This window comes from Macaca thibetana, chromosome X, assembly GCF_024542745.1.
Source record: "Macaca thibetana thibetana isolate TM-01 chromosome X, ASM2454274v1, whole genome shotgun sequence".
Taxonomy (NCBI): Eukaryota; Metazoa; Chordata; class Mammalia; order Primates; family Cercopithecidae; genus Macaca; species Macaca thibetana.
In genome coordinates this window covers 27,014,011-27,158,189 of record NC_065598.1, presented here as the reverse complement: position 1 = coordinate 27,158,189, position 144,179 = coordinate 27,014,011, and the positions used below count along the sequence as shown (strand labels likewise).

Below are 144,179 nucleotides of genomic sequence, written 5' to 3'. Positions count from 1 at the left end.
GTCAGCTGCATGTACGTGCAGCCTACAATGGCCACACATGGCAGGACTGAGCCACAGCTGCTGCCCGGGCCCCAGGGCAGTCTTGGGGACCAGAGGCCTCACACGGCTGGCTAGCCAACATTTCCTGCTCACCATCCCCTCCTGCCAGGCGCCCATGGAATATTTCCTCCCCTGGTTGAGACAGGAAGGAGGAAGCAGGAATTAAAAGTTTCTCTCCCTTTTGGAAAAATCCATTGGCATAAGAATAAGGCTCTTCCCCCAGGCATCTTCTCTGCCTCTGCCCTAAGCTTAGCTGTTTTTTGTTTTGTTTTTTGTTTTTGTTTTTTTTTTTTTGAGACGGAGTTTTCGCTTTTGTTGCCCAGGTTGGAGTGCAATGGCGCGATCTCGGCTCACTGCAACCTCTACCTCCTGGGTTCAAGTGATTCTCCTGCCTCGGCCTCCTGAGTAGCTGGGATTACAGGCTCATGTCACCACACCCGGCTTCTTTTTTGTATTTTTAGTAGAGACGAGGTTTCACCATGTTGGTCAAGTTGGTCTCGAACTCCCGACCAGGTGATCCGCCCATCTTGGCCTCCCAAAGTACTGGGATTACAGGTGTGAGCCACCGCGCCCGGCCAGGAGTTAACTTTTATGCAAGAGGTTTTGTGTGTGTGTGTGTATGTGTGTGTGTGTGTGTGTGTTTTTCCTTTTTGAAGGTGTCTTGTTAGGCCAGTACCCCAGTTCAGAGGACACCCTTTTTCCCTCCCTTGTTTGAGAAGGACGCAATTCCACAACTTCAACTTAGCATTTGGCTTATGATAAGGAGGTTACAGCCAGTCTGGTGAGGGGCATCTGGGACTCCATGCACCTCCCTGAGGTAGTTCTTTTATCCCAAACTCAATTCCAAGGCTTCAGGTTGAAGCCTTAGGATAGAAAACTAGATCTGAGGAATCCAGAGGCAGATGACAACGGAAATTAAAAGACACGGCGAGGGTGAGCATGACTAATTCCTGCCAATTAAGCAAATACTTCTGTTTTATGCGTAGAGGTGATGCTAGTATCCATGGCATAAATGAGGTCTAGGGAACTCAAAGGCTACGGGGAGCAGGAGGAAAGGCAGCTTGTGGGTAAGAGTGGAGAATCTCACCCCCTAGGCCCCCTGTTAACATGGATGAATGCCACACTGGCACTCATGGGCAGCACCCTGTCAAGGTTCCCGGGACTTGGGGATAAAAGGATGGAAGAAGGAAAGAGGACGTTTTTACTTTCTGTCGCTCACGTACCCCAGGTATTCACTAGGAAGAGGAAGGAACCAGGGACCTTGCTCCCCTCTTTCCAGAAGTAGTCATTCATCTTCAGTCTGTATCCCTTTCTAATGCATCTTGAACCCCTGTGACTCCTTTGAAAAAAATACTTTCTTTTTTTCCTTTTTTCTCCTCTGTCCTCTCTTCACAGATGGGGAACTGTGTCTCTGTGCTACAGGACATTCCCCTTGGATGTCTCCTCCAAACCAGGAAAAGTTAATTTCCCAAACCTTAAACTGATTGGCTTAGAATTGAACTCAGGGGAAGGGAACCCAGAAACCTGACATGCTGGCAAAACGGTAAAAGTTTTTTTTACCTGTCGGATTTTGGCCTCTCTCTCTCTGTACAAACTGGTTGAATGAATGATGAGGATCACTGTTTATATTCTCTGTAAAGTTTTGACTCATGAGATACAATTTATAAAGTTGACCTTAGGCTGTAGCCAATTCGATGTGCTATGCCTGTTTGTCTTATGGTTCTGTCAGAAAGATGGGTACCTTGGAATGGGATAGGGGCCTGGGACCTCATAAGCCCACTGATGAAGTCAGCCCTGCGAGTTGGCAAGTAATAAACTTTGCTGCCGGCCGCCATCTTGTTTTATGTCCTTGGAAGTGTGTCCTGCAACCACGTGGCAGAACTTGATTTTAGTTTCTGCCATTTGACGATGGTGGCCCGGGTTCAATTCCAGCATGGAAATGAGTACTTTTGAGTTGATATCTGTGTGACTTTTGCTATTTGCTGATTCTCTTCCCCTCCATGAACAACTTCTAACTTCTTTTCTTAAACTTTCCTTTCTCTGAGTTACCTTTAAAGGTTCTAGATTTTGCAAAAACTGCTTACCACCTCTTTGAAAATACCTTGTACATTTGTGGTTAAGTCATAACCATAACTGAGGCCTATTGGTTTCACCTGTGAGGTTACTTTTGGTATAAAGTTCCAACTCCAGAAAAATTGGCCCCTTGGCATGGCTAAAGTCATGTAATAAGGGATTTAAAAGGATTTTCTTAAAGAGCCCTCAGATTGGCCAGGCATGGTGGCTCACGCCTGTAACCTTAGCACCTTGGGAGGCCGAGGCGGGTGAATCACCTGAAGTCAGGTGAAAAATTCCGTCCCTTAACACATGCACAGTAAGGGAAATAAATCAACGTAGAGTGGCTCAGATTAAGGGCCCGCATGCGCACTGGGGGAATGGGGGTGAAGTCACTAGGAATTTGCGCCTTATGCAGGGGAGGAACCTGGCGTTTTCAGTTCATGTGCGGTGGCCTGTATTCAACTTGTGAGATGGGAGCTGGTGGGCGGGACCCCTCTCTTTGATGAGAGCTCCACTTTCACTTAATAAATTCCGTCCTCCTCACCCTTCAATGTGTCCATGTGCCTCATTTTTCCTGGCTGTGACAAGAATCCAGATTTAGCTGAACTAAAGAGCAAAAAATCCTGCATCATTATGGTATCAGAGAAATAGAAAATAGCTTGAAGCCATCTTAACAGGGACTTGGCCCAAAATAGCTACCTGAAAGAGAGATGGAGCTCCAGTCTGGAAAGTCTGTTGGGTAACTTAACACCAAGGAATATAGGAGCCATTACACACATCACGTGAATGAATTTCTCAGAAATCCTTAAAATCAACCGCTGAGAAAACAAGCTATCTTTGAACAACTGCCAAACCCAGAGATTGCTGGTTAAGTAAGTCTGTACTCTCAACCTCTCCTCCTGAAATTGTCAGAAACTATTATTAGTTAAGAAAAGAAGTGTGTGTGGGAGACAGACAGAGAGAGAAGAGAGAGACATGGAGTGGGCTGCGGGGGTGGGGAGGCTCTGGTTCTCTCTTCAGGTTTCCCACCTTAAAAAGAATCAAGCTGGATTACGAGAGCACTTTGGAGGTTCATCTCTGGGAGTTCATTGCTCTGAACAATTTATTATTCAAATTAGATAGGTATATTGTCTAAGAAAATTATTACTATTACCATCTGAAAATAACTAGAAAAAGTTATAAATATTATCCAAGTGAAAAAGAGCAAGGAACCCTCAACAATAGCCAAAGAAGTTAGAGTCACAAGGTGTTTGGTTCCCTGTGTAAACTTTAGATAACATCTTAACATATGTCCCTGAGTTGTTTTTCAGAAACTCAGACCTCAACCAAAGGGATTCACCAGCATGCAAACCTCAAATAAGGAGGAACTGAGGACTGAACTCTGACCTCCATTCTTTCTTCTGAATTTCTTCCTGAGGAACCTGGAGGAAGTTACACCCATGAGCCAGCATGCATTCTTTTCTGTTGTCCCCAAATATTGACCTGAAAGCCTCCATGTCAAGATATCCAGACTTTTTAGGCCAAACCAATGTATAACCTCCATGTATTGATTTACGATTTTGCCTGTAACTCCTGCTTTTCTGAAGCTTTCCCCTGCCTTTAAAAAACCTTGCTTGCAAGTCATCGAGGAGGTCAGATTTTAATTGTGGGCTTCCCTATTCTCCTTGCTTGTTGCCTTGTAAATAATTGCCCTCCTTTCTCCCACTGAAAACTTCAGTGTAGATACTTGGCCTTGCTGCCCCAGGCAAGCAAACCCCAGTTTGTCTTGGTAACACAAGACAGAGAAGAGAATTCATGAAGTAGGTATGAAGGCACCTTGGTAATGCTTGTACCATATTAACTTGTATCCTGAGCCTATTCAACCAGACTGTTAAACAAGTTACAGAATAAAGTTGATATAAACACGTAGACCCAGGAAAATATCTCAAAGATATATTTTTAAGTAACAAAAATATAAAATAGATGCAGAAGAATGTGAATAGTAATATCTCATATATGTATTTTTATAGAAAGTCATTATTTTTTCTCTAAAAGAAGATAGAGAGGGTTGCAATGAGGATAATGACAAAGAAGAAGATAGAAAGGGGAAAACTTTTCTACCCTTGGCGCCTACAAAGTTGGACTTTGCACTGTGTTTACACAACACAGGGTTTACTGCTTCTGCTTTAAGGACCAGGCCAATAAAAATAAAATTTGATCAAGCCCTCCATAGATTGAATATTAGGCACCATTCCCTCTAATCTTATTCAGTGATTCTTTCCCAGCCTTGGGTAATGTGTTCTTACATGAATCTGCTGATCAGTAATTAGCAAAATACTTGAGGGAGACCCTCTGCAGATCTCCAAGGTTCCTTCTCTGTGCAGCTCTCTTGTCTCTGATATGCTTTTAGAAGAACAATAACCATGTTGGTCTTTCTGGATTGTCATCTCCATTCCAGAGAGCCTCCAGAGCCATGCCATGCCTGGTTTCTCCCTCCGCAGGGTATGCTGTGGCCAGGAAAGTCTCTCCAGGGGATAAACTCTGGAAATCCTAGATTTCCCATTGTTTGTTTCCAGTCTCTCAGGAATCACTGTTCTTTGTTTCCTGATGTCTGTGTCTTCCAACTATTGTCTGTTTTTGGTTGTTTCACATGAGAGGATGAATCCAGTCCCTGTTATTCCACTTAAGTGACTCTGAAGTTTTAAAAATAAAACTAACAGGCACATATATTCAATAAAAGTCCAAACAAAATGCAAAAAAAAATAAAGTCGAATCAAACACATGTGTCTTCCTTCTCATCCAGGAGGCTTTTGAAATGACAAAAACAAACAAACAAACAAACAAAAAAACAAAACAAAAAAAACCCTACATATCCAAAAGACTGACTCTCTTATCTTCACCTGGTAGATGCTTTCTTAGATCTCAGCTAACTCTTTCAAGATTTATTTCCCTTATTTCTCACTTTCAAGACACTGTATACCCACACTTCATACCATATGCCTAGGGCACAACTTTATTTTTATTTAAGTGACTGTTTGATTTATATCAATTTTACTTAGTAGACTGTAAGTGCTATGAGGATACATGCCTAGGCTTTTTAAAAATTATTATTATTTGCTTCCCACTCCCTTACCAGTACCTTTCGTTACAGTGTTAGAGAATGAGGAACTGTGACTCCTAGGTATTTGAATTTCAGTAAGATGGAAAATAGATACGGCAACATTGATGGAGAAATTTGAACAGAGGAAAGATTGTCTCAGGAAAAACCATCAAACCTATTTGCTAACCTCTTCCCTATAAGAATTTTTTCAGCATAATGCAAAATCATTGTGAGGAATATAATTTCTGATATGCTGTAAAACTTATTAAGATTAAACCATAGCATCACTTTTTCAGTAATGGCAAATAAAACTTGAATATCACAATGAGTTTATACTCATCATCATTCATTGAAACAGTATAAAAACAAGATCTTTACATTAAGATATTCTACATTTTTCTGTTTACTTCTTGAATATTGTCCTAATCTCTTTTATATTTGAACATATTTTGTTGATTTCTGCTAACAGAAAATTACCAAAACCTTAGAAATAAGACAAATTGATCATTGCATGTTTTCCTTTTTCATACTGAAATAATGTCTAAAAGATTCATCTTGGATTATTTCTTTCTTTAGGAAATTGTACTTTGTTTGTTTTACTACTTATTATTTATTAGGGCCTTGGCTCTGTGAAGTTGCATGTTAACTTTTAAATGGTATTCATAGAGACACGTGATTTCTTTCAGGAAGAAAAAATAACCCTAAAAGATTTTTTTTTTTGTTTTGTTTTTTTCCAGCAAGACATTAAACAGCTTTCCCTCAAACTAGAAAATGTATTTCATCATGACTTCCTTAAACTGACAACATAGCAACCATTTGAATTTTCCTTTGAACCAGCTTTACCACCTGTGGTTTTCCTCATTATTTCCCACATTATTGTGTTAAATAAATATTTGACATGTGTTCACTTTGTAACTTTAATTTTTGAAAGTTATTCTTGCATAACACCCTATCCTATGTATGAAAAACAAAATGCTGGATGTATATGGACTAAAATTTGAACATGCATTTTTTGCCTGTGGCCACAAAGATTTAAGGGGTAAAAATTTGTTCTGTGGATTTATTTTTGTTACAATGATGGTTAATACAGAACTGATCAAAACAATATTGTACATTATAAGTTTTTATAATTGTTAAAAAGTAAAGTTTTCTGAAAATTGTACTTTCTAAGGAAATAAAATGTGATAAAATTGCCCTTGTTATTATCCGACAGCTAACACATTACTTTTTGTTAATGGGTGTTAGAAAATATTAAACATTTTACAACATGAAATAAGAATTGATTGTAAAGGAGATAAATATTTCATAATATGAGTCAATGAAATAGGTTTTAACTACATTATTGAAAGCTTATACTAAATCTGAAAGAAATCACATAAAACTTTTATTCTTAAATTTTATCCAGTATGTCCTCGAAGTTTTCCACTTGAAGCCTTCCAGTTCCATATGAAAGTGTAGCTATTAGGATCATTAACCAATATTGCTGTGGAAGGTGATTTTTCTTGTGGTTAATGACTCACTCTTAGGGATGAATATTGAGAAAAGCTGAAAAGAGTTGTTCATGTTTACATATGTGGAAAAATGGCATTTTAGACATTCATGATTTCTTATTCAATCTTTCTTCTCTCATAGGACTCTCACTCAAAAGAGATGTGTTAATTAACAACAGTCAGATGGAGAAGAGAAAGTCATTAAATAAAAATTATCACTACTTGTAGCATCTTATTTTTCCACATATCTGAAATCAGAATGTTACCAAAACACCAGGGGTTGGGTCTAGGTCCCATTGCTCAGAGTCTGAGGTAACCTCAGATCTCTGTAATGAAAATGGATACTTGTTTATGATATACATGTTATGTATTGCAATTTTACTAATGACAAACTATTATATAAATAGATTTCCAGTGTCTAAAAGACAGGAAGTTAGTCAAATACTAAGATTTAGACTTAATCTATAGCCAACTTTCAAATGGTAATGTAAATTTTGTAGAAAATATGCAGAGTCTTTGTGAATAGACTAGTATGAGTCTATTCAGAGTCTTTATGAATAGACTAGAATAGTTTATTCATATGATATTATAGTTTATTCATAAACTATAATCTCTTCTGAAGCATATATAGGAGACTTGCATAAATGGAAACTATTTTCTTATATGGGAAGATTCAATATTGATTATCAATTTCTCCTATATTAATCTATAAATTCATTATAATTTATAACAGGTTTACTTTTATTAATTAAAAATAATTGAAAAATGTTATGGAAAAATTAAGATAGAAGAATTTCCAGAGGAAAAATTACAAAATAGAAATGAAGAGATAATTTCTCCCCAGATATTAAACTACTAGTAACAGTTACAAAGGAATATGCTATTGTCTCAGGAATAGACAGGAATAGATTGGAATATATTAATATATGACAATTTAGTTTTTATAGCAATTTTTATAGCAATATAGAAAACGTGGATTTCTGTCATTGTCTCTCGAATATGATAAAGTATGAATCAGTATTCACTTGCTTACAGAAGTGTGAGAAACACTGTATTAAGAACTAAATGCTACAATTTTAGATTTCCTGGGTGATGTGTGACCTCATAGAGAAAGGTAAACAAGAGCCCTGAAATCAATAGATAGCATTTGACTCTAACATGGTCAATCTCAGACTGTTTAATAAATGGTGATAGGAAAATCTGTTTGGTATATAGAGAAAAATAAAACCTGTTCCCTGCTTTATCAAAAGTAAAATGTTGACTTCCAGATGGTTTAGAATGCTACCTGTGAAAGACAAGAATAAGATAAGTAGAAAACAATTTAAAAGAATATATGCGTTACCTAAGGTTGGGAGAGAACTTCTTAAATAACGCTCAAAAGCATCAATCAAGAGGACCAGAAAGGGACTGCTTTGATTGCATCATAATAAGGTTTTTTTTTTTCCTGATAACGCACACCCAAAATAAATCTGACAGATAAAAGATGAGGAAAAGATATTTGCAACACCTAAAACCAATAAAAATATAAACAGAGAATATAAATAGTTTAGCAAAGAGGATACCCAAGAGGTAGATAAATATATGAAGAGATCATCAGATTCATTGGTAATTTTAAAATGCAGTGAAAATAACAAGTATATAGTACTTTACATTGGGAAGTACGAAGAAGTAGCAAATTGCAAGAATTGGTGCAGATGTGAGAAATAGGAGCCCTTGTGTCCTACTACTGGGTATATTGACTATTGCAAATCTGGATATAAATCTGTCAATACTTAATTTAAGGTTGAATGTATTCTATGATGTAGCAATACTACCGGGCACATACCTGGAAAAAATCCAAATGCCCACCAACAGGTGAATGGATAAATAAATTATGATATATCCACAAAATGTAAAGATATTATGTTACATGCTGTATTCGGTTCTTAGGGCTGCTGTAACAACAAAGTCCCACAAACTGGATGACTTAAAGAACAGAAACTTACTGTTTCAGAGTTCTGGAGGCTAGAAGTCTGAAATCAAGGTGTTAATAGGGTCACGCTCCCCCAGAAACCTGCAGGGGAGAATCCTTTCTCAGCTCAGCTTTTTCCTGTGTGTGTTTTCACATAGTCTTCTCTCTGTGCATGTCTGTGTCTGTGTCTAAATTGTCCCTTTTTATAAGGACACCAGTCATATGGGATTAAGTCCCACTTTGCAGCTGTAGCACTTCAATCTCAGCCTCCGTCATCACATGGTATCTTTCTCTCCTGTGTGTCTTTGTGTCACTTTTCCTTTTTTTATAAGGATTCTAGTCATCATGTATTAAGGTTCAAGCTCCCTCCAGTATGATTTCATCTTAAATAATTACATCTGTGTATTAGTTTGTTCTCACATTGCTATAAAGAAATAGCCGAGACTGGGACATTTATAAAGAAAAGAGGTTTAATTGGCTTACAGTTCCACCGGCTGTATAGGAAGCATGCTGCTGGCATCTGCTCAGCTTCTGGGGAGACCTCAGGAAAACTTACAATCATGGCAGAAGGCAAATGGGGAGCAGCACTTCATGTGGCTGGAGGAGGAGCAAGAGAGAAGAGGGAGGTGCTGTACACTTTTAAACAATCGAATTTCATGAGAACTCACTGAATTTACAGTACCCATGGGGGGATGGTGTTAAACCATTCATGAGAACTACCACCCTATGATTGAATCACCTCCTACCAGGCCCCACCTCCAACACTGGGAATTACAATTCAGCATGAGATTTGATGGGGACACAAATCCAATCCATATGAATCTGCAGCAACCCTATTACAAATAAGGTCACATTCTGAGGTATGGGGATAAGGATTTCAATGTATCTTTCTGGAGGATAAAATTCAACTCATAGTACATACTAAAACCTAAATGAATCTCAAAACAATCAGTCTAAGTGAAATCCGACAACAAAGGGTATATACTATATAATTCTACTTATATAAAATTCCGGAAAATTCAAATTAATATTTAATGGTGTAAAGCAATTTAATGGTTGCTTAGAAATGGGGTGGCTTTAAGAATTCAAAGGAGGGATTATAAAGGACCATGATAAAACTTTTGGGGATGGTTATAGGTAATTATCTTGATGGTTTCACGAGTGGGTATATATTTTAAAATTTATTAAATTGTACCAATTAAATCTATGCAAATTATTTAATGACAATTATACCTCATTATTGTTGTTAAAAATAAGTGCAAGTTTTTAATGATCCTAAAAAGTATAAAGTATTATGCATTTCAAGATTCTAAGTTTTATGTAAGCTTTGAAACTGTCATATAAAGGGAAAAGGCACAATGATGTATTAACTCACTATTTACATATGTGTGTGTGGTTTTTTTTTCACCCAGATAGACAAACTTGCTGGAGGGATAATATGTATTATTTTATCAATAATTCTAAGTACCATGTAATTTTTAAATTAATATTGTAATGGTTTAAAATATAAATGCTTGGACCAAAGATATCCCTAACATATGTTCCCAGAAAAGTTTTAAACCAACTCTACCCTCATTAAATTCAAATGAATGCCAGGCACTTTAATTGATTTTGCCTTTCAAAGAACAAAGAAGATTTTACTGTGTGAATATTAATGGTGGTCCTGGTTTAGAAATTAATTATTTTTGCACTTCTCGTTTTGTGTATGCATATTCCATCACAGTATTAGTGCAACATCAGGTGACAGGCTATCTATTGTGCAAACCTTGTAACCATAATGGCGGCAAAGGGATCCATTTATATTACAAAGCAAGAGAATGTTAACTTCTGTTGTTTTAACACAGGGCATTATTTGGCAGTAAGTTTGCTCTTGACATTTCTTTTTATCCACCCACAAGGACTCAAGAGAAACGGAGAAAAGGAGTTTCTCCAAATCCATCCCCATCCTCTTCTGTTTTCTCCCTATTCTCTTCTGATTATTTTGCTCATTCCTTAATTTTTTTTTCTTCTCCCATTATATTGAGACTCCATTCTCATTTAAAAGCAATATTTCTCCTGATATGGTAAAATTACAAGAAAATGATGCATCACAAAACTAAGTTTTTAATTTTTTTGTTTGTTCTTTTTTAAAAAATTATTAGTTTCTCTTTTTGTAGAGAATTTTTATTATTTTTTAAAGTTTTTTTGTTCTTTCAAAGACTATATGGCAAAGTAGAATCAAATGATTAAACTGACAGCTTTAAAAAAACACCTATCATTGACTCCTTTTCCATGATCCAGATAAAACTATTTACTCTTATTTCAGCTTTCAGAGTTCATGTTCACACATGACATTTCTTACAGATGAACTCTATAAATGGTAAGTTTGCATTTATAATAATGGGAATAAAATGTGTAATTTTAGAACACATTTAATAACATGTTTTACAAAAAAAAAAATCCTTAATCACAAGCTAGGTTAGAGCTTAATATTTCATGTGAAAAATTATGCTTTTTGATGTCAAAAACATCTAGCAATTTATAAAATATTCTAGTTATGTAGAAAAAGAAGAAAGCTGTTCATTTAAGTTGATATTTTTCTTAACAACTTTTAGTTGGTAAGATGAGACAGCCTTTGTTCCTCATGAATCAAGACTAAAATATCAAAATAACTCAACATTTCAACAATAAAATATCTACTGAGCTTAAAGTTATCTTCGTCAAGTACAATATATCTTACAACATCTCTCATATTTAAAATGTCTTATATAAAGAATCCAATTTTCATTCTTTAGGAATCTCTTGAATAGGTGTTAGGTTTTTTTAAGAGTAATTGATTTTTTAAAAAAAGTTAACATTAAGTAGTTTGGTTGATGAATCTTTACAGATAGCATGTTATATTTTATTTTAGAAGCTTTTAGCTTTCTTTTATTTTCCTGGAGCATCAAGGAGTAGTTATTGAGCTAGTTATTTTTCCACTTTCTTCATAGCTATATTTCAGTCCAACTTGCATGATGCTTCATTCTTTACCAATTTTTGCTTCCTTTTAAATTGATGCTTTATGGCCAGCTTCATTAGTGGGCACTTCTCCTGATGAAAACATACATAGTAAATTGTTATCGCAGAGACTTATATCATGATTAAAATGGTGAAAGATCAATGTATGCATGCTTAAATGTCACCTCTGAAAAACCTTATTCTAGTATCCCTCTTCATAGGCTAGTCAGAATTATTTACTCCCTCCACTGAGCCCAAGTTTGTTCTTACTATGCGTATAATGTCTTTCATTTTTTAAAAATTACTTTTATATATGCATGCCTCTCCTGTAGATAAGAAGCTTCTTACAGACTAGGTCTAGATTTTACTAATATTTATATGCCTGAAAGATAGGAGATCATTAATAAATATGCATTGAGTTAATACAGAAATACCCCCTTGGTCTCCATACATACCTATCCATTAATGACACTGTTTGACTATTATAAATATAATATTTTAATGCATTTTTTTTTCTCCTTTCATGGAGTTTCAGTCAGGAGTTGGGAAGGTACATGTCCTGTGTCTGACAGTGAACATGTTTTCACAAAATATATTAATAAAATAGAATTTTGCAAGGTAAATATTTTTTCTAGATTTATATTCAAAACACATGAAATCCAGACATCATGGCTCACGTCTGTAATCCCTGCACTTGGGATCCCAGCACTTTGTGACGCCAAGGTGGGAGGATCACTTGAGCCCAGGAATTTGAGATCAACCTGGGCAAGACCCTGGGTCTACAAAAATTAAAAGCAAAATTAGCTGTGTTTGGTGGCATATACCAGCTACACAGAAGGCTGAGGCAGGAGGATTGCTTGAGCCCAGGAGGTTGAGGCTGCAGTGAGTTGTGATCATGTCACTGCACTCCAGCCTGGGTGACAGTATGAGACCCTGTCTCAAAAAATAAAATATAATACATGGAATAGGGAAAGAAATTTATTTACAGAGAAAATATAAGTAAATATGACAAATAGCTTCATAAGTAGTCTACTTTTAATTATTACTAACTTGGATATATCATTTCAGAGAAGAAAATATATAGTATATGTCTTTGCAGATGCAAAGCTCATTCATGATACGTGTAATCTTTTTCTTTTTTGTTTTTTTTTTTGAGACAGGATCTCACTCTGTTGCCTAGGCTGGAGTGCAGTGGAGAAATCATGGCACACTGCAGCCTAGACCTCCCAGGCCCAAGCGATCCTCCTGCCTAAGCCTTCTGAGTAGTTGTGACTACAGGTGCATGTTACCATGCCCAGCTAATTTTTTTTTTTTTTTTTTTTTTGAGACAGGTTTTCACCATATTGCCCAAGCTGGTCTCAAACTCCTGCTCCTGAACTCAAGCAATCCGCCCACCTCAACCTCCCAAAGTGCTGTTTTGGGATTATCCGGATGAACCACCTCACCCAGTCTTCATGATACATGTAATCTAATGAAAGTAGTGTTTGTGTTTTCATGTGCATGTGCATATAGTTTTATTTACGAATACAAATCATGGAATTTGCAATTTTCCAGTAACAATGAATTACAGAAATTGATAATGCTATGTTATGGCAGTTATAGTGTAATTTTGAATTACACTCCCTGTTGCTTCACCATGTGCTTGAATAAAGAATATGACTATAGTCATATAGATATACATTATTTTCTTATCCACTCCCAGAAGATAAGTATAATGTTATCATTTTACACATATATAACATTATATACTCCTTTTCTATAATCTCTTTTACCACACAAACTTCCTTATCCCATGTTGTTTAAAATGGTGAAGAGTCATTTGAACTTTTGGATTTTTAGGAAAATACATGGTCATTTCATTCTCTTGTCCTAACCTCACTGCAGGATACAGGGAGTCAAAGCTGTTCTTATGTCCTCTCCACAGTTCCTTTCCCAGACACACCCTAACTTCCTTCTCACCCGGAATAGAAATAAAGACTTTCAGAATTTATTGGGATTGATGTTTAGAGCTCCTGTAGACTGGTGGACTTGTTTTCATTCTTCTCTTTTATTCTTTCATTTTAGTACTTTTTATTTTTAAATCTTAAAAACCACATTATGCTTGTATGTAGGGAAAGTGATTTGAAATGCCTGGGGAGGCTGGATATAAAACACATCAGAGGGTTTTTGGTGGTGGTGTTAAAGAGCGGTCTTTCTATGTCCCCAGGCTGATCTTGAACTCCCGGGCTCAAGCGATCCTCCCGCCTCACAAGTTGCTGGGACTACAGACACACCACCGCACCCACCTAAAACAATTCAGTTTTGTAGCAAATGAAGGAAATGACTAAATGATTTCTAAGTCAGCCTGGAGCAGAGTACCCACCTAAGAGGTATGCCAAAGGAAAAATCCATATCACAACCAATTATTCTGTTGTCAAATGATGATTAAATTATAATGTTAATTCAGGGGAACCTGTAATATCACTTTTTATTTGTTGTTTGTAGGAAGGCAACTGCCATTTAATGATCGATGAAACATGATCTGTGCATTAGAAGTGTTGTGTGGCACTAATGTGTGGACTAATTTATGAAACATTTCCAGAAAATGAATAGCTTTGGCACGTGGGTGGCCACTGGCCCTTTGTGACATACCTGGCCACAGCCTTACCCCCACCCCACCCCTTTTAGTCCACTTGGCCAGGATCCCCATGATTGGTGGCCAAGTTTATCCTTTGCCCTTTGCTCTAAGAACTAAAGGGTAGGCTTGTGACATATGCCGCTTAAGGTGACTTTGGGGCTCAGGTAGTAATGGACCTGTTTGGTGACACGCTTTGCCCTATGCAGACCACTGAACTCTAGAAATTCCTTAATATTTGAGAAATTCCTGTAAGAATGAATAGCCTGGACACTGAGTAGCTGAATTGAATGTCAAAACATTTTATAAGCATTCTGACTGGGATAAGGGTAAAACTGAGTTCATTTATTGTCCATTGATTCAGTGTCACTGTATCGTAATATTGATGTTTTTGATTGGAGGCCCCTTTTATTTCCTACTACTACTAGCTTCATATTCAACTCACTGAAAATTTTAACTGGAGTATTTTGAAGTAGATTTATGTTCCTTTATATCCTTTCTGTCTTATTTTTAAAAATTACATCAACATGGCTGGAATGAACCTCCGTGCTTCTGTGGACATTGGATATAAAAATGTGAGATTTCTTATTATACACAACCCAACCAATACCTACTTTAATAGATTCTTACAGGAACTTAAGCAGAATGGAGTTACCACCGTAGTGAGAGTATGAGAAGCGACTTACAACATTGCTCTTTTGGAGAAGGAAGGCATCCAGATTCCGGACTGGCCTTTTGATGATGGTACAGCACCATCCGGTCAGATAATTGATAAGTGGTTAAAACTTATGAAAAATAAATTTCGTGAAGATCCTGGTTGTTGTATTGCAATTCACTGTGTTGTAGGTTTTGGGCGAGCTCCAGTTGCTAGTTGCCCTAGCTTTAATTGAAGGTGGAATGAAATATGAACATGTAGTACAGTTCATCAGATAAAAGTGACATGGAGCTTTTAACATTAAACAACTTTTGTATTTGGAGAAATATTGTCTTAAAATATGCTTACACCTTAGAAATCCCAGAAATAACTGTTTCCTTCAGTAAAGTGTCATGGGGCTTCCTAATGCTATAGTCTTGAGAGTGAAACTTGAGATTGAACCTTATTCATTTTATACATTAGCTAATATGGAGGCTTGGTGAATACTAAGTCTAATGAAGCTTATATAAGAACCTTGAAAAGCAGTTTTAGCAGCTCCCAAGCCTGTCAGATTTGGAACCTCTGTATTTGATGTTATTTTGACAATAAAAATTTCTAGCTCTTCAATATTTAAAAGGTGTTTTTCATTTGTATCAACTGTATCTTATCAAGATATAAAACATTTAGAGAAGTGAGGTGCCAAAATACCCAGAAGAATACTCATGTACTTTTAGTCTCATAGAGACCTTAGGTGATTTACTCCTTCAGTCATTTAAACATTAAAGGGAGGACCCATATGGCCTCCTGCTCACTTTGTGTTTGTATTTTGCACATTCAAATTGATATATAGAAGGGTTTGTACAACCATTGATTTTGATGCATTTCTAGAATGTCTTAGGTGATTAATTTGTTCCTATAAATTTCGTTTTTGTTCTGTTATAAAAATTTCCATTCTGAAAAAAATCACATTATCTCTGGTTGATAGTTCAATCTGCATTGCACAGATGCACCTGTCTTTAAAGTCTCCAGACAAAACAGACTTACATTTAATTTGAAGTTTGCACTTTGGGGTGCAACTTACAGAGAGGGGCTGAGAAAATAATAGGAGGGTACTACTAAATATTTCTAGTAAAATATTTTCTTTGTCATATATAGCAACTATTTTAGTACATGTTTTAAATTTAGTAACTATTTTTAAATTGTGAAATACTTCGTTATTGTAGCTACAAATCTTATAGTAACTATTCTGGAAATCCTGTAATGTTTTATTCTATACCTATTAGAAGTTATTTACCAAGTATTACTTGTATTGGAACTGAATTAACTTGTATTCATTTATTTAATATAATAAGGAGAAGAGTAATAAATTAATATCACACAGTATTTGTTTCAAATAAATATCAATATTCATAATAATTCTCTTTAAAGTGATATCTCATCATGTTGCTACCAATATTAGTAGGACAGCCAATGAGATATTCTACAATGAATATTTTTGTAAAAAAAAGGAAGTCTCACTTTACTAGTTGAAATATTATTTGTATATTGAATACTTTCTAAACCCTAAGCCAAGAGAAAAACCCCAGAACCTCAAGGGAGGATACAATCATGTACTGACCTTCACACAGTAACAGTCTTATAAAGCATTAATACAACTTAGTGAAACTGCAACTACAGCAATAAGTGTAAACAACCTCAGGAGCACAAAAGTGGAACTTAGCCATCACTCCTTATGGTAAAAAGAGTAATCAGACAGTATTTACAGAAAAGGACAATACCAAGAAAGGATAGCATAGTATGTAAAAATATCGCTCCTATTGTTCATTTTCCTTTGATAGAAATATTATTCTACCCTCTTAGCAGGGTATCCCAGTCATTGAAGTATATTTTCCTGCTTTATGAATTTGTCCTTGGCCATATGTTTTGCTTTAGCCAATGGAATATTAGTTGACATGATGTAAGCAAATCTTTGAAATGTTCTAACAAAGTTTGGCTTGTCTTTCTTGACACTTCTGCCGTCTGCATGAGAAAAAATACCCTAGGTATCTGCTGTCCCTCTAGCTGGAGTTGCAGAATCAGACATGGGAAGCCTAATTAAACTTGGCCTATTACCTAGAACCAACTCCAACTGAGCTACAAGCTACTAGCTAAGCCAATCCTAGATGAGTCAAAGCCTACATCACTGAGAAATTGAAACTTTTTGCTAGGAAGCACAATTGCAGCAATAGCTAAGTAGTACAGTTAGCCTTTCAACAACTTGAATAAGATTGTAAAATGCAGAAATAATAATTTATGAACATTTTGAAAATCCCAGATTAGATTAATTTATTGTACTTTTTTATTCCTAAAATTTAAAGTATGAAAGGACTTAGTATACTTTAATACAAAGTTGGCATATATTTGAACATATTTGAAATTGTTTTCTAAAGGTAGAAGGTCATGTCTCAGTTTTCATTGTATGTCAACACTTCACACAGTGCCTGATATAAAGTAATGACTCGAACTTCATTGAAATAAACTAATCTGGACACTCTAAAACAATAATCTGTAATTGAGCTTTAATTTAAATTGATAATTCAACTTAATCCAGTATAAAATCTCTGAACTCAGATTTAATTTTTTTTTGGTCCATGCTATGGTAAGCAGGATTTTGTTTAGTTTTGTTTTAATGTCAGGACCAAAATGCTTGCCAAACTATAGTGTCTGAACTGAAGTTTTGTTAATATTACTCAAAATCAGAACACACTATGATAAATTACTCTACCCACATATAGTTTAAAAGAACTAAACATAGGATTTCCTGGTGCGTTTTTCTTCAATCTTTTTTCTTCCTTTTCAACCAGAATGTAAAGTGACATGGTTTCCACCTAATATAGGTTCCATATTTAATGACAAACTAAAAGCTGCTCATATGTTTTTCTTCTTGAAGGCAAGTAAGCAATGTATAGCAATGTAAAAGTAAAAATTACTCCCAATTGATTCTAATGGTGGTAAAGTATGAAAATATACATAAATGCTATATTTTTCACCCAAATTAACATCAAGACTACAAATTGATACCAATGCAATAAACAACTGGACAAAATGCAAATTGTAAGAGTTTATTGTATATACCTTCTTGCTGTGATAGACTTAGCTGTCTTATTGCAAATTTTTCATAATCTATTTTAACAATAAAAATTATGAATAATTCATTTAAAATAATGCCTAGATTTCAAATTTACTTCTGCTTGAAACATCCATATACTATAATTGAACATTTGATACACCTTAAGACTTTAAAATTTCAATTATTTTCTCCTTTCCTTATCTATCTTGGATTCCTGTAGACACTAAATTTGTTTGGTCTTTTTCTGATATGCTAAACTGATGTTTCCTTCTGAATACAAATATTCAAGTTTCCAGAATTAAATACCAACTTGTATCAGCTGTGCTATTCTTCCAAAATGTTTAATTGAAAGGTTATGTTGAAATTCAAATTTCAAGGGCAGGTAAGAACTCTTTCTGAATTTAATAAAAAGGTATACAAGTAAACCAAAATCACTGATGCGTTACATCATCCAGAAATATATATGGAAGTATCTAAGAAAACATATTTTTAATATATTTGGCTTGGTGTTCATGTTTGTGTGTATTTGTGAGTTTGAGTTGGAGCTTGTGTTACATAGGAAGTTAAAAACAGTAATTTCAACTACATTTTATCAAAGTATCTTCTCTTTTTGTAGATCTATCAAAGTTGCAGTAAATTTGCTCCAATCAGAGGCTATTTTATAAGATACGATGATGTAACGATGGTTCAATTGTTGAAGCTATGATGATCAATCTGCTATTTGGAGAAACACAAGTATATATTAAGCTTTGAAAAACTTTATGATTCTCCACTTTTATCCATGATTTCTAACTTTCCAAATACAATATCAAAGGTACAGAATATATACTTATTTAGATTTGTAACAAAAACCTTTTAATAACTGTTTTTTTCTAACAACACTTGTACCCATGTAACTACAGAAGTATATCACATAAGCATTACTATTAAAAATACAAAAAAAATAGCTGGGCATGGTGGTGCGTGCCTATGGTCTCAGGTACTGGGGAGGCTGAGGTGGGAGAATAACCTGAGCCCAGGCAGTGGAGATTGCAGTGAGTCAGTGAGTTGAGATTGTACCACTACACTTCAGCCTGGGTGACAGGGCAAAATCATCTCAAAAAAAAAAAGAAGAAGAAGGAAAAAGAGGAAAAAGAGGAAGAAGGAGGAGAAGGAAAGGAAGAGGAGGAGGAGGAGGAGGAGGAAGAGGAAGAAGAAGAAGAAGAAGAAGAAGAAGAAGAAGAAGAAGAAGAAGAAGAAGAAGAAGAAGAAGAAGAAGAAGAAGAAGAAGAAAAAGAAGAAGAAGAAGAAGAAGAGTAGTGAGGAATTCTGGAGTTATATATTCTTTTTCTGATATTTTATTATTTCAGAACAATAATTGTGTTGAATTAAATTTAAGTTTAATATCTTCAAAGTTGGTTTTGAAAATTTGTAAACCCTTCTGATTGAGTCATTAGCTGCTATTTTATCCTGATATAACTCCATTATGTTCAAGATTATTTACAAGTATAAGTAACTTTGGGACAGATAACTTTCCCTTCCTCTCTCTCTCTCTCTCTCTCGCTCTCTCTCTCACTTTCACACACAAACACACACACACACACGCACACACACAAATGACTTCCTTACAATATTTTTGCCAATTCATAACACGTCATAATGATCTATCGTTAGATGGCTTTATTGCAGTACTTTACATGTATATAATATGCTGTAGCACAAAGGCGGTTTCAATGTTATGTCTTTTTTATTTTTCAACTATACAATTCCCTATTTATAATACATGAGTTGCAGAGCTAGCGTCACTTTGAGGAACATAAACTTTCCTACTACTTCTTTGGCAAGTTTAAATGCTATGATCAAAGCCAGCAGCTATTCTTCTTTATTAAAATGTATAAAGGCCCTATCTGTTTCCATGTAGGTGCTTGCTAAATTAATCTTGGTTTTATTGAGTGCCAAAATATGAATATGTTAGTGTCTCTCCATATTGGCATGTTATACAGGGACTAGGTATAGTTCTTCCGGAGGAAAAGTGAAATGTAATTTTGGTAGAACTATCAATTTAGGAAATTAAGTCAGATATAAAACTAATGTAAATTTGTGTTTGGTGCAGTTTGCTTTATTGAAAACATGGATGCAATGATCAATTGAGCGAAAGTAATGGTTGTACCCTGCAATATCACTTGCCTATTACCGCAACTACCAAATACCTTAACAGAAGGATAAAATATAAGCAATATCACTGTGAAGCTCTTTAATGCTTTGTGGTGTGAGTTTTGCATAAATTAGGATGAATCTATTTATAAAGGATAGGTCAGTCTGCCTCCATATCTATACTGAATTCTATATTTGTCTTGTGGATTAAGTATCAAAAAGCACTTGCTAATCAAAGTGTAAATTAACATAAGTCCCTGAGAAGCCATCATATTACATACGAATAGTTGAATTGATGTGCACTCCCCTCTTCAGGGCTTCAACTTTTTTCAATTTTTAATTTTTAATTTTTTGAGGTACATAGTAGGTATATGTATTTACAGGGCATATGAGATGTTTTGATATGGGTATGCAATGTGTAACAATTACATCATGTAAAATAAGTGTCCATCCCCTCAAGTATTTATCCTTTATGTTACAGACAATCCAAATATATTATTTTAGTTATTTTAAAATATATGATTAAATTATTATTGACTGTAGTCACCCTGTTGTGCTACCAAATACTAGACCTTACTTATTCTTTCTACATTTTTGTATCCATTAACCATCCCCATCTCCCCTCAACCCCCTTAAATACCTTTCCCAGCCTCTAATAACCATCCTTCTACTTTCTACATCCCTGAGTTCAATTGTTTTGATTTACAGATCCCACAAATAAGTGTGAACATGTAAAGTTTGTCTTTCCATGGCTGGTTTATTTCACTTAATATAATGACCTCCAGTTCCATCCATGTTGTTGCAAATGACAAGATCTCATTCTTTTTTTTGGCTGAATAATGCTTCATTGTGTGTGTGTGTGTGTGTGTGTGTGTGTATACACACACATATACATATACACACATTTTCTTTATCCATTCATTTGTTGATGGACATTTAGGTTACCTCCAAAACTTGGCTATTGTGAATAGTGCTGCAGCAAACACGGGGGTGCAGATATCTCTTCAATTTACTGATGTTGTTTCTTTGAGTATACCCCTAGCAGTAGGATTGCTGGATCTTATGGTAGCTCTATTTTTAGTTTGTTGAGGAACCTCCGATCTGTTTTCCATAGTGATTGTATTAATTTGCATTCCCACCAACAATGTACCACTGTTCCCTTTTCTCCACATCCTTGCCAGCATTTGTTATTGCTTGTCTTTTGGTGATAAGCTGTTTTAATTGGGGCAAAATGGTATCTCATTGTAGTTTTTGGTGTGCATTTATCTGATGATCAGTGATGTTGAGCACCTTTTCATATGCCTGTTTGCCATTTGTGTGTCTTCTTTTGAGAAATGTCTGTTCAAATCTTCTGCCCATTTTTTTGATTGGGTTATTAGATTTTTTCCTAAAGAGTTGTTTGGGCTACTTATATACGCTAGCTATTAATCCGTTTTCAGATGGGTAGTTCCCAAATATGATCTTCCATTCCCATGTTTTTGGTTTGAAGTTGCCATGAAGCTTGCAAATACTACTTTATAATCCATTATTTCAAGCTGATGACAACACTGTCTGCATAAACAACAACAAACTTAAAAAAAAAAAAACACCCAAACCTCTGCACCTTAATTTTGTTCCACTACTTTTTAAATTTTTGCTACTTCTATTTGTATCTTTTTTTGTTTTTTGTTTTGTTTTGTTTTGTTTTTGAGACAGGGTCTCACTGTCACCCAGGCTAGAATGCAGTGGTGCAGTCTCGGCTGACTGCAACCTCCAACTCCAGGGTTCAAGCGATTCTCCTACCTCAGCCTCTGGAGTAGCTGGGACTACAGGCACAAGCCCAGCTAATTTTTGTATTTTTTGGTAGAGACGTGGTTTCACCATGTTGGCCAGGCTAGTCTCAAACTCCTGACATCAGGTGACCAGCCCGCCTTAGCCTCCCAAAGTCCTGCGATTACAGATGTGAGCTGCTGCGCCTGGCCACTTCTATTGATATCTTACTGTACTATCTTGGTCTTGAAAAGTCAGAGTTATTATTTTTTAATGGTTCATTTAGCCTTTCTACTTAGGATAAGCATAGTTTACACAGAACAGTTACAATGTTAAAACATTCTGTGTTTTCCCGTGTACTTCCTATTACCAGTGAGTTTTGTACCTTCACAGATAATTTTTTATTGCTCTTTAATGTCCTTTTCTTTCTGATTGAAAAACCCCCATTATCATTTCTTGTAGGACAGGTCTGATGTTCATGAAGTCCCTCAGCTTTTGTTTGCCTGGGAAAGCACTTACTTCTCCTTCATGTTTGAAGGATATTTTTGTCAGATACACTATTTTGGAATAAAAGTTGTTTTCCTTCGGCCTTTTAAATATATCATGCCACTCTCTCCTGGCCTGTAAGGTTTCCACTGAAAACTCTGCTACCAGACCTATTAGAGCTCCACTACCACTGTATATTATTTGTTTATTTTGTCTTACTACTTTTGAGAGCCTTTCTTTGTCCTTGACCTTTAGGAGTTTGATTATTAAATGCTTTAAGGTAGTCTTTTTTGGTTAAATTTGCTTGGTGTTCTATAAGCTTCTTGTACTTGCATACTGATATCTTTCTCTAAGTTTGGGAAGTTCTTTGTTATTATCCCTTTGAATCATTTTTCTACCCCCTATCTCTTTATCTACCTCTTCTTTAAGGCCAATAACCCTTAGATTTGCCTGTTTGAGACTATTTTCTAGATCTTGTAGGCATGTTTCATTCTTTCTTAGTCTTTTTTCTTTTGTCTTCTCTGTGTGTTTTCAAATAACTTCTTTTCAAGCGCACCAATTCTTTCTTCTGCTTAATCAATTTTGTTATTAAAGGACTCCGATGCATTCTTCAGTATGCCAATTTTCAGCCCCAGAATTTCTGCTTGATTTTTAAAAATTATTTCAGTTAGTTTATTAAATTCATCTGATAGAATTCTGAATTCCTTCTCTGTGTTATCTTGAACTTATTTGAATTTCCTTAACGCAGCTACTTTGAATTCTCTTTATGAAAGGTCACATATCTCTGTTTCTCCAGGATTTGTCTCTGGTGTTTTATTTCATTCATTTGGTGAGGTCACTTTATCCTGGATGATCTTGATGCTTATAGATGTTTGTCTGCGTCTGGACATTTAAGAGTTAGGTATTTATTGTAGTTTTTGCAGTCTGGGCTTGTCTGTACCCATTCTCCTTGGGAAGGCTTTCCAGATATTCAAAAGGTCTTGGGTGTTGTGATCTAAGCTCTATCTGCATTAGAGGGCACCTCAGCTCAGTAATGCTGTGGTTCTTGCAGATTCAGAGGTACTGCCACAATGGTTTTGGGCAAAATCTGGGAGAATTCTCTGGATTACCAGGAAGACAGTCTTGTTCTCTTCCCTTACTTTCTCCCAAACACACAGAGTCTCTCTTTCTGTTCCGAGCCACCTGGAGCTGGGGGCGAAGTGACACAAGCAGCTTTGCAGCCACTTGATTTTGCTGGGTCAGACCTGAAGCCAGCATAGCACTGAGTGTAGCTCAAGTCCTGCTGTAACCACTCCCTGGTGTCACCTATGTTCACTCAAGGTCCTGGGGCTCTACAATCAGCAGGTAGAAAAGCCAGCCAGGCCTGTGTTTTTCCCTTCAGGCGGCAAGCTCTCCAGGCCCTGGGTAGGTTCAGAGGTACTGTCTGGGAACCAGGGACTAGAGTCAAAAATCCTAGAAAGTCTACTTGGTGTTTTGTTGTACTGAGACTGAGCTGGCACTTAAACCATGAGATACAGACCTTCCCACTCTTCCCTCCCCTTTCCAAGAGCAGAGGAGTCTCACCCCTTGGCCACCTCTATCCCAGGCCCACAGGGAGTTTTGCCACACTACTACTGGCTAATGTTCCTTTAAGGCCCAAGGGCTCTTCAGTCAGCTTATGGTGAATGCTTCCTGACCTGGGACTCACCCTTCAAGGCAGTGGGTTCCTCTCTGGCCCAGGACAGGTCCAGAAATATCAAAAGAGTCAAGTCCTGGAATCAGGGACCCTAAGAGCCCACATGGTGCTCTACTTCCCTGTGTCTGTGTTGGTACCTGAAGCCATCAAGTCTCAGAGGCTCACTCAAGGCCTTTGATGTAGTACCTGGGTATCACTGCTAGTTATACAGGGCCCAAGGGCTCTTAAATTAGCAGGTGATGAATGCTGCCAGGACTGGGTCCTTTCCTTCATGGCAGTAGGCTCCCTTCTAGCCCAAGGTGTGTCTAGAAATGTCATCCAGGAGATAGGGCCTGGAAAGGTGACCTTGTAACTCTGACCAGTGCCCTACCCTACTGTAGCTGAGCTGGTATCCAAGGTGCAAAACAATGTCATTCCCAGTCTTCCCTCTCCTCTTCTTAAGTGGAAGGAAGGAATCTCTTTTGGAGCCATGAGCTGTGCAGCCTGAAGTTAGGGGAGAGGTGATGCCAGCACTCCCTTAGCCACTGCAGCTGGTGTCTCAGTAGGTTGCATTTCCCCCCGTTCCCAGCAATCAACTACCTCTGGGCCCAGTTCAGCACTAGGATTTACCTAGGAGTTGCAGTCGTTGTGCCTAGACTGCCTTTCAAGTTTATTTAGAGTCACAGAGCACTTAACCTGTGGTGGGATGCTTATAGGAGCTCACGTTCTGACTGCTGGGACTGGCAATTCCCCTTTGGTTAGGGCTGGTTTAAATGCTTCCTCCCTGGGTGAGTATCAGCCGAGTTTGGTCTGGTTTTGCTTTCTGCTATAACAGAACAGCACTGAGTTCAATGCCTCACAACCGCTGTGCTGTCCCTCTCTCCAGTGCACAGAAACACTCTCCATGCCACGTTGCTGCTACTGGGGAATGGGGGAGGGGTGGTGTTGGTGATTCCAGACTGTTTTTCCTATCTCTTCAGTGCCTCTTTCAGTGATATGAAGTTAAAACCAGGTACCGTAAGTGCTCACCTGATTTTTGCTTCTCATGAAGTTACTTTTTTATATAGATAATTGTTAAATTGGTGTCCTTGCAGGGAGGGATGAACAATGGACCTTTCTATTCTGCCATCTTGATCTGCCCTCTCTTGGGGGGGGGTCTCAGTTTCTTTAAGAATTGTTTTTTCTTATAGATTTATTGAGATGTAATTCACATGTTATACAACTCACCCATTCAATTAGTACAATTTAATGGTTTGCTGTACATTCACAGACTTGTACAACCATCACCACAATAAACTTTACAACATTTTAGGACATTTTTATCACCTCAAAAAGAAAGGCTTTTCTTTAGTGATCACCTCCTCCCCCGTTCTTCTCACTCCCAGTCCTAAACAACCAGTTTCTATCTATATATTTTTGCCTATCCTGGATTTTTAATATAAATGGAATGATATAATATGTGGATTTTTTTGTGACTGGCTTTTATCACTTAGCCTAATGTTTTCAAGGTTTATCTGTGTTGTAGCATGTATCATTTTTATGGCCAAATATTATTCCACTATAGGAACACTCCACATTTTGCCTATTCACAGTTGATGTACATTGGGTTGTTTTAATCTTTTTGCTATTATGAACAAAAATTCTTGCACACATTTTTGTGAGAGCATACATTTCATTTCTTTTGGGTATAAACCTAGAAGTGAAATTGCTGGGTCAAATGTTTAACTTTTTCAGGAACTGCCAGACCATTTTCCAAAGTGGGTACACCATTTTGAATTACAAGCTGCAGTGAATGAAGATTTCAGTTTATCTACATCCTTCTAACCCTTGCTATTATGTGACATTTTTTGTTATAGCCATCCTACTAGATGTGAAGTGGTATCTCACTGGTGTTTTGGTATACATTCCCTAATGACTATTTATGCTGAGCATCTTTTCATGTTATTATTGTTCATTTGTACATCTTTTGTGAAGAAATATCTATTCAAATCCTTTGCCCTTTTTGATTTGGGTAATTTATCTTTTTTTACTATTGAGTCTTAAGAATTATTTTTATATATGTTAGGTACAAGTTAGTTATTAGATATATAATTTCCAAATATTTCCTCCTATTCTGTAGGTTGTCTTTTCAAAGCTCATAATATCCTTTGATGCACAAATATTTTGCTTTTGATGAAGTTTAATTTATCTCTTATTTTTGATGCTTCTGTTTTGGTATATCTAAGAATCAATTGCCTAATCCAAGGTTGCAAAGACTACTTGTGTTTTTTTGTTATGGGTTTTATAGTTTTAGCTTTTACATTTAGGTTCTTGAGTAATTTTAAATTAATTGTATCTGATATGAGGTGAGGGTCTAACGTCATTGTTTCGTATGTTGCTAGGTAGTTGTCCCAGAACCATTTGTCAAAAAGTCTATTATTTCTCCATGTTGACATACCTGTTGGAAAATATTTGTCATTAACATTTTAATTTTGTTAACATGTAGCAGATTGACTATTGTTATTCTAAAACACATTAACAAATGAATATTACACAATTAATTGGTTTTAATTTTAAAATCAATAATAAAATATAGATATAATCTACATAAATAAAATACCTTGTAGGTACCCAGTAATTTTCGACTGTAAAAAAGTACTGAGAATAAAGTGGTTAAGAACTTCTAGTTTTGAAAAATGAGGTAGATTAAGAAAAAAATTTAAAAATTTAAAAATTTAAAAATTTGCTGGTTCAGGTTATGGCAAAGGCAACCAAGTTCTGGAACCAGTAGCTGTAACAGTGACTTTCAAATTATGGCAGAGGAAGTATGATTTGAGAACTGACCGATGTTAGGAGCTGAAGCTTCCCCATTGGAGAGAAAGCTTCTTAATTCTGCATGTCTGGACTTGTCAAGGTCTAAAGCCTCCTTGGTGGCCCATTTCTGCTTTGTGGCTTTGAATTTCAGCATGTTTTGTATTTTTAGGCTTTGCCAATTATTCAATAATACATTGAATGCTGTGTGATTAATCTGTTTCCTCTTAAAATAGGTAGAGTAGATTCTATCATCTGGCAGAGAACTAGAAACAACATAAAAGCAACACCAAATTTCAAAAAGAACCATAGAGATTCTAAAATCAAACAAAACTGGAAGAACATTACAGAAACCAAAAAATAAAAATAAAAAAGTACAGGAGAAGGCAAAATAAATAGGATACAGTAAGAAATTGTAACATTATTTTAATTGGAGTCCCAAAGGAGAAAAAAATAAATATTAGACCAAGAGAATTATTTGATTAGTCAACAGCAGACAACTTCAAAAAATCAATTTTTTATTTTTTATTTTTGAAAACAGATTGTTTTAAATATATAGAGTAAGGGTCTTGCTATGTTGACCAGACTGGTCTTGAACTACTGGGCTCAAGCAATCCTGCTGCCTCAGCGTACCAAAGTGCTAGGATTACAGGTGTGAACCACTGAGATGGGTGTAAAAATTAATTTTAAAAATTGGTAAGGAATCCCTACAAAGTCCAAATAACATAGATACATAGAAAGGAACATCAATTAAACAGAAACTTACTTCAAAAATCAATTTTTTATTTTTAAAAATAGATTAATTTTTTAAATATATAGAGTAAGGATCTTGCTATGTTGCCTTGGCTGGTCTTGAACTGCTGGGCTCAAGCAATCCTCCTGCCTTGGCCTACCGAAGTGCTAGGATTATAGGTGGGAGCCACTGAGCCGGGCCTAAAAATCAGTCCTAAAAATTGACAAGGAATCCCTACAAAGTACAAAAAGTATAGATACATAGAAAGGAACATCAATTACACAGAAACTTATTTGAACAGAAACAATGGAAATTTGAACACAGTGGAACGATACAATGTCCCCCATGTTTTTTGACAACAATGTTAGTTAGATTTTATTTTTAAATTTTAGCCGTTAAAATAGGTGTTTAAAAGTATTCTCCATTATGATTTTAATTAGTATTTTCCCAAATAATAATGATGTTTAGAATCCTTATACATTCATTGGCTTTTTAGACTCTTGTGTCAGGTGTTTTTTTCACTCCTTGTCCGTCTTAAATATTAGGTTTTCTTTTATTTGTTTATTGAGGAAAAATTACAGAGTACACAGTCTTCCCAAGCACACAATGAAAATTTATAAAAGATGGCCTGCCATATGATCATGAAGCAAATCTCAGCAAATCTCAAGGAAATGAAAACACATACAGCTTCTTCTCTTTATCAGTACACAACTGCCTTTGAAACCAATCTAAAAAGATAACTAAGCTCCTCATTGTGTTTGAAATAATATCAATTTAACATTGTTAAATGTTATGGAGAGAGCCATGGCACAGTGGCTCACGCCTGTAATCCCAGTACTTTCAGAGGCCAAGGCAGGCGGATCACCTGAGGTCAAGAGCTTGAGACAAGCCTGGCCAAAATGGCGAAACCCCATCTCTACTAAAAATACAAAAATTAGCTGGGCATAGTAGTGCATGCCTATAGTCCAAGCTACTCAGGAGACTGAGGCAGGAGAATCGCTTGAACCTGGGAGGCAGAGGGTGAGGTGAGCTGAGACTGCACCATTGCACTCCAACCTGGGCGACAGAGCGAGACTCCATCTCAAAGTAAATAAATAAATAAATAAAATTATCTGGAGGTCAAAAACAACATTATAAAGCACATTAGTAGTTCAATGATAATACGTTATACTTATAATAAAGATGATTATAAAATTGTAATGAAAATAGAACATTGCAAAACATACTAAACCCAAAACCCCAGAAGAAAGGAAATAATATGCAATAGGAGATACTCAATAAAACCAAAATTGGGTGACCATCTTAGAGAGCTACTCAGAAAAGTAAAGAAATAAGACAGAATACCTACAAGCCATACAGATAGGAATATCCTTTCAAATCCAGGAGACCTCAGGAAAGATAATGAGATGATACTATGAATAACTCTGTAATAATAATTGGGAAATTTAGATGAACTTGGCGTATTCCAAAAAGATACCCAAACTGACTGAATAGTTCTCAATTAAATAAATTGAAACAATATATTTCCCCAAGAAAACCTCAAGTAGAATTGACTTCATAGGAGAATTATAACAAACATTTGAGAAAAATGTAAAACTAAGAGTTTACACAAACTCTACCAGGAAACAGAAATAGTTGGAACGATCTCCACTACTAGGAGAAATAACGCTTTTCTGTAAGCAAAGGACATTCTTTCTTATCACTGTCCCATCTCATATAATCAGGGCTGGGTTTACCTCCATTTTTCTTTTTTTTTTTTTTTTCTAAATTTTTTTTTTTTTTTTTTTGAGACGGAGTCTCGCTTTGTCGCCCAGGCTGGAGTGCAGTGGCCGGATCTCAGCTCACTGCAAGCTCTGCCTCCCGGGTTCACGCCATTCTCCTGCCTCAGCCTCCCGAGTAGCTGGGACTACAGGCGCCCACCACCTTGCCCGGCTAGTTTTTTGTATTTTTAGTAGAGACGGGGTTTCACCATATTAGCCAGGATGGTCTCGATCTCCTGACCTCGTGATCCGCCCGTCTCGGCCTCCCAAAGTGCTGGGATTACAGGCTTGAGCCACCGCGCCCGGCCACCTCCATTTTTCTTGAAGGATTGCTTTACTATCAGTCTATTCTACAAGCGTGGCTTTGAAAATATTCTTCATTACCTTGTAGCAGCCCAAGGAAAGATAAATAAGGAACATATCAGAGAAATAAGGGAACGTTAAACTCTGTTTATGCTCTTCCTTAGCTCTTTTTCATTCCAGTCTGATTTTTTTTGTTAGCTGGATTTGCTATTGAGGGCATTTGTGCCATAGCTTTAAAGACTGTACATACATTCTGGTAATGGCAGGACAATACATATACATTGAAATATAAACTGATTTATTTTACACTCCCTAGTAAAAGTCAGCCAACAAAATTTTGAGACCACCTATAATTTACATAACTCCTTAAGTCTGTTTTGCTTTGAATATTTTTACAGAAGAGCTAGAAAAAATAAAATAACTTAATAATTAAGATGTTTATCACCAGGACTCCTATTGTAAGATCTAGTGGAAGTGTTTTGTCCTGTTTTTAAGCCATTGCAATTTAAGAAGTAAAATTTAATAATCAACGTAAAAATGATTTTCACAGTTATTTAAGGAAATAGTTGGAGCTAATAAGGGACTAACATGAAAAAATAGCTTGCTGTTTGTCACAATAACCACTGATAAAAACAGTGAGCTCTTCAAATACCTGCTGTTATTAATTCCACAAGTTCTGACAATAAAATCTTTATACTGATGAATAGTCATTGTTAATGAAAATGAAGATTACATAGTAACTTCAACAAGGGAACTATTCATATAATAGAAAAAAATGACTTCAATGTAATCAATAAACATCGGGGTTTAGGTAGGAGTTGGGGAATAGAGGCTCGTTTATAACAGTTAGTTATTTCACTTCTCAGGTCCCAGATGATGTTCCAGAATTTTGTGTACTGTTACTCTCAAGATTAAAACAAAAACAAGATAATAAGGATTAGGAAACTCACTCTATATATATCTATGAAAATAGTGTATAGAAATATATATTTTTAAAAATATACAGGATAAATTAATTTTGGAATATGGTTTGAGTTTGGATTCATTTCACAATCGGATGAATGGAATCTTTTTAAGAAGCCTGTATAGAGAGTTATTCTATGATGTGATGTATAAAATTAGGAAATATGATATTTCAGTTGATGTTGACAATGAAGAGTATAAAAGCAATTCTTTCTCTAAGGACTTGCATAAGTGATATTGAATCAGTCACAGATTCGATCATTTTGTGATTCAATAAACCAGCTTTTTTTTTGTTAGTGTATTAATATAGACATCTGTTCTTCATGATTAAGATTCCACTGTCATCTATTTTGAAATAATAGTTTATGCATATTGTATATCAGGAGATCACAGGTTTTTGCTTTATTCTCAGTTTTATATTATTGTATTGATTCATATAAGCAAATTTTATAGACGGGGAAATCATATATGGAATAAAGCTATGCAGTGCCACTATTAATTGTGTATTCCAAATTGCTCTATATTTCACTTGTTTTTATTTGACTGTGTCATTGTATGGCTGACAACTTTATACTTTTTTTTAATTGACACATAATTTTACATATAGGGCACAATGTGATGTTTTGATACATGTATACATCATGTGATGATCAAATCAGGGCAATTAGCATATGTATCATGCTGAATATTTATTATTTAATTGTGGTGGGAATATTTGATATCCTTTCTTGTAACTATTTGAGATATATGCTTCCTTGTTTTTGAACGTTAGTTCAAACTGTAGTGAATATGCCCAAAGTGACAATGACTTGTTAAGAATCATAATATGCTTAATTTATAGTAAAGAATGCATTTTATTACTAGAGTCCTTGATCACACAGAATTAATTGAAATTTCATATTTAGCAAGTGAATTTTAAGTTGAAATCCATGAATACTGCTACTAGGAAATTTCTGTAACGTAGTAGTTACTTAATAAATATTAAATGTGTGAATCAATTACATAAAGTAAAACATTATCAGTGATTATGTCAGTTGCAATTGATAAAAAATATATTTCATATGGTATAATAGTTAATTCATAGCTGTCAAATAGCCATCCATGAATATGTATAACTTAATATTTAAAATTGAAATTTTATAAATAATTAAGAGTTGGTGTCCTATTTTCGCATTAAAATATACTTCTTGGAAAAAATTACTAATCATTTAATACTTTCCCAAAGTAATTGGCTATCCAAGAGTTTTAAAATGTAAACTTCAGCCACTTGACATTCAAGACCATACAGAAACCACGTCATAACTTCAGATTGAAAGACTCATAAGGATTTTGAAGAAAGAAATATTAATATATCACTTAATGTATAATTTGCAGGAGGTATGATGTTGTAAAGGTAGAAGGTTGCTTGATTAAGCACTCATTCCATGTTAAAAAGGGAGTTATTCTATTCCATGCGGAATAGAGCTGGCAATGGGTCAGCTGCTGGCAACTCAAGTGAGACTTCAATCCTATTACAAGTTCACTTTCGGATGTCAGCTCTGAGATATATCCCAGAACACCATTCATAAACTGGAATAACTCCAAGTAAAAATAACCCATTATGTCACAGAGCCTGATCATGCAACTTGCTTAGGAATAAACCCTAAAATCTTTTTATGAGTTCAAATAAGGGTATCTTATACCGTCCTGCAGTATGAAAATTTCAATACTATTTTTTCCAGGAGGCATCTATACATTTCCCATTGCAAGAAACAGGCCTTGGTTAGTATCATGCTTAGATCTATGATGATTCTTCCTTATAAAATGCAATTTTATACTGGCTCTTCCATTTTGATCCATACTGATCACTTATGAATGAACATTTCTGGGGATTGAAATAAAATAACGGCTTTATCACTTCGCAAGTGAAATTATGGTCATAGCAGGAGGTGGGAGTTCTAAAGATAATAATTCATACACAAATATTTCTTGCATAACTACTGTGTTCAGGCATTCTTTAAATATTGATTTTAGTATTCTTTTAATTAAAAAAAAATATGTCCTGGCACAGCGGATCATCCCTGTAATCCCAACATTTTGGGAGGCTGAGGCAGGAGAATTGCTTGAGGCCAGGATTTTGAGATCAGCCTAGGCAACATAGGGAGACTTGATCAAAAAAATATTAAAAAATTAGCTTGTAGTTCCAATTCAGAGCCCAGGAGTTTGAGGTTGCAGTGAGCTATGATAGTGCCACTGCATTCTAGCCTGGGTGACAGAGTGAGACCCTGTCTCGTTGTCTCTGTCCCTATCTCTCGCTCTCTCTTTACATATATGTATATAGATAGATACAGATAGATGCACACACATACACATACACACACACATACACACGCACACACACATATCTATATACATATTTGAAATTCATTATGTGCCAGGGATTATTGTAGGGGCAATGAGTAAGATAAACTCAAATGCTGCCTTAACAGAGAAAAAGTTAAGTGGCAGAAGGGAAACTATTTAAAAAAGCAACATTTGATAACTGTTGTGACAGAGAAATAGGGATATTCCAGGAGCACTTAACAAGAATACTCAGCTTGATCTGGAGGGGAAAGGGAAGGCTTTTCATAATAAAATGATACAGACACTAAACTTGAAAGATGTATAGGATAGTGTTCAAGGCAAATAAAACCACAATTTGAAGAATAAGAAGAAATACTGGGCATGGTAAATTCAAGTATTTATAAAATTTCTGATCATATATAAAGATGTGAGAACAAACTTTATGAAAAGTACATGAATATTACATTCTGTGGATTTACTTTATTTATATACCATATGTATGAGGAACACTGCTTATCTGCTAGTTTGGGATTGGCATAGCTTAGTACGTGCTATTTGCTAATACAGGAAAAAATATGTTCTTTCTTTTGTATTACTAGATGAAGTAATGGTCAATTAAATAATTATATATATATGCATACACATATGTATATATATATGTATTTATTTATCAAGTTAAAATATCAGTATTAAACAATTAGAATTTTTTGCCCCTTTGGACATATTCTTCTTTAGTAAAATACATGATTTATTATTTTATAGTCAGATTATATAGTTAAAGTCTTGTGATAAAGGTTATAAATAATATTTGCAGTTATTTCCAGTCTCTTTTGCTCCTCAGAGATTATTAAGGAAACTTGGAAGATAGCTTAAAAGAAATCTAGAAGCATAGTTGTTCCCTAAATTTATAAAATATGTGTGCATTTATTCATACTTATAATAAATACCCTAGCTAAGTCTCAAGTAATGTGGGATCAAATGGATTTAACTCCTACTCCCCTTCCTTTTTTCTTTTTTCAAGAGTATTTTCACTCCTTCATTAGATATGGTAACATTAAATTTAAAATAACAAAATGTAACCAATTATTTTTCAGATTATGTAAATTAGGTAGATGCATCAAGGTAATAGTATAACATAGTATAGCTGAGCAAGATAGATGACATGGTGCATTTTATTAGCCAGTATACAAACAGGGTTTGCTGAATATTCTTTCCTATTGAAAGCTTAAAACTTTCTCAAAGAGAATAGATTTCCAGTGCAACAGTGGCTTGTACACCGATAATTTATGCAAGATCTAAATTATGTAATGCTTTTATCTAGGCAATAATATATGCACCTTTTCTAAAGAAACCATTATATCATATGGTATTCGCACTTTATATGACTTACAAATATAAGAAGAGAAGAGTATATACATCAGTCAAAATCTCTTCATCAGGGCACAATGATTTTAATAAAAGTTTGTTCTTTCAGTCTGTTGCTTACTTGCTTGTTTTTTGTAGCTAGAGTTGGTTCTCCTGACCACAGCTACACTTTACACATCATCTTCTTCCAAGATGAGGCTATGGCAAATTTTCTCGCATGGTAGAATCAAGGGTGGTCCTACTGTCTCAGCATGTAAAAATTAATGTGACATTTTTTTTTACTGGGGTGGCATATATTTATTCAATAAATTTTCAATTCAAATATTTTCATTGTATTTTAACTTCAAATTGTTATTCTTGCTACAAATAGGATGAGACAAAGATTATTGTCTCTTAATTACTTGATCTATGCATAATACATCTTAATACTTGTAGAAGTGGTTTTAATCAGCTATTTGTAATTCCAAAGATTAAAGGAAAATTTGACCCATAATTAAAGAGTGTCTCTTTTTTCATTTAGATCTCTAAAGTCTCAAGTCTTAAGTACTGTCTATAAGTCAGTGAACTAAAGGGTCAAAATCTCGCTCTGCTGTCACCCAAGCTGGAGTGTAGTAGCATGATCTCAGCTCGCTGCAACCTCCGCCTTCCAGGTCCAAGCCTGCCTCAGCCTCCCTAGTAGCTGGGATTACAGCCACCCACCACCACACCTGGCTAATTTTTGCATTTTTAGTAGAGATGAGGTTTCACCATATTAGCCAGGCTGGTCTTGAACTCCTGACCTTGTGATCTGCCTGCCTCAGCCTCCCAAAGTGCTGGGATTACAAGCATCAGCCACTGCACCTGGCCAATGGTCAAAATCTTAAAACATGGGCTCCCAGTTGAAAGGGTTGCTTTATTTTCACCGACTGTGGAAAAGAAAGGCCCAGTTCCATTTCCACAGTCTCAGGCTTATGTCAAAGAATACATTTTTTAACATCTTATTTAATAATTTGGTCAAGAACAGTAGACAACAGACAATGAGATTTCATTAATTTGTTTTTATTTATTAATTTACTCAATGCATACTTATTATTTGGTTAGTTTACCAAAAGTCATTTTTTTTTTTTTAGAACAGGAATAAAGTCTCTGTCCTCTATGAGCTCTGGGTATAGTATCATTGCAAACTGATTCTTAACAGAATCATTATTTTATCCACAGTGAAGCCTGCATTTATTTAGAGATCAGCAAATTTTAGTCTAGTGTCTAGCTTGTTTTCTGTGGCCAATATTTGGATCACAGTTTGGACTTTATTATTCATTCCTTAAATTACTAAAATTTACCAGAGTCCTGTTGTGTGCTCTGTATTATTGGAATACAGAGAAGAAAAACTTGTCACTACCTTTCACAAATGTTTAGAAAGTACAAAAAAATTCAGAAATATCTATCTCCACACACATATGTACACATATTCATATGCACACATATATGTATATAGTAAATTCTCCTATGATAAACATGTGTAACAGTAGGTTAGGAACCCACTGATTTGGCTGTTAAATCAGAAGTTTCAGGAAAAGTGCCAAGAAGAGAGAAAATTTTGGTTTTAAATCGTAAAGTGTGTAGCAATTATCCAGCTGGAAATGTGGTTGAGGACATTCCGATTAAGGATAATTTTATGTAGAGACCTAAAAAATCAGAGAACTTTAACATCTTGTAGTATTGCTAGAAAGAAGAGTGCTTTGGCCACGTGGTGGAAGATAAGAGTGCCGATGTAAGGAAAGGCAGATCATGAGAAACTTTGTGTGACATACCACCAGATTTCCTTTGAAGAGTTTTAAGAGCGAAGGAGGGCCAGGCGCAGTGACGGTAATCTCAGCACCTTGCAAGGTCGAGGTAGGTGGATCACTTGAGAGCAGGAGTTCGAGACCAGCCTGGACAACATAGCAAAAACCCATCTCTACTAAAAATACAAATAATAATAATAATAATAATTAACTGGGCATGGTGGGCGCCTGTAGTCCCAGCTACTTGGGAGGCTGAGGCAGGTTAATCACATGAACTTAGGAGGCGGAGGTTGCAGTGAGCCGAGATTGTGCCACTGCACTGCAGCCTGGGGGATAGAGTGAGACTCTGTCTCAAAAAAAAAAAAAAAAAAAGGAGGTGGGGAAATGCTTTTTATTGTTAAGTAGATGATGATTGGTAAGTGGTAATATTGATGACAGGGGACGGTTAGAAAAAGCATTATCATAATTTTGGAAAGTTATGAGGGCTTCAATAACTCAAAGGGGATACCAAGATGTGGATAGTTCTGAAAAGTGTCAAAGAGTATGATGTGACGGAATTTTGTAACTGTTGTCCTCAATTCCCCTGCCTGTATCTGCAACATCCCACTTTATACCTGCACCCAATAGCTAAACATGTCTGGTAAAAAGACCCAGGGATGACTAATCTCAAATTAAATATTTCAGAAAACCCTTATATGTACTCTAGGCTACTAAGCAATCCTACTTTATTTCTTAAATCAAGTCACTGATCTATTGTCCACGACTATGAGACAACGATTTCTTATTTAATGTAGCAGAGTGTACTGATGCCCTGCCACATATCCCGTAGGCCCACCTGAGTTCACCAGTGGCAGTGGAAGACAGATTCTAGCATGCTGAAAGCATTCCCCTTCTAGTGCTAGTATATCACTTCTCTGTCTCAAGGCTTTCTCCAACACCATGGGGGCTTGCTCTGTCATAAGGAGGTACAAACTGGACACATGGGGAAGTTAATAAACTTCACTTGGAGCAAGGGATCCTGAATCAATGTGAGATGACAATTGGTAGATGAGCGCCTCAGCATTTGGATCCTCTGGTGGGATGATTCTGAGGTGAGTTCCATATGGTCTCTCAGAGGTTCTGCAGTGTGAGTACTGGGCTCATTCCAGTAGCCCAAAGTTGTCACTTTCCATTAATGTACCCTTTATTGGTAGTAGTACGCTAATTTGAAGAGACTTGGAAGAAAAATACGTGCCGTAGGCCTACATGTGCAAAAGCCCAATCAAAATAGCCCTACTAATAGAATTCATACAAAAGAAATAAAGCAAAGTATATGTTTATTTTAAAAATATTTGAATTTACTGGTGAAATTACTGTAACCACTGACTGAGTTCTATGAGATGGAAGGCATAGCAACATATATTTGTCACTCTTTTCCCACTTCCTCCCTTGTACTTCTTGGGATCAACTCCCAAATACACCATCTGCAACCAAGTCCTTTTTCTCAGAATCTTCTTTTAAGGAAATTAACAGAGCTGTATTGTGATTCTTCATGCCTCAAACATCCTCTCTCACCAAGAACTAACTGGTTATCTCATTCCAATTTCACAAAAAAAGTTATCAAAATAATACCTTCAGTACTATACATATACACCAACCTACATGCTTTTGAAGCCAAGTGCTCTGTTTTTGTTTTGTTTTTTTTTTTTTCTATTATGAGGGATGAATTCTTCCCTCTAACACCAGCTCCTCCATTTAACCAGTCAAACTCATTCTCCATCATCTGCTTAAGGACTTTGCTTTTGCAATTATCTCCTACTTTTTCCATAAACTGATGATGGTATGATTTATTTGTAATTCTCCATATTACCATTCCAATTAAAACATTAGAGATACTTTTCATTTAGGGGGAGAAAAACAAACCCTTCCCTGAGTTTGCATTGTTTTTAGTTAAGTGCTTCTATCTTCTCCTCCACTTAATAGAAAACTTCTCCAGAATGTTATCTGTGCTTTCTCTCTACGCTTCCTCACTTCCATGCACTCTAGAATACACTCCTATTAGACTTAGCTTCTCACTATGCAACTGAAATCACCTTTATTAAAGGTACCTAATGACTTATACATTACCAAAGTCAACAGAGAATTGTAAGTCTTCATCGCATTCAAACCTTCAGTAACATCTGACTTACTTAATCACTCTTTTTTCTTCTTCATAGCACTAACTAGTGTTTAATATTTTATTGGTAAATATTGGTAAATATTTATTTGTTTTCTCTTCTTGCACTAGAAGGTAAGCTCCATGAGGTCAAAACTATGTGGTTTATAATTTTCCATTTCATCCCTAGTGCTTAGGACGGTGTCTGGAATCATTATTGAATAAATTGCTGAACAAATGAGTAAATCTATACAATGTGAATGGTGTAGAAAGCTGTAAGATTTCCAACTTTAGTTACTTCATGATATTGAAAAACCCACCTTGTTATCTTAGATTGTCATTAAAATCAGATGTAGGAAAATGATGCTTCCCTAATCCTTAACCAAACTAAAGTTCTTTAAATATTCAACAAAATATCAGATATTTTACAGAATCTAAAACTCAAAAAGGAAAAGTCATTTTTTAAAACTTTTAAATAATGTTTGATTTTCCTGATGCAGTAGACATTAATTTGAAAGCTAATGTGCATTCATAGCTAATTGAAAACTGATAAAGGGGAGCATAACATTAAGGACAATTTATCATCATCATCATTATCATCATCCTTTTTAGTTCAAGCTGGAAAGAGTAACTTGTATCACAGGCCAACATATGTAAAAGCCCAATTACAAAAAGCTGATTAATAGCATTTCTACAAGAGAAATAAAGCAAAACATATTTATTTTAGAAATGTATTTAAATTTACTTTCTGAACTACTTTAGCGACTGATAGATTTCTATAAGATTCAAGGAATACTGGCATAGATGTATTTGCTAAGCTTCTAAAATAACTACTCAACAAGTATGAATTTTTTTAAAGTTAGTGAAAAGGATAAACTGTTAACTTATATGGAATGTTCATAATTTGAAGTAAACAGGCATTTGGAAGTCCGCCAAAGTCCCTAGCTATAATTTGAAGAAAACCAAGAGGCAAGAAAGCAAATGCATCTCTTATCAAGTCTTGACAAAATTTGTCTCCTAATTTTCATTTTTCTCAATCAGCTGCTAACGGCATTCATTTTCATCTACTTGATTAGATGCTGTAGTGACTGATTACTGGATTTAATAGTTCTTTTTAATGAAACATTGTTATTTGCTTTACTATGATTACCTTAAAATACCATATTTCACCCATTATTTTTTCTTTCTTGGCCCAGATTGCTGGTTTCTTTATTTATTTCCAACTTCTCCATATATTCCAGCTCCAACCTCCAAACCCTTGATTTCTGCCGAAGCATTCTGGTTGCCAGAACGATCTCATTCAGCATTCCCTTGCCACTCACTTAAGCTTACGTCAAGTCCAGCTTGGGCCATAAAACCTTCCATTAATTTCTAGGAAGTAATAAATATCTACCTTTCTTAAAGCAGTTCATAAGCCTCGCTACTCCTTATTATCTTTTGAATTTAAAAATGGTGAAAAGTTATGTTATTTCTTCTTCATACCAAGATTTTTCTATTAAAACAGTAATACTGACTCACAGCTTTTACAGTATTAGTGGGTTCTGTAGAGTCCTGTAATGTGAATAGGATTGGTATCATTTCCTTTTTCAGGAGAAGAAAATACAGGTCTTGAGAGTATAGAACAAAAGCCATTTATTTACTACTAATAAGTCCTTCCAGATAACTGTTTCTAAGTGATGATTTTCTGTGAATCATTGAAATGATTATTTTGACACAAGAGGGCTTTCTATCATATGATATTACTGTTTTTAATTGTTATACATTGTTTCTTTTTTAAAAAAATCTCATCTAAATAGTGTTAAACATTTACATATTGATGGCATTTTCTTTCTAATTATAAAAATTATATCCTGAATAAATTTGAGTCTTATTGTGAGTTTGTTTTTTATTTTTTGTTTGTTTGTTTTTTGTTTTTTTAAGACGGAGCTTCGCTCTTGTTGCCCTGGCTGAAGTGCAATGGCACGATCTCGTCTCACCACAACCTCAACCTCCCAGGTTCAAGCAATTCTCCTACCTCAGCCACTGGAATAGCTGGGATTACAGGCATGCGCTACCACGCCCGGCTAATTTTGTAATTTTAGTAGAGACGGACTAAAAACTGGTCTCGAACTCCCGAGCTCAGGTGATCTGCCCGCCTCGGACTCCCAAAGTGCTGGGATTACAGGCCTGAGCCACCGCGCCCGGCCCTTATTGTGAATTTTATATTCCACGGCTTTGTGGTCTCCAGTGAAACTTCAAATATAATACCTACGCCTTCTTTCTGAATTGAACTCTGTGACTGATATTTGTACAGCAAATATCATTTTATACAACATGAGAAGGACTGTTAGCTGTAGAATGAAAAATTCTACATTGTCTTTAATATAATAGAAATACTTTTAAGTAATGACTTATAGGGATTAAGACTCATTTATAGATTGTTTTTCTTCCCACTGTCAAATTTGAGACCCATAGCAATGCTGCTTGGTGGGTATGAAGCTATCCATGTTTTAAACATGAAGGACTGAGGTTCTGAAAGGTTAGATAACTTGCCTAAGGTCACAGAGTAGGCATGGAAATATGAAAAATGAAAACCAAATTTCTCACCCATAGACCCAGTGTTCTTTCTGTCACATAAATAACTTTGACTTTTTGGAAGGGATTTCTATGTTAGCTAATTCCACATCTTTAGCTTTTTCAATGAGTAATGTAGACCCAGATGAGACAGATGTCTTGCTTTTTCTCTCTCCCAATCTCTCCATATATTAACATAAATCGTTTGAAAGCTTGTTTTTTTTTTTTTTAAATTCTGCATGTTATTTCTTAATGTTTATCAGGTTTTTGTGTGAAATTTTATATATTGTGTATTTTTCTTGTCTCAATAATCTTAAATCTTATTTCAATCCTTTCTCTTCCAGTTTCCCTTCTTCATCATCATTCTCCTCCTCCTTTTCTCTTCCTTCTCCTTCTTCTTCTTCCTCTGTACATCATAATACTCTCTGTTATTGGAATCTGAGTTAATTTTTGGTTGCTACCTGAATCATAAACTGTGAATCTGTTACTCTCAGTAAATCTATTAATCTTGAATTGTTTTTAAAACTAGTTTTGATTTAGGAGAAAATATTACTATGCCTAAAAAAGACACCTGTAATATTTTGCTTTAATAAATAAAAGTTTTCATCAAAGCATAGCAAGTAGACAAAAAAGTACATAAAATGGTTACAGTTGATTAATTTTCACAAAATAAAAACACACATGCGTCTAGCATGCAGAAGAAATTTAACATTATTAGAAATGATGGGATTTGAATTCCATTAGCTTGAATCAGTGACTGTAAAATATGTTGAATCTATAATCCATAAAATTCTCATACCATTCCAGTTGTTTATGTATTCATTAATACCTCTCAACAATTTTCTATAGATTGCTGTGTACAGATCTTGCACATCTTTTATTAAACATATACTTTGAAATTTGACGTTCTTTGATGCCACTTTGAAGGGTATATTTTTTAGTGATGTAATTTTAAAAATTGCTTGTGATATCTAGAATTACACTTGATGTTTTTCTTGAGCTTATATCCAGTAGTCATCTTGCTAAATTTAGTAATTAATTCTAATATACTAGCTATAGATTTCTTTTGGATAGTATAAATAAAGAATCTTGCAATCTGTAAATAATAGCAGTGTCTTTGTTGTGTTCTTTTTCTTGCATTATTGCGCTGCCTAGGGCCTCCATAAAATGTTGAGTAAAACTGGTGATAGTAGAAATCTTTGTCTTGTTCCTGATCTCAAGGGGAGAAGTTTTCAATATTTCACCACTAGTTGTGATATTTACTTCAGTTTTCTGAGTTTTTAAAAAAATTATAAATGTGCAGTAAATTTTTTCCAGTGGCATTTCTGCATATTTTGGGATAATCATATGATATAATTCCTTTGTTCTGTTGACTTTATTTGATTTACAAATGATATAAAACATGAATTTATTCTTGGATGAAGAATAATTTGTTCATGTGTATTACAGTAAATGTATCTTGGATTCAGTTTGTTAGGCACACTTTTTTCTTCTTATTTTTCCTTTGGTGATGAAAGACAAACCTTTGATTTTCTTTTCCTATACCATCTTGTCAGTTTGGTATAAAATTCGCATGGATCTCATTAAACATTTTTTGGGGAATATTTTTACCGTTTCTATTTTCTAGAGAATTTTGTGCAAGATTGGTGTTGTTTCTTTCTCAATTATATGAAAATGTTCACAACTTCGTGTACTAGCGTATAAAATTCATTTACAGGAAGGTTTCTCATTACAGACACGATTTATTTAATAAATACATTGCTATCCAGATTTCCTAAGTTTTCTTGTTTTGTTGTGTTTTCCTTTAAATTTTGTCGTTTTCTCTCATTTCAAATTTATTGGATACAATTGCTTGTAATTTTATGTCTATGTTTCTAGAATGTGTATTGAAGACCGTTTTACTCCTTGTATGAATACTGTGTGCCTCCTCTTTTTGTCTATATCAGTCTTGCTAAGTGTTTATCAATTTTACTAACAATTTTAAAAGAGGCAACTTTTGGTTTTGTTGATATTCTCTTTGTACTTTTTAAAGTATCATTAGATTTTGATTTTAATGATTTTTAAAATTTCTTCATTTTACATTACCATTTTGCCACATTCTTGTGATGAATAATCAGGGCCTACATTTTCCAGAATTTTCTCCTTTGCATTTAATGGGGTAACTTTTCTTTAGATGTGTGTTGAGGTGCATCTCGCACGTTTGAAAACAGATTTAACAATGTATAATTGACATACAATAAACTGCTCAACTTTAAAATGTGCAATGTGATACAATTTGTCATATGCATATATTCATGAAATTATCAACACGATCCAATACAATGAAAGTAACTGTTACCTTCCAAATCTTTACTATGAAATTGTGTAATCACCCCTCCTGACTTTTTAAATTCAGTATTATTATTAATATACTTTGTTTTAAAGTTGATCATCCTGTCATTTTTTCCTGTTTTTCTTATCTCTTTTGTTTTTCCCTTTCTTCTTTTGCACCTACTTTTGTGTTTATTGAATGTTTCTTATTATTCCATTTAAATTCCTCTTTTGGATTTTTATCTGTGGCACTTTGAAAACACATCCACATATTCTTTGATACATCTTCCTTTAAAGGATTGCGTTTATGGCCCCTACCTGGATTTTGGACCAAGCTTAGTGATGCTTTTGTAACCAATACACTGCAACAGTTGCGATACTACATAAATTCCCAGGCTGAAATTCCAACCAACTGACATTACTGTTCCCCACCAGCAGAGGGCGCCCACCTTGGCCCTGCATCACAGTGCTCTTCTGGCATTCCAGACGTTCTCGGTTTCCATCGCAAGCCACTTCCCTCCGCCTGTAGAACTTCCGGCAGCAACTGAAATTACGGGTAGCCCAGTGCCAAATTGTCGGAGGTGGGCTTATGTGGACACGTCTTATTTTATTCCCACTTTGGAAAGGAAAATGTTGCTACATTTAGAATTCTATTGACTTTTTTTTTTTTTTTTTTTTTTCTTTCAGCCTTGAAAATATTCTGCTTCGGTTTTTCGGGCACTCCACAGATTCTGTTGCGAAGGCAGCCATCTTTAGTTCACCTTTCCTAGAGAGGTAATGTATCTTTAATTCTTACGGAATTATGGAATTTTGAATTCATCTTACCTAGAGAGGTAATATATCTTTAATTCTTATGGAATTATGGAATTTTGATTTTGTACTCTACACTAATGTACTGTATATTTTATATAGATGCCTAATATATACCTTACTAATAAAATACATTAAGGTTTCAATACCCATTTTCAATAGCAATTCGATCCAAATTTTTCTATATGGGTAAATAAAAAGGATAATTTATTTGATTGACAACAATAAAGCAAAGCAAAAGACAAAAAAGTACACATGAAAAATAACAAAAGCCAAACTTTTTTATTTCTCATTAAAACATTAAAATATCTGTATAGATTAACTATATACATATTAAAACAATTTAGCACAGTCACAAGCAAAGTATCTAAATTAATTGTTGTAATTGTTGATGTGATACTACTGTTGAACAGGATGAGAAATTGTATAATAACAAACTCTTGATAAAAAATCAAGAAATGACAGTTGTGTTACCTACCGCAAATATTTTATGTCTACTATAATTACAAAATAGACAATAACATTCTTGGGAAAACATGTTCTATTGGTGAAATGATTTACGTAGGATGCATATCAGAACTAATTCAGGAACAAAGAATATATAGGATATAGGTGAAAGTAACGAGTTTATGCATATATATTTATATATACATGATATGTAATGATTTTGGTATTATAAGTATGAAGTGGTATGCTTTTTAACAAATAGTGTTATTAAAATGCATATATGATAAACACAATAATAACTATTTTTTGGCAATTATAATAATCTTTAATACTAAGCAGAAATTAAACAATAAAATGTCATTTTTATATCCAATGATACCAGATTTTTAAGGGAGTATAAAATAGTGCTATTTTGGAAATTAATTTCTTTTTTAGCAGTATTTTAATCTGTCTACTCTTTTCCACAGCAATTGCCCTTTTATGATTATATCTGACAGGACTTCTCAGTGTGCATATAAGTATGGATACAAAAAGGCAGAACAGCTATTTTTAATAGAGTAAACTGTGTTCATACAATAAATGCTATGCAGATTTTATACTCAGGCAGATATTTGATAATTACAGAAGATATCTCCAAGACATATTGCTAATAAAACAGCAAGCAGATTATAATTTGTTCATGTTTTCACAGGTACATAAATGTATTATTCATGTAAATATATATTGTTATGCATGTTTGTTAAGTTACACACTTCACTGTTAATCTTGATTACTTCTGTGAAAAGATACATATCTGCTTTTTTTCAAAATTTTACACTGAGAGGACATCTTATTTGTAACTAATAAAGGAAAAAAAACCAGTCACATGACAGCATATTATTACTAATGATTATTTTGGAGGACCTGTTTTTGTTTTTAAAATATTATAGTACATGTAAGTAGTTATGCTTAAAGCCATAATTAAAACAAAGTTATAAAGGAGAGACGTAATGAAAAAAGTAAATAAAATTTTTGTGGAGAAATAATTTAATTTAGTTGTGACCCATTTAGAAGAAGCTGACCTCTAACTAGTGAAATCATTAAACTAAAGGCCATAATAAAAGTTGTAAAAAAAAGATCTTTTATTGTCCCACTAGGAGTAAATGTCCATTGTAAGCTAGAGTTTGTTTAATATTCGTGGGGCCCTGTTGCTATGATATCAGAAAAAAATGACAACAATAGGGTTAAAATCCTCTCAATTTTGATCTGAACACTATATGGAAAAATACTTTAAAACTATAACCTTGTTATGTAGGGTTTTCATGGCATTTCTCATAAAGTGTTTAGTGAGAATTGCTATTCTCAGAAAAATGTGTTGAGCTTTAACTATATGGAATCCAGCAGTCTTGCTAAATGCTGTTATTAATTCTAATGTATTACCTATAGACTGCTTTTAGATACTCTGGTACATAAACATAAAATCTATAAATAAGGATGGGTTTATTTCTTCCTTTCCAATCGTCATGCATTTTTTAACATTTCCCTGCGTTATTGACCTGGTTATGAACTCCATGAAAAGCTGGATAGAAATGGTAACAGTAGGAATTCATGTCTCAATCCCGATCTCAGGATGAGGTTTTGATTATTACATCACTTAATATGATATTTCCCATAGTTTTCTGAGTCATTTTTTAATAATCATAACTGGATGGTAAATTTGCCAAATGGTTTCTCTATATTTGTTGTTACAGTGACATGATTTTGGTCCTTTGTTAAGGAGATTATATTTCAGTACGTTAAAGCAATAGTAATTCAATATTGTGTTAAGCTCAGTTTGTTCATGGGGTATTATAATTGAAAGTGTTTTTGGATTCCATTTGTCAAACATAATGATTTTTTGTCTTATTTTGTCAGGATCCATATCAACCATTGACTGTCCTTTATTATAATATCTTCATCAGTTTAGTGTAACATTTATAGGGATTTCACTCAACATTTTGTGGAAAGTATTTATTATGTGAAAGAGGTTGTGCATGATTAGTATTATTTTTTTCTGAAATTTATGGAAAGGTTTACAAAACCGGGTGTTAAACTGTGGATTTTCATTATGAACTGACTTTAATACATATAGGATAAATGAGATTTTCCTTAATTTCTTGCTTTTTAAACCTGTATTTTTCTGGAATTTTGTCTTTTTTATAACTTCAAATACTATATAAGCATCTGGAACATCTGTAATGATGATTCACACTGTACATTCCTGGAGCTGATAATATGTGTCTTCCTTTTTATAACTTGATCAGTCTTCTCAAGATTTATAATTTTTTTAACCTTTACAAAAGAAAAAACTAAAAACAAAGCAACTTTTGAATTTGTTGATTTTTTTCTTGAATTTTGTTAACTGATTCTAATTTTATTCTTTTATCTCAAGTATTCTTTTGGATTAAATCAAATATTTTGTTCCCAAATTTTGAAGTAGTCTACCAGATTTTAAATTACCAGGATTTCCGTTTTTGCTTTTAATACTAAAATGTTTAGACACATGTTGGTGCATTCCACACATTCTTAACAGTTTTAGCTATAGATATAGTTTATTTTAGGCATAAGATAAACTACACAACTTTAAAATAATGTGTTTCAAGATACCCATATATTTGTGAAACCATCACCACAATTAAGATAGGGGACATATTCATCCACCATCCAGCTTTTATGTGGACCCTTAAGATTTCCCTGTTTCTGGTTCTTCCCAAGGCTCCCTCATTTTCCATGCTCTGAATATTTTTATACACATTTTTGTGCACATATCCATCTTCATTTTTATTGTATATGCATCAATGAATGGAATGGTTGAGTCACATGATATGAGTATCTTTCAGATATTTTAGAAAATATCAAAGTGTTTTGTAATGTTAATTGTACGATTTTACACCCTACCAGTAGTGTATGAGCTGCAAAGTTGCTTTACATCTTTGCCAGCAGTTGATAGGGTCAGTATTTTTTATTGTAACCTTCTCTTTAGTGTGTAATGGTATCTCAGTGCCACGTTAAATTGCATGGGTCAAGTCATTGTTCTTTCTGTCCCAGGCATTCCCAGTAAATGGAGAAAATGGTTCACTAGCCGGATGCTAATCCTTTTCTTCTCATTAATATATTGCATATATATTTTGAATTGCAAGTAGCTATATATATATATTTGAGACAGGGTCTCCCTCTGTCACCCAGGCTGGAGTGCAGTGGTGCAATCACGGCTTACTGCACCCTCTGCCTCCTGGGCTCAAGAGAGCCTCCCACAGTCTGCAGAGTAGCTGGGATTACAGGCGCCTGCCACCATGTCCAGCTCATTTTTTTCTTTATATTTTTTGTAGAGACGAGGTTTTCTCATGTTGTCCAGGCTGGTCTTGAACTCCTGGGCTCAAGCCATCCGCCAGCCTCAGCCTCTCAAAGTGTTGGGATTATAGGCTTCAGCCACCACTCCTGGCTGCATGTAGGAATTTATATGTGAAATATGGGAGGTTGAGGCAGGTGGATCACTTGTGGCTAGTAATTGGGGACCCCGCCTGGCCAACATGGTGAAACCAAGTCTCCAGTAAAAATACAAATATATATATATTTTTTTTATTTATATATATATATATATATATATCTGGGCGTGGTGGCATTCATCTGTACTCCCAGCTACTCAGGAGGTTGAGGCAGGACAGTCACTTGAACCTGGGAGGCAGAGGTTGCAGTGAGCCGAGATCGCGCCTCTGTACTCCAGCCTGGGCAACAGAGTGAGACCCTGTCTCAAATAAAAAGAAAAAAGGAAAGAAAGAAAAAGAAAGAGAGAAAGAGAGAAAGAAAGAAAGAGAAAGAAAGAAAGAAAAAGAAAGAAACAAACAAACAAAAGAAAGAAGGAAGGAAGGAAAGAGGGAAGGAAGGAAAGAAGGAAGGAAGGAAAGAAAGAGAAAGAAAGGGAAGGAAGGAAAGAGGGAAGGAAAGAAAGAGAAAGGAAAGAAAGAGAGAAAGAAAGAAGATTATAGTATTACAGTGATAATTGGAGGTTCTGGGTGGGGTTTTTTTTTTTTTTTTTTGAGGCAAAGTACTCTGTCGCCCAGGCTGGAATGTAGCAACACAATTATAGCTCATTGCAGCCTCAAACTCCTGGGCTCATGTGATTTTGCCATTTCAGCCTCCCGTGCTGCTAGAATTACAGGCATGTGCCACCACGCCCAACTAATTTGTTAAAGTTTTGTTGAGATGGGGTCTCCCTATATTGCCCAGGCTGGTCTCGAACTTCTGGTCTCAAGCAGTCCTCCCACCTCAGCCTCCCAAAGTGCTGGGGTTACAGGTGTGAACCACTGCACCTGGTTCTGGGTGATTTTATCTTCCTGCATGGAGCATTTTATTTTGCTTTTGGGAGGCAGTTAGGTATTTAGTCTTTTGAAGCTGGGTCTCAGATTTGTGAGTAGTTTTCTATTACAGGGTCATATTGACAGTTTGAGTATAGCCTCTTAAGGATGTCAAATTCACTGCTGTTGTTTACCACCACATCATTTCTGCCAGGGTGGGCCATAGACCCAATTTGTGTCCCTTGGACTGGTTATTCTGCTGGAAATCCTGATCAGCTGCTTGGCTTTTCAGCCTCAACTTTGTTGTAAGTATTTTAGTTTCTCAGTCATCTTCTTCAAATCACCAAAAAGCTTGTGGAGAAAATGGTACCAAAGTTGGGTCTCACCACGTAGGCTTCTCTTCTGAGATTCAGTCTCAGCTTGTTTCTTTGGACTTGTGGTACCTACAATGTGTTTAATATCTTCCAGCTTTCCTAGTTTTTCTCAGTAGGATGGTTGAGCTAAACTGGCTGCATTACCATGGAAGCAGACATCCCTACATATACTGTTTTTTTTGGAATATGTTTTAATTTTAATTGTTTTTCATTGTATAGCTAGTTGGTCCTTTTTGTTGTTGTTGTTGTTGTTGTTTGAGATGGAGTCTTACTCTGTCACCAGGCTGGAGTGCAGTGGCACAATCTCGGCTCATTGCAACCTCTGCCTCCCGGATTCAAGCAATTCTCCTACCTCAGCCTCCCAAGTAGCTGGGATTACAGGCACATGCCACCAAGCCCAGCTAATTTTTTTTTTTTTTTTGTATTTTAGTAAAGATAGGGTTTCACTGTATTCCCCAGGCTGGTCACGAACTCCTGAGCTCAGGCAATCCGCCCGCCTCAGCCTCCCAAAGTGCTGGGATTACAGGAGTGAGCCACTGTGCCCAGCCAATCCATTCTTTATGTCAATAAGACTAAAACATCTTTTAAGGCAGATAATCCTCCTGAAGAGTGTGTCTTTTCTCTCATAATATGGTTAGTATACTCCAATTTAGTTATTTTATTGGTTGTCTAAATGATCTTTGGTTTCTTACATGTGCTAGGTATGTAAATACAGGTACATTATTGAGGTACAGCCTAATGGAAAACAGACAAGTAAATATGGAGTATACTACAGAAGATACATTTTGTGGTAATTATGTTTCAGTAATGGCTAGAATATTACCTACACCTATTTGTATTGTGTTTGCTGGTTACCCTAGGGATTGGCATGTGAATCTTTTACTTACCTTGGTCTACTTACAATTAAGATAGTGCCAATTTATGTATATGAAGCTTCACAATAGGATGAATCTATTCTCCCTTGCTTTTTGCTCTTTTGTCTAATATTTTATTTAAATATTTTTTAAAAAGCTTAAGTTGATTACATATAATTTATGTTTGCCCATTTTCTTCAATTACTTTTATACGTGTATTTGTAATCATGTATCAAATGTGTGTATTTATTTACAACTAAATCCAATGTATATACATTAATGTGTTTGTATATTTATTTAGATATTTTTTAGTGATACAGTGCTAGGTATAATCTATTTCTTTTTTAATAAATTCAGAGCATATGTGTGCCGATTTGTTACATGGATATATTGCACAGTGGCGGGGTTTGTGCTTCTAGTGTGCCTGTCACTTGAATAGGGAACATTGTACCCAATAGACAGTTTTTCAATCCATACTCCCCCCTCCACCCTCCCCACTTTTGGAGTCCCCAGTGTCCTTATTTTCCCCTCTGCCTGTCTATGTGTACCCATTGGTTAGCTCCCATTTACAAGTGAGAAGACACTTGGGTTGATTCCATTACTTTGCTATTGTGAACAGTGCTGCAATAAACATATGCATGTACATGTCTTTTTGCTATAACAATTCCTTTTCCTTTGGGTAGATAGTGAAGTTGCTGGGTCACATGGTAGTTCTATTTTTGGTTCTTTGAGAGATCTCCGTAGTGTTTTCCATGGAGGTTGTACAAACTTACATTCCCACCAGCAGTGTATAAGCATTCCATTTTCTCTGCATCCTTGCTAACATCTATTGTGTTTTCACTTTTTAATAATAGCCATTCTGACTGCTGTGTGATGGTATTTCATTGTGGTTTTAATTTGCATTTCTCTGATGATTAGGGATGTCGAACATTTTTTACATGCTTTTTGGTTGCTTGTATGTCTTCTTTTGAGAAGTGTCTGCTCCTGTCATGTGTCCATTTTTTAATGGCCTTATTTGCTTTTTCTTATTGAGTTGTTTGAGTGCCTTGTAGATTCTAGGTATTAGTATTCTGTCAGATGCATACTTTACAAATATTTTCTCCCATTCCTTAGGTTGTCTGTTTACTCTGTTTATCATTTCTTTTGCTGTGGCAAAGCTTTTCAGTTTAATTAAGTCCCATTTTTCTATTTTTGTTTTTGTTGCATTTGCTTTTATTTTCCTAGCCATAATTTCTTTGCATAGGCCAATGTCCTGAAGAGTTTTTCCTAGGTGTTCTTCTAGGATTTTTATAGTTTCAAGTCTTAATTAAATATATTATTTATTCACAGTGCACAGAACTTAAACTTTCAGGTTTGATATATTTTGGAAATTATGTATTTTACATTTAAAATGCTATTTATGATTTTTACATCAAGGAATCAGCTTTTTAAAAAGAAATCATAGGAAAAAAGTAGTATTTTGTATTTATCTATATATTTTCCCTACCTGGTGCTCTTCTCTCCGTTCCATAGTTTTCTTTTTTTTTTTTTTTTTTTTTTTTTTTTTGAGACGGAGTCTAGCTCTGTCGCCCAGGCTGGAGTGCAGTGGCCGGATCTCAGCTCACTGCAAACTCCGCCTCCCGGCTTCACGCCATTCTCCTGCCTCAGCCTCCCGAGTAGCTGGGACTACAGGCACCCGCTACCTCGCCCGGCTAGTTTTTTGTATTTTTTTAGTAGAGACGGGGTTTCACTGTGTTAGCCAGGATGGTCTCGATCTCCTGGCCTCGTGATACGCCCGTGTCGGCCTCCCAAAGTGCTGGGATTACAGGCTTGAGCCACCGCGCCCGGCCCATAGTTTTCTACTAAGGTGTTTTTTCCCTTCAGATTTTTTCCCCCTCCTGCAGCATGATGTATTATTGCTTGGACAGGGACAATTTGAAGGCTTTTTTTTATGTGCCTCTGTCTTATTTCACTCTGAGCTGGGAAGAATAATTTTGGTAGATCAAGAATTCTTTTTTATTTCAGAATTAGAAAGTTACTTCTCCATCTTCTTCATTTATCCAAAGATTTTTTTGAAAAGGCAGCCATCATTTAAATCATCGTTCTTTATAGGTAATATACATTCTTTTTCAGAATTTTTGGGGGCATGTAATTATATACTTCACTAATATTCTTTATATTTGACAGATGTTCAATCTATGTGAGATGTAATAAATGTTATAATGTTTACTAATGTAATACTTGAAAAGTTTTATAGCTATTTTAATAATAATGGAGTTATACTATAATATAGCTATAAATTTTATCAATCAAAATTTTTCCATTTATATAAGAAAAAATAATTTGTGGATTGACAGTAGCAACAAAGCAAAGCAAAAGAAAAACAAAATAAGTCTCATGAAAAAAATGTTTGGCAAAAGCCAACATAACCAACTTTTATTTCTCATTAAAATATACACAAATATCTTCACTCATTATATATAAATTAAAATGTTATGCACTTTCCCATGCAAAATATCAAAACAGCGTTTTATTTCAGTAATTAATTTGATGCAAATTTTGACATATATGAGAAATTGTATGAGAACAGATAAAATTCATGTTAAACAATAAATGAAGTGATACATTTTACTTAAAACAAAATATTTTATGTCTATAGTAGTTATAACATGCAATAACATTCAAGTTTGGTAGGTATGTTATATAATCTAAGATGATTTATATTAATATAATACATATTGGAATATTAATATTCTTAATAGGCTATATATGCATGTGTGTGTATATATATAACAAGAATAAAGGTATACAATAGGCTTCATGTATAATATTTTGGTATTTCAAATATTTATGAAATAATAGACTAACAAACGGGATAGTAAAATGCATCAAACAATTTTGGAAATAAGTGAAGACTGTCCAAATGAGAATAAGAAAAAGCTATTTATTCAGAGCTTGCTATAACAAGGGAGCCAGCCACTATCTCTTATATTTGGTAGAGACTCAAAGGCTGGCAAGGAAGTTGAGAAGCTTCCCTTATGGGAATATTAAAGCTTATGGTGGAAAAAAGGGAAGGCTTCAGATATGTGCCAATCCAAAGTCGTTGGCATGTGAAAGCTGGTGGTATGCTAACTAGAAGTGTGACCATACTAAATGACTGGTAGGGGAACATTTTGGGGTTCTTCTGATTGGTCCTAAGTTAGAAGCAGGGACAAAAATTAGGGACGTCGACAGTTATTGACCAGGTCCTCACTGTGTGAGGCCTATTGCTGCAGACTCTGTATTTTGGCTTCACAGGCTGATTGCTGCAGAGGCTGTGCAATCATAGATGTCTGATTCAGTTATATTAAATATGATTGATAATTAGTATGTTAAATACTAAATTATTCTTTTTATCATGATACCAAATTTTTGAGGGAGGAAAAGAATGATACTAGGTTTTTGGAAAATAAATGGGCATTTTAAAGCAAATTTTAAAATTTCCCTGCCCTTAAAAACAGTAATTTTCTTTCTAGGATGATAGTCTACAAAGATACATAAAAATTTGGTTAAAAATGACAAAAGATTGATTTTTAAGTAAATTATATTGTGTTTATACTATGACTGTTATGTAGCTTTATACCCAATCAGGTAGTTCATTATGTACTTGCAGAAGATATGTCCGAGTTGTATTATTGATAAAAAAAGAAAGCAAAGTTTAATTTATTTCACATTCCTACACATGTGTATAAATACATCAGGTGTGTTAATATTTATATGCATATCTGCTCATACACACACTTCATTGCCAATCATGAAGTGTGAAAGGCTAATATCTGCATTTTTGGAAATTTTTTCCTTTCCAATCTTTATGCCTTGTTTTTTTCTTTTTCTTTTTTTTTTTTTTTTTTGGCACTATTATCCTAGCTATAACCTCCAGAAAAGGTTGAATAGATCTGGTGATAGTAGGCATTCTTACCTCTTTTCTTATTTCAGGGGGAGGTTTTAGTAGTTCATTAATAGGTATGATACTTGCTGCAGTTTTGTGAGTTTTGGAAAGTCATAAATGAATAATAAATTCCATAAAAAGATTTCTCTTAATTGTGATAGTGACATGATTTTACTCCTTTGTCTGCCAAAATGACTTGATTTCATGATGATAAGACAACAAAAATTCTTTCTTGGATGAAACACATTTTGTTCACAGGGTATCGTGGTTGAAGTATCTTTGTTCTGTTTGTAAGACATAAGTTTTACATTTTATTTACTTATTCACTGTTTGCATTTTGTCATGAGGCATAAAAACCTTTTATATGGCTGGATGTGATGGCTCACATCTGTAATCCCAACACTAAAGAATTAGCTGGATGTCGTGTCGTGTGCCTGTAGTCCCAGCTAATTGGGAGGCTGAGGTGAGAGGATCGCTTGAGCCCAGCAGTTCGAGGTCACAGTGAGCTATAATGGCTCCACTGCACTCCAGCCTGGGTGACAGAGAGAGACCCTGTCTCAAAAACAAAAAACAAAAAATCAAACAAAAACAACAACAAAATCTGTTGATATTCTTTATGTATAATGTTCTTGTCAGTTCAGTATAAACTTTATAGGGGCCTCATAATACATTTGGGAGTGTTTTGACAGTTATTTTCCTACAGAAGAGGTTGTGTAAGATTGATAATATCTTTCTCAGTTACATGGAAAAGATCAGGAATTTAGGCACCAGGACCAATATAGATGCATTTTGTTTAATAAACAAAGAATTATGAAGATTTCCCAATTTATCTGTTTGTTAAGTGGTGTTTTTTGTGTGATATAATAATTTATATTTTATTGTCATGAATTTGATTATAATGTGATATATGTATCTCCAGGATTCATGGCGAGGATCCTTTTATATTCCTGTTGGGGTGGTGGTGATGGTGGTGGTGGTATTCTTTGATTTTGATCACTCTTGACGGGATTTATCATTTTTTTTCTTTAAAAAAAAAACACCTTTTAGTATTGTCTACCACTTTATATTTAATATTTCTTTGGTTTGATTAAATAATAATAATTTTTATTTTTATTTGAAGTTTTGGTTTATATCCCTGCTTTACTTTCCAATTTTGTGAAGTGTGTTTCCAGATCTTAAATTGTCAAGATTTCCTCTTTTGCGTGAATGGCATGAATTTTATTTTATGCCCATGTTTTGATGCATCCACACAATTTTTAGTAATTTCAGTGAAATATAATTGATTTAAATAAACTGAACCACTTTAATGTCATGTTTTGAGATATGTATATATTTATGAAACCATCACCACAATGAAGATAATGTTAATGTTCATCCCCCCTCGCCAAGTGTCTTGTTTGCCACTGTATCTCTCCTTTCTATTCCTGCCCAAGCTCTTCCATAAATAATTATGTTGAGAAAGTAATTTAATATAGTAGTGAAAGATTTATAAATACCTGACCTTTAATTAGTCAGCGAAATCATTATCCTAGAGGCCATAAGTAAAATAGCCACAATGAATTTTTGTTGTTGTAGTTGTTTCACTAGGATTTAATATCAGCTTTATTTTGAAGTTACTCATATAGTCAGTTGCCTTTGTTGCCATGATATCAGAAAAAATGACAACAAAGTTTAGGGTTATAATGACTTTTGAATTTTAGCTTCTAAGTATCTAAAAACAAATCTTTAAAATAAGACCTTGTGTTGTCAGGGTTTTTGTTCCATTCTTATGATGTGTATAAAAAGGTTAGTAAGAATTACTGTTCTCAGGCCTAGCGCGGTGGCTCATGCATGTAATCCCAGCACTCTGGGAGACTGAGGCAAGTGGATCACTTGAGGTCAGGAGTTCAAGACCAGGCTGGCCAACATGGCAAAATCCCATCTCTACTAAAAATAGAAAAATTAGTCGGATGTGGTGGCGCACACCTGTAGTCCCAGCTACTCAGTAGGCTGAAGCATGAGAATTGCTTGAACCCGGGAGGTGAAGGTTGCAGTGAGCTGAGACCATGCCACTGCACTCCAGCCTGGGAGACAGAGCGAGACCACTTCTCAAAATAATAATAATAATAATAAATTAAATTTTTTTTAAAAAAATTACAATTCTCAGAAAAAAATGTGTTTGGGCTTAAGTGTGGAATTCAGTTGTCTTGCAGAACTCACTAACCTGAGGTCTTTATGTTAAGTGAAATAAAGCAAGCAGAGAAAGATAAATTTCGCATGTTTTCAGTTATTTGTGGGAGCTGATGATTAAAACAATTGAACTCATGAACACAGGGAGTGGAATGATGGTTACTAGAGACTGCAAAGGGTAATGGAGGGTGGAGAGGGGAAGGGAGGATGGTAAATGGATACAACAATAAAAATAAAAAGAATGAATAAGACTAGTATTTGATAGCACAACAGGGTAACTATATATAGTACACTTGATCTTAGCCAAAAGGCCAAGAAGCGAGATATATATAAAATAATAGTTGAATTGTACACTGTTAACTAAAAGAGTACAATTGGATTGTTTGTAACACAAAGGATAAATGCTTGAAGTGATGGATACCCCATTTTCACTGATGTGATTATTACATATTGTACACCTGTATCAAAACATCTCACAGACCTCATAAATATATACACCTACGGTGTACTCACAGAACTTAAAAATTAACAAAAAAAAATCTCTATTACTTATAGACTGCTTTTCAATAACCTGGAAACATAATCATTTGATCTGTGAATAGAGGAGGTTTTATTTTGTTTCTTTCAATCTTTATGCATATTTTTTCTTGCATTTAATGTTCTGGCTATGACCTACGTAAAATGTTGAATAGAACTTGTTATAGTAGACATTCTTATCTCTTTTATGATCTCAAGGTGATGGTGTAAATATTTCACCACTAATTACGATATTTACTAACGTTTCTGAGTTTCTAAAAAAATTAAATGGTAAATTTTGTCATATGGTTTATTTGTATATATTATGGTGCTTACAAAATCATGTCCTCTGCTTTGTTAAAGTAGTTCTATTTCAATACAACAAACCAAAAATAATTTATGTTTTAATTCTACCCAGTTTATTTATAGGCTTATGTACTTGAAGTATCTTTGGTTTCTGTTGGTCAAACATACGTTGTTGTTGCTGTTCTTTCCAGGTGTGGCCAATGTGTTTTTCTGAGGGATATAAATCTCTGTTTTTCTATTTTTTTTTTTTTCCTTTTTTGAGACAGAGTCTCACCCTTTCATCCAGGCTGGAGTGCAGTGGTGTGATCTTGGCTCACTGCAACCTCCGCCTGCTGGGTTCAAGCAATTCTCGTGCCTTAGCCTCCCAAGTAGCTGGGATTACAGGCGTGTGCCACCACACCCAGCTCATTTTTATGTTTTTAGTAGAGATAGGCTTTCTGCATGTTGGCCAGGCTGGTCTTGAACTCCTGACCTGAGGTGATCTGCCCGTCTTGGTCTCCCAAAGTGCTCAGATTACAGGCATGAGCCACTGCACCTGGCCTCTTTTATTTTCTTATAATAGTCTTGTCATTGTAGTATAAAGCTTATAAGGGTCACATGAAACATTTTGGAAAGTATTTTTACTAATTCTATTATGTGGAAGAACTTATTAAAGATTGGTGTTATTTCATTCTCATTCTACAGAAAGTTCATTACTTTAGGAATCAGCATAGAATATGTTTATAAATATAGTTTTCAATGCAGAGACAATTTTTATGAGACATGAGGCAATTGAGATTTCTTGTTTTCTTGATTTGTTAAGCTCTGTTTTTCTTGGCACTTTTTTATTTTGTGTAATACCGAATTTATTAGCATAATTTTCCTATATAATTATGTCTGTGTTTCCAGGATATGGAGTGAGGATTTCCTTTACATTGCTGATATTGATTATTTTGACTTTTTTCTTTAATCCCTTGTCAGGGTTTATACATTTTTTAACCCTTTATGAAAATAAAAATTTTTAGATTTGTTGGTTTTCTTTTTGTAATTAAAAGTATATCTCACTGATCTTATATTGTTTTATTCCTTTTTGCTTCTTTTTTAGAGTTCCCATCTGTTTTCTTACATTACCCACCTGTCTTTCCATTAGAGTCCTTAGCATATTAATCATAATTATTTTAAATTTCCAGCCTGAAAATTCCAGAGTATCTGCCATACCTTAATGTCTTTTTGCTGCTTTTGATACTTTGTCTCTTCAAACTGATTTTTATTTTAATTTTTTACTTTTAGTATGCCTTGTAATTTTTTTGTTCAAAATGAGTCTTAGTGTACTGTATATTAATAGAAGGAACTGAGGTACATAGGCTTTTAGTTTAAGGTTTTTTGTTAATCTGGCAAAGTGTTATACTGTGTTTACTCTTCGCTGTTGTCACAAGATCCTTGGGGTATCGATTTGCCAGCCGGAAACCTCTATGACCAGTGATGCCTTTGCCCAAGGATTGCTCGGGCCTGCTGGGCCCACTCGGCCTGGCAGGCTGCACTTGGCTTACGCTACTCGCCTGGATCCCATGCCTGCCAAGGGCAAGTGGAGTGGAGAGGAGAATGTGAGCATGCGACCGTGAGGTCAGGCCACTGTGCAAAGCCAGGGGTGCTGGGTGTGGTGGGGTGGGTAGCTCCAGGCACCAGCATGGGCAGCCACTCCAGTGAGGCCATGGCTGGACCAGGCATACTGCAAGCAGCTTCCACAGCTGGCACCGGGGAGTGCTGTGGCACCTGGAAGCTTGAAGGTGCCAGCAACTGCAGAGCCCCAGAGAGGGCGTCACAGCCCTGGCTCAGGGGCTCCTAGGTCTGGGGTCCCCAAAGGGCTGCAGATCTTCTCTCCTTTTCTCTTCTCTCCTTGTAACCCTCAATGTGGTGAGCAAGAGGCGTGTTTCAGTCCCGTTAGTATCATAGCCCTTTTAGCCCCGGCATTCGGTAGGTCTCAAGTTCTTGTCCTGCATCCAGAAATAATTAGGTACATCAACAAGAGTAGGTTGAGCAAGGCGAAGAGGAGCTTTATTGAGTGACAGAACAGCTCAGAGGAGACCCGCATTGGGTCGATCCTCTCCACAGGCAGGATATCCTGATGAGTGTTCAGCTCTCAGCAGAGAAGAGACCCTGCAGTGGGTAGCTCCTTTCCACAGCTGGTAGTCCTGTCGTCTCCTCAGCTATCATCACACAGGAAACCCTGGAGTGGGTAGTCCCTATCTTCACACAGATTGTCCCATCGTCTCCTCCACTCTGGCTGAGTCCAGGGCTTTTATGGGGCCTCAGATGGGAGGAAGTGGATACAAGTTGGTCCATGGGCGACCATGGGTGGGCCCAGAAAAAGCACCACAAGTTCCCACTCTAGTCTTCAGGCTTCAAGCCTTCCTCGGCTTGAAGAGGGGGGCTTCACCAGGGACCTGCCCCTTTCTGTCCTGGAGTCTGTCTACCTCCCGCCTGCCTCCTGCTGCTGTTCATGGTGCCCAGGCTGTTTGTGCCAAGGGGTGCTTGCAGGCCAGCACTGAGGCTCCTCCTTGGCCTCTCTCCCATGCTTGTTGGCACCCAAAGTCCAGACTCAGCACTATCCTGAGCGTGTATACACCTGGCCGGTTGCAACAGTGCCTGGGCTCGGCCTCAACTTTGCTCAGATATCAGAGCAGTCACTGGGAGTGGGGAGAGGCCAGGCAGTGGAAGCAGGCACTTCTAAACCTGTAGGGACAGGGTGGCCTTCCCAGGCCCCCAAGAGTGCAGGGGTAGCTGCAGCTGCATCTGGGAGGGTTAGGCTCCTGCCTGCTCTGGCCCCAAGAACACAGGGATGCCTGGGTCTGCAGCTGCAGTTTGGGTGGCTGCCGCTGCACTTGGGTGGGCAGGGCTCCTGCCTACTCTCAGCTCCCACCAACTCCATGGAGTGTGCAGCCCCGGCCATGCCTCTTCCACTGCAGTGGGCATCATGGCAGCAGCCACTCCAGATGGGCCACCGCTGCCATCACTGTCATTGTAGGTATCATAGGCCAAAATTTCCCTTGTTTTAGTCTCCCCTGTTGTCTTTGAGTTTCCCTAGGAACATCTTAAATAAGCTATAAGATTTGCAGTTTTTTACATTGTAATACTCTTTGTACCGGATCCAGCAATGGACTTCTCCTGAGCTTTTGCTCCAGTAAACTGTGATTCTCTGTATTTGCCTGTCTCTCCAGTATTTGAGGCCATGTTTCACCCTGTGACATCAATTATCTGATGGATTAAAGAGAGTTGTTAATTTTCAGTTTGTTCAACTTTTTCTTATTGTGAGGATGAGAGTGACAACTATAAGTCTTTATAATTTCATTTATATAAAGTTTTGGTATTAAATTACTGTTCTCTATATAATATCTTGAGATGTGTTATCAGATCATAAATTGCCAAGTCTTCCATTTTGCGTTTATTGACATTAATGTCCCTTTAGGACATATATTGATTTATCTTACTTTGTAACATATTCATTGGAATAAAATTGAATTTAAAGAAAACTATTTTCAACTTTAAACAATATAACTTTATATGTATATATATGAAATACAAATATATATATATCACATATTTATCACATGCAAATATTTGTGAAACCTTTACCAAAAACTAGATAATGTACGTAGCCATTTCTTTACTCATTTCCTTGTGCAACTTTATATTTTCCCCTCATTTTTTCTACCCCCAAGTCCTCCTCTTTTTTCATAATGTGGACAATACATTCAAGCCTTTATATGGATGTATATTTTAGTTTTTCTTGTATAGACATCAATGAGTGATATGGCTGGATCACCTGATAAGTGCATCCTTCAGTTATTTAAAAAAATATCAAGGTGTTTTGCATCTTTATTGACTGTTTTATGCCCTACTAACAGTGTGTGAGAGTCGCATTTGTTCTATATCCTTGCCAGCACTGGTTTTGGTCATTATTTAACATTGTAGTCCTTCTGATAGATGTGCGGTGGTATCTCAGTTTCACTCTAAATTGCATGGGTGTAATCACGTTATAGTTCTTTCTATCCCAGGCAGCCTCAGCATATGGAAAAACTAGATCACAGGCCTGAAGCTCATCCTTTCCTTCCTGTTCATATTTTGCATCTGTAATTGTTTATGATTGAAAGCATTAATTTGTGTGTGAAATACTAGAGAAGTAATTGGAGACTCTGAATGATTTTTTTCTTCCATCTTGGAGTGTTTTCTTTTACTTCTATAAGGCAGTTAGGGTGGTGACACGAGTGAGGCAAGGGACTGGGATGAAGATCATCTCATCAAAATCAGAGATTGAGTCTTTTTGAAGCTGGGTCTCATGTATTGGGAGGATTGTTCTATTTCTGGTTTATATGACACTTAGGGCATAGCTCCTCAGTGATGTCAAATGAAACTTTGAGGTATTTCCCAAGGTTTTCTTTCCATGATGGATCCTGATCTGCAATCTGCATTCCCTAGGCTCTAAAAGCTGCTGGAAGCCCTTGTCAGTTGCTTAGCTTCTCAGTTACAACATCTTACTTTGCATCTTGGGTTCCCAATTTCCTTCTTTGAGGTGGGATTCTATGAGAGGGGAAAGGGGGATCAATTTTGGTGATATCTTCAAAGAGAAGTTTGTTATGGTTTTACATCTTTCTTAGTTTATTTTTCTTCAGCATAATGTTTGGGCTGAAATGTCTGGTCTGCCATTACTGGATGGAGACGGAGTCTCACTCTGTCGCCCAGGCTGGAGTGCAGTGGCTGGATCTGGCCTGACTGCAAGCTCAGCCTCCTGGGTTCACGCCATTCTCCTCATTCTGCTTCTTCAGCCTCCTGAGTAGCTGGGACTACAGGCGCCCACCACCACGCCTGGGTAATGTTTGTATTTTTAGTAGAGATGGGGTTTCACCATGTTAGCCAGGATGGTCTGGATCTTCTGACCTCATGATCCGCCTGCCTTGGCCTCCCAAAGTGCTGGGATTACAGGCTTGAGCCACCGCACCCAGCCAATTTGCATGTGTTTTGTCTCATATCCATTGAACCCAAACTGTCTGGTAAAAAGTTAAACCATTTTGAATTAAACTTTCTTTATTGTGATAACTCTACCTTTACTTGCAGTGTAGGAAATGATAGAGACATCCCATGCACCCTTACCCAGTTCCAGTCAGTTTTGCCATCCTGCAATACTATAGTACAATATCTCAACCAAGATATTAACATTGATCCAGCCAAGATAAAGTACATCTCAGTTGTTGCAAGGATCCTTTGTGTTGCACTTTATAAGCACACCCACATCCCACCACTGCAGCCCCTACCTCCCTCCCATTCCTGATTTCCAGCAGTCAATAATCTGTTCTTCATCAAATACTACGTGTGTGCATGTGTATGTGTGTGTGCACGTGTGTGTGTGTGTGTGTGTGTCTGTGTGAATGATTCAAGAATGCTGTATAATGAGGCTGGTGGTGGTGGCTCACGCCTGTAATCCCAACACTTTGGGAGGCTGAGGTGGGCATAATATGTGAGGTCAGGAGTTCAAGACCAGCCTGGCCAACATGGCAAAATCCCATCTCTACTAAAAATACAAAAATTAGCTGGGCGTGGTGGCACGTGCCTGCAGTTCCAGCTACTTGGGAGGCTGAGGCACAAGAATTTCTTAAACTTGGGAGACAGAGGTTACAGTGTGTTGTGGGAAGTCAGGGACCTTGAACAGAGGGACCAGCTGAAGCCATGGCAGAAGAACATATATTGTTCTTCTGTCAAGAACATAAATTGAAGATTTCATGGCCATTTATCCCTTCCCCAATCAATACTCTTGTGATTTTCTATGCCTATCTTTAATCTCTTAATCCCATCATCTTCATAAGCAGAGGATGTGTGTCACCTCAGGACCCTGTGGTGATTGCATTAACTGCACAAATTGTTCGTAAGGCATGTGTGTTTAAACAGTATGAAATATAGGCACCTTGAAAAAAGAACAGGATAACAGTGATGTTCAGGGAACAATGGAGATAACCTTAAAGTCTGGCTGCCTTTGGGCCGGGCAGGGCGGAGCCATATTTCTCTATTACTGAAAATGGGTAGGAGAAGTATCACTGAATTCTTTCCCCAGTAAGGAATATTAATAATTAACAGCCCTGGGAAAAGAATGTATTCCCAGAGGAGGCCTCTGAAATGGCTGCTCTGGGGGTGTCTGCCTTATGCAGATGTAGATAGGGATGAAACATGCCCTAGTCTCCTGCAGTGCCCGCAGGCTTGCTAGGATTAGGAAATTCCAGCCTGGTGAATTCTAGTCAGACCAGTTCTCTGCTCTTGAACCCTGACAATGCGTGCACAGTGGGACATGGAAGTTCATTAGTGATTCTAGTTTCGCCCTGACCTTCTGCCTTGTGATCTTTCATTGCCCTTGAAGCATGTGATCTCTGTGACCCACACCCTATTCGTACACTCCCTCCTTTTTGAAAATTGCTAATAAAAACTTGCTGGTTTTACAGCTCGGGGGGCATCACAGAACCTGCCGACATGTGATGTCCCCCTGGACACCCAGCTTTAAATTTTCCCTCTTTTGTACTCTTCCCCTTTATTTCTCAGACCAGTCGACACTTAGGGAAAATAGAAAAGGACCTATGTTGAATATCGGGGGTTGGTTTCCACCGATAACAGTGAACCAAGATTACACCATTGCACTCCAGCCTGAGCAACACAGTGAGACTGTCTCAAAAAAAAAAAAAAAAAAAAAAAAAAAAAAAGAATGTTGTATAATGGAATAGTATTGTAATTGCTATTTGGGGTGCTTTTTTTCCTGGAGATTCATCCACATAATTTTTATCCATGTGGTTAAATTTACCAGTAGTTTGTTCCTTTTTCTTGCTCAGCAGCACTTTATGGTGTGAGTGAACCACATCTAGTTTAATCCTTTTACACTTTTATGGACTTTGAGTTATTTCTATGCTTTGGTTAATACAGGTAAATGTGCTGTTGAAGGAAGAGAGAGACCCTCTCACATTGTTTTATATTGTTTTATACTCAGTACGTTTTAAGAAAAAAACCAACGAAGTGAAACCAAAGGCAGGCAGCCTGGCGCCAGGCCCAAAACCAGGCCTGGGCCTGACTGGCCTAAACCTAGTAGTTACAGATCAACTCATGACTTAGAAACCAATGTTATCCATAGATTCCAGACATTATATATAGTGTAGAAGAACATTTTGAAACTCCCTACTCTGTTCTGTGTCACTTTGACTACCAGTGCATGAAACCCCTGTCACGTATCCCCTAGATTGCTCAATCAATCATGACCCTTTCATGTGAAATCTTTAGTGTTGTGAGCCCTTAAAAGGGACAGAAATTGTGCACTCAGGGAGCTCGGATTTTAAGAGGGTAGCTTGCTGATGCTCCCAGCTGAATAAAGCCCTTCCTTCTACAACTTGGTGTCTGAGAGGTTTTGTCTGCCCCCGTCCAGCTACACTATGAACATTGTGTACAAGTTTCCATGCAAACAAAAGTTTTCATTTCTCTGGGATAAATGCCCAAGAGTACAACTCCTGTATAATAAGATATTTACCAGTTTAATTTTTTCTAACCTGCCTGTTTTCTATAATGATGCAGCATTTTACATTCACACATGCTATGTATGAGTGACATAGTTTGCATACATTTTTGCCAGAATTTGGTGATGTCACTATTTATGTTTATTCTGGTCATTCTGATATATATGTAATGATATCTGATTTTGGTTTTCATTTGCATTTATCTGATGGCTATGATGTTGAACATCTTTTCATTTTCATTTGCCATCTGTATATCCTCTTTAGTGAGGTTTCTGTTTATGTCTTTTTCTCATTTTCAAATTGGATTATTTTATACTGTCAAATTTTGAGAATTGTTTATATATTCTAGGTACTAGTCTTTTCTCCCAGTCTGCAGCTTGTCTTTTCATTCTCTTAACACAGCATAAAAAGTTGAATAACACTTTTTTAATTTTTTATTTTTAAGGGGCCAGTTTTTCAGTCTTTCCCTTTATGGGTCATACTTTTAGTGTCAAGTCTAAGGACTCTTTACTGTGTGCTGGATTCCAAAGATTTCTTCTTCTTATTTTAAAAAATATGTTTTACATTTAAATATTAGATCCACTATGAGTTAATTTCTGCATAAGTTATGAGGTTTATATTGTTGTCTCTGGATATACAATCTCTCTAGTACTATTTTGAAAATTTTTTTTTCTCTATAAACTTGCCTTTGCAGCTTTATCAAAAATTAGTTGTCCTTACTGTGGTACTATTATGAGTTTTCTTTCTGTCCCATTGATCTATGTGTCTATCCACCAGTATCACATTTTCTTGATTAGTGTAGCTGTACAAGATGTTTTGAAATGGGGTACTGTAGACTATACTTTCAGGGATCATTTTTGTAGTTTGAAATAGGATACTGTGATTTCCTTCAACTTTGTTTGTAATTTTCAGAATTGTTTCATCATCGTTATTTGAAATGCGTGTTCCCTGGTGCAGTAAAGAAATAGCACTTGAATATAAATTTAATTTACTCAGCAAGGCCATTTTTACTTCCTGCAGAAAGGATACACTCACCAGCAGTTTTGCCACGAGAGTACACTGAACAAAGGAGACAGGGTCATTTATAACCTGACACATCCACCCTGCTGCTGTGTCTGGTTTCCATTGGCTGGAACGGGACCTCACATTCTGTATCTGTCCTGATTGTCTAGCAACTTAGAACTTTTTAAAAGAGGCAAAGGCAGAGGAGAGCAAAGGAAGGAGGAAGTAACTTGTGGAATGCTGAGAAAGTTAAAAACACCTTTAAATAAGGGAGAAGAAGAAACTATGACCTAGTGCTTGCTTGGACCAGTATAAGCATGCCAGGGCAAATATTTAGGCTAAATTGTGGGAGCTAAGACCATAAAGTACAATAATTTCTTTATCACAGCTAGCAGATACTTAAGAATGCTAGCACAGGTCTTTGAATAAATTTTGCTTCTAAGAGAAGTTACTATTTTTTCTAATTAAGTGGGGAGTAAAGTCTTTGAAGAGGAACCTCTACTTTACTTTTTACAATCCTGTTTTCTTTTTCTTTCCATATCTATTAGAACCATCCTGTCTGTTTCTAAAACAAAATACTATTAAAATTTTGTTAAGAAAGTATTAAATCTGTATATCAATTTGGGGAGAATTGAAATCCCACTCTGTTTCGTCTTCCCATCCATTAACACAGTATGTCCCTTCATCTTTTAGATTTACTTTGATTTTTTATTTTATTTTATTTTATTTTATTTATTTATTTAATTTATTTATATTTTTTGAGATGGAGTCTTGCTCTGTCACCCAGGCTGGAGTACAGAGGCACAGTCTCGGTTCACTGCAGCCTCCACCTCCTGGGTTCAAGTGAGGCTGGCTCCTTCCTTAGCCTCCAGAGTAGCTGGGATTATAGGCACCTGCCACCATGCCTGGCTAATATTTATTTATTTATTTTTTTGAGATGGAGTTTTGCTCTGTCGCCCAGGCTGGAGTGCAGTGGCACGATCTCCGCTCACTGCAAGCTCCGCTTCCTGGGTTCACGCCATTTTCCTGCCTCAGCCTGTGGAGTAGCTGGGACTACAGGCGCCTGACACCATGCCCGGCTAATTTTTGTATTTTTAGTATAGATAGAATTTCACTGTGTTAGCCAGGATGGTCTCGATCTCCTGACCTCGTGATCCGCCCACCTCGGCCTCCCAAAGTGCTGGGATTACAGGCATGAGCCACCACTCCCAGCTGTACTTTGATTTTTTAAAAATGAGTGTGATGAAATTTTCAGAACAGAAGTCCTGTACATGTTTCATCTGATTTACATCAAATTATTCCATTCTTAGCAATTGTAAGTTCTATTGTATTTTTAATATCAGTGTTTATATGGTCATTACTAGTATATGGAAAACAATTGATTTTGTATGTCTTATATCCTGCACCCTTGATGAACTCAGTCATTATGTCTAGGAGATTTTTTGTAGATTTCTTGGTATGTTTTTATGTAGACATCTTCAAATAGAGCCAATTTTATATATGCCTTTTGTATGGATTTTTTTCCTTTACTGCCCTCGCTTACCTTCCAGCACTATGTTGAGTAAGAGAAGAGGAAGTAGAGACATACTATTCATGTTCCTGAACTTAGAGAGAAAGCATTCAGCGTTTCTATTAAATTATTTTTGACTATAATCACCCTGTTGTGGTAGCAAATACTAGGTCTCATTTATTCTTTCTATTATTACTATTTTTTTACCCATTCAAAATTAAGTAGAATGTTAGCCATAGATTTGGTCTAGATGCTCTTTATAAAGTCTAAAAAGTTTTCTTCTATTCCTATTTTTATGAGTATTTTATTAAAAATTATGAATGGGTGTTGAATTTTGTTCATTGTTTTCCTTCATTAATTGATGGGATCTTTTGATTTTTTTTCTTTAGCTTATCTTTTTGGTAGATTACATTGATTGGCTTTGAAATATGGAACCAACCTGATATCTCTAGAATTAATCCCACTTGGTCAAGGTGTATAATATTTTTATATGGATGAATTCTGTTTGCTAATATTCTGTTACGGATTTTGTGTCTCCATTCAATGGAAATTTGTCTGTAGTTTTCTCTTTTGTACTTGTTTGGCTGATTTTGTTATCAAAGGAATAATAGTTCCACAAAATGAATTGGGAAATGTTTTTTCTTTTTCTATTTGCTCAGTTTTTATTTCTGTTTTCTATTTTAAATTTTGAAATGTTGCAGTAGCATTTTTTTTTTTTTTGATGGAGTTTCGCTCTTGTTCCCCAGGCTGGAGTGCATGGCGGGATATTGGCTCACTTCTACCTCTGCCTCCCGGGTTCAAGTGATTCTCCTCCTTCAACCTCCCAAGTAGCTGGGAACATAGGTATGTTCCACCAGTGTTGTTAGCCACCAGGTGTTGGCTAATTTTAGTATTTTTGGTAGAGACGGGGTTTCACCCATGTTGGCCAGGCTGGTCTTGAACTCCTGACATCATATGATCCACCTGCCTTGGTTCCCAAGGTGCTGGGATTATAGGCGTGAGCCACCCTGCCTGGCTGCATTAGCATTTTTATCTATTTCAATGTATATTGTGATTTTCTTTGATAGTTCCTCTTTGACTCATGGGTTATTTAAGGTATATTGTTTTGTTACAAATATTTGAAGATTTTCTTTTCTCTTTTTGTTAGGGATTTCCAGCTTGATCGTATTGTAATGGAAAAACAAGCTCTCTGTGCTTTCAATTCTTTAAAGTTTGTTGGGCTTTGTTTTCTGCCCAGGATGTGGTCTGTTTACCAAAACCAAGTTTTATGGACACTTGATGATTATAAATATTCTGCTGCTATTGAGAGGAGTGTTTATTAATGTCAATTAGCACTTGTTGATGGTATTATTGATGGTATTGTTGAGATCTTGGTATCCTGGTTGATGGGATTATTGAAATATTTTATATTATTGCTGAATCTGCCTAGTTTTCCTATGAATTGTTGTGAAAAGGGAGTTACAATCTCCAGTTATCATGATAGAGTCTTCTATTTCTCCCTTTTGGTGTATTGGTTTGGCTTCATAAATTTTTCAAATAAGTGGGTTGGTACATACCCATTTAGGATTGCTATGTCTTATTATTGGATTGAACACTGTGCCATTATATAATGTCCCTCTTTTTATCTGAGAATTTTCTTTGCTGTCAGTTATACTTTATCTGATATTGATATAGCAATTTTTGCTTTCTTTTGATTATTTTTGTCATAATATGTGTTTTCCCATCCTTTCACTCTCAATCTGCCCATTTTATTATATTTAAAGTGTTTTTTGTAGACAGCAAATAGGGTTTTTAGTCCACTATGTCAATGTCTGTGTTTTAATTGGCATTACCTTTTAACCATTTACATATATGTTATTATCTATATAATAGGGCTTCAGTCTGCCATTTAATTTTTTTTTTGTTTGTTCTCTTTTTTTGTCTCTCTGTTTTCCCTTTTCTGACTTCCTTTGAGGGGTGATAAAAGTCCTTTTAGTCAGCTTGGGCTTTCATAACAAAATGCCAGAGGCTGGGTGACTTAAATAACAGAAATTCGTTTCTGGAAGCTGGGGAGCAAAAATCTGGTTATCATTATGATTGAGTTCTGTTAAGGGCTTTCTTCCTGGCTTTCTGATCTTGCTGCCAGAGACAAAGAGAAGGAGAGGAAGAGGGAAAGGGAGAAGAAAAAGGGGTGTGAGGGCACATGGAGGGAGGGAAGGACAGAGAGACAGAGAGAGAAAACAAACTCTCTGGTGTCTCTTCTTACAAGGGCACTAGTTCCATCATGAGGGCCCCACCCTAAAGACCTCATCTAAACTAATTATTTCCCAAAGACTCCAAATACTATCATATTGGAGGTTAGGGCTTCAAAATTTGAATTACATATATGTTCTTATTTTTAAACCAGATTATTGAAAAAGTGTATAAAATGTTAATGGCTTTTTGAAAAACAATTCTGTATCTTTTAGTAAATTTATAAATCTACCTATAATTTTACACCATAATTCAGCTTCCAGAATTGTGTCTGAAACAGCTACTCACACATATGTATTAAATTTAGTTCATTGTAATCATTAATCTCTGTCAGGCTTCTTCTGACACCACCCCAGTAAGGAGAGAAGAGGTACTTCATTACTTCCCAGTGGGGTGGAAGTCAAGACTCCCCACATTTTACCTAGCTACAGATCCATTAACTCAGTGCTAAGGAGAGTGTGCCTTATCATCTTTTGAGGATAAAAGTCCCAGCTGTCTATTGAGACATCTCTGACAACATTAGGTGCACTTTGGGGTGACTCCTTACAGCCTGGAAAAGATGGAGATCTAGATTCTCAATTGGCTTTTGCTGTCATGGTGAGGATAATGATTGACTGTAGTGCTGTGTCTGTTGTGTAAAAGTTTTCTGTATCATCAGCCTGTCTCTCTTTTAGCACTTTATCTAAAGAAAGCAAGCTTTTGTTGAGGCTTCTTTTTTTTTTTTGCCAACACTTTTTGGCATTTCAGGATTGTGAGGTTCTCTAGCTACAGATCTGGGATTTAATCAAAACAAAACAATACAGAAAGCCAAACCCAGCGAAAACACTGTTGTTTCCTGGGTCTTGAGGTGCTTAACTAGTCTCTCATCTTCACCTTTCAGAACCTTCTTATGTTTGTTTTATATGTAACATCAAGATTTTTAGTTATACTAAAAAGTTTAGTTACATTAAGAAATAAATCAGAATGATATGTCTATTCCATCTTCTAAGACACTGACATCCAACATAATTTTTAGACAATGATCTTCATAATCAGCATATTTATTTTTGCCATAATTTGTTTCATTTCTTTCAATCTAATTATTTCATTTATCCTATAAATGTTTGTTCAGTTCCCAGACATGGGCCAGGTGTGGATTATGTGCTGCATTTACATTATTGAGAGCGAGCCTAGTGGGAAAACAGATAATTACATATGGAGTATTTAATTGCAGATAAATATTGTGGTAATTTGTTGTGCAGTAATAGTAACTAGAATATTACTATATATTTTTGTGTTATGTTTAGTACTTTCTCAAGCAATCAGTGTTTGAATACTTTTCATCTTCTACTTAGACTTATATAGCATTGCTTCCTGTAACATGCAATCCTATTCTGCTTTGTCCAAATATATTTTAAATGCAAAATTATTTATATAAACATAATGCATATCTGAATCAATTAGGTAACATGCAATATGTAGAACATAAGTGAATGGAAGAAGGGCTTATTTATCTATCTATATTTATATACCTATCTATTAATCATGTATATATATATAAATATGTATATAGGCTTAATGTATAGTACTGTATAATAATCTTGGTAATGAAGTAATTATGAAATTATGGGGTACCTAAGATGGAATTAATGATGTCTATCAAAGGATATGCAAAAATAAATTTAAATGGGCAATTACCTATTAAGTAGGCTTTCTACTTAGTGTACTTTTTTTTTTTTTTTTACTGTATGAAGATTCCAATTATATAAATTCTGGTAAAGGCAAATCTATTAAAAACAGAGATCAGATCATTTATGAGTTGGGGGTAAGTAGAGGCATTGACCAAAACATTGCATGGAGGAAGTTTTTGGGGGTGATGAAACACTTGTATATCAACTGTGCTGTGATTACACAACTGTTTGCGTTTGTCAAACTATACAGTACACTAAAAGGGGTGAATCTTACTATATATAAACTGAGCCTTAATAAGGAATGTACACTGTACTTTAGTTTGTTTGCTTTATTTATTGAAAAATATTTAAAAATTTTTAAGTTTCAATAGCTTTTGAGGTACAAGTAGTTTTTGGTTAAATGGATGAATTATATAGTGGTGAATTCTGAGATTTTAGTGCATCCATCACCCGGGAAGTGTGTGTTGTACCCAATATGTGGGTTTTTTAAATCCCGCACCCCTCTCCCATCCGTTCCTTTCTGAGTCTCCAAAGTCCATCGCATTATTTTGTATGCCTTTGTGCACTCATATCTTAGCTCCCACTTATAAGTGAGAACATATGGTATTTGGTTTTCTATTCCTGAGTTACTTCACTTAGAATAATGGCTTCCAGCTCCATCTACGTTTCTGCAAAAGACATTATTTCATTCCTTTTTATGGTTGAGTAGTATTCTGTGGTGTATGTATACTACACATTTTCTTTATCCACTGATTCGTCAGTGGGCACTTAGATTGGTACCCTGTCTTTGCAGTTGTGAATTGTGCTGCAATAAACATACATGTACCTGTGTCTTTTTAATATAATGACTTCCTTTCCTTTGGGTAGATACCCAGTAGTGGGATTGCTCGATCAAATGGTAGGTCTACTTAGAGTATTCTTTAAGGAATCTCCATACTGTTTTCCATAGAGTCTGTACTAATTTACATTCCCACCAGCAGTGTTTGTAAGCATTCCCCTTTCACCATATCCACACCAACATCTGTTGTTTTTTGAATTTTTAATAATGGCTATTCTTGCAGGAGTAACTTGGTATCTCGTGGTGATTTTAATTTGTACTTCCCTGACGATTAGTGATAGCATTTTTTCAAATGTTTGTTGGCCATTTGTATATCTTCTTTAGAGAAATGTGTATTCATGTTCTTTGCCCACTTTTCGATGGGATTATTATTACTATTTTTTCTTGCTGATTTGCTTGAGTTCCTTGTAGACTCTGGATACTAGTCCTTTGTTGGATGTATAGTTTGCAAATATTTTCTGCTATTCGGTGGGTTGTCTGTTTACCCTGATCATTATTATTATTATTATCATCATTATTATTGCTGTACAGAAGCCTTTTAGTTTAATCAGGTCTCATTTATTTAGTTTTGTATTTGTTGCATTTGCTATTGGGGTTTTAATCATGAATTGCTTGCATAGGCCAGTGTACACAAGAGATTTTCCAAGGTTATCTTGTAGAATTTTTATGATTTCGAGCCTTAGATTTAAGTCTTTGATTCATCTTGAGTTGATTTTTGTATACAGTGAGAGATAGGGATCCATTTTAATTCTTCTGCATGTGGCTTGCCAATTTTCTCAGCACTGTTTTTGAAATAAGGTATCCTTTCCCCAATTTATGTTTTTTGTATGCTTTGTCAAAGATAATTTGTTAGTAAGTATTTGGCATTTCTGGGTTTTCTGTTTTGTCCTATTGGTCTCTGTGTCTACTTTTATATCAGTACCATGTTGTTTTGGTAAATGTAGCCTTTGTGTAAATTATTTGGGTAACCAGATACTTTCTTTCTTTTAAACCAGATTTTTGAAAAAGTGTAAAATGTTAATGGCTTTTTGGAAAACAATTTTGTGCCTTTTAGTAAATTTGTATACTTATCTATAGTTTTACACCATAATTCACCTTCCAGAACTGTGTCTGATACAGCTATCACACATATGTATTAAATTATGAGCACCAAAAAGTCAAAACAGCAATTTTTCAATTTTTAAATTAATTTTGCTGTGTTCATTCTGTACTATGAAGCTTTTAAAGCCAATTAGATATGTGTTAAATATTTACAAAATACATCCTCAAGATATATTGCCCATGATAAGAAATAAAATTATAATTTATATACGGATATTTGTACAGTTAGGTAAATACATTATTCATGTAAATATAAATCTATGTTTATGTCTACTGGTTACATCTTCACTGCTACTTTACAATTACTGGGTGTGGTGGTGGGTGCCTGTAATCCCAGCTACTTGGGAAGCGAAGGCAGGAGAATCGCTTGAATCTGAGAGGCGGAGGTTGCAGGAAGCCGAGATCACGCCATTGCACTCCAGCCTGAGTGACAAAGGCAAAACTTCATCTCTAAATAAATAAATAAATAAGCAAGTAATGACACAAAAATTATTGAATTGAATTGTGAAGTTAAACTCCTAGTCTGTGAGATTACTCCACAAGGAGGACCTTTTGTAAAATGGTAACAAAGAATCATCTTTTTATTGTTCTACTAGAATTAAATAATTAAATGTCAAGTGTATAATAAAGTTTCTTTTATATTTCGAGGTCTCTATTCTCTATTACCATGATAGTACTAGGAAACAAGTGACAGTATTAAGGATTAAAATTATCTTGTTTTATCTGATCAGTATATGAAAAAAGCTGTAAAAGTATGACATTGTAATGTAAGGGTTTTCTGCCATTTCTTATGCATAAAATGTTTGGTAACAATTCCTGTTCTTAGAAAAAAATTGTTAATATTTAACCATATGGAATCCCGCAGTCTTGCTCAACTTACTGTTTAATTCCAATATATTATCAAAGGGAAAGGTTTTTAATATTTCACCATTAAGTATATTTGCTGCAGTTTTTGAGTTTTTTATGATTGGATGGTAAAATTTGTCGTATCGTTTCTCTCTAATGTGATAGGTACATGATTTTGCCCTTTGTTTTGTTATAGTTGTTTGATACCAAAATGTTTATCCTATTCGAGTATATTCTTGAAAAAACCCATAATGATCATGGAATATTATAGTTGAAGTACTTTTGAGTTCTGTTTGTCACACATGAGCTGTGTTTTGGCAAGTGGGGGTGGGGGAGCCAAGGATTTGATGAGGGATATATATACATCGTTAATTTTCCTCTCTTCTATTTTCTGTATCATTTTGATGTTAAGTTCATGGGCATCTCACAAAGAATTTTGGGATGACGTTTTTATTGTTTCTATTACATGGAAAGGCTTGTGCGGAGTTGGTTTTATTTATTTTCTCATTATATGAAAAAACTCACTACTTCGGGCACCAGTGCAAGGAATTCATTCATAGGAAGATATTTCACAATTTATTTACAGGATATAGGACAATTGAGGTTCTCTTAGTTTTTTTTTGACATTTTTGAATTCTTTATTTTTTGTGGCTACGTAGTAGGTGTATATATTTGTGGGGTAAATGAGATGTTTTAATACAGGCATGCAATGTGAAATAACCAAATCATGGAGAATGGGATATTCATCCCCAGAAGCATTTATCCTTTGTGTTACATACAATCTAATTGCAGTCTTTCTGTAATTTGAAAATGTACAATTAAGTTATTATTGACTATAGTAACCCTGTTGTGTGATCAGATAGTATGTCTTATGCATGTCTTTCTAAGTATATTTTTTGTATCCATGAATCATCCCCACTTCCCCCCACACACCTGCCCAATCCCCTACTACTCTTTCTAGCTTCTGGTAACCATAACCATAAGGATGGTTACCAGAGGCTGGAAAACTGTGTGTCCATGAGTTCAATTGTTTTGATTTTTAAATGCTACAAATAGTGAGAAAATATGATGTTTGTCATTCTGTGCCTGGCTTATTTCATCTAACGTAATGATCTCCAGTTCCATCCATGTTGTTGCAAATGACAAGATCTCATTCTTTTTTATGGCTGAGTAGTACTCCTTTGTGTATATGTACCACATTTTCTTTATCTATTCATCTGTTGGTGGACACTTAGGATGCTTCCAAATCCTGACTATTATGAACAGTGCTGCAACAAACATGGGAGTGCAGATATCTCTTCGATATTCTGATTTTCTTCCTTTGGGTAGACACCCAGCAATGGGATGGCTGGATCATATTGTAGCTCAAGTTTTAGTTTTTTGAAGAACCTCCAAAATGCTGTCCATGGTTTTATTATTTTTTAAACTGTGTTTTCCTTGGATTTTTTTCTTTTTGTATAATATTAAAGTTCTTAGAATGAAGTTGTTTTTATACATGTATCACCAGGATATGACATGAAGATTTCCTTCACATTGTTGATAATTAATGTCTTCTACTACTTTTTCATTCCCCTTCACCTCCTTAGTCTTAGTAGGGGTTTGTGTTACTCTTTTCCAAAACAAAATGAGTTTAAAATTTTCATTGCTCTTTGTGTGTTTTAGAACATATCACAGATCATTTTATTGTTTCATTTCTGCTATTGGTTTCACATTGACTTACTAACATTTTTTCCCAATATTTTGAGATAGATTTTCTGACCAAAAATTTCAGGGTTTCTTATTTTGCATTTATTGCTGCAAATATCCCTTTGGACATGCATATTGTATCTCACACTTTTAATGGCTTCATTTGTATGTAATGATTTTAAGTAAACTTTACAACTTTAAATTAAGCAATGTAAGTTTTGATGTATTTATTTGTAAAATCATCACCAGAAGTGATATAAGGTACCTATGCTTCCCTCTACTCAAGTTTTCTTGTACGATTTTGTATTTCCCCCTCCAGTTTCTACTCAATACTTCCTCTTTTCCCATGATGTGTACATTATTGTACAAGTGTTTATATGAACATATCTTTTTATTTTTTTGGATGAGCATGAAGGAATGGTACAGCTGGATCACATGATATGTGTACCTTTAAATTATATCAGAATATGTCATATGTTTTGGAAAGTGATTGTATTGTTTTACATCCTACCAGCAGTCACAGATGCTCTCCATCTTTGTCCTCACTTATACTGGTCATGATTTTTTATTGTAGCTCTTTTAATAAGTGCTTAGTGGTATCTCCCTCTTTATCTAAATTAGTGTAATAAAATCATAGTTTTTCCTTTCCCAATGCATGCATAGTAAATGGAAAAAGAATAAATCATGATAGAGAGGGACAGTTTAAGGTGACACTTGGGAGTTCTAGTGAGGGTCTGGGTTCACCAATGGGCCTCTGCAGGTGTGGATGAGGATGGTGTTTGTCTAGCATAGAGCAGTTATTGTCTTTCTATGAGTTTTATCCTTTTTTTGTTTGTACCTTTTCTAGTCCTTTGTCTAGAGAGAGCAGCCTTTTGTTGGAGGTGTTATGTTCTTTACTTTTTGGTATTTTCTGCTTGCTGGATTTTTCTGTATTAGGTATTGGATGCATGAGGCAGAAAGAAAATAAAACAAACAAAAGAAAATGTGGAAATTCCACCGTGTTGTTTCCTAGTTTCTAAGATACCTATTCAGTTTTCCTTATTTTTTTCACCTTTCAGAGTCTTCCTGTATTCACTTTATTTGTAATGTCCAGGAATTTTTGTTAGACTTAGGGGGATAAATAGGGAAAAATCTCCAACATTTTGGAAGCAGACATCATTTTCTATTTTTACCAAATGATCTTTTAAATAAGCAGTGGATTTTTTTTTTGTAGCCATCCTTTGCTTAATTTCTTTCAATGTAGTTATTCATTCTATAAAGATTTCTTCAATTTTAAAGTGCCAAGTACGGACGATATGCTGTAGTTACATTGTTGAGGGAAAGACTTGTGGGAAAATAGACAAGTATATATAGTGTATATTATAGAAAATAAGTTTTGTGATAATTTGTTATAGTAACTAGAGTATTAGCTGTGTATTTTTGTGTTATGTTTAGTAGTTGTTCAAAGGATTGATACTTAAATTCTTTACTCTCATCATCTCCATAGGCATAGATAGTATTATTTCCTAGAAATGTAACCTTAGTACAATTATATTTATTCCCCCTTTCCTTTGTCATCTTGTTACATAGTTCAGATCAATAATATTATTTATCATTTTTGTTTTAAAGAGTCAGCTATTTCTCAAATAAATAATTGAAAATATTAATCTTTTCTGTTAATGCACATGTTTCTTCTATCTGGTGTTCTTCACATCTTGTTTATCTGTAGTTCTTAGTTTCCATCAGGTGTCATTTCCATTTGGTTTGAAGAACTTCCTTGCTATTTGTGGAGTTGCATCAACTGAAAACATCCTACCTTCCAGTACCTCAGACTGTGGCCTCATTTGGAAATAGCTTCCTTGCAGATGTGGTCAAGGTGAGATGATGTCATTAGAGTGGGCCCTAGTCCAATATGACTGGTCCTTTTAAAAAGGGGAAATTTGGACAGAAACATGCATAGATGGAAGTCTGTGTGAAGACACACACAGTGGGGATGCCATATGAAGATGGAGGATTGGGTTGATGTGTCTAAAAGGGAAAGAATGCCAAAGATTGCCAGCAAATCATCGGAACCTAAGAACAGGCAAGGAAGAATTCCCCTGCAGATTTCAAAGAGAGAATGGCCCCGCTGACACCTTGATTTCAGATTTCTAGCCTCCAGAACTGCGAGACGATTAAATTTCTGTTTTTTCAAAGCCACTCAGTTTGTGATACTTTATTATAGAAACCTTAGGAAACAAATACATTCCTTTAACATTACTTAAAGTTTGGATACTGATAAATTTTCTCAGATTTGATTATCTGGATGTGATTTATTTCACTCAAAGTTTGGAAGAATAACTTTGTTGGATATAGAATTATGGTTTTAAGCATTGGTAAAATGATACTCCTTTTTATTTGCTTCTCTGTGCATTCTGTGGAGAAGGCAGCCAATATTTAAATGACCATTCCCAGGTAGGTCATGTATCTTTATTTCCTTGAAGTTATGGGTGGATATACATTTGTTCAATTCATGCAAATACTTTACATTTCACTGGTCATGGTGGCTCATACCTGTAATCCCAGTGCTTTCGGAGGCAGAGGTGGGAGTAACACTGAGAAGGGATCATTGTATTTTGCTATATGAGGAGATGAGATTTGGGAGGAGCCGGAGCAGAATGATATAATTTGATTATTGTCCTCACCCAAATCTCATGTTGAAATGTAATCCTCAAAGTTGCAGATGGGGCCTGATGGAAGGTGGTTGGATCATGGGGTGGATTTCTCATGAACAGTTTAATAGCATCCCCTTGGTACTGTCTTCATGGTGGTGAGTGAGTTCTCACAAGATCTGGTCATTTAAGAGTGTGTGGTACCTCCTGCCCCACACTCTCTTGTTCCTGCTTTTGCCATGTGACATGTCTGCTCCCCCTTTACCTTCTGACTTGATTATAGCTTCCTGAGGCCTTTCTAGAAGCAGATGCTGTTATGCTTCCTGCACAGCCTATGGAATCACGAGCCAGTTAAACCTCTTTTGTTTATAAATTACTGAGTCTCGGCTGGGCACGGTGGCTCATGCCTGTAATCCCAGCACTTTGGGAGGCCGAGGTGGGCGGATCACAAGGTCAGGAGATCGAGACCATCCTGGCCAACATGGTGAAACCCCATCTCTACTAAAAATACAAAAATTAACTGGGTGTGGTGACACATGCCTGTATCCCAGCTACTTGGGAGGCTGAGGTGGAATAGCTTGAACCAGGGTGTCAGAGGTTGCAGTGAGCTGAGATCACCTCACCGCACTCCAGCCTGGAGACAGAGTGAGACTCCGTCTCAAAATATAATAATAATAATAATAATAATAATAATAATAAAATTACCCAGTCTCAGGTATTTTCTTTATAGCAATGCAAGAACGGCCTAACACACCTGGAGATGTCCTTTATAAGTATTTTATATCTACCTAATTGGTTGTAAAAGCTACATACTATAAAAGCTATTACTTTTGCACCAACCTAAATAGCTGTTTTAATGTTTTTTTGTGCCCATACGCTAATGCACGTGTGTAAGTAGCTATGTCAGATACAGTTAGATGGCAAATTACTGTGTAAAACTGTAGGTAAATTCACAACTCTGTCAAAAAACAACAAATTACTTTCCAAATACTCATTACCACTTTATGCCCCTGTGATACCCCAGTATCAAGATTTAAAAAGAGTAGTTCATTACTTAAATTACTTATACAAGGTATTAAGCAAACCTAGGATAGTATGCCATCATATATTTATTTTTCATATATTATTTGATACATTTTAATTCTGTTACATAGTCTATTGTTTCATAATAATTACAATTATGAACCAAAATTATTATACATTGACCATATATACATACATATACATATATATGCATAACTTCTTATTGCTTTCAGTTATGTTCTGTACATTGCATGGTACCAAATAGATTCTTATGCATACTGTATGTCTTATATAAATCATTTTGCTATAAAATAAATTGTATTTATTAGAAATATGGTAGATATAAGATATTTTGTTAGAGTTAATACAAGTGTCATTTCACTACTCTTTACCGAGAGATTTTGGCTCTTTTCATACACTGTCACATTCAGATCACTATTAGCATCAGATTAAAAATAATAATTTTAAAAGTTTTTGATATTTTTCTTGTAAATGTGCTGAAATTATTTTAATTTGTATATAAGCAGTAGAGATGTATTTATATATTTTAATAAGAAACAATAGGGTGTTTTTGGTTATGGTATTTATCACACAGCATATTTTTGCTTTCCTTTATTTTCTATTGATCAAGTTAAGGTTTTTATTTAAATGGAATCATTTTCATTTACAGCATAGCTACTGAAGATTTGAAATATTTCATTAGCAAACTATATATATATTTAACATCTCTACTAAATAAAAAGTTTTTACACAATTTTTTTTGGAGATGAGGTTTCACTGTCTCTCAGGCTGGAGTTTGGTAGCAAAATCATACTTCAGTGCACTCTCTAACTTCAAAGGATCCTCCTGCCTCAGCCTCTTGAGTAGCTGGGACTACAGGTATGCACCAGTGTGCCTGACTAATTTAATTTTTTTTTTTTTTTTGGTAGAGACAGCATCTCACTATGTTTTCCAGACTGATCTTATTCTATTGACAGTAGCAACAAAACAATGCAAAAGCCCAAAGAAGCTCACATGAAAAATAACAAAAGCAATAATTAAGAGCATATATTCTTATTAAGATACATACAATATATCTGTTGATTATACACAAATTAAAACAATTTAAGCACATACATAAGCAAATATAAAAAGATCGTTAGCTGCTGATCTATTGCTTATGTCAACACAAATAAAGAATGTATGAATAAAGAGCAAAAGTCTTGTTAAAAAATGAAATGACATCTTATTACCTATAGCATAAGAATTTATATCTACTGTAATTATATAATATTTGAGAATCCTACTTTGGATAAACATTTTGATATGACTAATATAAAGAGTTCATATGAGAATCATTTCAATAATAGGAAAAATACAGAATGTAGATAAAAGCAACAAGTTCAAGCATATAAATAACTTTCACATATAATAATATTGATGTTCAAATAATTATGGCTCTTTATCAAATTATTAAATGGAGCCACTGAAAATAAACTAAACTCCATTTAGACAATGAGATAATTAAACTGGATATCATAAATAGCACTGTAACAATGAATGCTTGTTTAATTGTTCCACTAGGATTAAACGTCAAGTGTGTTGGAAATCTTATCTGTGATACAGGGCCCTCTGTTACCATGATTTAAGGAAAAAATGACAACAGAAATAGGGTAATAATGTCTCTTGTTTTATCTCATAAGTGTATAGAGAAAGCCTTAAATATTATTTTGTCCTGTAGGAATCCATCTCTTATGATGTGTATAAAAAGTTTAGTAACAATTACTATACTCAGAAAATGTGTTTACATTTATCTGGATGGAATACAATAATCTTGGTAAACTAATTTAATTCTCATGTATTACCTTTAGATTGTCTTCTCATAGTCTCTATGTGTAAACATGCTATATGTGAATAATGACAGCTTTGTGTTATCATTTTCAATTTTTATGCCTTTCCCCCCCTCTTCTTGCATTATTGCCCTGCTGTGACCTTCCTAAAATATTGAATAGAACTGATGATGGTAGACATTCTTATGTCTTTTCGAATCTCAGGGGGAGACTTTAAGTATTTCACTACAAGAGTATGATATTTAGTGTATTAAAAATTTTAAATTAATACTGTCTGGTAAATTTTTTCATATTTTTCTCTGTGTTTGTTCATGATGTTAATTTTAATTTTTTGTTTTCTTTTTATTTTTGTGGGTACATAGTAGGTGTTTATATTTGTGAGGTATATGAGATGTTTTGATAGAGGCAGGCAATGTGAAATAATCACATCATGGAGAATGGGGTATCCATCCCCTCCAGCATTTATTCTTTGAGTTACAAGCAATCCAATTGTGCTTTTTAAGTTATTTTAAAATATACAATTAAGCTATTATTGACTATAGTCACCCTGTTGTGTGATTAAATAATAGGTCTTATCCATGCTTTCTAATTGTTTTTATTTGTACCCATTAACCATCCCCACTTCCCCACAACCCTCCCACTACCCTTCCCAGCCTCTGGTAACCATCCTTCTACAGTTTATATACATGAGTTCAGTTTTTATTTTTCGATACCTCTACTATGTACCCACAAAAATTAAAAATTTAAATTTAAATTTAAAAAAATGAGCTATCAAGCCATGGAAAGAAGTGAAAGAAAATGCATATTACTAAGTGACAGATGCTTATCTGAAAAGGCTGTATACTGCATGGTTCACACTATATGATATTCTAGAAAAGGCAAAACTTTGGAGACAGTAGACAGATCAATGTCTGCCAAGATTTGGGGGGAAAGAAGGGGTGAATAGGCAGAACAAGGAGAATATTTAAGGCAGTGAAACTACTTTGTATCATTCTATAGTAGTAGATACATGTCATTATGCATTTGCCAATACCCACAAAATGTACAACACCAAGAATGAACTCCAATGTAAATTATAGACTTTAGGTGATCATGATGTATCAATGTAGGTTCATCAGTAGTAATAAATGTGCTACTGCAGTAGGAAGTATCGATGATGGGAGAGGTTATGCATATATGGGGACAGGGATATATGAAAGCTGTATGTACTTTGCATTCAATTTTGCTGTGAACCTAAAATTTCTCTAAAACTAAAGTTTATTAGTAAAAAGGAACATGCTGGGCATGATGTTTCATGCCTGTAATCCCGGCACTTTGGGAGGCCAAGGTGGGAGGATCACTTGAGCCCAGAAGTTCGAGACTAGCCTGGGTAACATAGTAAGATGCCTGCTCTACAAAAAATTGGAAGACTAGCCAGGCATGTTGGTCTGTGCAGGAGGATCACTTGAGCCCAGGAGATCAAGGCTGTAGTGAGCCATGATTGTTCTACTGCACTCCAGCCTGGATGACAGAGTGAGACCCTGTTTCAAGTACAAATTTTTGCATATGTGTTTGGCATGTGTGTATGTGTATATATATAATATATATATTTATTGTTGTTGTTAAGCCATCATCAAGGGCATGATAATGTACATATCCCTCCAGTCAAGTTTTGTGGTGCATGTTTGTATTTCTTCCCTCCTGATTTTGGCTAATGCCTCTCCTGTTTCATGATATGTATACTCCTGTGCAAGTCTTTGTATAAACATTCTTTTTTCTTTTATAAATATCAAGGTTTGTGAATATCTGGATTACCTGATAGGTGTTTCTTTTAAAATAATTTTAGAATATGTCAAAGCATTTTACATTTTGGTTGTACCTTTTTACATTTTATCACCATATATGAGAGTTTCAGTTACTCAACATCCTTGCCAGCACTTGTTATGGTCATTATTTTTAATCACAGCCCTTCAAATAGGTGTCCAGTGGTGTCTCATTATCTGTTTATATTGTATGGGTTACTAAGTCATAATTCTTTCTTTCTCAAACATCCCCAGTAAATGGAAACAATGGATTACCATTGAGGGTGGATTGGTATCAGTGTCACTCATTATAACCTGCGGCGGCGTTGGAGGGTGGAAGTCTAGGTTCTCCACTGGGCTTTTGCTGATGTGGGTGAGGATAGGTTTTGGCTGGAGTAGAGTGGCTATTGTGTAAAAATTTCTGTCTTTTTTATTGTTTCTTTTTAAATCCTTTGTCTAAAGAAAGCAGGCTTTTTGAAGGTGTTTTGTTTTTGCACCCTTTGGTGTTTTCAGGTTGCTGAATTTATCATCTCCATGTCCGGGATGTCTGAGGCAAACAGAAAACTAACAAAAATAACTGGGAAATCACCACTAGGTTGTTCTGTGGGTCCTGAGGTCCCTTCCCAGCCTACCTTCTTCTCTTCACCTTTCAGAGTCTTATATTTGTTTTAGATATAACATTCAGGGTTTTCAATTGTACTTAATGGGGAAAAAATGTAAAGTCTGGCTACTGCATCTTTTTGGAAGTATATATACAAGAATTTTAGCCAAGTGATTTTCACAAGCAGTGAATCTTTTTAAGCTGTAATTTACTTAATTTATTTTGACATAATTATTTCACTCATCACATAAATGTTTCTACCATTCCCAACATGTGCCAGGTGTGGACCCTGTGCTGCAGTTTTATTACTGAGGCAGTGCCTAGTGGAAAAAAACAGACAAATGTGTATGGAGATTATTGTAGAAAATAAGTTTTGTATTAATTATGTTGTGCACTTTTAGTGTAAACAGGATATTTCCTATATGTTTTAGTGTTATATTTAGTGGTTGCTGAAGGGATTGTTATTTGAATTATTTACTTGCCATGCTCTGCATAGAATATATATAGGATCACTTCCATTAAATGTAACCTCAGAACACTATAATTCTTTTATTCCCCCTTTCTTTCATCTTCTTATTATATAGTTTACATATCAAATGCCATTTGTAATCTTGGTTTAAAGAGTGAGTTGTCTTCCAAACAAATGATAGAAAATGTAGTCATATACGTACATTTATCCACATTATTTCCCTATCCAGTAGTGTTTGTTTCTTTCTATACTTCTGTTTCCATCCTGAAAAACTTCTTTTAGTACTACTTGTGTTCCAGGTTGGTCAGAGACCAGTTGTCCAAGGCTTGTTTATATGAATGTGTCTTCTTTCACTCTCAGTTTAGAAGGATAATTATGCTGGATATAGATTTCTGGGTTGATTGTTTCATCTTTTCATTCAACATTGGAAAGGTACTGCTTCATTTTTTTTTTTTTTTTTTGGTTCTGCATGTATTCTGTTGAGAAGGCAGCCAACATTTAGTCATAGTTTCCAGGTGGGTAATAATGTATCTTTGTTTCTTTGAAATTTTTGGTGGATAGATATTTTTCAATTCATTAAAATGTTTTATATTTTATGTCAGTGTCAAACACACAGTTTATTAATGAAGTATTTTAAAAAATTTAATGACTATTTTGTCAATGAAAATTATTCGATATATGTTTCTATATATGTTTTAAAAAGGATGACTTTTGTTGATAATAACAAAAATCAGAAGCAAAAAACCTGCATTAAGTGTAGCCCAAATCTATCTTTTATTTCCTTTTAAAATATGTGAAAGTCTCTGGACAGATAATATACAAATTAAAAGAACTGAAGCATACTCACAAACAAAAGTAAAAACGTTTGTTAATATAATTGCTGATTTGAAGCTAATGTTTACTTGGATGAGAGTATGAAAATAGCTAAAATCTCTTGGTAAAACTAATGAAGTGACACTGTATTAACTATCATAAAATATTTTATTTTATATCTACTGTTCTTATACAATATTTTGCTTTGGCAAAGTATTTTTTTTTTTTTTTTTTTTGAGACGGAGTCTCGCTCTGTCCCCCAGGCTGGAGTGCAGTGGCGCGATCTCGGCTCACTGCAAGCTCCGCCTCCCGGGATCACGCCATTTTCCTGCCTCAGCCTCCTGAGTAGCTGGGACTACAGGCGCCTCCCACCGCGCCCGGCTAATTTTTTTTTGTATTTTTAGTAGAGACGGGGTTTCACCGTGGTCTCGATCTCCTGACCTTGTGATCCGCCTGCCTCAGCCTCCCAAAGTGCTGGGATTACAGGCGTGAGCCACCGCGCCCGGCCGGCAAAGTATTTTTATGTGGAAAATGATTTATATGTCATACCTATCAGAATCAAATGGCTACCAGGCAATATATATAACGTAAGTGAAAGTATTAATAGTTTATACATACATATACATATTTATATGTATATGTATGTATCTATACGTGTGAGTTAATGTATACTAATGTTAGTATTCAGATTATCTTGAAGTATTGGACTGTTGAGAAAATGGAATTATTGACATGCATTAAAGGATATACAAATATAAATATATTTTTCTTGAATTAGCATTGAAGAATGAAATAGCTGCATTACATGCTTCATACATTTTAGTTTATTTTGGAATATGTTAAAATATTTTGCAATGTGATTATACTGTTTTCCATAATACCAGCAGTAAATTAGAGTCACAGTAGCTCTACATCCTTGCATGCACTTGGTATGGTTCATAGTCTTTTTAACCTAGCTCTTCTAATAGGTGTGCAGTTGTGTTTCATTGTTGCTCTGAATTGTATGGTTTTGAGTTCTTTTTTTGAAGACATCCTCAGTAAATGGAGAATATAAATCACAAGCTTGAAGCTCTTTCTGTACCATTCAAATTTTGCAAATATGATTTTTTATTGTTTGTGAAAATTTGTGTATGATTTCTATAAAATAATTGGAAGCTCTAGGTGATTTTATCTTCCTCCAGGGAACATTTTATTTTGCTTCCAGCAGGCCATTAAGATGCGGACAGTTCATCTCATTGCAATCAAGATTTGAGTCTTTTTGAAGCTTGGTTTTGTGAGTAGTGTTCTGTTTCTTATTCATAAGGACACTTAGGACATAGCTCCTCAGGTCTACATCTAATGAAGCCTTGTGTTTCCATATCCTCTCCTCCTTGGGGGTGAGGGGGACTGGAATTCTCTTTGTGTTCCATGGACTGGTGAGTCTGCTGGAAATGTCACTCACTCGCCTAGTTTCTCAGCTACACCTTTCTGCTTAGAAACTTGGTTTCAAACTTCTCATTTGAGGAGGGATGTCATCTGGGGAAAAAAGTACCAAATTTGCTTCTCATCCCTTTTGCTATTCTTTTACTTGAGATCTTGTCTCTTCAATGTTTGCTTATTTGGGCTCATGATAACTTAAAATGATGTCTTTTATATTTTCCATCTTTCAGAGTTTTTCTCAGAGTGCTTGGGCTGAAACATCTGGTCTGACATTGCTAAAAAGAAAGTATCTCCAAAAACACTATTTCTTAAATATATTTTACTTTGTATGTGTTTTGCCTGCTATATTGAATTAACCCAATCTGTAAATTAAGGAGATAAACAACTTTAATTAAACTTACTATTTGGGATAATTGTACATTCACTTTTAAATAAAAGAAATAATACAGAGATATACCGTGTACCCTTTACCTATTTCTAGCCAATATTAACATCTTGCAAAAGTGTAGTGTAATATCTACCTCAGGATATTCACATTGATACAGTCAAGATGTAGCATATTTCTATCACCACAAAGACGCGCTTTGTTGCACTTAAAGGCATACCTTCATCCCTGAATTCTGGCAACCACAAATATATTATTTATTTCTATACATTTTCATTTCTAGGCTATTGTATAAATATAATCATACTGTATGTGACCATTGGGATTATCTTTTTTCCAGAATACATAATTCTCTAGCGATTTATCCAGGTTGTTAGATCAGTACTTCCTTTTCCTTTCTGAGTAGTATTTCATGGTATAGATGTACCACAGTTTGTTTAACCATTCACTCTTTGAAGATTGTTTTCTTATTGCTGGATTCCAGAGAATACTAATAAATCTGCCATCAACATTTCTGTACAGGTTTCCATGTGAACATAATCTTTACTTTTCTGGGGTAAATATCCAATAATGCAATTGGTGTATTCAAGTTTCTCCCTTGGCCTCTCTTTACTAAGGAGTGGAGGATGCTCCTTGTTACTGCTGAGCAAGGTTGGGAGTTCTGACGCCCCATTAGGCCTCCACTAATTTCTTCCTGATAGGAGGAAGAGGAACGTCAGGTTACAGCTCCTTTTGTGTACTGCAGTGACACTCATGCAGAGTGGTTTCCTTACCATGAGTTGCAATGGAAGTCATTAATCTCTACTAGATCTCCTCTGAGACCACTCTAATAAGGAGGGGAAAGTTACCGTATTACTTCCCAGAGAGTGGAAGTCCATGCTCCCCAGATGTTCTCTGTTGACACGGTTGTGCGGGAGTCCTCGTTATTGCCCAGCAGGCATAAAAGTCCTAGCTCCCTACCTGGTTTTCTCTGACATACATCATGGGGTAGGCAGTTAGGAGTTACTAGTTACAGCATAATAAGTGTGGGAGCGTAGGCTCCCCACGTGGTCTCTGTTGGCATGAGTGAAAATAGGATCTCCATATTGTCTGTCATACTGGCTGAAGTAGGATACTTATTTTCTTAAAGTTTTCTGTTTTGTTAAGCTGTCCCTTTCCTTGTCTTTTGACTAGAGAGATTAGGCTTATTGGAGAAAAGGGAGGAATTTTTCGTATGCACCCTTTTTTTGTTTAAAGGTTGCCAGGTATGTCAACTTTATTCTGGGATGTATGAAGCAAAACCAAACAAAATGAAAACACAGCGACAGAATTAAAAACAAAAGCAGAGAAGTCACCATCCTATTGTTTTTTGGGTCCTGAGGCCTCTAACCAGTCTTCCTCCCTGTCTCCATCTTTCAGAGTTTTGTAATGTTTGTTTTATGTATAACATCCAAGGTTTCTAGTTGTACTTAGAGGGCAAAATAGAGAAAAAAATTATGTCTACTCCATCTTCTTGAGGCATCTTGAAGCAGATGGCCAACAATTCTTTTAGTCAAATGACCTTCAAAAATAGTGGATTTTTTTTTGCCTTTAGTTGCTTAATTTATTTCAAGCTAATTATTTCATTCATCCCATAAATGTTTTCAAATTCCCAACATATGTGCCAGATGTGGACCATGTGCTGAATTACATTATTGAAGGAGAGCCTAATGGGAAAATAGACAAGTAAATATGAAATGTATAATAGAAGATAGCTCTAGTGGTAATTTGCTACCCAGTAATATAACTAGAATATTACCCATATCTTTTTGTGCTGTTTTTCGAACTCTTTACTTTTCATGTTCTACTTGCAAGTATATAGCATCACTGCCTGTAATATCCATACTCTTCTGCTTTGGCAAAATATGTTTTACATACAAATGATTTATATGAAGATAATACATATCAGAATCAATTAGGTACCATGCAATATATATTAATAGAACATAAGTGTTTATGTACTATTATCTGTCAATAATTACTTGACTACCAAAGTTATTAAACATTAAGCCCATAATTTTTGCTATCAAGTAATTATTACATGAGTAAATAATTAACACGTGGAATTAGTAACATCCATCAAAGGGTATACAAAAAATAAATATAAATGCCTTACACTTAATGTATGCTTTACACTTAATGTAAATGTGTAATGCAGTTAGAATAAATAGAATATTATTTGTACTTTTTGTGTTATGTTTAGTGCTTGTTCAAGGGATCCGTATTTGAATTTTTTACTTCACAGTCTACTTAGATTTAAATATATTTACTTCCTGTAAATATAATCTTACAACAGGACATTTCTCTTTATTCTCTTTTCCTTTGTGTTCTTGTTGTACTGTTTGCATCTAAAATATCATTTATTACATTGCTTTAAACAATCAATAGTCTTTCAAATAAATAATAGAAAATGCTAGTCTTTTCTAATTAGGCACATATTATCCCATGCTCTTTTTTCCTTCCTATAGTTCTTAGTTTCTATCACATGTCATTTCCCTTCAGCCTGAAGAACTTCCTTTGGTATTGCTTGGATTACAGATTGGCCAGTGACACATTCTCTTAGGTTTAGTTATATGTCTTGGTCACTCTCAGTTTGAAAAGATAATTTCACTGGATATAGAGTATGGATTGAAAGTGCTATCATCTTTTCCTTTGTCATTGGAGGAATTCTGCTCCACTTTCTTTACTTTTCCGTGGATTTTGTGGAGAAGGCAGCCATCATTTAAGTCATTGTTCCCAGTGAGATAATGTACACTTATTTCGTTGAATATTTTAGTGGCTATATATTCGTTAAATCACTAATATACTTTATATTTCAAACATGCCCAATATATAGTTTATTAGTAAATATTTCAAAAACTTAACCAGCTATTTTAACAATGAAAATTATTATGTTTATAAGAAAATAGCTTATTTAATCAACAAGAGAAATAAAAGCAAAAAAGATGCATGCAAAGCACCAAAAACTCGATTATTATTAAAATATGTAAAAATATCTGTACAGGTATGTGCAAATTAAGATAATTTAAGCACATTCAGAGGCAAAATATGAAAAAAAGTTGGTTATTACAATTTCTGATCTGACCTGGATGTGATAGTATATGAGAGGAGCCATAATCTCCTGATAAAAAATAATAATAATGAAAAAAATTAGCTGGGCATGTTGGTGCACACCTGTTGCCCAGCTACTTGGGAGGCTGAGGCAGGAAAATTGCTTGAACCCAGGAGTTCAAGGCAGCAGTCAGCTATAATGGCAGCATTGCACCCTTGCCTGGGTGGCAGAGTGAGACCCTTTCTCTAAAAAAAAAAAATTATTTAAAAAAGAATATTGATGTGACACTTGTATTAACTATCACAAATACTTTATATCTAGTGTACTTACAAAAAATACAGTATTTTTCTGCCTTGACAAATATATTTTATATGAAAAATTAAATACAGTAAAATATCACAAAGGAATATATAATGTATAGAATATAAATTAACATGAATTTATGTATATATGTGTGTATAATGTATATGCAGTTATAAATTAGCCTGTCTCTCTCTCTCTATATATATAAAACTATTCAAATAATTTGGTGTTCAAATCATTATGAAATGATAGACTTTAAGAAATAGAATTAGTAGTTTGTATCCAAGATAAAAGGACAATAAATATAAATAGGCCACTAGTGTATTAAATATGCTTAATACTTAATGTAAAAATTTTACTTAATGAGATAACCCTTTTTATCTTGTTAGCAGACTACTGAAGGAGTACAAAATGGTAGAGTTTGCAGAAAGTTTTCTTTTTTAGTTAGATCATAAACTTACCTATAGTTTAGATAGTAATTTTCCTTTACTGTATCTCACATAATTTACACATGTGCATTAAAATGTGGTCCAAAAAGGTCAAAAAATGCCACTGAATTGCTTACTTTCAAGTGGTTAATTTTATTATATAATTTCACCTCATTTTTAAAAAAACTGAAAGGACAAAAAAGGCAAAACCCAATTTTTTGTTGTTGTTTTTAAAAGCTTTTAATTTCTGGCAATTCTTTTTAACACACAGCAATTGTCACATTTTCTTTTTAGATTTTTTTTATCACGATATTTATGAAGAGATAATTGGATTCAGTAGCAATCATGGAAATGTAAAGACAACAATAGCAATGTTTCCAAATATACAAATATTATAATGAATAATAATGTCCAAGCTTTCCAAGTGAAGGAAAAACTACCCTCAGACACAGGAGGTGGGTTCCTAATTTTGAAACATTTCTGTGAACAATTTGGCAGCAACCATCAATTTAAAATGTGTTCATAAACCTACAGGAGGACTATATAAAAATTCTGAAAATTATTCAGAATATATATTTCAAGGAAAATTTAAGTATAATAACAGAATGAATGATTCCATGATATAATAAGTGTCTACCTATCTGTTTAAATTTACATATAAAAATAATCTAGGAGGATACACATTATTTGGCTAACAATGATTACCTGCTGATAAGTGAGAGTGGGGAAGGAAGGGCCAGAAATTATCTGAAATCAAAAAGAAACAAAAATACATACCTTTTTGGGGTAGGCAGAAAAACATCTCCCCAAAGATATCTACGGGAAAATCCTCTGACTCTGAGAATATATTATTTTATACAGCAAAAGGAATTTGGTAGCTGTGATTTAACTGAAGATCATGAGATGGAAAGATTGTTATCTGTGTGCATCTAATATAATCACAAAGGACCTTATAATGATAATGTGAAAGAGGAAGATAGCAGAGTCAGGGCCAGTGACGATGTGAATACAGAAGCAGAGGTCACAATGAGGTGAGAAAGACACATCTGGCTTTGAAGATAGAGGGATGATGTGCCAAGGAATGCAGGAAGCCTCTAAAAGCTGAAAAAAGCAAGAAGTAGATTCTTTCCTGCTACCTCCAGAAGAAACAAACCCTTGCAGACACCTTGATTTTTGCCCCATAATATGCTTTTTAACTTTTTGACTCACAGAAATATAAGATAATAAATTTGCTTTGTTGTAAACTACTAAGTTTGTGGTAAACAGTAAGGCAAAACCCAATTTTTAGATAAATTATGCTGTGTTCATAGTATTAATACTATGCACTATACAATTATTTAAAATATTAAATATATATTTACAAGACAAATTGCTAATAGAAAGAAAGCAAATTCTTACAGGCATGTGTACAAATATTTAAATATATGATTCATTTAAATACATATGTGTGTATTTTTATATACACACTATGGTGCTAATCATAATTGCTTTCAGAAAGCATATGCATTGGCATTTTCTGAAAATTTTACACTGAGCACATCATATGCAATTGTATGCAATAAAAGGTATAAGTAACAAATAGTCATGTGATGACTTATTACTAAGAATAGTTTGAAAGATCTACACTGATTTTATTTCAAAGTAGTACACAATAGCATAAGAAATTAGTGGGGTGTTTTTTGTTTTTCAAGACAGGATTTCTCTGTCACCCAGGCTGGAGTGCGGTGCTGACGTCCTAGCCCACTGCAGCTTTGAACTCCTGGGCTCAAGCTATTCTCCCACCTCAGCCTTCCAAGTAGATAGTACAGGCACGTACCACCACAACTGTTTTGTTGTTGTTGGTGGTGGTTTTTTGTTTGTTTGTTTTTTGTAGAGATAGTGTCTCGCTATGTTGCCCAGGCTAGTCTTGAACTCCTGGCCTCAAGTGGTCTTCCCATCTTGGCCTCCTAAACCTCTTACAGGCATGAGCCACCAGGCCTGACCAGCAGTTAGTCTCATACAGAGATTTAGAAAAGAGTTAAAAAGAAAAACATATGCTGAGAAATAATACAAGAAAAGATATGTGGAGAAAAAAATTGCGAATCACTGAAAACAGGCTGAACCTGTGGTGAGTCAGTGAGATCATTAAACATGGCCATAGGTAAAATTGTCACACATAATGCTTTTTATTGTTCCACTTAGATTAAGTATCAAATGTATTGCAAATTGTGTCTTAAATACCGGGGAGCCTCTGTTCATAAGATACCAGAGCCTCTGTTACCATGTTATCGGAAAAAAATGATGACAGTAATCAGGATTATAATAACTTTAAAGTTTTATCTGATAAGTATATAGAAAAAAAATGGCCTTATTTTGTAAGGTATTCATGCCATTTCTTAGATTGTGTATAAAAGTTTAGTAAGAATTAATATTCTTAGAACATTATGTTTAACTGAATGGAATCCAACAAATCTGCTAAATTATCTAAGAAATTCTAATGTTATTACCTACAGGTTCCTTTTAGCTTATCAACATCATCATGCTCTTTGTGAATAATGTTGATTTCATTTCTCCCTTACAAATTTTTATATATATTGCATTTTTGTCCTGTTGTAAGATTACATTTACAGGAAATGACCTCTATAAAATGTTGAATAGAACTGGTAATGGTAGGTATCCTTTTATCATTTCTGATCTCAGGGAGAAGGTTCTCAGTATTTCAGCACTAATCATAATATTCTCCAGTTCTTCAGGCTATTTTTTAAATAATAAGTGACTGGGAAAATTTGTCAAATGGTTTCTCTGTATTTATATGACACAATTATGTTCCTTTTTTGTTAAAATTGTTTGGTATCTAAGTATTAAATCTACAGTAATTTCAGTTTTTTATTAAACCCAAATTGTCAGGTCGCATGAACAGTGCTGTAAGATACATCATGTCTGATGTATTTTAGAATTTCGTTTGTCAGAAATAAATTTGTTTTTTTTTCCAGAGGTTTTGTAAACAATGATAAATGTAAAGAAATCACAGTAATTTTTGTTGTTACTGTTTACCACAAGAGATATAAAGCGAAGTTTATCTTCTCTTATAATGTGCTTTATAGTTTTGTGTAAAGTTTATATAGATCTCATAAAACATTTTGGGGTGTGCCTTTGCCCTTTCTATCCTGAGGAAGATCTTGTGTAAAATTTATTTTATGTCTTTCTTCGTTGTGTGGAAAAGTTCATGGCTTAGGGAACCAGGAAATAGAAATTATTTTTAGGAAGGATTTTCACTATGCAAAATTTCATTGATTGATATTGGACTATTTTTATTTCTTAAGGGTTTTGATCTTATATGTGTTTAACTCTGAATTTCATCATTTTGTGTAATTTCAAATATATTGAAGTGAATCTGCTTATATATTATGTGTACATTTCCAGGTTTAGTAATAATTATCCTGTCTACCTTCTGCATATTGGTTATGTGAGCCTTCTTTGCTTCTTGACCAGTCTTGCCAAGAGTTTATCTTCATTTATTTATTTATTTTACCATTTTATAAAAATGAAAACCAACCTTTTTTTTTTTTTTTTTTTTTTTTTTTGAGACAGACTCTCATTCTGTTGCCCAGGCTGGAGTGCAGTGGCACGATCTTGGCTCACTACAACCTCTGCTTCTCAGAGTTTATCTTCATTTATTTATTTATTTTACCATTTTATAAAAATGAAAACCAACCTTTTTTTTTTTTTTTTTTTTTTTTTTTTTTTGAGACAGACTCTCATTCTGTTGCCCAGGCTGGAGTGCAGTGGCACGATCTTGGCTCACTACAACCTCTGCTTCTCAGGTTCAAGCAATTTTCCTGCCTCAGCCTCTCAAGTAGCTGGGACTACAGGCACCCTCCACCACCCCCGGCTAATTTTTGTATTTTTAGTGGAGACGGGGTTTCACCATATTAGCCAGGCTGGTCTCAAACTCCTGACCTCGTGATCCTCCCGCCTCGGCCTCCCAAAGTGCTGGGATTACAGGTGTGAGCCACTGCACCCGGCTGAAAACCAACTTTTGAATGTGCAGCTCTTCTCTTTGTAATTTTGTTCAAAATTTCTTCTCTTATTTTTGTGTTACTGTTTCATTTGTATTATTTTCGATACTAAATTGCCACTTGTTTTTCATTTCTTTAAGGCTGATTATCAGATCTTAAATTTTCCAGATTTCTTCTCCGGCATTAAGTGCTGTATAATTTCCTTTAGACATATATTTTGGCACATTCTACACACAGTTTGTGACAGTTTCATGAAGACATATTTGACCTAAAATAATCCGGGCATCATTTAAATTAACAATATAAGTGTTAAAATGGGCATATATTTGTGAAACAATATCCACAATCAAGAAAATGTGAACATCTTCCACATCCAAGATTCCTTCAACATCTTTATATTTCTCCCTTCTTAGTCCTGCTCAAGCCCCCACCCCTTTCCCATGAGTTAAAAATTCCTACAAGTGTCTTTGTATGGACATGTAATTTTATTTTGCTTGGATACACTTCAAGGAATGGAATGGCCGGAGCGCATGATTGGTGCATCTTTAAATTATTTTAGAAAACGTCCAAGTGTTTTGCTGTATGATTATACCATGGTACACCCAACCAGCAGTATGTGAGACTTGCAGTTGCTCTACATCTTTGCCAGCACTCTTAATGCTCAATATTATTTTTTATTTTATAAATTTAAGGTGTACAACATGATGGTCGGTATTTTTAACTGTACCTCTTCTGAGTGTATAATGATATCTCATTGTCACTCCAAATTGTTCTTTCTTTCCCAGGCATACCAATAAATGGAGAAAATGGATTGCAGGCCTGATGCTAATCCTTTAATTCCCATTTATATCTTGCATGTATGATTGTTTTGGATTGCAATCTGAATTATCTGTATTAAATACTATGGAGATAATTGGAGGTCAGCAGTTATATATAATACTTTTGCTTTTGAGAGCCTGTTAACATGGAAATAGTTTACCTCATAGCAATCAGGAATTGAGAACCTGGGTCTCAAATTTTGTCAGGAATGTTCTCTTTCTGACACACGTAGACATTTAGGTCATAGCCCCTCAGGGATGACAAGGGAACCACTGTGTTTTTCAGAACCTCTTCTCATTGGTGCACCCTCAGGTCCAAGTGTGTCTCCTGGGATGGTGAAACTGCTAAAAGCTCTCACCAGCTGCTTAGCTTCTCAGCTTCAACTTATTGCTTAGTATCTCAGCGTCTCAGTCACCTTTGAATTAGCAAAACTGTTGAGCATAAAAGGGTTACCAAATTTGAGTATCCCCACCTGGAATTATCTTCTAATTCAGACCCTGTCTCTTTAAATATTTATTTTCTTGTCTTTGTGGTGCTTTCTAACATGTGTTTTTGAGGCTTCCCTTTCCCAGTTTTTCTCGGCATGGTTGGGCTGTAAGATCTGTACAACCACTATTTCATAAAATACGTTTATAATTTGTAGTTGTTTTTTCCTATAGCTAATTACCCATATACCTGTATATGTAATTATATATAAAATATAACATATGTATATAATACATAATTATAATATATCTATATAATATATAATTATCTTTATAAACATCTTATATATAAATATATATATAATCTATATTTCTTATAAAGATGTTGAAGGAATCTTGGATGTGTGAGCTAGATGTTCACATGTTCTTTTTTTTTTTTTTTTGGAGACAGTCTTTCTCTGTCACTGAGGCTGGAGAGCACTGGTGTGATGTTGGCTCACTGCAACCTCCGCCTCCTCGGTTCAAGGGATTCCCCTGCCTCAGCCTCCTGAGTTGCTGGGATTACAGGTGCGTGACACCAAGCCTGGCTAATTTTTTTGTGTTTTTAGTAGAGACGGGGTTTCACCATGTTGGCCAGTCCGGTCTCGAACTCCTGACCTTAGGCAATCTGCCAACCTCAGCTTCCCAAAGTGCCGGGATTACAGGCATGAGCCACCACACCCGGCCCACATTTTCTTCATAGTGGATATTGCTTCACAAGTGTATGCACGTGTGTGTGTATATACATATATAAGTACATATATATGGTGTATATATATATCTCATGTGTGTGTGTGTATATATATATATGTAAATTTATTTTAGGGCAAATAATTGTCCCAAGGAGAGCATCATTTTTCATTTCATTCTACTTCATTTAAATATTTCATTATTTACTCCATAAATATTTCCTCAGTTCACAACATGTGCCTGGTATGGACCATATGATGTTAGTGCTTCATCGACGTACAACCTAGTGAAAAAAATATGGGTAAATAAGGAGTATTCCTTTATTATTATATAAAGATCAAGTTTGGGGTAATTTTCTATGTAGCCACAGTACTAGAAGGAACTTACACCTTCTTGTATCATATTTAACTCTTGCTCCAGGAATTGGCATATGATTCTTTATATTATTTTGGTCTACTTTGAATTATGATAATACCATCCCATGTAAATATAGCCTCACAGCACTACATTTTGACTAATCCCCTTTCATTTATGCTATGTCATATATTTCACATATACAATACTGTTTACCATTTTTGCTTCATAGAGTCGGATACATTGCAAAAGTAAAGAATAGTTGTCTTTTTCCCTCTCCAGGGCGCCTCTTTCCTTTCTGTAGTTCTTAATTTCCGTGTGGTGTCATTTTCTTTCATCCTGAAGATCCTGCGGTATTACTTATATTTCAGGTCGTCCAGCCACAGATTGTCTCAGGTTTGATTGTGTGGATGTGTCTTATTTCAGTCTCAGTTTGGAAGGATAATTTTGCTAGATGATTTGGAGTTGATGGTTTTATTATTTTTTTTCTTCGACATTGGAAAAATGCTGCCACATTTTCTCCAGTCTCCATGGATTCTGTTGAGAAGGAAGCCATTATTAGTGCGGTCTTGCATCTCTATAAAGATATACCTGAGACTGGGTAATTTATAAGGAAAAGAGATTTAATTGGCCCACGGTTCCGTAGGCTGTACAGGAAGCATGGTAGCATCTGCTTCTAGGGAGGCCTCAGGGATCTTTGACTTGTGGTAGAAGGCAAAGCAAGAACAGGAGTCTTACATGGCAGGATTAGGATTGAGAGAGAGGGGAGATGCCACACACTGTTAAACAATCAGATCTCTTCAGAACTTAGTCACTATACAGTACCAGAGGGGACGGTACTAAACCATTCATGAGAACTCTGCCCCCATGTTCCAATCACCCCCCCACCAGGCTCCACCTCCAAACTGGGAATTGCAGTTGAACATGAGATTTGGGTGAGAACACAGATCCGAACTATACCAGAAGCCATTATTCCCAGGTAGGAAATTTAAATCATCATTCCTAGGTAGGAAATTTATCTGAACTCCTCTCGAAATTTTAATTTCTTAAAAATGTTTGTCTCTCAGTTTAAATGTGAGTACCCATGTGCACATCTATTTCTATTTAACATGCTTCAATTTCAATGATCTTGGATCTGCAGTTTGGCTTCATTTAACAAAACAAAGGAATATTTGGCCACTTTTCTTCAAAACACATATATTTTTTTCTGCTTCATTCCTGTACCTCTTCAACTTGCACTCTACATAAACATATGTTAAATGACCAGATATTTTTTCTACTCTGGCTATGCCAAAACCCCACAGTCTTTGAACACTGCAAGACCTCTGGTATTTTTGTTCTTCGTTTAACTTCACATTCGTGCCCTGCTGGGCCTTGATGAGTCTTGTGCATATGTGCAGCCTAGCCCTTTAACAAGGACCTATTTCGAACTCCCACATTGACTTCTGTCCTTGTTCTGTGCATCGCTCCCCCTTCTTCAGTGCGCTACCAGGTAAATCACAGCTGCATTAACAGCCCCCATGTTTCATCAGTGCAGTTACACCGCCATGCTCTTCTTGGTCTCACACTCCCTGCCACAGGAGAATTTTCCCCACCCATAGTTCCTGAGCAAACATGAGGCTCTAACCCTGACAATACCTTACATCTGTGAGAAACTCTCACACATTGTTTGTGGGAGGAGAAATTGGAGTCAGGACTCTGGCAAAGTTTTGGCAGGTTCCGTTAAGCTAAATATGGGCATTCAGTATGACATAGTAATTCTCGCTGACATATAATCATCTTAAAAATTAACATATGCCAAAACGCATATAGAAACACTAATTCCTAATAGCCCAAACTGGACACGACCTAGAAATTAAATCACCATCTCTAAAAATGGGTAAAATATGGTATATCACACAATGTAAGATCATGCAGCAATGAATATGAACAAACTTCTGTATACAACTTAGATAAATCTCATGGCCATAACGTTGAGCAAAGGAATTCACACATACAAAAATAATATTGTCTGAAACTATTTATATGAGTTTCCAAAACCGGTGTGTTGTTACAAAGAGTTGTGTTTTGAAATCAGACTCACATGAATGGTAGCTCTTACACCACATTTTATTTGTGATTTAAGTGATAGAGGCAAACATCTAGTCAAAATATAAAACATTATATTTTTTGGAGGTCATGAAAGCATCAGAAACAGTCCCGACTAGTGCCATTTTTCTTCCACATCAGGATGTGATTTTGTGTTACAGTAAAAGATGAGTTGTGTTGAATAATGTTTGAGAAAATATTATTTAAAAAAGGGAGTCATTTAATTTTTTGGCTCATCCCATTTTACACTGTTAATTACACAGTCTCCATTAATTACACTATATGTTATTCTTCAGCCAGTGAATCTGCATAGATCCATAACTTCCAGGGTTGTTTATAATAAACAACCTAGACAGACAAAGTACATCCTGGTAAAATAGTAATATCTATTAGCATGTTTACAAAGAGTTATTATGTCAGCACCTTTACTAGGAAGTCATTAACTTTTTTCAGGCATTCCTGTTAGAGAATAGTTACAAGCCTGCTCTTACTCCTTTCATTCACAGCAGGAAAAGTCAGTGCAAGTTGTTAGGAGTCAGAGCTGTGGTTAAGTATAAGGAAAAGGAAAGCCATAATGATGGGAGATGGCAAAAAGGATTTATTTCTTTTATCCTTCTGGAAGTCTGACTGTTTCATTCTCCATCCGGGTTTTATACAGCTAGGTTCTTTTGGCTAACTACATAGATCTGGTCAGTTGGTAGGTTTTCACTTTACTCCATTTGTATTATGATTTGAAGGATAAATAAAGACGACATACAGTCACGATAAATATAACCTAAAAAAATAAACACCAAAATTTTGGGGGGTGTATGTGCATGTATGTGTGTGTGTGTTTGCGTATGTTTCTAGGAGGAAGCAGAGTGATATAATTGGGAAAGTGCATACACGTGTCCCCTAAGGCCTTGGTCATATTATCTTTCTGGTGGAAATATATTTGTTGTTTCATTAATATTATTTATATTTCAAATATATAGCAAACATGTATTTCTAATAAAATAATTCAAAAATTTCAAAATGTAGTTTTCAATTAAAATTATTTCCTCTATGTAAGGCAAAGGATACTTCATTTGAATGACAATAGAAGGAAAGCCAAGTAAAAGGAATAAGAGAATAAAATATTATAAAAGTCAAAAATATTCCAATTAAAATTATTATTTTATTATTCCAATTTTTAAAATCTTAAGCTGGGCATGGTGGCATGCACCTGTCATCCCAACTACTTGGGGGACTGAGGCAGGAGGATCACTTGAGCCTTGGAGTTCAAGGCAGCAGTGACTTCAAATGCACTCGTGAATAACCAATACTCTCCAGCCTGAGTGACATAGGCAGACTTCATCTCTAAAAAAATTAAATTGAATTAAAATTAAAATACTACAGTAACCAAAAAGATCTGAATTGTATACAAATTAAAATGATTTAAGCATATTCCTAATGAAAATTTCAAAATGGTTTGTTCTGACACTTGGCGACTTGAACCTAATGTTGACCTAGATGAGAAATTACATGAGAACTGGCAAGATCTATTGATATAAAATAGTAAGATGAAACCTGTGTTACCTATAGCAAACTATTTTAGTTTTATGGTTGTTATACAATATGCAATAACATCTGCTTTTAGAAAACATTTTCTGGCCGGGCGCGGTGGCTCAAGCCTGTAATCCCAGCACTTTGGGAGGCCGAGACGGGCGGATCACGAGGTCAGGAGATCGAGACCATCCTGGCTAACACGGTGAAACCCCGTCTCTACTAAAAATTACAAAAAACTAGCTGGGCGAGGTGGCGGGTGCCTGTAGTCCCAGCTACTCGGGAGGCTGAGGCAGGAGAATGGCGTGAACCCGGGAGGCGGAGCTTGCAGTGAGCCGAGATCGCACCACTGCACTCCAGCCTGGGTGACAGAGCAAGACTCCGTCTCAAAAAAAAAAAAAAAAAGAAAAGAAAACATTTTCTATCTACAGTAATTTATATAGCTTTATTTCTTAATGAATATTAAAATATATATATTTTTATATATCTGGTCATAGATTTTTCTAAAGGGTATGAAATGATACTAGATCTTTGTAACTTTATTTAAAATTCCTTAGAAGAGTTTTAAGTTACATATCCTTTACACAGTACTTCCACTTCTAGGATTGGACAGATACTCAGAGAAGGGCATAAAGGCGTAGGTACAAAAAAGGGAATAGAGAAATTGTCAGATAACTTATGATATGTCCATACTATGATTACTGTTCAGCTTTTGCAATCAGTCAGGTGTGCCTATATTTATTTACAGAAAACATCTCCAAGATGTATTGCTAAAGAAAAAAAAGCACATTGTGATTTCAATTAGTCATGTGCACAAATATATACACATATTATGCATATTAACATATATTTACGTATATTTATGTCCATATACGAACTTTACTGCTGATCGTGTTTACATCTGAGAATGAAATCTGTATCTGCACTTTTTCAAAACTTTACAATGAGCACACTCTGTATTTTCAATGACCTAAAGAAAAATTGTAGAAATATCTACATGACGGCCTATGACTAATGATTGTTTTGGATATCTGCTCTTTGCTTTTTGTTCTTATTTTTAAAATAGTACAGAACAGCATGAAAAGTTATACTTGAAGAAAGGATAATTAGAAAACAGAAAGAAAAGACACAGTATAAGCGCAATATAAGCAAGTTATGCGGAGACAATTAATTTGTGAACCACTTTAAAAAGCTGATCTCTAGTCAGTGAAATTATTGTACGAGGGGTCATAAATAAAATTGCTACAAGGAATGACCTTTTATTGTTCAACTAGAGTTAAATGTGACATGTATTATGAAGTTTGTCTCACATTAAGTGTACCTGTTCCCATATTAGAAAAATTGACAATAATAGTGTTGTAGTGATTCATTTCATATATGTATATGAATACCCTTAAAAATATAATTTTATCCTGTAGATTTGTTATGCCCTTTCTCATGATGTGTATAAAAACCTTATGAAGGATTGCTATTTTCAGAAAAATGTGTATGTTAATTAACTAGATTTAGTCATTTCACAATACCTATTTCAAAACTTGATGTTGTATATGATAAATACATCCAATTTTGTCTTCCAATTAAAAACATGAAGTAGGCCAGGCACGGTGACTGACGCCTGTAATCCCAGCACTTTAGGAGGCTGAAGCAGGCAGATCACGTGAGGTTAGGAGTTCGAGACCAGCTGGCCAACATGGTGAAACCCTGTGTCTACTAAAAATATAAAAATTAGCCAGGTGTGCTGGTTCATGCCTGTAGTCTCAGCTACTTGGGAGGCTGAGGCAGGAGCATCATTTGAACCCAGGGGACGGAGGTTGCAGTGAGCCAAGATCGTGCCACTGCACTCCAGCCTGGGCGACAGAGCAAGACTCTATCTCAAAAAAAAAAAAAAAAAAAAAGTAATAGAAAAGAAAAAAGAAAAATGCATTTATGTTTAACTGTGTAACAGGACCATCATCAATGGCAGAGAACCACTTAAGTACCATCAGAATTAGTGAATTGTGTATATTCATTGACTGACATATTGCTAAAGAAAAAAAAGCACTCTGTAATTGCATCTATTGAAAATGAAGCATATAGTGTATAAGAAAAACCAGCTTCCAGAAGCAATTTCTTAAAGTACAATGCTCAATTTGTGTGTGATTACATCTCAGAGAAATCATCATAATATTTGTGACATGGACGAGATTAGAGCCCAGTTATAGCGTATAATTCAAGTTTAAGGAAATGATTCTGATAATTTTGAATGTATTTGTCTCCCTTTTAAAGGGAGTCACACTTGTTGATAAATGGCATATTGAATATGGAAGAGAATAGTGCAATGCTCAGGACTAGGTTATAGAAGGATGATCCTTCTGTTCGATTCTGCTATTCTCTTTATAAACTCCGGAAAATCTCTTTACTTCTGTGACATCAGTGTTTTTTTTCCAAACATGCAAAGTAAAACCAAAGTACATCCATTCCATTTACCACATATAGAGCAAAAACCTGCACATAATTTCCAGTATTCCATAAAAATGCTAATATTTAAATGTGCAGTGAATTATACACTCCACCTTCTGTATAAGCATGCTATTTTGAAGTCCTCATAAAAATGATAATTCTTCCTGTGGTTTGAAAGATTCATTCTTGAGGCCAGGCACAGTGGCTCACGCCTGTAATCACAGCACTTTGGGAGGCAGAGGCGAGCGGATCACGAGGTCAAGAGATCGAGACCATCCTAGCCAACATGGTGAAACACCGTCTCTACAAAAAATGCAAAAATCAGTTGGGCATGGTAGTGCGTGCCTGTAGTCCCAGTTACTTGGGAAACTGAGGTGGGAGAATCACTTGAACCCGGGAGGCAGATGTTGCAGTGAGTCGAGATCATGCCACTGCACTCCAGCCTGGTGACAGAGCGAGACTCCATCTCAGGTAAAACAAACAAACAAACAAACAAACAAACAAAAAAAAGCATTCCTGAATAATAGAGTGTACGAAGTGTACAAAAATTCAGTAGATGATTTCAGATGTTAAAATACAAAGTGTAGATGTCACAAGTCATCATCCTGTCTTTAATTTCCTGATAGAATATCAACACCAAGGTACTGTATAATTCATGCACCAACTCTAGTGGCATTAAATCACAATGTCCCAAATTGCCCTAATCGTTCACCAATAGGTCTTTTTTCATTCTATCTGACTGAAATTGAACTTTCTGTTAATTCTCTCCATTAGTCCAATTTTTAAATTTGATGATTTATAGAATATGCTGAATTACTGCTTGGATTTGACTTGGGTTCGTGTTGAATGGGATTGCATATGCTTCAAAGTGGGAAGAATTGATCACCTTACAAAAAACTACATCTTCCATTTAATAAACATTCACCATTGAGTTGTTAATATCTCAATTTAATTCATCTGAATAATTTTCTGTAGTTTGGTATGTAAATATATTGCTAAGCTTTCATTAAAATTTTACCTAAGATTTTGATAATCTTGGCATTGTAAATGGTGTCTTTAATTAATTTAATCTTCTAATTATTTGTTGCTGGAATTTGGAAATACGGTTACAGTTTATTTTTATATTAACCATATATCCAGTAATTGCTAAATTTATTAATTCTAACATATAATATATACGCTGGTGTTAGTCTAGAAATATAAACATTCAGCATGTGAATAATGGCAGTTAATTTCTTCCTCTCCCATCCGTATGTCTTTTTTTTCTTTTTCTTCTATTATTGCCTACATAAATGTTGAATGGAACTGGTGACAGTAGGAATCTTTTTCTCATTCCTGACCTCAGGGAAATATTTGAATATTTCAACACTGATTATGATATTAACTACAATTTTATGATTTTTTTCTAATATTAAGTGGATATGTTAGTTTTTGCACTTATAATAATCACAATATTGTTATATATTTCTATGATTTACTGAACTTTTGTGATTTCAAAGTGTTAATGCAACAAGAATTCACTCTGGGATAAAATCTAATTTATTTATAGTGTATCACATTTGATGTAACTTTGGATTCAGTTTGTTAAACTTTTTTTTTCATTTGTTCATGAGATATATGTGTGTGTGTGTATATATATGTATATATATAACCTTTTCATGTGATACGTTTTTCAGTTTGGTGTAAAGTTTATACAGATCTCTTTTTTTGTTTGTTTGTTTGTTTTTGAGATGGAGTCTCCCTCTGTCACCCAGGCTGGAATGCAGTGGCGCAATCTCGGCTCACTGCAACCTCTGCCTCCCAGGTTCAAGCAATTCTTCTGCCTCAGTTTCCTGAGTAGCTGGTACTACAGGTGTGCACCACCACGCCCAGCTAATTTTTATATTTTTAGTAGAGTCACGGTTTCACCATATTGGTCAGGCTGGTCTCAAACTCCTGACCTCAGGTGATCCACTCGCCTCGGTCTCCCAAAGTGCTGGGATTACAGGCGTGAGCCACTGCACCTGGCCCAGAACTCGTAAATCATTTAGAGGAGTTGCCTACTGCTTTCATTTTCTGCAACTTTTGTATAAGATTCATGTCATGTATTTCTCAGTTGTAGGGGGAAATTCACCAATTCGATCCCCAGAGCACAGGACTCACTTATAGGGAATTTTTCATTATAGATGTAATTTACTTAATAAGACTATGCAGTTTTGCTCAGTTTTATTTTCATTAAGTTGGGTTTAACCAGAGTTCTACATTTTACATAATTTCAAATTTATTAACATATAATGACTTATATTTTGTCTCTGTTTCCAGATTCTGTAATGATGACATATGTAAATATTGTGTTTCTTCCATTCCTGATGAATAGATCCTTTAATGATAATGAAATGTTCTTCTTTATCTCTAGTTACTTTCCTTTCCTAGACGTCTACTTTGTTTGGCGTTATTGTACACGTTCCAGTTTTCTTATGCTTAATTTTGCATTGCACATTATTTTTTATACTATTACTTTCAACCTTACTGTGTCTTTCAATTTAAATTGCCTCTCATATAAACAGCAAATAATTGGGACTTGCTTCTTTTCTAGTCTCAAAACCTATGCATTTTAGTTGGAATGTTTAAGCTTTTAAAAATTAATGTTTTTATTAATATAGTTTGATTTCAACTTGACAATTTTGCCATTTATTTTCTATTTTTTCCATCTCTTTTTATTTCTCTATTTCTCCTTTCATGCGTACGTTTGTGTTTATTTAATATTTTTAATTCAATTTAATTTCCTCCTTTAAATTTTTGTTTATTGCAAATTATAAACATGCCCACACATTTTTTACACCCTCTGCCTTCAAGAGATGGGGTTTATGGCCACACACGGATTCTGGACCAAGCTTAGTGACCCTTTCGTAACCAACCTAAGGCAGCAGTTGTGATGCTATAGGTAAATTGCTAGGCTAAAATTCCAGCCGACTGCCATCAGCAACAGCCACCAGCAGAGGGCGCCACCTTAGCCCTCGAGCCTCGTGCTCTTCTCGAATTTTCTTCGTTCTCAATTTTCATCTCCTGAGGGTAGCAACATGAATTATAGCTTGTCAAGCAATACATTATTTCAGGTTTATTTATGTGGCTAATCAGTTTGTAAGGATAATTTTGCTGGATATAGAATCTGGGTTGAAACTTGTATTTTTTCTTTCAGCATTGGGAAGATTCTGCTCCATTTTCTCTGATTCTTTATGGATTCTGTTCAGAAGGAAGCCGAATTTTAAGTCATCGTTCTAGGATAGGTAATATATCTTTATTTCTCAGAAGTTTTCAGTTGGTATACATTTGTTCATTGATTTTTTTTTTTTTTTTGTATTTCATATAGGTATCTAATATGCAGGTTAATAATAAAATATTTTTAAAAGTCCAGTGCCTATATGGTCAATCTAAATATTCCATTTCTGTAAATACAAATATAATTTATTTGATTGACAGTAACATCACAAGCAAAAGAAAATCTCTCATGGGATAAATGTCTACTTTTTATTAAAATGTATAAATATCTACAAAATATATCCAAAATAATGTAAACACATTCCAAAGAAAATTATAAAAATCGTTTTTATAATTGCTCATTTGCTGTTAAAGTTGACATGCATGAGAAAATGTGTGAGAAGAAATTAAAACTCTTTATAAAGAATAATGAAGTGACATTTGTATGATCTATAGCAAAATTATTGCTTTGGCAAATTATGTTGCATATCTGGAATGATTTATATAAATATAATGCATATAGGAGTTGATTCAGTAACTGGCAATATATAGAACATATGTGAAAGTAAAGTGTATATGCACAGGTTTAATATATAAAATTTTTAGTATATTAAATATAAATTATAAACTAACAAATAGTAAAATTCATTTTACATAAAGTAAGCATACATTTTCATTAATGCTATTAACTATGCATAATAATTAATGCAAATTAAATAAAAAAGTATCCTTTATCTTGATACCAGATTATTGAGGGAGTATAAAATAGTACTGGGTTTTTGGAAATTAGTTTAGCATTAACAAAGTAGTTTTCACTTGCTTTTTAAAAAAATAATTTGCCTTTTAGGACTGTATCCAGTACAGCCACTAAAAAATAAGCATAAATGTGTGGTTACAAAATTGGCAAAAGAGCTACTTTTCAATAAATTATATTGTTTTTATTCTACGGATATTATGTAGCTATGCAACCAATCTAATAGATCTTATATACTTCCAGATGGTATTTCCAGAATATATTGCTGGTAAAAAGTAAAGCAAATTATAATTTCACATGTATAATATATATATACACACATATATAATATATATAATATATATAATATACATATATAATATATATAATATATATATAATATACATATATTATGTAAATGCCAATTTATGTGAATATCTGTCCTTAGACACACTTTACTGATATCATGGTTACTTCCAAGAGGATATAGTTATGTGCATTTTTTGAAAATTTTACACCAAGCATAAGGCAAATTTTTAAATAGCAAAAGGAAGTTAAAGAAGTAGACACGTGTAGTCCCAGCTACTCGGGAGGCTGAGGCAGGAGAATGGAGGGAACCCGGGAGGCGGAGCTTGCAGTGAGCTGAGATCCGGTCACTGCACTCTAGCCTGGGTGACAGAGCGAGACTCCGTCTCAAAAAAAAAAAAAAAAGAAGTAAACACGTAGTGGCATATCACTAGTGATTGTTTTCTAAACAACAGTAGTTGTTTAATTTTTTTCCTTTTTTTTTTTTTTAACTTTTAAGGTAATATAGAAACAGTTAAGAAATCATGCTAAAAGATAGAACTAGAAAACAGTGGAAAAGAATATGAAAAAATATATAAACAAATTTTGTAGAGAAAATACTTGTGACTCACTTTAAAGAAGCTAATCTATTTAGTCAATGAGATCATTAGACTAAAGACCATAAGAAAAATTATACAAAGAATGCTCTTTTTATTGTTTCCTTTGGATTAAATGTCAAGTTTGTTATAAAGTTTGGTTTATATTTTGGAGTCTCTGTATCGGAAAAAAGTAGCAATATTCAGGGTTATAATGACTGCTAAATATATAGAAAAAGCCTTAAAAATATAACCTTGTTCAGTGGGGTTTTTGTGTCATTTCTTATGATATGTATGAACAGTTTATTAAGAATTGCTATTCTTAGAAGAAAAAGTGTTTGTTTAAATGTGTGTTACTTATCAATCTTGAAATATTTACTTATTAGTTCTAATACATTGCTTACAGATTGCTTTTAGATATTCTGGAAGCATAATTATGCAGTCTGTATATAGACATAGGGTACAGTTCATGGTTTTCATTATTTATGGCTTTTTCTTTTTCTTTTGCATCATTGCCCTGAACCAAATTTTCCCTAAAATGCTGAGTAGAATTGGTGATAGTAGACATCCTTGTCTCTTTTTTCACCTGAAGAAGTTCTTCAGTTTTTCACCACTGATTATATATGCTGCAGTTTTTAATTTTTTTTTTAAAAAAGACTCATAAGTGGCTAATTATATGAAATGGCTTTTCTGTAACTGCTGTCGTAGTGACATAATTTCATTTCTTTGTCAAGATTGTTTGATTTGCTTTGTTGCTTTGAAAACAAAGCAACAAGAATCCATTCTTGTATTAAAGCCAATTTGTTCATGGTTAATTATAATTGAAGTATCTTTAGATTCTGCTTGTCAAATATAAAATGTTACTTTTATTTAGTTTTTTGTGTTTGTCATTAGGCATACAAACCTTTGGTTTTCCTTTTATATAATGGCCTTATTAGTTTGGTATCAAGTTTATAGAGGTCTTATAAAGCATTTTGGGCAGAGTTTTTACTGTTTCTCTCCTGTGTAAAGTGCTTGTCCAATACTTGTGTTATTTAATTCTCAATTATATAAGAAAGATCAGAAATTTAGGCACCAACAAATAATTTATTTGTTGGAAGGTTTTTCTTATAGAGATACAGTTTTTGATTAGATATAGAATCATTGAAGTTTCCTGGTTTAACTGTTTTGCTATATTTTTGTTTCTCTCATTTCATGAATTTCAAGTTTATTGGCATAAATTTGCTTACAACATAATGTATGTATCTCCAGTATCCTAGGGATGCTGCCCTCTACATTTCTGCTGTTGATAATATATGTCTTTTTAAAATTCCTTTGATCGGTCTTGCCAGGGACTTATTATATTTTTTCCTTTCAAACAACAACAGAATTCTTCAATTGCTATTTAATTTTTTTTAGATTTTATTAACTGATGTTAATTTTAATTTTTCATGTTTAAAATTTTGATTTTATTTTCTGATTTATTTTTTAATTTCATGCAGTGTATTCTCAAATCTTCAGTATTCAGGATTTTATCTTTGGCATTAATGCTCTAAATTTTCCTTTAGTCTCATATTTTGGCATGTAGTACACAGTTTTTAACAGCTTAGATGAAGTATAATTGATTTCAAATAAGCTACTATATATAAATATATATATAAATATATAAATATATATAAATATATAAATAAATAAATATATATATATATATATATATTTGTGTGTGTGTGTGTGTGAGAGAGAGAGAGAGAGAGAGATAGGAACCATCTCTACACCTAAGATTATGAACATATTTATCCCTGTCCCCAGCTTTCCTTGTGCACTTTTGGATTTCCCCCTCCTAATTTTGCCCGAGCTCTCCCCACTTTCCCATACCATGGACATTCTTCATTGTTAGTAACTTCAACTTTGATTTTAGATACAGGAGGTACATGTGCAGGTTTGTTACATGGGAATATTGTGTGATGCTGAGGCTTAGAGTACAGATCTCATCACATAGGTAGTGATCATAGTACTGGATAGGTATTTTTTAAACTCACCCCCTTTTTCTCCTTCCACCTGCTAGTAGTCTTCAGTGTCTGTTGTTCCCATATTGATGTCCATGTGTGCTCAACTACACACACACAAACACACACACAAATATATATTAAATTGTGCAGTTCATCTGAAATCAATTATACCTAATTAAGCTATTAAAAACTGTGTGCCATGTACCAAAACATGTATCTAAAGGAAAATTTAGAGCATTAATGCCAAAGACAAAATCCTGAAAATTTAATATTCGAGAATACACTTTTTTGAAATTATAAAATAAATAAGTTAAAATCAAAATCAAATGTTTAGCTCCCACCAACACATGAGAACATGCAGTATTTGATTTTCTGTTCCTGTGTTAATTCACTTAGAATTATGGCCTCCAATTCCATTCATGTTGCTGCAAATAGTATTATTTCATTATATTTTATGTCTGCATAGTATTTTATGGTGTACATGTACCACATTTTCTTTATCCAGTCTACCATTGATGAGCACCTGGGTTGATTCCATGTCTTAGCTATTGTGAATAGTGCAGCGATGAAAATGTGAGTGCATGTCTTTTTTGGTAGAATGATCTATTTTCCTTTGAGTATGTACCCAGTAACAGGAATACTGGGTTGAATAGTAGCTCTGTTTTCAGTTCTTTGAGAAATCTCCAGACTGCTTTCCACAATGGCTGGACTAATTTACATTCCCATCAACAGTGTAAAAGTGTTTTCTTTTCTCCACAGCCTGGCCAGCATCTGTTGTTTTTTTGACTTTTTAATAATAGACACTCTGACTTGTGTGATACATTATCTCATCGTGGTTTTTATTTGAATTTCTCTGATGATTAGTGATACTGAGTAATTTTTCGTGTGTGTGTTGGCTGTCGTATGCATCTTTTGGGAAGTATCTCTTCATGTCTTTTGCCCATTTTTAAATTTGGTTATTTATGTTTTTCTTGTTGATTTGTTTAAAGTCCCTATAGATTCTGGATATTAGACCTTTGTTGGATGCATAGTTTATTAATATCTTCTCTCATTCTGTAGGTTGCCTGCTTTGTTGATAGTTTCTTTTGCTGTGCAGAAGCTCTTTTGTTTAATTAGGTTTCACTTGTCTATTTTCGCTTTTACCGCAATTGCTTTTGGGGACTTAGCCAAAAATTCTTTGCTAAGGCTGATGTCGAGAAAAGTATTTCCTTGGTTGTCTTCCAGGATTTTTATAGTTTGAGGTCTTACATTTAAATCTTTAATCTGTTTTGCGTTAATTTTTCTATGTAATGAAAGGTAGGGGTCCAGCTTCTATCTTCTGCATATGGCCAGCCCCTTATTCCAGCACCATTTATTGAATGCCCATTGCTTCATTGCTTGTTTTTGTTGGACTTGTCAAAGATCAGATGGTTGTAGGTGTATGGCTTACCTTTCTGAGTTTTCTGCTGCATTCCGTTGGTCTGTGTGTCTGTTTCTGTACCAGTACCAAGCTGTTTTGGTTACCTTAGCTTTATAGTATAGATCCAAAAAAGAGCCCCAATAGTCAAAACAATTCTAACCAAAAGGAGAAAAGCCAGAATCATCACACTACCCAACTTAAAACTATACTATGGACATTCTTGTATGAGTCTTTTTATGAATGTATAATTTCATTTTTCTTGGATAAACTTCAAGGAGTGGAATGGCTGGATCATGTGCGAAGTGTACTTTAAAGTTGTTTTAGAATAAATCAATATGTTTTGCAACATAATTATACTGTTTTACATCCTACCAATATTATGAGAGTTACAGTTGCTTTACATACTTGCCAGCACTTGTTTTAGTCAATATATTTAATTGTAGCTCCTCTAATAGGTGTGCAGTGATATCTCACTGTTGCTCTAAATTGCATGATATACACAAGTCATCAATCTTTCCTTGCTATTTATTCCCAGTAAGTGGAGAAAATGGATTACAAGCCTGTTGTTAATCTTTTCTTTCCCATTTATGCTTTTGCCTATATGGTTATTTTTATTGTATGCTGGATTTTCTGTATGAAATACCATAGAAATAATAGGAAATTTTGAAAAATTTTTCCTTTTTAGTGAGCATTTGCTTTTGCTTCTAAGAGACAGTTAGCATGTGGGCAGCTGTCAGCAATCAAGGATATTCCTTTTGAAGCTGCGTCTCAGGTTTTGTGAGATGTTTTCTATTTCTGGCTCATATAAGCATTTAGGGCATAGCCTCTCAGGGATGCCACATGAACCCCTGGGTTGCCTTCCTGTTTCTTTCTCCCTGGTGCACTGTCAGTTTTGATCTGTGTCCCCTGAGTTTTTGAGACTACTAAAATACCTGCTTAGCTGCATAGTGTCTAAACCACAGCTTCGTGATTAGTATCTTGGCTTCTCAATCACCCACTTTGAGTTAGCATATATTTTGAGGGGAAAAGAGGTACCAAACTTGGGTTTCATCCCTTGGGCTTCTGTTTTGAGAACTTGTCTCATCAAGTGGTTGCTTCCTTGGGTTAGTAGTGCCTTTGAAGAATGTCTTTAATATCTTCCAGCTTTTCTAGTTTTTCTCAGCGGAATGGTTTGTCTGATAGAGCTTCTCAGTCATTCCTGAAAAGAGCTCCGTATATTCTCCTTTTTGAAATAAGTTTAATTGTTTTTCCTCTTATGCCTAATTAACCCAATCTTTATATCAATAAGATTAAAATTTTTCTTAAAAGACAAATAATTTTCTGAAGGGTTTATCTTTTCTGTCTCTCTCTTTTTTATTTTTATTTTATTTTTGAGACAGAATCTTGCTCTGTTGCCCAGGCTGGAGTGCAGTGACATGATCTTGGCTGACTGCAACCTCCCTCTCCTGGGTTCAAGCGATTCTCCTGTGTTTATTTGCTTAATGTTAGATTTTTTTTCATTGATTGCCTAAGTGTTTCCCCAGTTCCCAACATGTGCCAGGTATGGATTACGTGGTAGAGGTACATTGTTGAGGCATAGCCCAGTGAAAAACAAACAAGTCAATATGTAATATATTATAGAATATAAATTTTGTGGTAATTTTAAAAGCTACGTTAATAGCCAAAATGTTACCTATTACTTTTTTCGTTATTTATTTACTTATTTATTTTTTGAGATGGAGTTCACTGTGTCTCCAGGCTGGAGTGCAGTGGTGCAATCTCGGCTCACTGCAGCCTCCACCTCCTGGGTTCAAGTGATTCTCCTGATTCAGCTTTCTGAGTAGCTGGGACTACAGGCGCGCACCACCACGCCCAGCTAATTTTTGTATTTTTTGTAGAGACGGGATTTCACCACGTCGGCCAGGATGGTCTCAATTTCTTGACCTTGTGATCCACCTGACTTGGCCTCCCAAAGTTCTGGGATTACAGGGGTGAGCCACCACGCCCGGCCAGAAAGTACCAATTTATGTAAATGCAACCTAACAGCAGAAAAACTCCTTGTATCCCTGCCTTTTCCTTGTGGCCTTTTTGTCATATTTTATTTAAACATTTTCTTGAAAACTTGATAATTACTCATTTTTTTCTTTCATTTTATTGAATGAGCAATTCAGTGAAATGCACAGATTTTAAGCTAACATTATATTTTTTAATTTTATAAACATAGTTTCCTTTTGTTTTTAAAACACACTTATGATAGCTGTTTTGAAGCCTGTCTGCTACTCCAACATTTTGGTCTCTGCAAAGGCAGTTTCTGTTGTCTGTCTTGTGTCCTATATATTTGTCACACTTTCCTCTTTTTTCCCATGTCTCATAGTTTTGGAATTTTTATTTTGTTGTTGAGTACTGGACATATAAGGTAATACAATATATTAAATCTTGAGATTTATTCCTCATCTGGTTTATTGTTGTTTGTTTTATTGTTTATTTGTTGACAAGACTGGGCTAATTTTGTGAAGTCTATTTTTACCGTAGTGTGCAGCTTCTGATATCCTTGCTTAGATTTTTCCTCATGTTTTCATCTTTTAGCCTGTCTTGTCAGCATTCTTGGTGAAAGGTTGTACTTAAGCCTCTGAACAAAAAGATGTTCCTCCCTTGCCTTTGGACCTGTTTGTGGCATAGAAACTGTTTTTATGATTCTGGGTTCAAAATTGTTATCTTGTTTCTCAGCATTGGAAAGATGCTGTACCATTTTTCCAGTTCTCCGTGGATTCTGTTGAGAAGGCAGCCATCATTCAAACCATTGTTCATGGATTGATACTCTACATTTATTTTTTGAAGTTTTTGATGGATATATGTTCACTCATTTCATTAATATTATTTATATTTCATATAAATGCCAAATATATGGTTTACTAATAAAATATTTTGAAAACTTCAATAGTTTTTACATCAATTAAGTTATTTCATTTAGGCAAATAAAAAGAATGTATTTGACTGACACTAGCAATAAAGCAAAGCAAAATAAAAAATATATAGCTGGTATGAGAAACAACAAAAGCCAAAAAGCCAAAAATTTATTTTATATTTAAAACATAAATATATCTGCACATATTTTCCAAAAGTTAAAAAATAAGCACACTCCCAAGTAATGTTGTTTGTTGTTATTACTGCAGATCTGATATTACTATGACTTAAATGAGAAATTTAATGAGAAATTTAATGAGAAACACCAATCTCTTGATAAAGAATGATGAAGTGATAAATGTATTGCTTATTGCAAAATATTTTCAGTCTAGAGCTGTTATATAACATATGATAACATCATGTTTTGAGAAAATATACTGTATATGAGAAATGATTTACATAAATATAGTAAATATCAATTTATCAGTAACAAGCAATATACAGAACATAAAATAATAAGTGGAAATGCTTGACACTTCCACAGCCTTAATATATGATAATTTTGCATTTAGTATAATTGTAATAGTATTTTAACAAATGAACTTTGCATTGCACCTAAGTATATACACAAAGTGTAAATTAGCAATTACTCTATTAAATGTGCTTAGTACTTAGTGCAAGTTAAATACTAGCAAGTCACTATATTGTATCTTAATATGAGGTTATTGGAGGGGTATAAACTTGAACTGGCAGGATGTAAACCTTTGATTTCCTGATAAATTAGGTGTAAAGTTTATAAGGGTCATCCAGAACATTTGGAGGAATGCTTTTCTGTTCCATGGAAGAGTTTGTGCAAGATTGGTGTTGTTTCTTTCTCATTATGTGAAATGATCAGGAATTCAGGCACTAGGATGTGGAATTAATTGGTAGGAAGGATTTTCTTTATAGATACAATTTATTTAATAATCATAGGACTATTGAGAATTCTTAGGCTTTAGATTTTTTATCATTTTATAAAATTTAAAATTTATAGCATAATTTTGTTTATAATATGTATTTCTCTGCAGGATCTGTAGTGATGTTTCTGTCTACATTTCTGATACTGTAACGTGTATTTTACTTTTCTTGATAAGTTTTGCAAGAGATTTGTCAGTTTTTATCCTATTTAAAATAAAAACTTTGGGATTTGTCAATATTTCCTTTAAAATTATTAAAATTTTGTTAACTTATCTCGATTTTATTGGTTCATGTCTTCAATTATTTTAGTAATTAATCACTCTGTTTTTTCAATTTCTTGAGGTGGACTATGAGATCTTAAATTTTCAGCATTTCTGTTTGTACAATTAATGCTATAAATTTTCCTTTAGACAGATATTTTGGTCCATCTCAATCATGCTTTATTGAGGTATAATTGACTTGAACTGTGCAACTTTAAAATAAACAATATACATTTTGGGATATGTATATATTTGTGAAACAGTTGCCATCAGTAAGATAATGTAAATATCCATTCCACCTACCTTTTCAAATTTTCTTGTGCATATATGTATGCCCTGTCTACTGATCCTGCCTCAATATTCCTCCTTTTCACCATGCTATGCATGTTCTTGTACAAGTCTTTTTATGGACATAGACTTTCATGTTTTGGATAAACTTCAAGGAATGCATGACTAGGTCACATGATTAGTGTATTTTTGAGCTATTTTACAGTATGACAAATTAGTTTGCAACATTGTACCATTTTACACATTACCAGCAGTATGAACGTTGCAGTTGCTCTACATTCTTTATAGCACTTGTTAAGTTCAGAATGTTTAACTGTAGCCCTCCTAGTAGGTATGCAATAGTAATCTCATTGTCACGTTACAATGCATGAGTATAACCAAGTCATAGTTCTTTCTGTCCCAGGCATCCACAGTAAATGGAGAAAACAAATCAAAGGCCAGATGCTAATCCTTTTTATTCATTCTTTTGCATGTTTACTTATTTTTTATTGTATGCTGGATTTTCTGTATGAAATACTATATAGTTTGATATTTGGTGTCAAATCTAATAACTCCTCGCCTAGCCCAATGTCCTGAATGTTTTCATTCTATTTCTTTCCTTAAGTTTTTTAAGTAGTTTTTATAAAAATAATTATATCTATGATATATTTTGAGTTGCTTTTTATATGAAGTGTGAACTTTTGAGGTTTAATTTTTGTCCTATGGCTATCCAATTGCTATAGCACAATTTTTGAAAGTGTACAATTATTTCTCAGTTGAATTGCTTTTGGAGCTTTTTTGTTCTTCTTTTTTGAGACAGAGCCTTGCTCTGTCGCCCAGGCTGGAGTGCAGTGGTTCTATCTGCGCTCACTGCAACCCCCACCTCCCAGGTTCAAGAGATTCTCCTGCCTCAGCCTCCCGAGTAGCTGGTACTACAGGCGTGTGCCACCACGTTCAGCTAATTTTTTTTTTTTTTGTATTTTTAGTAGAGATGGGATTTCACCATGTTAGCCAGGATGGTGTCGATCTCCTGACCTCCTGATCTGCCCACCTTGGCCTCCCAAAGTGCTGGGATTACAGGCGTGAGCCACTGCGCCCGGCCTGCTTTGGCAGCTTTATCTAAAATCAGTTGACCATACTCTATGGGGCTATTTCTGAATTCTTTTTTTTCATTCATCTATGCGTCCATCTCACTATGAATACCACACTATCTCTATTACTATAGCTATATAATACATCTTGAAAGTGAGTGCAGTGAGTTCTCCAATGTATTTTATTATTTCAAAATTTTGCTAGTTATATCAATTTTAGAACAATCTTCTCAATAACTACAATAAATGTATTAGAATTTACTTACTTAGGAATTGTGTTAAACCTGTATTTTTCTTTTTTTAAAATTTGTGAGAATTTATTTATTTATTTATTTATTTTTTTTTTTTGAGACGGACTCTCGCTGTGTCTCCCAGGCTGGAGTGCAGTGGCGTGATCTCGGCTCACTGCAAGCTCCGCCTCCCGGGTTCACGCCATTCTCCCGCCTCAGCCTCCCAAGTAGCTGAGACTACAGGCGCCCGCCACTACGCCCGGCTAGTTTTTTTTTTTTTGTATTTTTAGTAGAGTCGGGGTTTCACCATGTTAGCCAGGATAGTCTCGATCTCCTGACCTCGTGATCCACCCGCCTCAGCCTCCCAAAGTGCTGGGATTACAGGCTTGAGCCACCGCGCCCGGCCAAAATTTGTGAGAATTTAAACTTACTCTGTTGAACAGTCCAATTCAAATGCACAGTATGTCTCTCTGTTTAGATATTCTGATTTATCTCATCAATGTTGTGTAATTTTTAGTGTACAATGCGTATACATGTTTTGTTATATTTACTTCTAAGTATTTCATTTATGAAGCAATTATACAATCTGTTTTTTATTTCAGTGTCCACGTGTCTATTATTAGTATATAAAAATAAAATTGATTTCATGTTTATTTTGTATCACATAACCTTGCCAATGTCACTTTTTTTTTTTAAAGACAGGGTCTTGCACTATTGCCCAGGCTGGAGAGCAGTGGTGCAATCATAGCTCATTGTAATCTCCAATTTCTGGGCACAAGCGATCCTCCACTCTTAGCCTCCCAAGTAGCTGGGACTGCAGGCTTCTGCCACAACACTTGGCTAATCTTTTAATTTATCTTCTGTAAAGACACGGTCTTGCTATGTTGCCCAAGCTAGTCTTCAACTCCTGGCCTCAAGTGGTCCTTCTGCCTCGGCCTCCCTAAGCTTTGGGAATATAGGCATGACTTGCCACATCCAGCCACTTCTTATTTCTAAGTGATTTTTGTAGATTTTTTGGGATTGTCTGTGTAGACTTTAGTTCATCAGCAAATGGAGGTAGTTTTCTTTCTTCCTTTTAGGTTTATATGCCTTCTATTGCTTTCTTTCCTTGGATCAACAGCAAGCACTATCTTGAACAAAACTGGTAAAAGTAAACTACTTGCCTTTTTCCTGAATTTAATAGGAAAGCATTCAGTATTTCACCTTTATGTATAATGTATGCTGTAAGTTTTTGGCTTTTATCAACTTTAGGAAGTTCTTTATTTTTCTCTTTCCGAAAGTTGTTATCATGAATGGGTATTGAATTTGGTTAATTCATTTTGCTTCAATTGCTATGTTCATGTCATTTTCATTCTTTAGCATGCTAATATGGTAGATTACATTGATTGTTTTTAAAAAATTTTATTGTATATTTTTAACCTGTATGACTTGCTGTTTTGATATACATATACATAGTGAAAGGATTGCTATAAACAAATTTACATATCCATCACCTTCCATGGTTACCTTTTTTATGTGTGTATGCCTTTTTTTTTTTTTTTTTTTTTTTTTTTTTTGTTTTGTTTTTTGTTTTTTGAGACGGAGTCTCGCTCTTTCGCCCAGGCTGGAGTGCAGTGGTGCGATCTCGGCTCACTGCAAGCTCTGCCTCCCGGGTTCATGCCATTCTCCTGCCTCAGCCTCCTGAGTAGCTGGGACTACAGGCGCCCGCCACCGCGCCCGGCTAATTTTTTGTATTTTTAGTAGAGACGGGGTTTCACCGTGGTCTCGATCTCCTGACCTTGTGATCCGCCCGCCTCGGCCTCCCAAAGTGCTGGGATTACAGGCGTGAGCTACCGCGCCCGGCCGTGTATGCCTTATATCCCTGGAATTAAATCAACTTGTAAACCTTTTATGTATCACTGAGTTCTATTTGCTGGTATCATGTTGAAATTTTGTGTCTGTAGGTTTATGTTTTTTGTTGTGGTACTTCTTTGTCTAATTTTGATATAATGGTAATACTAGCTTCATAAAATGAATTGAAAAGTTTTTCCTCTTTAATATGCTATTTTCTGTTTCTGTTTTCTGTCTTAAATGTTTATATGCTGCATTTTCTTTTTCCTTTATGCTGCATTTTCTTTTTCCTTTATTTCAATGACTTTTAAAAAAATTCTTGATGGTATCTATTTGACTCATGGATTATTTCCAAGTGTATCATTTTGTTTTCAAACTTTTAGAGATTTTGCTGTTATGCTTTTGTTACTAGTTTCCGTTTGATTCCATTGTGGTCAGAGAACACACTCTTATGATTTTAGATTTTTTAAATTTGTTGAGATTTATTTTATTCACCATGATACGGTCTGTCTTGGTGTATATTCCATGGGCACAGAAAGGTAATTTGTACTCTACTATTGTTGGATGCAGTATTCTATAATTGACAGTTAAATCCTGTTGGTTGATGATGTTATTTTCTTTAAAATCTTTGCTGACTCTGCGTAGTTGTTCTATCAGTGGTTAACAGAGGGAGGTTGAAGTCTCCAGCTACTGTAGATTAATCTATTTCTCCTTTCAGTTGCATCAGCTTTGTTTTCATATTTTGTAGCTCCGTTTGTTGGGTGCATGCATATTTAAGATTACTATATCTTCTTTTGGATTGACCACTTGTTATTATATAATGTCCATCTTTATTTCTTATAGTTTTCTTTGCTCTGAATTTTGCTTTATCTGATGTTTATATTGTGATTCCTGATTTCTCTTGATTATTTTTGGTATGATATATTTTCCTCATCCTTTTTTTTGCATTTCATTTTTATTTTTATACATTTTATGTATTTTTGGTTGCTATATAATGAATGCACATATTTTGGGGGTACATGTGATAATTTAATACATTGATATGATTTGCAAAGATGAAATCAGTGCATTTGGGATATCCATCATCTCAAATATTTGTCTTTTCTTTATGCTTCATCCTTTACTTTTAATCTGCCTATATCATTATATTTAAAATGCAATTGTTGTAGACAGAAAAATAGTTAAGTCACTTTTTTGTTAATTCACTCAGCCAATATCAGTATTTTAGTTGGTATATATAGGGTATTTTCACTTAATATTATCTGTATGTTAGCACTTAAGTGTGCCATTAATTTTTTATTCTGTTTGTTCTCTCTGATTTTGTTTCTCAGTATTCTCTTTTCTGTCTGCGTGTGGGTACTTAATTTTTTAAATTCAATTTGTATTTATCTGTAGTGTATTTGAATATACATTTTTGCATTACTCATTTTACTGATTACTCTGAACAACAGATAGATGATAGATACATAGATAGATATCATAATCTGTCATCATTTTACCACTTTAGTAATGTGTTAGAAACCTTATCTTCTATTATCTCTATTTACTATACCCCTGAATTCATTTGTCTTAAATATTTACTCTACACACTTGAGATCCACGTCAGAAAATGTTATAATTTTTACTTAGAGTGAAAAACCTAATTTAGAAAGCTCAAGAGGGGAAAGTTAGTTTCTTGTATTCACCTGTGTTTTGATAACCCTGTCCCTTCTTCTTTTTTTTGATATTCCAAGATTACTTCTTTTATCAATCTTCTCTGTTTAGATAAGTTGCTTTTAGCCATTCTTTTAGGGTAGTTGTGCTGGCAATAAATTTTCTTAGTGTTCCTTCATTTGAGAATGTCTCACTTTATATTTGATTTCTGAGAATATTTTCACTGGATATAGGATTCTGGGTTGACCATTCTTTTCTTTCAGCATTTTAAAATTGTGGAACTTGCTTCCGGCTTCCCCGTAGAAACCAGATGATAAATTTGACCTAATTTGAATGTTTTTGTACTTTCCCTATAGGCAAGGTATAATTTCTCTCTTGCTGTTTTCAATAACTTTGTTTTGCCTTTAGTTTCCAGAAGTTTGACCATGAGGGGTCTTGGGATGAATTTCTTCAGGTTTATCCTAATTGTGTTTCACTAAGCTCTTGAATCTGTAGATTTCTTTTGACAAGCTGGGAAGTTTTTAGGCATCCTATTCTAAAGTATTCTCAGTCCTATACTCTATCCACTCCTTATGGGATCACAGTCACAGAACTGTTGGAACTTTTCTTATTGACCTACAGGTCCCTGAGATTTTGTTCCTTTTTTTCTCCCTTCTATTCCCTCTCTGTTGTCCTGATTGGGTAATTTCTCTTTTTTTTGCCTTCAGTATCAATAATCAGCTCCTCTGCACCACACAAGCAGGGGAAAGGTGAAGGTACTACCTCTATTACCAGGTGAGTGTAAAAGAGTATTCCATCCTTGACCTCCATTGACTCCTGAATGAGGGATGTTCCTGGTTACTCGTGGTTGGGGTTGGGAGTTCTGGTCCCTGTCTAGGCCTCCACTCATTCCCCCCTGATGGGGAGAGTAGGAGTGTCAGGTTATAGCTCCTCATATGAACTTCACTGACGATGTATAGAGTGACTTTTTTTTTTTAACCTTTTCACCATGTGCTGTTGTGAAACCATTAATCTCCACTGAGTCTCCTCTGACAGCACTCCAGTAGGGAGGGGAGCAGTATTTCATTAATTCTTAGGGAGGGGAAGTCCAGATTTCCCACATGCTCTCTTTTGACACCAGTGGTGTGGTTGAGGGCATGCTCTTTACCACCCAGCAAGTATGAAAGTACCAGCTCCCTACTGGGCTTTGTTGGATCACATGTGGTGGCAGTTTGGGTTAACTAGTTACATAGTGGTGAAGGTACATTTTTGATGGATGGTTGAGGATGGGAGCTTTGGTTTTCTGTGATGTTTGGCTGAAGTAGAATAGTTATTAAAGATATCTTTAGTATATTCCAGATTTCCTAGTTTTGTTCAGCAGGAAGGTTGGAATGAAAGAGGCTGGTTTGCTTCTTCAGTGGAAGTGTTCATTTTTACAAATACTAGTTATTGGAATACTTGTGAGTCTGTAGATTTTTCTTTTATAGAAAATTTCTTCAATCTATATGTCCATAAGATAAACAATTTCTGTTAAGGCAAATGATCTTCCCAAGGAGTGCATCTTTTTTATCATTATACTTAATTTATTTCAAGTTAAATATCTGTAACTTCAGTACATTTATCATTGATCTCAGTTATTTAAATAAATAATAGAAAATCATATTATATATTTATCCACATATTTTCTCTTTTCAGGGTTTTTCACTCCTTCCTAAAATTCTTGGTTTCTGTGAGATATTATCTTCCCTTACCCTAAATGGCTTCATTTAGCACTATTTGTTTTATAGTTTTCCCAGTGGCAGTTTGTCTCAGGTTTGAATATCTTATTTCACTATCAGTTTGGAAGCAAAATTTTTCTACGTATGTAATTCTGGGTTGGCAGTTTTCTCTTTTTTCTTTCAGCATTGGAAAGATAGAGCTCCATTTCTCCGGTCCTTCACTATAAACCATTGATTTTCCTTTCTCATATCTTCTTTGTGATATTATTTTGGTGTAAAGCATATAGCACTCTAATAAAATCATTGAGAAGTGTTTCTTTTGTCTGGAAAAGACTGTGCAAAGTTGGCATTCTTTCTCATTATGGTAAAGAGTGTAGGTCATCAAACAGTAATGTGTAGAATCATTGGTAGGAAGGATTTAATTGCAGATGTAATTTGTTAAATATAGAATTATTGAGATTTCCTAAAGCTTATTTTGTTCTTGATAAGCTGATTTTTTTTCTCTAGAATTTACTGATCTCATGTAACTTCAAATTTATCAATATAACTTTGTTTAAAATATTATGTATATGTCTCAAGGAGCTGTAGTGATAATCCTCTTTACGTTCCTGGTAATGATAATACCTGGCTTTTTTTCATAATTGTTGTCAAGGGTTTATCATTTTTGTGCTCTATTCAAAAAGAAGAAAAACAACAATATCAAAAATATATTTAATGTAATTACAAATATTCATTTATTGATTTAATTTTAGTTTTACATTTTTTGGCTTAGTTTTTTTCAAATTTATTCTGGAGGATTATTCTGTCTTAAATATTTCATATAAATATTAAATTTCTTAGTATTCTATCTTCAAGCATTCTCTTTTGAGTTTAATGGTCCGAACTTTCTTTGAGACATTTGATGCATAAGGCACATTTGGAATATATTTATTGAAGTATAATTGACTTAAACTATACAACGTTAAAGTTAACATATAAGTTTTAATATGTGTATACTTAAGAAACCAATACTACAATCAAGACAATGTAAATATCCACTCATCCTGCACCAAAGTTTCTTATGAACCTTGTACCTTTTCCCTTTGATATTGCCCAGGCTCTCCACCCTTTCCTATGTTATGGACATTCTTCTAGGAGTCTTTGTATGGACATATAATGTCATTTTTCCTTGGAAAAATTTTAAGGAACAAAATGACTGGATCACATGATATTTCTGCCTTTCAGTTATTTTAAATATGTCAATGTGTTCCGCAGTGAATATACTGTTTTGCACTCTACCAGCAGTGTAGGAGAATTACATTTGCCAGAACTTTTTATGGTCTGTATTTTTTGCTGCTGTTCATGTAATAGGCATTTAGTGGTATCCCACTGTTGTTCTAAATTGCATGGGTGTAAAATCAAGTCTTAGTGTTTTCTGTTTGAGGCATCCTCAGTACATGGAGAAAATGGATCCCAAGCCTGATGCTAAATCCTTTCCTTCCAATTTGCTTTCTGCATTTGTGGCTACTTTTGATTGCAGCCTGGCTTTTCTATATGAAGTCATATAGAGGTAATTGGACTTTCTAGGATATTATATCTTTACTTTTGCATTTGAGAGGCAGGGTTAGGATAGTTTATCTCATCACAATCAGAGATTGAATTCTTTGGAAACTGGATCTCAGGTTTTGTGTGGAGTTTTCTATTTTAGGTTATATCAATATCAAGATATAATTCCTTGGGGATGCCAAATGAACCTCTGGTTTGTTTTCTCTGGCTTGTTTCCTTTGTGCACTGTTAGGTCTAATCTGCATCCTCTCAGTTGGATGAAACTCCTGAATGCCCTTCACAGCTGCTTAGCTTCTCAGCTACAACATTCTGCTTAGCATCTTGGATCCTCAGTTACATCCTTAAAATCAGCAAAAGCCTTCAGGCAAGAAGCCGTAGCAAATTTGAGTGGTTCTCATTACACAAGCTTGTCTCCTGGGATTCTATCTGCTTTCTTCCTTTGGTTTATGGTGCCTTCAAACAATATATTTAATATCTTCCAGATTTCCTAGTTTTTCTCAGCAGGGTGGTTGGGCTGAAAGAGGCTTGTTTGCCTCTTCAGTGGAAGTGTTCATCTTTACAAATACTAGTTATCGAAATACTTGTGAGTCTGTAGATTTTTCTTTTATAGAAAATTTATTCAATCTATATGTGCCTAAGATAAATGATTTCTGTTAATGCAAACGATCTTCCCAAGGAGTGCATCTTTTTTATCATTATATTAATTTATTTCAAGTTAAATATCCATAAGTTCAATACATTTTTCTTCAGCATCTAACATGTGCCAGGTATGAGCCATATGGTGGCAGTACTTTTATTGAGGTATAGCCTATTTGAAAACAAAAACAGTAAATAATGAGTATATTATAAAATATAAGTTTTTGGAGAATTTGTTATACTACCATAGTAACCAGATTACTACCTATACTGTGTTGAATTGTTGCTTTGGGGATTGGCATATGAATCTTTATCCTATCTTATTCTACTTGGAACTATGTTAGTACCACTCCACATAAATGTTAACTTCACAACACTGTATTTCCTTTTCATCCTCTTTCCTTTGTGGTCTTGTTTTCATATATTTTACATATACAATATTATCATCAGTTTTGTTATATACATTGAGTTATTTTTCAAAATCAGTAGAAAAATTGACTTATGTTTATCTACATAATTTTCTTTTCTAGTGTGCTTGGCTCCTTTCTGTAGTTTTTAATTTTCATGAAGGGTTATTTCCCTTCAGTCTGAAGACATTGCTGTAGTATTCCTTGCATTGCAGGTTATCCAGAACAAATCGTCTCAGGTTTGATTGTGTGGATGCGTCTTATTTCTACTGAGTTTGGAAGGATAATTTTTCTAGACGTAGTATTCTGCATTGAAAATTTTATTTATTTTCTTTGAGCCTCGGAAAGATGCTGCCCCATTTTCTCCAGATCTCCATGGATGCTCTTGAAAAGATGTCTCATTTCCTGCTGAGTTTGGAAGGATAATTTTTCTAGACATAGTGTTCTGCATTGAAAATTTTATTTATTTTCTTTGAGCCTTGGAAAAATGCTGCCCCATTTTCTCCATGTCTCCATGGATGCTCTTGAAAAGACAGGCATTGTTTAAATCATCCTTCCCAGGTAGGCAGTTAATTTTTGTTTCTCTGGCACTTTTAATTTATTTATTATTTGGCTGTTAGCTGTTTAAATATTATATACCCACATGCATATCTGTTTTTATTTAACCAGATTTGGTTCCACTAATCTTATGTTTGCAATTTGACATATTTCTGAAAACTTGAGAATTTGGGGCCACTTTTATACAAATCATGTATCTTTCTGATCCATTTCTCTTTCTCTTTATATTGGACTCTGACTAAAATATGTTTGATGATTGAACATTATCTCACAGGTTACTGTAGGTTGTTGTACTCTGGCTAGGCCAAAACTCCAGAATCTTTGAACACTGTGTAAGTCCTCTGGTATTTTTGTTCTTCATTAAACCTCACATTCACTCCCTGCTGGGCCTTGATGAGTCTTGTGCACATGTGCAGCCTAGCCCTTTAACAAGAACCTATTTTGAACTCCCACATTGACTTCTGTCCTTGTTCTGTGCATAGCTCCCCCATCTTCAGTGCCCTACCAGGTAAATCACAGCTGCATTAACAGCCCCCAAATTTCCATCTCTGTCTCATCAGCTCAGTAATGCTGCCATGCTCTGCCTGGTCTCACACTCTCTGCTACAGGAGAATTTTTCCCACCCATAAGGCCGGGGCAAACATGAGGCTCTCACCCTGACAATACCTTATGTCTGTGAGAAACTCTCGCATATTGTTTGTTGGAGGAGAAATTGGAGTCAGGACTCTGGCAAAGTTCTGGCAGGTTCTATTAAGCTGAATATACACATACAACATGACACAGTAATTCTACTCTAACATATAATCATCCTAAAAATTAACATGTGCCAGGCTAGGCGCAGTGGCTCACGCCTGTAATCCTAGCACTTTGGGAGGCTGAGGCGGGCGGATTCACCATATTGGCCAGTTTGAGACCAACCTGGCCAATATGGTGAAACTCCATCTCTACTAAAAATACAAAAATTAGCTGGGTGTGGTGGCGCGATCCTGTAATCGCAGCTACCCAGGAGGCTGAGGCAGGAGGATCGCTGGAACCTGGGAGGCAGAGGTTGCAGTGATCCAAGATCGCTTCACTGCACTCTAGCCTGGGCGACAGAGTGAGACCCTGTCTCAAAAAAAAAAAAAAAAAAAAAAAAAAAAGAAAGAAAGAAAATTAACATGTGCCGAAAGGCATATAGAAACACAAATTCCTAATAGCCCAAACTGGACACAACCTAGAAATTAAACCACCATCTCTTAAGAATGGGTAAAATATAGTGCATCATACCAATTAATACCATATACCAATGAATATGAATAAAATTCTACAAAGTTGACGTTTCGTGATTTCTGAGTGCTCCCTGCCCATGCAGTGGTTGGAGGAGGGTCTTGGACCCAGTTGGGAAGGCTAGTACATTTTTTGTATCTTTATTGTCAGCAGTATTTCTAATAACATCCCTCTTTCTGGTTCTACTTGGGTCCCCTAGCTACTTTGGCAGGATTATTGTTGAAGCCAAGGGAGAAATTAACCTGTCTGAGTCAAATTACGTTAGTATGTTAGGAGTTGGGAAATACTAGGTCTAGGTCCCCTTTTTTTTATTGCGTGGGGGTCATATGATGCCTTGTTGTGTTCTTCTAGTTTGCCTTCCACATAAAAGTTTGCCTTCCTCCGTTCAGAGTTCCTTTTTAGTTGTCTCTTGCATTATATCCATGGTTTAGGGTTGTCTCTAGTGGAAAGGAACAAGGAGAAACAAGTGTATGCTATTTTGTCCAGGGAAGAACTTCAGTCTAATATTTTTGAGGTTCATTCAAACTTCAGAATACATCAGTGCTTGAGATTTTTTAGTGACGAATATAGTGTATTGTTTGGAAAGCCTTCATTTTGTTTTTCCATTCATCAGTTTATGGACATCTGTGGTTTTTCCACTTTTTGCTATTATGAATAGTAGTGCTATGAATAATCAGGTATAATTTTTGTTGTTATATGTTTTTAGTTATCTTGAGTAGACAACTAGGATTGGAAATTGTGCATCATATGGTAACTCTTCATCTCTTTTTAAGGAATTGCCAGACTGTATTTCAAAGCAACTACAATTTTTTACATTCCCAAGAACAATATATGAGGATTCCAATTTCTCTACATCCTCACAAACACTTGCTGTCTGTCTTATTGGTTATACTGATTCTTGTGGTTATGAATCATTATGCCATTTTGGGTTTGGTATGCAGATCTCTAAGAACTAATGATGTTGAATATCTTTTTATGTGCTTACCATTTGTATATCTTCTTAAGAGAAGTGTCTCTTAGAATTCCTTGCCAACTTTTAAAACATTGGATTGTCTATTTATTATTGAGACAGTTTATCTATGCAAGTCCTTTATGGGATAGATGATTTTAAAATATTGTGTCCCATTCAGGCAGTTGTCTTTTCATTTTCTTTATGATGTCTTCTGAAGCAAAGACATTTTCAATTTTGATGAATTGCAGTGTATCAATCTTCTGTCTTATTCCTTGTGCTTTTGCTGTCATATCTAATAACTAATTGCTTAACCTTAGGTTAAGCAATTGTGAAGGTTATGAAGATTTATTTCTATGCTTTCTTCCAAGAGTTTTTTTCCTCCTTACACTTAGGTCTGTGATCCACTTGAGTTGATTGTTCTGTGTGATGTAAGGTAAGGGTTACACTTCTTTCTTTTGCTTGTAGATATCCCGTTGTCTCACAAATATTTGTTGAAAATACTATTCTTTACCTATTGGTGTATATCTATCATAAAAATATTAATTCTTTGAATCCATTTACATGGTTATTTTCCCATCCCATTTATTTATATCTTTAATAATTTCTTTCTGTAGTGTTTTGTGATTTACAATCCATAAATTGTGCATTTGTTTTTTGAATACATTTCTAAATATTAGTATCTTCTGATGCCATTGTAAATTATTTTTTTCCTTTTCATTGACACTTATAGAAATGTGATTTTGTATATTTTTTTTGTATCCTGCTACCTTGATTAAATTGACGAGTAGTTCTAATAGATTTTTAGTGGATTTCTTAGGATTTTCTGTATACAGTATAATGTCATCTACAAATAGAGATAATTTTACTTCTTCCTTTCCAATTTGTACATCTTACATACCTATTTCTTGCTAAAGTATATTAAACAGAATTGGTTAGAGTGGACGTATATTTGTCTTGTTTTTGACAGTAGGTGGAAGGCATTCAGTCTTTCATCAAGTATAATGTTAGTTGTAGGCTTTTTGTTGATGTCTTTTGTCATGTTGAGGAATTTCATTTTTATTCCTAGTTGTTGGTTGTTTCTTATAATGAAAGTGTGTTATATATTGTCATGATTTTTCTGCGTATTTTAAAATAATCATGTGGTTTTTGTCTTCTATTCTCTTAATATGATATATTACATTGGGTGATTTGGGGATAGTAAATATATCTTCCATTGCTGGTATAATCCCACTTAGTCATAGTGTATAATCTTTTTAAATGTTGCTGAATTCAGTTCACTAGTATATTCTTGAGGATTGTTGCATGTACATTCATAAGAAATATTGATCTGTACTTGTGATATCTTGGTTTTGACATCAGGATAATACTGGCATTACAATACAATACTGAGTTGGGAAATGCTCCCTCCTCTTCACTTTTCTGCAACATTTTATGAAGAATTGCTGTTAATTCTTATTTAAATGTTCTGTAGAATTTTCCAGTGAAACCATTTGGATCTGGGCTCTTCTGGGAAGCTTTTAAATTACGAATTTAGTATCTTTATTTGTTATAGGTCTATTCAGATTTTCTATTTCTTGAGTCAGTTTATTAGCTTATGCCATTCTAGGAATTTGTCTATTTAGCATGCAATTGTTTACGGTATTCCCTTATAAGCATTTTTTCACTCGTGCAAATTTGATAGTGATATCCTCTGTTTAATTCCCTATGTTAATTATTTTAGTCTTTCCTTTTTTTTCATGGTTAGTCTAGCAAAGGGCTTATCAATTGTGTTGATCATTTAAAAGAATCAATCTTTGCTTCCACTGATTTTCTTGATTGTGTTTCCAGTTTATTTATTTCTGCTTCAATCTTTATTATTTCTATCTCTTGCTTATGTTAGTTTTAATTTGTTCTTATTTTTCTCATTTTATAGTTAGCCTGAGATTTTTTAGTATAGATGTTTACAGCTATAATTTTCCCACTAATTATTTATTGAGCTACATTTCATAATTTTTTGCTGTGTTTTGTTTGTGTTTTCATTCATCTTAAAGATTTTCAAATTTCACATGTGATTTATTCTTTGACACATTGGCCCTTTCATTGAATGTGGTTTAACTTCTACATATTTGTACATTTCTCTATTTTCTTTCTTTTATTGTTTTCTAATTTAAATCTTTGGTAGTCAGAAAACGTATTTTGCTTTATTATAATCTTTTAAAGCCTGTTTGGCCTTGTTTTAAGGCCTAATATATGATCTATCCTGGAAAATGTTCCATGTGTACTTGCAAATAATGTGTATAATGTTGTTTGTTAGATGGAATGTTTTATCAGTATCTTCTAGGTCTAGTTGATTTTCGTGTTCTTCAGTTCTTGTGTATCTTCTTGATTATCTGCATAGTTTTTCTATCCATTATTGAAAGAGAGGTATTGAAGTCTCCAACTATCATTGTTGAAATTCTGTTTCTCCCCTCATTTCTATTAGTTTTTGCTTGATATTTTTGGGGGCTTTGTCATTAGGGGTATATATGTTTGAATTGTTGAATCTTTGTGATTGACCATTTTATAACCTATCTTGTAACATTTTTATCTCAGTGTTCATTTTTATTGATAGAAATATAGCCAGTCTGACTCTCCTATGGTTGCTTTCTGTATAGTGTATCTTTTCTATTATTTTATTTTCAAACTTTTTATCTTTGAGACTAATGTGTATCTCCTGTAGACAGCATGGAATGTGTCTTTTTTTAAATATAGTTTGACAATATTTCCCTTTTGCTTAGGTTGTTTAATTCATTCGTATACATTCTTAATATGGTTGGATTTACATCTGCCACTTTGTTTTTGTTTGTTTCTAAATGGCTCATGACTACTTTGTTCCTCTGTTTCTCCCTTAGTATTTTATTTGTATTAAGTATACATTATTTTAATGTACAATTTCAATTCCTCTAATGATTTTATCATATTTTTGGATTATTTTCTTCCAATATAAATCTTATGAGAATCAATATCAGATATGTAATAAATTAATCCCTGTAAAATATGGAACCTTTACTTCTATATAACTCCATTCCCACCCACTTTTATGTGCTATTATTTTTATACGTATTATGTCCATATATGTTATATACCAAACAATACATTGCTATAATTATTTCTTCATATAATTATATATCTATTGAAGAAGACAGTGAAAAGAAAATGCAAATATGTTTATAGTGTTTGTTTTATTTTATATTAAACTTATGTGCCATTTCTTCCTATGAATTTCTGTTATCATCTGGTTTCATCTCATTACAACAATATAGCTTCACTCTCAAATTTCTCCTTTGTGTTTTTTAGTCAACTACACTATATTTGTATATGTTATATGCCAGAAAATACAATTATATATATAAAATATTGTATATAGTCATATATATAATATAACATATATCATATATATTGTTTTATACAATTGCTCTTTAAATGAGTTTTGATCAGAAAGGTATGTCAGTATGTAATTATACTTTGTTTATTATTGCCTAATGGAGATCTTTGTTTGTGTCATATGGACTTTAATTGATGTTTGCTGTCACTGCTTTCATGCTGAAGAACTTCTTTTACAATGTCTTATATTGCAGGATTCATAGCAACAAATCTTTCAATTTTTTTCTTTAATCTGAGGATGTCTTAATTTTGCCTTCATTTTGAGACAGCTTTTCTGAATATAAAGATCTTGCTTGTCACTTTGTTTTCTTGTTTTTCTTTCAGCACTTTGAATATGCTGTCCCACCACATTCTGACAGCGTTTCTCATGGAAAGTAAACTATTGATCTTATTGATGTACACTCGTACATGATGATTCTTTTCTCTCTTTCTGCTTTTAGTATTTTCTCTTTATTTTTGGCATTCAACTTTTTTCTTCTTTTATTTTATTTTATTTTTTTTTTTTGAGACAAGGTCTCATTGCCCAGGCTGGAGTGAAGTGGCACAATCTTGGCTCACTGCAACCTCTGCCTCCTAGGCACAAGCAGTCCTCTCACTTCAGCCTCCCAAGTGGCTGGGATACAGGCACAAGCCACCACACCTGACTAATTTTTGTATTTTTTGTAGAGACGGGGTCCCACTTAGTTGCCCAGGCTGGACTCAAACTCCTTGGGCTCAAACGTTCCGTCCTTTTAGCCTCCCAAAGTGTTGGGATTACAGGCATGAGCCACTGTGCCCAGCCTGGCATTCAACTTTTTGCTTTTTGACTATTATGTCTCTTCATGTGGATCTCCCTGAATTTATTCTCCTTGGAGTTAATCGTGCTTCTTGTATGTATAGGTTAATGTTTTTCATCAAATATGGGAAGTTTTCAGCTATTAATCTTTTGAATATATTTTCTGTCTTGTTCTCTCTTGCCTGTCCTTCTGGCATTCTGTGTATGTTGTTCTTGATGGCGTCCCACATTTCTATGAGGCTTTGTTCGTGTTTCTTCATTCATTTTTTTCTTTCCGATCTTCAGTTTATGTAATTTCTATTGGTTTATCCTTAAGTTTGCAGATCCTTTCTTCTGTCACCTCACATCTACTTTTGAGCTCCCACTAGTAAATATTTCAATTTGTTTACCATAGTGTTTTTTTACTCCAGAATTTCAGTTTGGTTTTTTAAAAAATATTTGTAGATCTTTATCAATATACTTTACCCACTGTTCCCAATTCTCCATTTCTTTTCCTCTGCTTTGTCTTGACCAAACTCTAGTTGAACTTCTCTCTTTCTTAATATCCCCTAACTCTGGTTGCCCCCAAATCTAGCAAGCACCAAAAAAAAAAAAAAAAAAAAAAAAAAAAAAAAAAAAAAAAAAGGAAGGAAGACAGAAGAGGAATGTGTCCCTTTATTAACTTATCCTATGAATCAACTGACCACAGCAAAACCACTACCATTTTTTTGTCAGACCTCACTGGTATTTTCCTCTTGTTTGTCCAGATTCTCTTCCGAAACGCCTGCTTTTCTCTGCTTGCATTCTCCTTTACCTTATAAAACAAAACCCATTTTCTGTTGACTTTTGAGCCAATTGCAGATTTTTGAATCAGCGTGTTCTCCCTATTATAGTAAACTTTCTTTCTAATTAAAGTGTTTCCCTATTTAAGTCCAAATTTGTTTTCATTTGCTATTCAGTGTATCGTCGTTATCAGAGGTCATTATTTCAAGTGAAATAAGCCAGGCACAGAAAGACAAACTTCACATGTTCTCACTTATTTGTGGGAGCTGAAAATTAAAACAGTTAAACTCATGGAGATAAAGAGTAGAAGGAGGGTTACCAAAGGCTGGGAAGGATAGTCAGGGGTGGAGGTGGGAACTGGGAATGTTTAATGAGTGTTCCTCTTATTGTTTAAACGTGAATTTTTTTTTTTTTTAGTTCCTTGAAAATATTTATAATAGCTGTTTTGAATTCTTTTTCTTCTATGTGAACATGTGCTTTCCCTCAAAGACAGCTTCTATTGCTTGCCTTTCATCCTGTGTATGTGTCACTTTCCTGTTCCTTTACATGTCTCATTGTTAAAAACTGGGCATATAAGGCAATATAATTTAGCAAATCTGTATACTGATCCCCACACAGACTTCTTGGTGTTTGTTTGGTGACTTGATTGGAATAATTTTCTGAGGTCTGTTTCCACTGCAGTGTGCAGCTTTTGATATCCTTGCTCAGACTTTCTCCATGTTTTTATCTTTTAGCCTGGCTTCCTAGGGGTCCTCCCTTGGTCAGCATAAGACACTTATTGGTCAAAGGGTGCATTTAAGCCCCTGAAGCAGAAATATGTTCAACCTTTAACTTTGGATCTGTTTGTGGCTTCTAGACTGCTTTCATGGTTCTAAGTTCAAAGTTTTATGTTTTCTTTTACTATTGGAAAGGACAGACTGAGTGTGATTTTATTTTTAAGCCTGGCTTCACTAGAGTCACCCGGTGTCAACATAACTTATTATTCAGCCAGTGATTCATCAGAGATTATGCTTAGTACCTTGAGCCATTAATGCTCTCTGCCCTTTGCTGATGGATCCACTTGTGATTTGGGAACACGTTCTCCTCAACATACTACTCTAATAACTTCTGAGTAGATGAAGCCTACTGTACGCAAATAACCTTCTGGACCCCCTGGGATAAGTGTGATCCCAAAAGGGGCCCTTCATTGCCATCTCTTTTTCTGGTTCTTTCTGTTAAATTTTTGGCTACTCTTCTATCTCCCTTATTGCTACTACTTCCATGAGGCCACCAGTCCCTTCTTAATAAGTCACCACCAACATTGCCAGTTTTTGAAGCCCTTAAGCATGAACTCTCCGAATTCTGTCCCAAGTAAAAGCAGTATTCTCAGGCAGAGCTGCTAAGATACTAATCCTCACAGCCTGCTTTTCCCCAAGGCAAAACTTTACCACTACTACATCTTAGCTCAGGCGGAGAATATAAACCTACATTTCCCAGAGTGATATTTCTGGTCTGTGAGTGGGCACTGGTTGGGGAAGGTGGTAGCACCTAGTCCTCTTGATTTTCCTTTTCCATCACACAGCATCTGCCCCAAAAGCCAGACAGTGAGAAAGAAATTATCAGGGCCCAGGATCAGCAGTCTCTTGCTTCTGAGGCAGAGCTGATGTCCTAAAGTGGGGTCTGGGTGAAGGAAATACACTCCAGTTATCTTGACTGCGCTTGCCTGGAATGGAACTTCTTCAACAGGGAGCTTGTAGAGAAGTGGGTGAATGAAAATCCTAGGCAGCCTTTCCTTCTACAGTGAAATTGGAGCCCCACTTTGGATGCTGGGCAGCGAAGGAGTGATTATATTCTTGGCCTCACCTTCTGCAGTAGAGATTTTGTAGTAGGGAGCTGGGAGGAGAGTGCAGGAGAGCACATCTTAGCTCAGACAGCACAGACTCTTGTTGTCCTTTCCAAGATTCAAATTTCATTGAATATTGTTTCTTCATTTTCTATATGCCCTTAGATTAATTTCCAGAGACTTTAAATGTTTTTAAAATAAAATATTCACCGGTTAAATAATTGTTTCACAGGGAGTCATATCCAACTGAATCCTCACGTATCCGCTCCTGAAGTCTGCCTTTCCAGGTTTATTTAAACAACCTAGACAGACAAGTTATGCTTTGGTAAAACAGTGACTATTCTTGTTTACAAGGAGTTATCATCAATGTCATTAGTACTTTTACAAGGAAGTCATTTACTCCCACCTGGCATTCCAGGTAGAGAAAAAATAGTTACAGGCCTGTTATTCTGTTAATTCCTTTCCTTTAGAACAAGCAAAATCAGTTTATAGTGGTTAGAAGTCAGAGTAGTAGTTAATTATGAGAAAAAGGAAAAGCATAAGGATGGGAGGTAGCAAAAAGGATTTGCCTCCTTTATTCTGGAAATCTAACAGTGTTTCATTCTCCATCTGAGTGATGTTCATACAGCTGTGTTCTGTTTGGATAACTACATGGATCTTGTTATCTGTTAGGTTTTTTTTTTTTTTTTTGATGGTGAAGGTGGAGAATTTTATTGAGTAATAATAACAGCTCTCACCAGAGAGGGGAGCTGAAGAGGGGACAAGAAGAAGGGCAGGTCATCTTCCCCAAAGTCTCATTGTCTCCTCAAAGTCAGGCCGTCTTCTCTCTACCAACTGAGTCTGGGGTCTTTATAGGCACAGGATGGGGTGTGCATGCTGATTGGTTTGTGAGTATGCAAAAAAGGTTAAAGTGAAGATCCCACTCTGTGGTGAGTATGACAGTTTAGAAAACCAATTAGGAAAGGGCAGGTATAGAATCCAGTCCAAGGATTTAGCTTGCAGCTTGGCTTTCAGGCTTTAAACTGTCTTTAGCTTTGAGGATAGGTTTCACCTTTGAGGAGAGGTACCCACCCCTATCTGTCTAGGCATCTGGCTGCCTCCTGTTGCTATTGATTGTATATATATCCTCCATAATATGGGTATATATACAAATCCATATATATCCAATCATATATACACACACACAAAGATAAATACAGATATGTATAAAAGCATATAAAATTTAAAAATTAGAATCATTATTATAATTCCTACATTGTAAGTTTTTTGTGTCAGTGATCCATTGTTCAAATTTCCATGTTATAAAATATATTGCTAAACCTACATTTTTAATAATTGAGTATGATTTTATTGTATCAGTATATATAAGTTATTTAATCAATCTCCTGGGTTTTATAATTAGGAAATTAAAATCTATTCTATTTTATATATCTGTGTTAACATGTCCTTTGCTGTTAAAGATGGAATATATTTATACATTTGAATAATATAATTAGTTACAATCGGTTACCTGTAATTAAAAATCTAAGTGCTTAGCACATTTCTATGTGATATATATGTGTGTGTGTGTGTGTGTGTGTATGTATATGTGTGTGTGTGTGTGTGTGTAATATTTAATCCCCTTAAAAGTAATTATCAGTGCTTCAATTTTATCAATTGGGCACAGAGGTTCAGTGTAGTTGAGCAACTTGCCCAAAGTCATATTGCTAGTGAGTGGCTCAAGTGGAATTTGAACTAGACAGGTCTTTTTCTAAGCTAGTTCTATTATTCCATCATGTCTAATACATGCTGACCTTGAAAATCAAATACAAAAATGTGTAATTTATACAATCAATAACAGATCTTGGAATATTATAGCTAGAATGGGAAAACCACAAAAATAAGAGCAACAGACACTGTTCCAGTCCCTTTAAAGTTATATGATCTTTTGTTCCTCATTACAACCAAGGACTTTAGAGATTATTGATGTATAGCTCTTTGTTCTATGGACAGGTAAGTTTTTAAAAAGAACACATGTCACCACTTAAATAAAAATCAGATTTGGGAAGATAATTTCTTTATTCAAATATCAAATAAATATCAAACATACATCAAAAGTGGACCTTGTTTCTTCAAATAGTTTAATTTCGGCTACAATAAGTATGCCACTAATTGGAACAAGTATATTTGTAATATCTAACGAGGAACCAAAAGGAAGAGCATGATTACTCCTACCTGGGATGTTTCTCTTATTTATTATGCAAACAATTTTAAATACCTACTTGCTGCAGGTACTAGAGCTTGGAACAAACAAAAAGCCCCCAGGAAACTTTCACACAGGGATGAGTCTTTATGTGGGTTTTCAAAGACAGGTAAGTGTAGGGAAAAGACATCCTAAACTAGGAAAAACATGAATACAGGGTTTGAGCTTGGAAAATACAAGGTGAACCAAAGAAATAGCGAATAGTAATCACCACAAGCACATGTGCACAGGTGTGCACACACACACTCACACACTTCTAATTTCTTGAGAGAACAATTTGATCTGCCTGTTCTCTAATCTCTCTCTTCTTAAGTGGACTCTGGTTTCATAGCAAAATGAACACTGGGGTGTTTTTTTATTTAGTAAAATGTAATATTTTTATTTATTTTTAGATTTTTTTATTATTATACTTTAAGTTCTGGGATACATGTGCAGGATGTGTAGGTTTGTTACATAGGTATACAAGTGCCATGGTGGTTTGCTGCACCCATCAACCCGTCATCTACGTTAGATATTTCTCCTAATGCTATCCCTCCCCTAGTCCCCCAACCCCTGACAGGTCCCACTGTGTGACGTTCCCCTCCCTGTGCCCATGTGTTCTCATTGTTCACCTCTCACTTATGAGTGAGAACTTGTGGTGTTTGGTTTTCTGTTCCTGTGTTAATTTGCTGAGAATTATGGTTTCCAACTTCATCCATGTCCCTGCAAAGAAAATGAACCCATTCTTTTTTATGGCTGCATAGTATTCCATGGTATATATGTGCCACACTTTCTTTATCCAGTCTATCATCGATGGGCATTTGGGTTGGTTCCAAGTCTTTGCTATTGTGAACAGTGCTGCAATAAATATATGTGTGCGTGTGTCTTTATAGTAGAATGATTTATAATCCTTTAGGTATATACCCAGTAATGGGATTGGTGGGTCATATAGTATTTCTGGTTCTAGATCCTTGAGAATCACCACACTGTCTTCCACAATGGTTGAACTAATTTACACTCCCACCAACAGTGTAAAAGCATTCTTATTTCTCTATATCCTCTCCATCACCTGTTGTTTCCTGACTTTTTAATGATCGCCATTCTAACTGGTGTGAGATGGTATCTCATTGTGGGTTTTGATTTGCATTTCCCTAGTGACTAGTGATGATGAGCTTTTTTTATATGTTGGCTGCATAAATATTTTCTTTTGAGAAGTGTCTGTTCATATCCTTCACCCATTTTTTGATGGGGTTGTTTTTTTCTTGTAAATTTGCTTAAGTTCCTTGTAGATTCTGGATATTAGCCCTTTGTCAGATGGATAGATTGCAGACAGTTTCTCCTATTCTGTAGGTTGCCTGTTCACTCTGATGATAGTTTCTTTTGCTGTGCAGAAGCTCTTTAGTTTAATTAGACCAAATTTGTCAATTTTGGCATTTGTTGCCATTGCTTTTGGTGTTTTACTCATGAAGTCTTTGCCCATGCCTATGTCCTGAATGGTATTGCCTAGGTTTTCTTCTAGGGCTTTTACAATTTTAGGCCTTGTGTAAGTCTCTAATCCATCTTGAGTTAATTTTTGTATAAGCTTTAAGGAAGGTTACAGTTTCAGTTTTCTGTATATGGCTAGCCAGTTCTCCCAACCCCATTTATTAAATAGGGAATCCTTTCACATTGCTTGTTTTTGTCAGGTTTGTCAAAGATCAAATGATTGTAGATGTGTGGTGTTATTTCTGAGGCCTCTGTTCTGTTCCATTGGTCTCTATATCTGTTTTAGTACCAGTACCATATTGTTTTGGTTACTGTAGTCTTGTAATATAGTTTCAAGTCAGGTAGCGTGATGCCTCCAGCTTTGTTCTTTCGGCTTAGGGTTGTCTTGGCAATGCAGGTTCCTTTTTGGTTCCATATGAACTTTAAAGTAGTTTTATCCAATTCTGTGAAGAAAGTCATTGGTAGCTTAATGGGGATGGCATTGAATCTATAAATTATCTTGGGCAGTATGGCCATTTTCACGATATTGATTCTTCCTATCCATGAGCATGGAATGTTCTTCCATTTGTTTGTGTCCTCTTTTATTTCGTTGAGGAGTAGTTTGTAGTTCTCCTTGAAGAGGTCCTTTACATTCCTTGTAAGTTGGATTCCTAGGTATTTTATTGTCTTTGAAGCAATTGTGAATGGAAGTTCATTCATGATTTGGCTCTCTGTTGATCTATTATTGCTGTATAGGAAAGCTTGTGATTTTTGCACATTGATTTTATATCCTGAGACTTTGTTGAAGTTGCTTATTAGCTTAAGGAGCTTTTGGGCTGGGAAGATGGGATTTTCTAAACATACAATCATGTCTTCTTCAAACAGAGACATTTGACTTCCTCTCTTCCTGTTTGAATACTCTTTATTTCTCTTGCCTGATTGCCCTGGCCAGAACTTCCAATAGTATGTTGAATAGGAGTGGTGAGAAGAGGCATCCTTGTCTTGTGCTGGTTTTCAAAGGGAATGCTTCCAGTATTCGCCCATTCAGTATGATATTGGCTGTGGGTTTTTCATAAATAACTCTTATTATTTTGAGATACATTCCATCAATACCTAGTTTTTTGAGAGTTTTTAGCATGAAGGGGTGTTGAATTTTTTTGAAGGCCTTTTCTGCATCTATTGAGATAATCATGTGGTTTTTGTCATTGCTTCTGTTTATGTGATGGATTACATTTATTGATTTGCATATGTTGAACCAGCTTTGCATCCCAGGGATGAAACCAACTTGATTGTGATGGATAAGCTTTTTGATGTGCTGCTGGATTCATCTTGCCAGTATTTTATTGAGAATTTTTGCATTGATGTTCATTAGGGATATTGGCCTAAAATTTTCTTTTTTTGTTGTGTCTCTGCCAGATTTTGGTATCAGAATAATGCTGGCCTCATAATATGAGTTAGGGAAGAGTCCCTCTTTTTCTATTGTTTGGAATAGTTTCAGAAGGAATGGTACCAGCTGCTCTTTGTAACTCTGGTAGAATTTGGCTGTGAATCCGTCTGGTCTTGGGCTTTTTTTTCTTTTCTTTTTCTCTTTTTTTGGTTCGTAGGCTATTAATTACTGCCTCGATTTCAGAACTTGTTATTGGTCTATTCAGGGATTCTACTTCTTCCTCGTTTAGTCTTGGGAGGGTGTATGTGTCCAAGAACTTATCAATTTCTTCTAGATTTTCTAGTTTATTTTTGTAGAGTTGTTTACAGTATTCTCTGATGGTAGTTTGTATTTCTATGGGATCAATGGTGATCTCCTTTTTATCATTTTTTAATTGTGTTTATTTGATTCTTCTCTCTTTTCTTTATTAGTCTGGCTAGTGGTCTGTTTTGTTAATCTTTTTAAAAAGCCAGCTCCTGAATTCATTGATTTTTTGAAGGGTTTTTCGTGCCTCTATCTCCTTCAGTTCTGCTCTGATCTTAGTTATTTCTTGTTTTCTGCTAGCTTTTGAATTTGTTTGCTCTTGCTTCTTTAATTCTTTTAATTGTGATGTTAGGGTGTTGATTTTAGATCTTTCCCACTTTCTAATGTGGGCATTTGGTGCTATAAATTTCCCTCTAAACACTGCTTTAGTTGTGTCCCAGAGATTCTGGTATGTTGTGTCCTTGTTCTCATTGGTTTCAAAGAACTTATTTATTTCTGCCTTAATTTTGTTATTTACCTAGTAGTCATACAGGAGCAGGTTGTTCAGTTTCCATGTAGTTGTGCAGTTTTGAGTGAGTTTCTTAATCGTGAGTTCTAAGTTGATTGCACTGTGGTCTGAGAGACTGTTTGTTATGATTTCCATTCTTTTGCATTTGCTGAGAAGTGTTTTACTTCCAATTATGTGGTCAATTTTAGAATAACTGTGATGTGGAGCTGAGAATGTATATTCTGCTGATTTGGTTTGGAGAGTTCTGTGGATGTCTATTAGGTCCACTTGGTCCAGAGCTGAGTTCAAGTCCTGAATATCCTTGTTAATTTTCTGTCTTGTTGATCTAGTTTCTAATATTGACAGTGGGGTGTTAAAGTCTCCCACTATTATTGTGTGGGATTCTAAGTCTCTTTGTAGGTTTCCAATAACTTGCTTTGTGAACCTGGGTGTTCCTGTATTGGGGTATGTGTGTGTGTGTGTGTGTGTGTGTGTGTGTGTATATATGTATATATAATATATATATTTAGGATAGTTAGCTCTTCTTGTTGCATTGATCCCTTTACCATTATGTAATGGCCTTGTCTTTTTTGATGTTTGTTGGTTTAAAGTCTGTTTTATCAGAGACTAGGATTGCATCCCCTGCTTTTTTTTTCCTTTCCATTTGCTTGGTAAATCTTCCTCCATCCCTTTATTTTGATCCTATGTGTGTCACTGCATGTGAGATGGGTCTCCTGAACACAGCACATCATTAGATCTTGACTCTTTATCCATTTTGTCAGTCTGTGTCTTTTAATTGGGGCATTTAGCCTATTTACATTTAAGGTTAATATTGTAATGTGTGAATTTGATCCTGTCATTATGATGCTAGCTGGTTATTTTTCCCATTAAGTGATGCAGTTGCCTCATAGTGTCGATGTTCTTTACAATTTGGTATGTTTTTGTAGTGTCTGGTAACTGTTTTTCCATTCCATATTTAGTGCTTCCTTCAGGAACTCTTGTAAGGCAGGCCTGGTGGTGACAAAATCTCTCAGCATTTGTGTAAAGGATTTTATTTCTCCTTCGCTTATGAAGCTTAGTTTGGCAGGATATGAAATTCTGGGTTGAAAAGTCTTTTCTTTAAGAATGTTGAATATTGGCTCCCACTCTCTTCTGGCTTGTAGGGTTTCTGCAGACAGATCCACTGTTAGTCTGATGGGCTTCCCTTTGTAGGTAACCCAGCCTTTCTCTCTGGCTGCCCTTAACATGTTTTCCTTTATTTCAACATTGGTGAATCTGATGATTATGTGTCTTGGGGTTGCTCTTCTCGAGGAGTATCTTTGTGTTCTCTGTATTTCCTGAATTTGAATGTTGGCCTGTCTTGCTAGGTTGGGGAAATTCTCCCGGATAATATACTGAAGAGTGTTTTCCAACTTGGCTCCATTCTCCCTGTCACTTTCAGGTATACCAATCAAACATAGGTTTGGTCTTTTCACATAGTCCTATATTTCTTGGAGGCTTTGTTCGTTCCTTTGCATTCTTTCATCTCCAATCTTGTCTTCACACTTTATTTCATTAAGTTGATCTTCAATATCTGATATCCTCTCTTTTGCTTGATCAGTTGGGCTATTGATACTTGTGTATGCTTCACAAAGTTCTCATGCTGTTTTTCAGCTCCATCAGGTCATTTATGTTCTTCTCTAAACTGTGTAGTTATTCAGTTTAGAAAAGTGAAGTTTAGAGAACCACTTCTGTGTAGTTATTCTAGTTAGCAATTCCTCTAATCTTTTTTCAAGGTTCTTAGCTTCCTTGCATGGGTTAGAACATGCTCCTTTTGCTCGGAGGAGTTTGTTATTACCCACCTTCTTAAGACTACTTCTGTGAATTCATCAAACTCATTCTCTGTCCAGTTTTTTTCCTTTGCTGGTGAGGAATTGTGATCCTTTGGAGGAGAAGAGGTGTTCTGGTTTTTGGAATTTTCAGCCTTTTGTGTGATTTTTTCTCATCTTCATGGATTTATCTAGCTTTGGTCTTTGATGTTGGTGACCTTTGGATGGGGTTTCTGTGTGGACATTCTTTTTGTTGATGTTGATGCTATTCCTTTCTGTATGTTAGTTTTCTTTCTAAGAGTCAGGCCCCTCTGCTGCAGGTCTGCTGGTGTTTGCTGGAGCTCCACTCCAGACCCTGTTTGCCTGGGTATCACCAGCAGAGCCTGCAGAACAGCAAATATTGCTGCCTGTTCTTTCCTTTGGAAGCTTTGTCCCAGAGGGGCACCTGCCAGATGCCAATCGGAGCTCTCCTGTGTGACCCCTGGTGGGAGGTGTCTCCCAGTCAGGAGGCACGGAGGTTAGGGACCCACTTGAGGAGGCATTCTGTCCCTTAGCAGAGCTCAAGCACTATGCTGGGAGATCCACTGCTCTCTTCAGACCCAGCAGGCAAGAATGTTTAAGTCTACTGAAGCTGTGCCCACAGCTGCCCCTTCCCTCATGTGCTCTGTCCCTGGGAGATGGGAGTTTTATCTATAAGCCCCTGACTGGGGCTGCTGCCTTTCTTTCAGAGATGCCCTGCCTAGAGAGAAGGAATCTAGAGAGACAGTCTGGCTACAGTGGCTTTGCCAAGCTGTGGTGGGGTCTGTCCAGTCCAAACTGTCCGGTGACTTTGTTTACAATGTGAGGGAAAAACTGCCTACTCAAGCCTCAGTAATGGCAGATGCCTCTACCCCGACCAAGCTCAAGCATCCTGGGTTGACTTCAGACTGCTGTGCTGGCAGCAAGAATTTCAAGCTAGTGGAGCTTAGCTTACTGGGCTCTATGGGGGTGGGATTCACTGAGCTAGACCACCTGGCTCCCTGGCTTCAGCCCCCTTTCCAGGGGAGTAAACTGTTCTGTCTTGCTGATGTTCTAGGTGCCACTGGGGTGTGGGGAAAAAAAAAAAAAACCTCCTGCAGCTAGCTCGGTGTCTGCCCAAATGGCCGCCCGGTTTTGTGCTTGAAACCCAAGGCCCTGGTGGCGTAGGCAACTGAGGGAATCTCCTGGTCTGTAGGTTGCAAATACTGTGGGAAAAGTGTAGTATCTGAGCCGGAATGCACCATTCCTCATGGCACAGTCCCTCATGGTTTCCTTTGGCTAGGGGAGGGAGTTCCCCGACCCCTTGTGCTTCCTGGATGAGGCAACACCCCACTCTGCTTTGGCTCACCCTCCATTGGCTACACCCACTGTCTAACCAGTCCCAATGAGATGAGCTGTGTACCTCAGTTGGAAATGCAGAAATCACCCACCTTCTGTGTTGATCTTGCTGGGAGCTGCAGACTGGAGTGGTTCCTGTTCGGTCATTTTGCCAGCTACCCTCCTATTTATTAGTTTTGTACTATTTATTTGTATCATGTTTTAAAGGACTCACAGTATATAAATACGATAATATTACCTAGATAAACAAACGAATATTATCACTGAATTTTTGATGTGTGTGTGTGTGTGTGTGTGTGTGTGTGTGTGTGTGTTCCTAGAAGGAAGCAGGGTGATATAATTGGGAATGTGTATATATGTGGTCCCAAAGGCATTGCAAATGTTCTCTTATATATGTTAAATATATATTTTGCTAAGAAACTATTTTTAAATAGCTTTTTTAAACTGGACTTATATATTCTTTTGTGTCCAGCTTTTCTGAGAGTAGTATCTTTGAAGTTGTTTGTAGAGTCAGTTTACATTTTGCTGTTTGTGCCTAGTATTCTACTGCGTGAATAGACTACTCATATGAATATTTATCTATTCTATTGTTGCTTGGAATTTGCATTATATCCTGTTTGGGACTACTTTGTATAAAGTGTCTGTGCACATTGTGGTATATATATCCTGGTGAAAATACACATTCATTTTTCCTAGGTATGTATTTAGGGGTGGAGTTGCTGAGTTGCAGAATAGACAGAGAAGCTATACTTTTAAATAAATGTTTGAGTTTTATCATTATTAAGCAACTAGAAATTTTAGTCAATGACATGAGGGATGTTTTTGACACTAAAATGACCAGAGGATACTGTTTTTTTCTGTTAAGTGAATTAAAATGTTGTAGAATACACTTAGGATTTTATCCATGGAGTGCAGAGTATAGACAATGAACAAATATAAATGGGCCATGGAAGCCCCATTTTTTTGGTTCCAGATTTAGTGAATACTGATTGTTAAGTAAAACAAATACTTTCCCATTCAGCGGGGAAGCAACAATGGTGCCTTGAAAGTAATTTATTTCACACAGTATAATAACAGTAAGAATTGGTGTTGAACCCTCCTTACATTATATTTCTTGATTATTCACTTCTACAAGCAGGTTAGTAAATGTACTTCTTGTATGATACCATTTTCTGCGTTTGCTTTAGATTTGTACAGGGGTGGTATTACTGTCACCTATCATCTAATTGTTGATGCTAAATTCCACTGTTTATAGAACCAATGAAAGAAAAATAATGGCAGTCAGAGAAAAGATGTTATCAAATGAACATTATATTTTGTTCCATTAGGAAATAAACATGACCCATTCTCAGCATCAAAGGTTGCTTATATTCATCAAGAAACAATTATGTCATCAAAGTTCACATAGCTACAAGCTTAAAGAAATGATTACTGTGTTTTAGCTTTGCTTAAATGGACATCCAAATGAAGTGATGAAATCAAAATGCCTAAGCACCGTCAGTGTTGAGAGTAGCACCATAAAGAGAAGGATATTACTTAAAGGAGAATGAAGCCAGTGATAAGAAGAGGTCCTAATTTCTGAGTGCTTACTCTGTGCTATGTAATCTTGAAGTGGATTGTTTAATGCTATTAAACATTCACAAATGCTAACAGATATTCTATGTTTTAATGATGCTACTGGGGTATAAGAAATACACATTTGGCTGTGGAAACTGATGAAACTTAGAATTAG

The 144,179-nt window shown here is 35.2% G+C and overlaps 1 long non-coding RNA gene and 1 pseudogene across 1 annotated transcript; both read left to right on the top strand.

Annotated features, from left to right (window-relative positions):
- The first annotated feature begins 14,731 nt into the window (after positions 1-14,731).
- Positions 14,732-15,273, top strand: LOC126945726 (protein tyrosine phosphatase type IVA 1-like; annotated as a pseudogene).
- A 28,195-nt stretch (positions 15,274-43,468) lies between these two features.
- LOC126946888 (uncharacterized) lies at positions 43,469-105,604 on the top strand. The gene is made up of 3 exons (XR_007722792.1): positions 43,469-43,546; positions 43,653-43,739; positions 105,369-105,604. It is a non-coding gene; the product is annotated as an uncharacterized LOC126946888 (long non-coding RNA).
- The last annotated feature ends 38,575 nt before the right edge of the window (positions 105,605-144,179 follow it).